The sequence below is a fragment of the Sander lucioperca genome, chromosome 20 (genome assembly GCF_008315115.2).
Source record: "Sander lucioperca isolate FBNREF2018 chromosome 20, SLUC_FBN_1.2, whole genome shotgun sequence".
NCBI lineage: Eukaryota > Metazoa > Chordata > Actinopteri > Perciformes > Percidae > Sander > Sander lucioperca.
Genome location: NC_050192.1, coordinates 10151728 through 10295906, shown reverse-complemented (window position 1 = coordinate 10295906; position 144179 = coordinate 10151728). Strand labels below are relative to the sequence as shown.

The following is a 144179-nucleotide window of genomic DNA, read 5'->3' as shown; positions in this document are numbered from 1 at the left end:
ACCTTACTCTGCCTCCCTCAGTCACTCCATCCTTCGCTTTCCCCCCCTCTCTGTGTGATGATGGTTTTGCCAGGCCCGTGAGGCTCACTGCCCCAGCATTAGTCTCAGTCATGGCCCTTAGATATGTGTGTGTGAGTGCGAGAAAGTGGGAGTAAAAGCACAGGAGCTACCACCCTTCTATCACACCTAGCAGCAGTGCATCATCGCATTAGCCCAGAAAAGGGCTGCCACACAAGGGAGGGCACCGGGGCATGAGGGGAGTCTAGGGTGGAAGCAACAACACGCCAAAACCCAGCTTATCCAGTGCTGTTTAACTCTGAGGAGACAAATCTTGTTTAGCCAAAAGCTTTGCTGTCACACAGTGTGACATGTTTTTCAAGAGAGAGACAGTTGTGGTAAAAGATGTTCAGAAAACACTATGGCAACAGTTCATTTTTCAGGAGCTTTAAAGTCATCACAGCCCATCAATTTACTAATAATGTAATTATAATCTAGATTCCATCTATCTAAATTACCAATACCTACACAAAAATGTAAAACATGCTAAATTGTAAAAATAAAATAAAATGTGAGGCATAGTTTATTGCACTAATTCATTATAATGCAGTTAAATAAATCACTTAAATTATGTAGTTCATCCTATTCTGATCCCTCAATTTGCCTCAAGAAACAGATAAGAAACTTTGTCTAATCGATTCTGCAACATGCTGATCTGTGCTGTCTAGCAAGTTCTGCAACATGCTGATGTGTGCTACAATCTGCCCCCAGGCTCTGGATTTTATACAAGTCCAAAGTGAAGGAAAAGTACAGTGGATACTCCTGATACTGGGTGTATACAAGTGTATGTGTGATATATGGTGCAGTGGCTGAGGAGGATGTTGAGAGATACCAGATAGGCTTGGCTCTAGGAATAAAAAACCCTCAGGGGCTCTCCTGATCCCCCCCCCCCTTCCTCAAAATACACACAGGAACATTCAAATTCTCTCCACAGTGAAGTACACACACTTCTTCCTTTCACTCTCCCTTTATTCCATGCACACACACACATCTCTTCCCCCCTGCAAATGCAGCCGACTCAGCTGATTTGCCTGAAAGTCAATCTGCCTTACTACTACTATCCTTCCTCCAATCCAGCAGTCCCCAATTCCCAGCCCTTCCTCCACATTTTAACAGAGAGAAACCAAATCTGCCTCCATCAATTCAGCAATATCTGCTACTCTTCATTCTGTATTCCTGCTCCTTACCTTCTTGACTCGTCCGCTTTTTGTGCCCACGAAGACCAGCGAGTGGTTCTTGTACACATACGCAATGACAGAGGTCATTTTGTCAACGCCGTCGGAGAAGAGAGGCTTGCCACGCACCATCTCAGACACGCCCAACGGTGCATTCATGTCGAGGCCACAAAAGTCATCATCGATGGTCAAGAGCTGCAGTGGAGAAGAAGAAGAGAGAATAATACATTACAAATCAGATTCAGTTTTTCTCAGTTTTCCTCAGAGAGCCTGACAGCAGTATTGAGCATGGTTATACAGATATAAACCTACACCTGGTCTGATAAACAGCAAAGAGTGAACTCAAGATTAATGAAAATAATAATAATAATTCTGTTAGGGATATACATGTATATGGATAGTGGGGAGGTAAACAAAAGGAGAAACAGTTAGTATGTGAGAGAGAATGTGTGAGAATTTGTATGCATATGTGCGTCTATGGTTCACATGCAAGAAATGTGGAAAGAAGTAAGAGAGAGATGAAGATGGAAGAAGACTGCAGTCAGATTCTAGCTCTGTAATAGTGCTGGAGGCTGCTCTGTCAGGCACAACTCCCCACTGTCCAGCCAATGCAACAGCAACTGCAGAAATGCCAGTGCGGCAGGATATTCAATGTGAAATGATTCAAAGTGAACAGAGTGAAATACAATAAAAGAAGTGCTGCATCGTCACACTGAGGCAAATCACTGCAGTGCATCTAAATATATATATATATATATGTATTCATAACAATCACTGTGGGTAGAATGACTTATAGGTTTTGATAAGAGAATAATGGTGATGGGGATTGGTCATTATTCTATGTGTATGGATGGATTTGAAACACTGGGTTTAGGACTGAAGCAGGCATCACTCTTGATTAATAGCTTAGCAGTGTGGTGGGTTGCTGTGGGGAGAGAGGCTTTGGCAGTTGACACTGCCTTTACCTTCTTTCAAAATGCACAGAAAACAGTAGTAAGGGGAGATTGTGGGTATGAGTTATGAAACACAAGCATTACTGTAATAACTATAAAAAGCAATTTCTTGTGGACTGATTTGAATGTTCAAATGATGCCCTATTTACGCATTATGAACAGTACTGGTCTTATATAAATGATTAGGCATGCATCTGCTGATAATAGATAATTATAAGCCAAACACAAGGTAAGCTGAAAATCAATTAATGTTTAACAACAAAGAACATAGCAGGCAAAGCAAAACAAGAAATGGTAAAGTTTAACGATTTTAAGTTTAAGCTTATGGCAAATTACTTGGGCCTTACATATATGCTTCCTTCAGAAGAAAAAGGTGAATATGCACCGATAAAATCTTGGCTTTCATTTGGATGAAAACCTATCGAACCATTTTCAAATCTACAGTTTACACTTTACGCTTCTACAGCCTAGTGGTTTGAGCTGTCAGAGATGGGGTGCTCTGGGGGGCAGAGGGTCTTTTAGTTTAGGTCTTATTTTCCATTTTTCCTCCTGGAAGTGCACCCCCTAGGCTTTCGATCAATCTTGCAAGCAGCAAGTGTCTCCTCACAACCTTTCACTAAAGGCCATCATCAACATCATCATCATCAGAAGCCTCAGACTGAGCCACAGAAGAAATATGAGGTGTGCTTTCATTAGACAAATGGAATATGGCTGGTTGAGGCCACAATGAGCTTTAGGCTATAACATGGGGTTACATGAAGTGGCATGGATGATCAATAGAGATGACCTAAATTTGGGTCAAGATCATGTCATGTGGTTAGAGGGTTGAGATGAGGACAAAAAGGAGCAAGGCCAAAGGCAGGTGAAGGAAGGAGAGATGATAAATAACAATGCAGACTGAGATACCAAAGAGAATCAACAAAAATGAATATTGGTGCACAAGAAAAAACATATTGAAGTGGACATTTTTTCTCTACCCTCTCCCTGCCCTTTTCCCCCTGACCTTTTCAGAATGAGCTGTTGTCAAGAATGCACTCTCTACAAGCCCTACAAGTCATGTGGTGGCTCACTGCTAGATAAATGGTGCTGATGACAACCAGGGTCGCTCCGTGAAATCACAGTAAAATATCACTCTGGTTTGCAGTTTTACTGAGACAACTCATAATATACACAATTCCTCCGCTTTTCTGATGTACTAACACCAACACCGATCTCCACTATAGTGTCAACTTGCTGTATGTTTTCTCTATGCATTCGTTAATATGCATCGTTTTTGTGACAAAAATACACCCTCTCCGTGTTGCCATCAGTTATAGAGGAGCCTTATCGTCCCAGGGTTCAAACGTTAACAGGGGCCATCACAAGCAAAATGTAGTATTTGGAGCCTCGATGATTGAAAGCAGCCTCAAAAGATAATTAAAGGTGCAGCCATTTTTCCCAAGATTGATTACTTTTCCAAAAGAGTGTGTGTGTGTGTGTGTGTGTGTGTGTGTGTGTGTGTGTGTGTGTGTGTGTGTGTGTTTTCATCTCTTGTCACTGACACATGCTGTATTATTTCAACTGGTTGCCAATCACAGCTGCCATCTCTGTCCCACATTCTGCAATCTCATGAAATATACTTTGTCCGTCAGCCCTTTCAGGAAGCAGACACATTTTCATTACGCCACCACCAAAACATGAAATTTATAGTTGTGATGCCAAATACGTCTCTAGTCAAAATATCAAATAATATCAATGTAGCCCTTGACATTGTCAGCCAATAGGACACTGCTGTCACAGCATCTATCACGTTTTATGCCCCTTTTCTTTCTCTAAACCCATTTTATTAATGCATTTTAGCTTCCATTTTTCACTGCTTTTTCTCTCTCAACCATTTATGTCCAACTTCTGATGGCCAACCATTGGCAGACACGGCCTACATGTAGACCTTGAGGATGACTTTTCATCTTCTTTTTCTCTGTCTTTTACTTTAAAATGATCTCACTCAAGATACTTGTATGCACAGATTTGATTTATTAACTTCTGCATAGACACAAAATATGAATTGTTGTAGGACTTAACAAAATGTTCAGAGATATTTGCAAGTAAGAACAAAAGTGGTGCCAACCGCTTACACAGATAGATTAATTGCTTACACCACAGAGAACTGTTGTTCTTTAATAAGATAATTTGGGTGTTTACTAATGTTAGAATGCTTTGAATTAATTGAATTTAAGCTCAATCCTTACGGTTTATTTTCTTGCTTTTATTTTTCGGTGCTGTAAATACAGGACTTAGACACATTATTAATGGTACAGATACCATTAGTTATAGACATCTGAATATGTGTGCAAACTGCTAGATAAATATCAATGACTAACAACTCAAATTACTTGAAACTACAAACTCAATTCTTTCTCAGGTCCGGTGTATATTTAAGCCAGAGTCCTGCAGGGTAGCAACAGAGGAGAAAGACGGAGGGTTCCTCCCTAAAGTCAGCGGGACAGGAGAGCAGAGCCTCTGTATTTGGAAACAGGCCAGGCACTGAGGCAGAATCAGGTCACTCTCAGCCATATCCATCTCTCTGTTTCTGTTAGCCTGCCAGCACCGGCACAAAGAGAGCTCTCTTCTGGACTGTGCGGAGGGATCAGCAGATACAGAGTGAAGAGAAAGAGAGGGGGCAGTGGGCGCGCGCGAAACAGAGAGAGAGTTGCTCAATGCGATTAGTGGGGACTGAAAGAGATCCGCTCTCCAACGCTCTCTGATGTATGGCCTAATCTGGGCTTGCTGTTGTAAGGGCCCGTTCCATTTCCTGCAAGTTCACGAAGTTAATGACACACATTAAACCACAGAGACATTTCGCATCATGATGCTGCTCAACTGTTGGAGGCTCTAAAGAGTCAATTTTCTTGCACTTTTAGCTACTCTTCTTTAATGCATTATTATACTCTACACATGTGGCAGCTTCAATGACTTTCTTAACCAATCCAATTTGGTATGCTCATTCTGCACTTTGTTTTTTATAATAAAAAAGTGTTGTTTGTAAGTAGCTTGCTTTACTGTGGAGTTATGGATGATTACATGGCAAAACTGTCATTGAGTAAAAAAAAAAAAAATATATATATATATATATATATACATCCTAGAGGTTACTCTTTGTATAACTAACCACTTAAGACATTCAGTATTTCCTCTAGCCTACTGAGCTAAATGACTAACCTGCCACGATGATTGGCGGCACTAGAGAATTATGTCATGACTAAGTGGGTTTGCAGTGTTCATTGTAAGACATAATGTCAACATTCAATTTAACTATACTAAAACATTGGCTGTACAGTATGACTCCAGCAAAAACAGTATTCATTACTTTAGCTACTGTATATATCAATATATGCAGGAGAATGTTCAGCTCACAATGATTGGAAGCCATATAAAGCATGTTAGCCTAATCTTGAAATAATTTGCTCTATACTGAATTTTTATTTCATCTATATAAATTATATAACTCAAGATATTCTTATTTTACTTGTTTATGGCAGTAGAAAAATTTGACTGGATGAAAACAGTTTTATGTTTCTTTATGCAGTATGTGTTTAAGTCTCTCCAAATACAATTTGCTATAAAATGTTTAGCAAAGATTTCATGAAAGTAGGATTTATTGCAGGACAATTGTATTAGACTGCATTGGTTTTAGCTAAGTGGACCTAATAAAGTGCCAACTGAGTGTATTATTTGAGACTATTTGAGATTGGCTGCAAATATGATGGTTGGAAATGTCGACAGACTAACTGTAATTTGGCATAAGAATACTTCAACGAAGTTTATTTTGAATCAGAGTTTCTACTTGAAGCTAGTAGCTTTTGGAAAAAAGTGGAAAATATATTGTTTGATGGTTATGATCTTCTCAATAGACCAGGTTTTCTAGTAGCCACTTCTGTGACATTCTCTGATCTACAGAGGTGGAAAGCTGAAGAATCACATCTGGTACCATTTTTATTTAGCTAAAACCTTTGAGTCTGCACGTTTAAATGAAACTCTACCCTTCATTTGTCCGTGTGCCTGACAGTTAGAGAGTGTATGTGCTTATGTGTGCGTGGTGTGTATCAGCTGGACCTCTGGCTACTGTGCCAAGACTTAGTCTGTCTGACTACTCATCCATACGGCCCTCCATCACACTAGCGATGCATGACAGAACACAGACACGCACGCACGCATGCGCGCACGCACACACACACACACACACACACACACACACACACACACACACACACACACAGTGAGATGTGCAATGCACAAGTCACTCTCCCACTTGTGTCATTTTCCTCTTCACAAAAACAGTCTGTTTTGGAAACTGTCAACCCTTATACTCGATTGAGCCATCTAAGGGCTCTTCTGCTTTTAGATGCCTGTTTCAGGCAGGAACACAGTGAACAAGATTCAGAATGTCAAAGGAAGAGAGAAACCACCCTGCTGGTCAAATGTTCTTACAAACACACATAATTACTTCTGATCCACCTTGGGGACTAAAAAAACAAAAAAACAATTTGGACAAAGAAAGAAAGAAAGAAAGAAAATATATATATATGGGCGCACACAGGGCTGGTTCAATGGCCAACATGTCATCTCAAGGAAGATGGGCCATCAATCTTGGCAGATCTGTGCAGTTACAGAATGAAAAATGGGGTATTATAGTTAGTTAGTGCACATTCACATTAAACTGGAACATGTTAGTGTAAATGGATATACTAGGCTGTACACACACTGCACAGGGTGTGTCTGAAACAATGTTGATCATTGGCAGGTTTCAATTTGAGGAGGAAGGCTTTGATAAGCATGTGATATTTTGATAATTCATGTTTGCAGATGCTTGCACCTGCCAACCGTTAGCTGAGCAGCTACGACAGATAATAAGTATTGGTTAGGGAAAACAATCAAATCAGGAACTAACGAAACAGCATGAAGATTTTAAATGAAACTGAGACATCACTAAAGCAGAGCCAGGAGAGAGAGAGAAGGTAGGAAATTGTCAGAGGCAATATGGGAGTTTAAGAGATGCAGAGATTGGAAAAAAGAAGGGAATTCACAAATCAAACTAGGAGCAGAAAATAGAACTCAATATCATAAAGAGAAAGGTGTGTCAGATAACTTCCTAACCCATGTTTTCCGCTTCACTGTGCACTGGCAGGACATCTTTCATTATTTCTTTTGGAATGATTACTTGGCCTTTACATCTTATTTTCTACCAAACACTATTTATTGAAGTGATAAAAAAAACTAAATAGAAAAAAACAAGTCTGCATGTATAACCAAGACAGTTTGTTAGAGATTCTTCGTTACAACTATCACAATGCAATACAGCTTTTATATTCTCTTTTTGTTGATGCTGTGTAGCGAGACATTAATTTAGCTCAGTGGTCATTTGTCAGGATGTAGTTAGTGGGGGAGTTATATTGGACTGCATCACCTTTAAAGGTGTAAGATATTTGGTGGACAAAATAATAGAGATTTCTTTTAATATAATGTTATACAGTACTACAATTCAATCAATCAAATCCATGACTATGATAAACTAGGTAGGGTTGATTGTATTAGTTGTTGTATTGGTTTGCATTTGATATAGCTTGGTCAATTGAATTGGTGTATTTGGCAAAATTACTTTTTAAATATTGTACAGTGCGGCTCACTGGGGAGTGAGACAATTAGATGTTGGGAAAAAAGTGACAGAGTAAACAAAAGACTTTTTAAAGAGCTCAACAAAAGACAAGAATGAAATATAAATAAATAAATAAAGGCAATTCAGTCAGTGTTTTCAGGCAGAGGGCAGCCAGCAGAGTATAGTGTAGGAAGCGGGAGACATTTGTTTAATCACAGAATAATGATTTTGTGATGGATTCTGACCTTTAGCAAGTGGTATCATGTATGGAGATTTAATTAGCGAGCCAGCCAGCAAGCAGCGTTGCGGATATGTGGATAGAGTGGGGTGAAGTGTGTGTGTGTGGGGGGGGGGGCAAGTCTGGATGTTCTTAATGAATCCACTAGCCTTTCCCTTCCTGAGGATGTGGCCTAGACTGACTCATCAGCAGCCAGCCACTGATTAAGCTCCGCAATCAGGAGGAGGAGGGATGGAGATGGTCACCACGGGAGACAACACCATTCCAAACACAGAACAAAATAAAAGACAGGAAAGAGTCAATAATATGAAATATGAGCTTGGGTGGGAAGACAGAGAATGACATATTGGAAAAGTTCCTTTCTAATGGAGGATGAAACGAGGCAGGGATAAGTGTGTGTTGGGAGGACTGTGAGAGAGATCAAGAGAAAAACTCAAAGAAACAGCAGCGGCCGAGTAGAATAATCTAATTAATTGGAGTGAATTCAGAATGTGAAGTCGATAGCACATGACAAATGTGGAAGAATAGTCCTTGGCATGTTAGTTAATGACATGTAATTAATGATCATTAGCAGAAGGGATGAGGGGATGGCCGTGGCCTGTCAGGGACTTAGGGGCAACCTTGTAATTTTCTTGTCCATGTTTAGAAGGGGGGGGGCAAAACTTCACACTGTGCTTATGGAAAGCACCATAAGAGGAAATAAAGAGGAGAGAAGGACAGACTCAAGGAGGGAAAGCATGACAGAGAATGGGAAGATGGGATGGTGGCAACTATTTTTATAAGAACATGTGGAGGACAGGCAAAAGGAGAAAAGAGCAGCACAGGCAGTAAGCAATGAATCAAGGATGAGAGAGAAGAGAGCAGAGTGAATTTATTGCGATCCTGGTGTTTTGTTGTTCTGTTTTTTTTGCTGACACAGTGAACATGGAGGGAGCAGGCAGTGTGTTTTTTTATAGGTCACATGCCACTTCACAATGATCTATGGATGCAGGCCCTTTGCAGACTTATACTGTTGAGCACGCATTATGTGGCTCAGCCAAGCATGGACATTTGGGGGAGAGAGGAAGCATCCCCCCTCACTCACTCACTTACCATCTATCCTCTCTACTGCTTTCTCTCCCATCATACCACTCTCTGTACATACTTTTTCTTCAATTCCATCACTAACACTCCACAGAAATCCTCCTAAAGATGGTGTAATGCAACAAAGGTCTGATGGGGGTGAGTGTAAAATACTGTGCTACTCAGGCCTGTGTCCTTGAACATATCTAGACCGACAGTACTTTGATGATTTGATTATTTCTCGCCCCAAAACATTAATATCTCAAAACATAAATGTTTCAGTCAATTCAGTTGATTTAGTTTTTTAAACATTTCTGTCTTTTAGAGTCTTTTTAAGTTTTTAAGGCCAACTGTTTTGCCGGCACATTTAAAAATGGTTGAGTTTCCTACTCCAAGTTAACACTAACAACTGCTATTTACAATTCACAAGGTCCTCTTGCAAAGCTGCAAGGTACTTAAATGCCTCCAATTCTACAAAGTGGAAAGAAATACGGAGAGAAAATGATCTGAAAATGAGCTGCTAATATGAGTCTCTTTAAGCAAGTTAAAAAGTATGAACCGTTAAACACTGAACGGACACATATCTGAAAGACACCTGCATACATTACATACAATAACCTTCATCCGTCTTAATCCTATCTTTGATCCAAACATTTCTGATGATATCAGCGACACGGTGCTCCCAGTCATGCATCATTTAAAGCAGCAAAGGAATTAAACAGTGACTAACAACCAACAATTCATTAAAAAAAAATCAACCATGGGATATTAGACACACCACACCAACCATCACTCACACACACACACACACACACACACACACACACACACACACACATATACATACATACATACATACATACACACACACACACACACACACACACACACACACACACACACTAGTTTGCCCACAACTTTTTATCTTAACATGGTCGCATTGTGAAAACACTCATAGGAAATATATATGGCCTATATTTACTATCAACTAATTTACTAATGCTCAACCAATAAGTCCCTGATTTATATGAGTGTATGTATTTAAATATGACTCCTTATTTATGGCTGTAGTATCAACTCCACTCTAAAGCAGTCTGGAATCATCAACTCTACATTTTAATACATTACTTAAGCCTTTCATATAACAATTTATGTATTGCTATTATTGTACTTGCCTCTCTCTGCTTTTTAAAGCTTCCATATCCATCTCTGCAGTAGCCATACTTACAAGTGTGGTGGCACGTGTGTGTGTGTACGTGTATCACAACTCATCTATCTCCTGCAGAGTCCACAGTCACTTGTTCAGCAGGGTCTAATTTATGCAGTGGCGGTGGCGATACTGTGGCGCATGCTGAAATGGCATCATTCTTCAGCGCTAACCCCTGTGTGCTCCCTCACACTTCCTCTCCCTGCTGACAGCTCCACCCCAGGCATGATTTATCAGGCCCTCAAGCAGCAGACAAAGGCGTCGGGCACGTGTGCCGTGCCAGAGACGGATTAATAGATAAACACTGTGATTCCAGAACCAAATACAAGAGAGGGTCAACTTCATAATGTCTTGAGATAGTGCATGGCTAAGGTCAGGACAATATGGACTGAGGCGCAGTGAGAGGATCAAATTTATGTATCTGAAATACAGCCACAACTAAGCGATAACATTCTTGTTAGAAGTATTTTTGGCTGTATAAATTCTCATTTGTGGCTCTTGTAGATAATAAGAAAGACTGGCCTGAGTAAGGAAGATACTAGTCGTCGTTACAATAATTACATTTCTTGGTAAAAAATGTGTATTTTTGCTCACCAGTGCGTTTCACTCATTCAGTCTTCTCTAATGATACAAAGCTTATGGAGGTTGAATGCACTAAGTTTTGTCTATATAACATAAAGTACTGTACATGTAGTTTCATGAATTATCTACAGGTTACTTAGTCAGTTCTAGAAAATATACCAAAAAACTCTGATGCAAAATTTTTCAAGCATCTATTTGCAACAAGACACCTTAAATTGATCGAAACTCTAAAAAACAGACCTCTTCAGAGCGGTCTGTTATTTTAACACATTATCTACACCTCTCTGAACTCAACATTGGCAAGTGAGCAGATGGTTCATGTAGAGGAACATGATAAATAATAAATGCACTCTGATCATGGTAATTTTGAATTTCTTGAGGTTGGCAGCTTTTATTAATGACGTAATGAGATCAAGAAAAAAAATGCATGAAACAGATTTGGCTGCTTGTGGAGGTGGTCTGAACACGTAACACCCAATTTAACCTTGTTTTTTATGTGCACAAAGTGAGAAATCAAATGAACTGAATCACTGTATTTGTAATGCTGTTATGGAGAATGGAATTATGGTAATTTGGCTGAGCATTCAGCTGTATTGTTTAAAGGGTGAGTGGATTAAAAGAGGCAGTGGATGGTTAATATTGCATCATAATGGGATTGAGCATGAACCCGCCCAAGAACACAGTGTTCATGATGGCCTCCCGCAGTGCACCCCAGCTCATTATAGTAACATTGGAAGAGCCTTTACAACTTATTTTAAGGCTCACCTATGGTGTCCCTCAGTAAGAAACTATTGCAGCAGTAAGAAATCCTCACTGTTTATTTTGTGTTAATGCAGTCTCATAAAATACCCTTTTCCTAAATGGGTTTGATAAATTCTACTTGAATTAAGAGCTGCTCAACACCCGCAGTTCTGGCAGATTAGGAGCAAGGTACTACATGTTACAGTATAGAACGTGTGTAGTTGTGCATGCAAATTATGTGTGGAATAAAAAAGAACTATCAATATATTATATATTTCCCCAGTACTGTCATTAAACTTGTGTGTGTGTGTGTGTGTGTGTGTGTGTGTGTGTGTGTGTGTGTGTGTGTGTGTGTGTGTGTGTGTGTGTGTGTTCAGTAGTACTCACCGCACTGCTGCAGGGAATATCTTTGACTTTGAGCCAAGCCAGGTCCAGTGTGCCCTCGCCCTTGTAGCATGACTGCAGCCGCTCCTTGATTTTCTCATTGATCTTCCGCAGAGAGAAGACACACAGTGCAGAGTCCTGCGAGGCCTGGCGTGGACGCCTCTTTTGGCCTTTTGAGAAGACGGCGAACAAAACATCATCATCCGGTGCCACATCTAGTGAGCGTGCCAGGATAGCACCAGCTTTGGACAGGTAGGCCGCCTCAAGTAATCGGTACTCCACGTTGCCACTGATGCATCCAATAGGCACCTCCACATAGGAGTTGAAGGCGGTGTCTGCCTTGCAGAGGCGGACTATCTTGGAGGTGTAGACCTGTTCCCGACCAGTAGAGGATGATCCAGTGGTTGGCCCGCCCCCCATTTCAGGCTGCAAAGTCAGGAAGTAGACAAAGTTCCCACTGGCAAAGCCATAAATGTAGTATATGTCAAAGTCTGGGATGACAGTGAAGGTGTCTGAAGGAATCTTAATCATAGAGGCCACAAACTCATCATGGAAGACATAGGCAAACATGCCATCCTCCTCTGAGTTTCTGGCCAACTTGCGGCTAGAAATGGTAGGGAAGTACTCGGGTTTGCCATCTACTGCTGTGGCTACAAACAGCATGTCTGGAGAGGCATTGCCATATGATACAATGACCCCAAACACAGAGCCACTCTCATTGACACCAGAGAGGTAGTGCTCCTTCTTGTGGAAGGGCTCTCCTAGTTTGAAAAGGTCATCTAGGCGGAGGAGTTTGCAGATGCCCTGGTAGAGGCTGCCACATGCCAGCAGCCGGTTCTCCCGGTAATCCATCAGAAGCATCTTGTTGATATTGTTGGTGAGTGTTAATGGCTCACTGCAGGGCTGGACGATACGTGGTGGGTAGCATTTGCGGTTGTCTTCATCCGGGCCAGTTTCATGGGACACCTGAACCTCCAAGGCCGGGGACAGTTTGTATATGCGATTGACGGCTCCTAAATAAACATTGCCATTGCGATAGTCCACTGCCAAATGGTTGAATGTCCATTCAGGGTTCTCAGCATGAAATGATTCATAATCCTCCGCCTGAAGGGATGCTGTGATCACTTGGGAGCTGGCACTGTGAGGCTGTGGGGCTTGCACCACTGATTGTGACGTCACTGGAAGCACCAGACTGGACAGGAAGCAGCATACAAAAAAGAAGGTCCGTGTCCTGGTAAGGGACGTCATGGCTGTTCTGAGGCTGTAAGTGGTAGAGGAGAGGAAAGGAGGCACAGTCCAGTGCTATCGGCCAATCCAGATCAAGCCTCTATTGAGATGGAGGACATTATGTACCTAAAGAGGGAAGAGACAAAGCCCAGTGAACAACAGCAACATAAACATAACCAACAAATTACTAAAAAGTCAAGGCAATTGTCACATGGTATTGATTAATATCCATTATGCATATGAATAATCTAGTATGATTTATGTTCTAAATGTATCTGGCACAGATTAGAGCAGAGCATCTTTACAAAGAATAATGAGGAAAACAGGTGAAGAGGCCACACACTTAAGATTCTAGCACAATCTATAATTAGAAAAGAAATGGGCTAGACAGAAAAAGGAATGAGGCTGAGGCACAGTAGAGGTTTAAAAGGCATTGTGCAGGGAGAGCTTTGGCCAATAGGATCAGTCCATGGATTGAGGAAAAGGACGGAAGAGGAGGAGCAATATATTGTCTCAGAGGAGGTGATCAGCATGGCTCTGCACCATCTCTCTGCATGGACCCCTGCCCCTCTACGCCCATCCTTGCCTTTCTGCTTCAGCCGCTATGCACCTAATTGATCTCCCCTTGGAGTAGCAATTAGCATGCTTTGGCGATTTCTCTCTTTTCTCCCAATACAGCAGCTCACCTGCTGACACTGCTAGCAGAGAGAAAAGGACCTTCTTTCTCTCTTTAACATACCTACACACACACACACACACACACACATACACACACCGAAACATGCACACCTACACAAAGTAGGAGGTTTATGGGCAGAAGAGGAACAATTAGAGAGGAAATGCAAGTGGTTGCAGAAATAAGCTTCCCTATAGTCCTTAGGTCATTTGCAATGTCTCAGCATTACACATACAGCCACTGCACACAGGCACGCACACACATGCAAAACCATGCCAATTTAATGAACATTTTGCATGTGGTGGGTAGAACTCACCAGCACAGATAATCAAGAAGAAATGACAGTATTTACGTGTAAACATGGTGGTCCCGTGTTTGTCGCCTGCTCAAATGATTAAGTGGCAAACTGGATATTATGAGGAGTGGTGTTCACCTGGGTAGTATCCAGATATTAGTTTCACACAGACACACACAATAACTAAAGTCCTGCAACACTAATCCAAATCAAATCTCTCATTGCAACTTCACACTGTTATCCTGGTGCTGTCAACCTGAATCTAGTCAACGGAAGTACATTTCCAGGATAATTGCCTGACATCTGGTCCCTCAGCTTCCTCTCTCTGTGTGTTGCCGTTTTTAAAATCCCTTCACTTTGGGAAACAACGATACAATTCAAGCTAGCAAGCTACATGCTGAAAATGGCAAGTTTTTAAGAAAATTTGGATCGTGCAATAAGGCAGGCCTGCTTGGTCGTTCGGGGAATGATTGTTAAGATTTACAAAGAACGTGTTTACGGCATTTACTATCTAACTTATCTAACTGGGACGTTTTGGGACCAGTTGGCGAGATTGCTATGGACGAAGTACACTCAGTGAAATACTGGTAAAAGTAAATTTCCTTTAACCATGTATCCAGCTAATTTAAATAGCTCACATTACTGTATTGTGTGAACAGTTAACTTCATTTAATACTGTATGTGGCATTTTCTTTTGTGGGGTGCAAATGTTCCACAAAAACAAGTTCCTTTCCAAGACTATTTTGCAGAGCCACCGTCGCTGCGTCCGGAGTTTAGCACCGCCCAAGACGATTGTGACAGTTCAAAGACATGGCAACAACCCAGAGTGTTTCTTTCTCATATCCTAGAATGTATCTGTGGTGTAACAGACCTTACTCCACAGTGCTGTGGAGTAAGGTTTGCCAATGCGAGACTAATCTGAATCATACTGATAACAAAATGCCATCATTATGTGAAAACATTATAAATAATTAACTATTTTTCTTGCATGTACGGTATATTTGTCCTTAAAAATACACAATAGTCTAAACACAACTTTAAATTAACAAAACAGTAAAAAGAATTTGCAGCTATGATCAAGGTATTAACTTGAGCCAAGTACAACTGTATTGTGCCTAGTGCTAACAGTATGCTCAAGCAATACTGTATGTAAAAATAGTACAAGTAATACCAACATCTTTTCTTTTCAAATTCAATTTATAACAATCTGCTTGCTGTTGTGTGAGAGGTACATGGTGAAAACAGGAAAAACCTTGAAGTTTCACTTATAGTAAAGCTATGCGAGAGTTTTTCTGCAAAACTTCATGCAAATCTCCATCGGAAAAATAGACAGTTTTACTGAACAATGTCACGGTTGGGTTTTAGCTCACAAAAAAAATAAAACAATGTAAAGATATATAAGAAAAATTCCAATATTTTCATGGCATAGTGAAAAAAAGATCTCTTGTCCGAGCTAAAAATTACAACAATTACTTTTTCAATAGTTTTCACTTCATTTATTTTGGCATTCCAATTGTAAATTTCCCCATTATAAATCTTTAATCTTTTACAATGATCAATATGAACGCTTGCACCCATAAATGTTGGTGCTACCTGACATTATCCAGCCACAGATCTCCTCTCAGGTTCATATCCAAGCAATCACAAGTTGTGGTGGTGTCAAACGCAACCTCACTGCAATCTTACCAATCTCCTCTCCATCTCCTGGCAGGCAGAGAGCGAGAGAGAGAGAGAGAGAGAGAGAGAGAGAGAGAGAGAGAGAGAGAGAGCCAGAGAACAGAGCAGACAGCCTCTCTCTACACATGATAAGAGGACCAGAGAGGATGATGAGAGGGATAAAATTGATACAAAGATAGAAAAGGTGACATGTTCAGGTTTGTGCACGAATGAGAGCGAGTCAAAGAGCGATCATTACCATAGCTATGACGCAAGAGGGTGAAGGGAGGAACAGGTATAGGGAAATAGAGGCTGTTGACAAAAACACTTACAAAATCATAAAATAACCCTGCAGTAAATTCAGTGACAGACAAGTAACTAATCCCCCCAAAACATTGTTGCAATAGTAAAGTGTTTAGTTAAAAATCAACACATTTGGGAGTCTGAAAAAAATAAATAACATTACCACATTCACCAAATCGGTATTTGCAGCAGGGCAATTACATTACATATTAAGGTGTTTCTGTTAGTGTCCACCCACTGAAGACAAAGTGAGTGTAAGGGAGAAAGAGGTTTAGAAAAATAAGCTAGTGGAAGCTGCTGCTGCTACCTGAGAAGTATTGACAGAGCAGTGAGCCCATAATGTTATCCTAAAAATAAAAGAGGAGCTGGATATTAATCTCACAAAGGGAACAGCACTGGAGCTCCCACCTCTCATTTACCTAGCAGGAGGGATGACCATAACTAAGTGTTCCTCTCATATTCCCAGACAACTCTATTCAATGGTTATTAATAGAAAATGAGACAGAGAGGAAGGAAGGAAGGAAGGAAGGAAGACAAAAGGAGACTAAAAGGGAAAAGAAGGGTGTGAGACATTGTGAAAGACAGAAGGAGAGGTTGTCATACCACCTTCACATCCACCTATCCTCATGAGTATAAACACTAATGCACTGAAACACAGCTGACATCCAAAATAAAACAAACAAAAAAATGGAAAAGGCTCCCAGTAGTCTCCCTTTAGAAATAAATGGGAGTTTTGTTTTTAAAACTTTAAAAAGGAAAAAAGAATTAAACTCTCATCAGTGGCAATGGCAGTGTGTCTGCCACATGAATCTGTTGGTGAAATGCAATTATCTTTCCTGAGGGGGGGGGGCTCGTTTAGTTGGTGTTTGCCTTTGCCTGCTGATCATCAAGCACCATTAATTAAAGCTTGCTTTGGTTCAAAGGATTTACACATCAGACGCACACACACACACACACACACACACACACAGATTGATTATTCTAACACGTAGTTTATCTTTATCCAGTATTCCATTAGTAGGCTACATCCTTTTCCCTTGCCTGCTTTTATATATTAAAATATGGTGCGATACTGATGGTGATGATGTTTGAGAAAACGTGCAAATTACGGCACGACAGTAAAATAACTTCTAATTACGTTGTCAAAATAGTTTATCCACTTTATAAAAATAATTCATTATGCTTACTTTGACTGGAGTTTAGACAAAAGGTTTATAATCTAGTTGTGAAAATGAGTCTACAGCTACAATCTACAGACCAGCCAGAGAATGTGGCAGATGCAAAAGGTAGTAGGGGCTTCAAGTTATGTGAGCCGAGTGTGTAGCTGACTGCTCTGGGCTAGCTGCTGCAACACACACACACACACACACACACACACACACACACACACACACACACACACACACACACACACACACACACACACACACACACACACGGTTGGAATTGTGGGCAAAAACAACACTGTGCATTCTCGTCTGGGTGATTTATCTCCATCTGTGAGACTTATATAATTGGGAATATAATTGGGATGTTTCTGTGTTCCTGTTTCGTTTTCTGTGTTCTTAAACACTGTTAGCAGTCAGCCAGGAGGAATCACATGAGAACTGTAAAACCACAGCTTAAAAAGGGAGTCATAAACAACATTTACATTTATGAATGTGTGACTTCACCAATTAAGGCCATTATTCTGTTTTCAGGAGGAGAGGAGAGGAGAGGAGAGGAGAGGAGAAGCTTGGCAGATGGATGGATGGCTGTCAGAAATATTGCTCAAAACTTCAGACAAGACACAAACACACAGTTAGGTTCACAGATCAACTGCTACAAAACGCTCTGTTTCAAGCAAAGTATTTTGATGCTGCAAAGCTAATTTCAGTGACAACAGTATTAGGCAAAGCTATTATGGATATGTCATGAGCCATTTTGCTTTGGCAATGATTGTGTAATGGAGAGCCAAGGCCAGACATGACAATTGGGAGACACAACAAAAAAAGCCTCAAAAAAATAATCCCCTGCTATTTATAGTCTGACGGGGGGAGGCATTCATGTTGAAGAAATTACTTGGAATTAAAGAAACTGTCAAAGTCTTTGGTAAACAGCTTAACTTCTCACAGTGTACATTTTTAAAATAACTATCACATTCATAAAAACACTATGAATCAAATGGGATTAGGAGATTATGAGTATGAATTAGGGCAATTACACATAATCCTTTAAATTCATAAAGAAAAAACAGACTGCACACTTATCTAAGGTAATCTGTCACAGGGTGAAAGGAGGTGAATGAATGACAGTTGCTAGCACACAGAGACAATTAAGACAACTGCATAACAAGTAAACAGACTTGTATGCAGTACAGAAGCACAATGATGATGATTTAAGAGAGAGGAAACAGAATGTAGAGAAGAGTGAAGTGAGAAGGAAGAAAGGTCAGTGAGGTTACAGAGAAGTAATGGAGATGTTAAGAGCACGTCTTGCTCCAGCTACAGGAGGTCACTCAGTCAGTGCTGTGTCCATTTGCTGGGGAGATGGAGGAACGGATGGCTAGATGCATTGATGTAAGATTAAAAAAAGTCTCCTCTCATGCTTGTACAGAATGTTGTAACTGGCATTTTCAGAGATCACACCCTCACCTTCAATGGAAGAAGTATCACTTGCATCCAGTAATATTTACTATTTATTTTAAGATTTTGTTAATCACTTTGAAATAACTCCATTGCCAGGCCCCTAAATAGTTGGTAGGTGTCTAGGCTGGTTTTATTTGGTTAATGACTGCATTGTTTTAGGAGTAATTAGAGCAGCTGGACAAAAATGTTTTTTTCTGGAAATGCTTTTCTATGCTTATTTGTTTATTATGTATGTACCGTTTTCATGGGACAGATGGCCCTTTTGTCACCTCTGCACACTGGGAATGGTTATGTCAGCCAATGCTGTGTTTTATGGGCATGAATCTTTCTGGTTGACATGATATCAGATGGCTGTTGTAGTACTGTAGCACTGTACTTTTAAGGCTCTCATTAACACTCATTCAGGCTCTGCACCTGCTCATTTGACACTACTAAACCGCTACCAAGTCTGCTTGGCAGCTTGGTTACATGTCTCTAACTACTGAGTACTCCAGTTATTATAATGCATTTATTGAGACCTTTTTTAATGATTGTAGTCGCTGTGGGTCTGGGATATGATGAGTCCTGGGTGGAGGTAGTGGTAGCATAGTAGAAGATCAGCAAGTATTAGTATATGTAGGAGACTCAGCATGGGAAAAGAAAAGTTAGAAAGAGAGCAAAAACAAGTGAGGGAGCCAGAGAGAGTAAGACAGAAAATACAAAGAGAAAGACAGTGACACAAAGGCAGATGAATAAAAAAAAAACAAGCAGACAAATATGTGTGCCCCAGAAGCAGTGGAGTGGTGAAGTCTCTCCCCAAACCTCCAACCACCCTACTCCCCTGCTGAGCTCTGGCACTGATCAGAGGAATAAGAGTCACTCTGCATTGCAGCCACACACTGGGACTAGAGGAAAACACAGTGTCCCTGCACTCACAGAGCATAATCACAATCACAAATGCAGGCACGCACACACACACACACACCAACTTAACACTTCTGCATAAAATACACAGAAAAACAGCAGAGCAGGAGTTCCCCACCAACACGCACAAACTGGCATTATACCTTGTCACCAACAACAGTACATTTTGCCCTCCACCCCCACCTTACCTCACTACAACACTGGCAAAAAAGAAAAATTAAACTAGAGCAAAGTAAACTAAGGCTTTTTTTAGCTTGCTGATGGCTGAAACATACACAATTTCTCACAAAAAGCCAATTATATATTACTTGAGAATATAGAAAAAAATGTACGCGCAAATTAGCATTAGGAAGTGTTTGCCCTCACAGGACTCAGGCTAAGCTAACGTACAAACATGCAAAAACCTTTAAATAACATGGACAAACATGCATGTACAGTTAGCATGGCCATGTATATCCATGCATGCATTAAATAGGTTAGCACCCTTTATGGCTAAAATTATGATTTTACTTAATCTTGCAATCATGATTATTTGTCTCAGTTCAAAGAAAAAAATTATACTATTGCACTTTTATTCCTGAACATATTTTCTCTTTTTCTGATGGGTATTTGTAAAAGTAGCAGGTGCTAAACAATTGTTTTCATTGCTACACCATAATTAAAACTATTCATTTCGAGGGAGCAAATACGGCCCTTTTCAGGGCACTGACAAGCATTAAAAAACACATCAATGTGGCTGAATTCAATTATTTTATATTAATTATTATGATATGAATTATTATTATTATTATTATTATTATTATTAGTAGTAGTAGTAGTAGTAGTAGTAGTAGTAGTAGTAGTAGTATTAGTATTATTAGTATTATAAGATTAAGATGTGCAATAAAAGAATAATGTTGCAGCCCTATCATTCACACACGCCTGTGAACAGACAAATGAATAAAACCTAAGTAATGATGGAGTGATCAGGTCTAACATGCCTATCAGGCTAAGATAACCCCTGCTGATACACAAAACAGATGGCACACTCATCTCTCTCAGGAAGCAGCAGAAAAGAAAAAAGGAGGACAGAGAGGATGGAGAGATAAGGCGGGGTGTCCTTGGTTACATCAAGACGTGGATTAGCAGCATGGATTACTGTCACCAGATACCCTGTCTAGATCGGGGTTAGGAGGTCTAATCCACCACAGCTGTTAATATTACAAAGAAAGCCTTTGGATTGTACTGTCAACTGGATACATATCATATGAACTGACTGAGCAACTCTGACATTATGTACTACAGATGTAGCAATCATCCCAGTGTTTACAAGCATCAACGCTCTGCAAATAATACATTGTTGAATTATTAAAGCAACCATTTTAAAATCTCCACCTACAATTTTCAAGGGAATCTTTCCCTGTTCAGTCCATTAAAGAAAAATAGAGTTTATACCAGATGCGGAAGTCTTTTATCAAGTGGTGTGACGTATAAATGCTGCACTTCCACATGACGGATACAGCTGTGCAGCACGTCATAAGTAACTGAGGTCACTTTAGACTGACGCTATTGAACCAAGGATTTCTCATTTAGCAGCTTCAACTACTCTGTCCTCGCATCTCTCTCCCACATCCTGGTGTGGCTTCCTTGTGTCTTAGCTCCCCTGAATGATGCAAGTGACGGAAGCGAGGAGACAGCCCATATGACAGAAAAGCAGCCCATATGTAACGGAAATAACATGGTTATCCACAAAGACCCAAGGCAACAGTAAGAAACGACAAAAAAGGGGCAAAAAAAGCAGAAAAGTAAAAGTATCCTGTGGCCTGAGAAGATACTGTACGAAAGAAGCATAGCCAAGCATAGTGAATCACTGATCCAGTATACAGTAAGTGTATCAAGCATAAACAAAAAGTTTGTGTCACACGTTTTTTCTTGCTATCTTGCCATCTATCTTTCTTTCTCTCCTTTTTGCTCTCCTAGAGCGGGTGTTCTTTGAACATTTCATAGAAGGGGTTTAGGCAAAGATCCAACTGGACAACCCCTCTGGATTTTAGAGAAATAGCTGACATCTGCCCATCCCTTTTCTTCGCTCAATCCCTTTCATTTTTTGCCACTCTCTCTTTTTCACATCTGAGATTTACTAATCCTCCTTACTAGGATAGGGTTCAAACACTCATCTTTCTAGAGTCAGGCCCCTCCAGAATGTTTTCTGTACAGAAATAATAATCTCTGCATTGCGTCTTTTGTAACAATATCACTAGTAGCGTTCCTACAATGCAAAGAGAGTGGTAAATGACTGAGTCCTTGAGGGAGTAGAGCACTCAAACAGTCCTTGGTTCCAAAGTAAGGTCACTCAAACACAAACTCAGCACACACACACACACACACACACACACACACACACACACACACACTTGGCACAGGCTGAGCCTTTGTGCAGTGGGTGCTGATGCAGGCTGAGATTGGTGGAGTGTGTTATCATCAGTACAGATCAAGAGGCTCTAATGTCATTAGGACTGTTGAAGAACCCACTGGCCTGCAGTCAATCGCCTCGCTCTGATTGGGTTAGACTGCGGCTGACTTCCTGAATAGGAGGGGCCTCTGTGTTTGACATAGGCCACATAGCAGTGGCCAGAGAGGGCGATTTACAGAGTTAACTTAATGAAGTTCTGAATTCAATTAGGATGACTGAGTCCCGACAAAGACACACAATCAACTCATCAAGTGAGCATTAGGGACTGTAATCACACAAAAGATAAGTATTAGGATTAAAAGAGCTTTATCTGCATTTATTAGCTGTATATAATGCAGAATAAAACAATAAGTAAAAACCAGGATGACCACTGCACACCTATGTTTGACATGTTTTAACAAGTAATGCTTTAAACAATCCCTTTCTAAGATGGAGTGTTTCAAAAATCTTGAAAATTCTTAAGGATGAGAAGAGTGGAGCAGAGCTTTAATATTTCCCTTTAATCTATATTTAACAAGAACAGATGACATATTTTGTATTAACAAAAGAGATCTCCTCGATCATACTTTTGAACTGCCCCCTAGTTATAGTCATGTTGTGCCATAAAAGATGTAATTTGCTTTAATTACTATAAATGTAGCCAAGAATCCTTCTTAAATGGTGTTGCTAGGCACTGTCTGACAGCTGCTTTCATAGAACAAATTTAAAGCCTCTAGCTCTCTCTCGTTTTCCATTTCTCTGTCTTTCTCTCTCCCAATTCCCTTATTCCCCACGCTTACGGGCAGACAGGAATGCAGGGATGGGTAGACAAATCAGCTCTCGCTTCCATCGGCTGCCGACTGGCACCATTAAAGTCCCAACACGTCCTCCCTCTCTTTCTCCATCCATCCATTCTTACTTCACCTGTACCTCTCCTCTATCCCTTAGCTCTTCTGTTATTTCATGAGTGTGATATGTCTGCCCCCCCCCTCCGTCATGTCCGCCTCTCATTATCCCTCTTTGCCTCCCTTCCCCTTTCTTTCTGTCTCATCTCTGGTTTCCAGTATCCCTTTTTCCTCTCGACACAGTAATTAATTATGAGTTGTAGTTTGCTTGAAGCTGAAATGACTGAATGTTTCGCTGCAGTAGGAGAAACAAGACACGTCAGAGTAGTGTGCTCAGTGTGTTTTCCTGTGTGCTTTGGTCAAAAAGACAGAAACGGCTTTGCTGTCTGTTAACTTCAAGGCAGGCTGGGTTCCTGCTCAACAATCATGGAAGTGCTTGTGTCTATCTGAATTAGAGCCTTACTGTTAGCTGATAAGGACCACTAATTCACAGTGCAGAAATACCAAAGATATATTTGAAGTAAATAAGAAATAGTGTTGCCATAGTTTGTCCATCAGAGAGCATAGAGGAAGTGAATGTGAATATCAGTTGTCTATCCACACAGACAATATAACTAACAAATCCTTCCCAGCAGCAGGCATTCCCACACATACACAGGCATGGTGTGACCTCTTATCATGCAGTCAGGCTTGCTGAGTTGTGGTGAGACTTGATTTCCAGCAAAGGTGACATCCTTAAAGCTCTTCTTTCACATTTGCTCATCACTCTTCCCTGTCGCTCTTCCTTTTTCCCTGCCTGTCTTGCTCAGCAATATCCAAGCATGTCAGTGCCACTGAAGCAGGTAATAAATCAGGAATTATAACACTTTAGGCCTCCAACTATAACACACAGCTTATGTAAGAATGTGGAGTGGAGGTTATGTGAATTGGGTGGGGTGGGGTGGGGGGTGAGCTAGTGAAGCCTGACTGGGCATGGAGGGAGCCAGCAAAAAGAGGAGGTAAAATGAGGTTGCGTGATCAATGTAGAAACTAAAGCTCTGTCTTCCCTTGGTTTTAGAGTTTCCCTTATTTGGGGTGGCCCTCCAAAATAGATATCCAACCACAGAGCTACAAGAGCTAGTTATGTATGTTATTGATCAAACTTGTGCACTTCCTGCTACAACATGCCATAATGTCTGCTGTGAAAAAAGGCCTATAGCAGGACATGGAGACACACCGGCAGACACGAAACCCCCCCCACACACACAAACGCATGTACGGACACAAAAGCTCAGAGCCTAAGGGAAGGGTGCAGTAGAGTTGGATAGCTGTGATCCAGGTTGAGACAAGCACAGAGACTTCTGGTTCCTTGAGGGAAAGCACATAAATTGTTACCATAACATCTAAATACCATCCAATCTAAACCACTGGCATCATGAAATAGAATATAAAAAACAAATGTGTATGAATTGAAAGAACACAAGCCCACAGAACTGTCAAATGCCCCACATCATTAGTGCTACAGTCTTGCACAACAGATATTTATTTTGTTTAACCACTGAAAATGTATTTTCACAGTATTTCAGGACAGCTATTGTCACCATGCCATCTCTTCAAAGTAATCCCTTTATTAAGACTTGATATAACGAGTTCCACCCTTTCAATTTGTCATATGTGTATTGATTATATTAACTTGTAATGAGTCACACTCAGTTTTGCCAAGGAGCCCTCCAGTATTAACATCCAGTAATACGTAATCATTCACTCTACTATAAGACATAAAGACATTAATAACACAGTCTGAATGGTGTTTATTTCCAACTGGGCAGCTAATGTGGCACTAGCAAAAAACATATCCATAAGCCAAACTAACTGCTTCTGAACTCACTCATTGGCTAAATCATGTCTTCTGGCTGAAGCACTGTAAACAGGATGAGGCCTGCCCCAGTTCAGATCTTTCGTCATGACAAATGAAGCTACTGACCGCAGTTTTATGCTTTCTTTATATCTTTTTGTCTGTTTCTCCCTCTAAATACTTTTTTCAGTGACCTGTCTGTATCCACCGCATTCCCCGTCTTCCTCCCTTACTGTTGCTGAACAGAGCTAAAGCAGACTTGACCTCTGAGATTAACTTCTAAAACATGAACGCTTAATACTTTAGAAGGCTTTGTGGTGATTATAATAAAACGTTAAACTGCTGCTTTAATTCACTCACTCACTCTGTTTCTACACTTTTATTTCTACACTCTTTTCTTTTTAAAATGTGTCTTTCAGGTATCTGAAAGTAGATGTGCACAGTATGTGAGGTTTGCAAGTGTGTAACCAAATGTGTGTGGTGATGTGTGTGCATGTGTGGTGAGCTCAATACAAAGGACAAGGAATAAACTATTGGACAAAAACACTTATATTAAGCCATCCTATCTTATCCCATTCCATCACACACACTGTTACACACACAGACCATGGAGGAGCACCATGCACATCTGTGAGCTCATCACTGCAGTGATTGATTTGGTTTGCTCGAAGCGCGTGGATTATAGCTTTCCCTTATAATCTGTAGTGGTGATGAAGAAGAGTCTCAGATCCTGGTTTTAATATGCACAGCTGGAAAGAGGTCAGTCGACTGGCCTGTAGTGCCCTTTTAAATTGTTATTTTCATTTGTTGCTGTAATTCACGTTGAACTGCCTGCTAAATTGAATTAACTCTTTACTAATCCACTGAACAAAAAAACAAAAAAATCGCTAATATCATATAACAATTAATTAAAAAAGTACATCCATGGGAGCCTGGGTAGATCACCTGGTAGAGCAGGCGTCCATATACAGAGGTTTACTCCTTCTCTCTCCCCTTTCATGTCTTCAGCTGTCCTATGTAAAAAAAAATTAAAAATGATAAATAAAAATAAAATGATAAATTAAAAAATGGACACCCATAAAATACATTGCCATCCAATTCAAAATCAGCACTAACTACAGCCTCATACATTACCACTGTGTTAAATCAACATATCATTTGTCACAATGTCAATGGAAAACTGAATACTGCATTGGACGTTGATGCACCGTCTTGTACAACACAAGCATGTCTTATCTCTCATGTACCTGTACCATGTGTCTTATTCTTAACTTTGTGGCTGCCTCAATTAGAAAGAAAAATATGACCTTATTTCCGACTCTGCTTTTGAAAAAGGTACAGTATGTGTCATACTTTGTCATTCTGTTCACATGCCCATCCAGTGTAAATTACCTAGGTATAGGCCAAGTGGGATATATGGAGAATGTGGGACATGCTAGTGAAGACAGAATATCTACACCTGCAGAAACTTGCAGCTCTGCGGTAATGGTCTCACAAAACTGAAAAATGTGCAGTTTGACAGGATGTGTCAAACGTGCCCTTCCAGCCACTGAGATATCCCACTTTTATACACATTCAGCAAATGGTGCTATATTATAACTACTGCCTGAAAAATAGCAAAGACAGAGAGACAGAAGAAGAAGCAGCTGGCACGATTCAGCATAAGTGGAGAAGTGAATGTGTCATTTCCCTAAAAGGTCAAAGTAAAAAACGAAGATGAGTCGATACTTTCACAGCGCAGAGAAAGCGAAATAGTACTAATTCCATTACCATAACAAATATCGGTGATTATATAATGTGATATTTAGGCATCTCCTCAAACTAAATATCTTCACACTCCATTCCAATTATCTCTAAACACGTAACTAATGTGCACACATGCATAACATTTCTCCCTTTTTAAGTCATTCTTCTACTGTCTAATAAGAAAAGTATGTATCTATCTGAACTACTAAAACTAATGTTGGCATGATGCCATGCTAGGTAGTAAGTGCCAATAATTGAGAATAATTACAGTGAAGTGTCTCCTTTGATCTTGCAATGAAAATGTTGACTGTTAATATGTAATTGATGAGTCGAATAATTCACCACGGGAGTCATTCATGCAGCAGGTGCATGCCAAACTCATGTCCATTAAGGTGAATTTAAACTAAATACACAAACATATTCATAGAGATTCTGCAGCCTACACATTGGAGATGAAGGTGGTGTTGCTAAGAGTAATGCACGTTAATAAACACATAGGCGATATGTCAGGTGCACCTACATAGTTTTCCTGCACCCCTTGCTGTGCTTGACTGCAAAGGGAAGGGTCAGAGCTCAAATGCTAAATCAAAGTGTGTTAACTGGCAGGTCAATGGAGGTGATGGCCTTCGAGTAATTTAAAGGAACACGCCAACTTATTGGGACTTTAGCTTATTCACCGTAACCCCCAGAGTCCATACATACCCTTCTCATCTCCGTGCGCGTTGTAGCTCTTTCCGACGGCTCCACCGGTAGCTTAGCCTAGCACGGATCCTGAAGGTAATTGGTTCCAATTACCAATTGGTACTGCTCCGAATAAGTGACAAAATAACGCCAACATGTTCCTATTTACATGTTGTGATTTGTATAGTGTACACAGCGTGTACAAATAACAAGGTCACATGAGACACAGCCATCTTCTAACTGTATACAAACTGGGAACTACTGTATATTCTCAGAAAAGCGAAGCATTTCTACTCTCTATCCGGTGCTTCTCAGGTGCAAGCATATCACTCCGCCCAAGTAGCAGAAGTAGCAGTGCTTCGCCTTTCTGGGAATATAGTTCCCAGTGTATATATGGATAGAAGATGTCTGTGTCTCCTGTGACCTTGTTATTTGTATACACTGTGACTATACAAATCACAACATGTAAATAGGAACATGTTGGCGTTATTTTGTCACTTATTCGGAGCAGTAGGCTAGTTGGAACCAATTACCTTCAGGATCCGTGCTAGGCTAAGCTACCGGTGGAGCCGTCGGAAAGAGCTACCACGCGCACGGAGATGAGAAGGGTATGTCTGCACTTATCTAACTCTAGGGGTTACGGTGAATAAGCTTAAGTCCCAATGAGTTGGCGTGTTCCTTTAAACAATATGTGCTGTTGGAGTCAATTATATTTTTTATATAAAAAAGTATTAAATGTGTGGATATGCACTGTGTGTGTGTGTGTGTGTGTGTGTGTGTGTTCTTGTTTAACTATGTTCGTGGGTTCCAAAAACCGGGAATACAGTATACTTGTGGGGCCAAAATGCTGGACCCCACAACTTTAAAGGGCTGTTTGAGGGTTAAGATTTGGTTTTAGGATTAGGGTTAGAATTAGGTTATGGTTAGGGTGAGGGTAAGGGTTAAGGTTAGGCATTTAGTTGTGATGGTTAAGGTTAGGGTAAGGGGCTAGGGAATGCATCATGTCAATGACGGGTCCCCACAAAGAGAGTGAAACGCACTATGTGTGTGTGTGTGTGTATATGTGTGTGTGTGTGTGTGTGTGTGTGTGTGTGTGTGTGTGTGTGTGTGTGTGTATATGTGTGTGTGTGTGTGTGTGTGTGTATATGTGTGTGTGTGTGTGTGTGTGTGTGTGTGTGTAAGGAGAATGTCTATTCAGCCATAAATCTACACCACAAGCCAAATGTCAGCGTCATACTTGGTCTGTGATGTCCTGGGGCACAAAGAGGCATCTGAGAGGAGGAGGGAAGAAAGGTCTAGTGGGACAAGGGCCATGATTAAATGATTCACAGAATCCACCCTGTCATCGTTCCGGAAGAAGCTACAGACTCATTCACACTTTCAATCACTTACACACATGCACACACAGATTACAAACCAAAGGCAGTGTACAGCATCACAGACAAAAAATCCTAACTGCGACAGGATCATACTGCCCACAACAGAAACATGGCGTAACTTGTGTTCAACTTGTACAGACTTCACATTAGAAAATTGAGTAGTGTTGCAAAACAGTTTGGTCTACGGCTGCTGCCATTGGCTGTTGGATATGGTGGGTGAGCTAAACCAGGTTTGAGAGAGAGCCACTACATAGGAAGGCAAAACAGGTGTCAATGTGTGGGAATTGTGCTGGCATGAAGAGTTTTGCTACAAAGCAGGTTACCAACCCTGTTTTTTTATGTATCGAACAGCCAATGTAAATTAGGGTTATGTCGACACATAGCCACCCCTAGGTCAATTATTGAACAATAAACTTCATCCATCAACCATCACACAGGATGCAAGGTTGTCGTGACAGTAGTTGACTTATAAAAATCCATGTTGATATCAAAGAGATGTGGACAAAACACTGGTTATTTCTGTATACAGGCAGAAAACTATACAGCAAAAGGAGATGACATCATTTTGTAAAGTTTGAGGCACTTAATAAGGGTGCATACGTATTCTAAGTGTGTCTGAGAATCTTCTATAGAAACGGTGATGAATTTGTAGAAGCTCATGATTGAAGCTCATGATTGAATTGTTATTAAAAGTTCAGTATAATTAATATTAGATTTCATTTGCTAAAAGAAATTCATGCAACTGACAGTTTGACATCAATACAATAATGTACACAATTAACAAGAAAAACATTCTTGAACATCAGCTGGGAATATGTGTGAGCCATTTCACAAACTGAGAGGTGAATAAACTAACTTCAGGCAGGTTTACAATCTATTACATGCCTTTCTACAGCTCCTCCCTCCCTCCCCACTGTTTGTCTCCCCTCAAACTTTCCCTCTCAATTCTCTCTAAGCCTATGGCATAAACACATCAGACAAGCTTTCTACCCAGCTGTCGTTCACAGTGGCAAGTGAGAAGATGCAAATTGGTGTTTTACCCCTGCTCTCTCTCTCTCACTCTCCCTCCCTTTCCCCCTTTCTGCTTTCGTCTCTCCACAGTTGGTCATGGCCGTTTTTATACTTTGATTTTCTGCAAGCTTTACCTCATCACATTGCTTTTCCCAGATACATGGAGAAAACCTCTTACACACACCGACTTACACATGGACAAACTCTCACACACACACACACACACACACCCACACACACACACACACACACACACACACACAGTGCGTTTCACTATCTTTGTGGGGACCCGTCATTGACATAATGCATTCCCTAGCCCATTACCCTAACCTTAACCATCACAACTAAATGCCTAACCTTAACCCTTACCCTCACCCTAACCATAACCTAATTCTAACCCTAATCCTAAAACCAAGTCTTAACCCTCAAACAGCCCTTTAAAGTTGTGGGGTCCAGCATTTTGGCCCCACAAAGCTGTCCGGACCCCACAAGTATACTGTATTCCCGGTTTTTGGACCCCATGAATATAGTTAAACAAGAACACACACACACACACACACACACACACACACACACACACGCACGCACAACTATCTGCTGGTAGCCAGATTTGCCAGTGGGCCCAGAACAACCCAATCAAAGCTCAGCTGGAAGGAGTGCCATGACAATGCAGAACGGATGGACACAAAGAAAGGGGAGGGTGGAAGGAGGGATGAAAACCTTTTTCAGAACTTATTATTTCTCCACAGTTACAGATGGCCTTTTTCTGAGCCAACAGAGAAAAAAGTCAGAGGGAGGATGCTTGATGCAATACTAAATTGGCTCACCTTTCCTCTAGTCTATCATTTGGGGATTGGAGTAGTGCTGATGTCTCCAGCAACTTCCAGTGCTCTGTGTGGGAGGTGGCAGAAGGAGATGTGTGCTCAGTGCAAAAAGGCATGGTCATAACAGCCAAGACATTGTCCTTATTGATACTACTTGACATCTTGTCACAGCAAAATTATCTCCACTCTCTTTCTATGTTAGTATACTGTATATCATTGTATATTGGTCTTCCGATCAGACTTGAATCAACCTTTATAAATAATTGTTTCATCAGAAGAATAACTGACAGATTAATCGATAATAAAAAATTGTTAGTTGCAGCTCCATCCTGCTCAGAAATCTGAAACTGATGGAAAATAAATGTTGCTGTTGCTCAGGGTAGTATGAGCACCAAATAAGCACCACACACTCCATCAGTCACTGTTTTCAAATAGAGAAGACTTTCATTGTGGTAAAGGACCTTAAAATCCAGGCAATCTAACAGTCATTGTAATCAATGCGGAGTATTGGCACCTTTCTCTCACTGCTGATAGAAAAAGGTAAAGTAAAGGTTAAATGTCCATCACAGTATCAACCTATCATGTCTCTTTAGTGCCTCCTGCTATTTTTCAAGGCAAGCACAGCAGTGAGGACAATTTCTGTGGAGGGGCTCTCAGTTGACAAATCACGTTGCCATAGGAACGCTGTTAGTTGCGTGGGTGGCAGGTAAGGATGCTGTGTGTCGCTATAGTGAAAAGATTTAATAGCTAAACAAGAATACAAGCGTTCTGTTGATGATTCTTAGTTTTTTTTTACTTTTACAACAGGGGAGGGAGTGAGAAATGATGACATAAATGAAACATGGGTCAGAGTTGAGGGATGATATCATGTGTGAGTAAACACTTCCTGCAGATTAACCAGATTGATGAATCATGAATTTGGGGAGAGACAGAGAGATTTGCTAGGGTACATGGCGAAACTTTTGACGTTCCAGTGCAGTCACCTTTTTCCTGGCAAGTTTAATCACAGCAATCAAAAATCAATATCCATCAGTAATTAAACTCTGAGGCTTAACCAAAATAACAAATAGTACATGTTTTATTCCAGGCAAGCAACAAACTTCTTCCCGGTACTTGGCGAGAGTTGGGCCCTGGCTAAGAGTCAATCACTGCATTCACACACAAGCCATTCCAAATCCCATCAACAGAAGAAAAAAAAACCCTCAAGAAAGGCAAAATCCCAAACTCAAAAGGGAGTAGCACACAGGGAAGAATAACATGAAATCCCAGTGTAAGCCTTGTTAAATCTCTCCGTAACATCCCCAACATTATGCTGCTAGACTATGATATATCCAGAGGGGAGGGGGGTGACAGGAGAAGGTGGGGTGATGCGGCGAGGGTATTACAGTACTGCCTTCTGGCTATAGCGCAGCAGCCCGCTGTTTCACAATTACTGTGGTAACACTGCATACTGATGCCCCCTGACACCACTGACACTCGGAGCAGACAGGAAGTGTGAGAGAGAGGGGACAAGAAAGAGTGGAACAGAGTGTGTGGGGGTGACAAGAGTGGTGAGACATATCATTAACTTAATGATGAATTGTCTGGTCATCCCAATAGGGGATCCCTCCTGCTAGGAAACAACATTATCCTATACAAATCTAGTAGTCAAACATAGTTATCACATTCTCAGTATATTTGTTCTGTCAACACTACTCAGTATGGCCATTCCTACAGGGGTCTAAAAACACTTAGCACTACACTTACACAACACAAACTTTTTTTAAATAACAGCAATAATACAGTCATTTTGCATGGTAATCTTAGTATTGTTCCATAGTATTTTGTTCACAGCAAAACCTGTAGAAAGCCTAATAAAAGCTTTGTGCATGCATCTACTGAAACCTTTTAACACTGGTGTTGTTTTCTTATTTCTAAGATGTGGTGCTTTGAGAATTCACCCCCCATAAGAAGTCACTGACCTTTTTCAGCACTTAGCGCCATAAGCACATATCCTCTTTATAAGTTGAAACAAGTTCAACTTTTCTGAAACACAATGCACATCAATGTCACTCCAGAGTTCCCACAACCAATACGGTTGAAGCAACGCTAGGACCAGGGTGCAGTGTCAAGAGCGTACATACTACTGGCAACAAACTGACATTAACCTACTACATGTGGATGGCACAAAGTTGCAAAGCTTGCAAAAAGTTGACCTGTGGACACAGTCATAATAATATTGTCATACAAAACTTTAGAATTGCATGCTTAAGTAACACAATATCAAAACATGGTTTGTTCCTACAGTAGCATTTAAAATAAACTTTTGCTATTGAAGGAATGGAGTGGTGAGAAAAATAGATAGATAGATAGATGGGATAGATTACACAGCTCTGAGGTATTGTCTGATATGGATGAATCAAACGTGTGTGCACACATGCATGCATGCATACTTAAGCATGCGTGCCCATGCTTCTTTGCAACAGACAGGATGAAAACGGAATTAGGGGCCTAATCCTCGGCGTGGATTTAAGGCGTCGGAGCGGGAGCAAATGAGAGAAAGAGGGGGAAAAAAATGCCCCAAGACCATCTGCAATTTTCTCATCATTTCATGCGTCTGAAACAAAACGAATTTACGGCTTGTCATGCTCGGCTTGGCATACACAAACATAAGAGCCAATATACCACAGCGTGTCACCTGCTGCTGCATCAAAGAGAGCTGGTTATATATATATATATATATATATATATATATATATATATATATATATATATCACAGCTTCATTTGAATCATAGAGACCTGGGAGAAACGCTTTATATGGTCTTCTCAAAAGGAGCAGTCTGGAATACCTACTGATATGTTGGGGCCTTTCTACATCTCCCTGATTCCTATCTAAAACAGCAACATCCCATGTCTCCTTCTTACTTTACATCGTGCCTCATAGGTCATTTCAATGTCACAACATGGGGATTTTTCCCCCAACCCCACACACAAACACAACACAGATAAAGTTATGTGCTTGGCAGCTTAGAGTGAGGCAGAGAGATATGGGACGAGAGCGCTGGAGGCAGAAACAGTCAGTGAGAAAGAAGAATTGAGAAAAAAGATGAAAGGAAGCATGAGAGAAGGCTGGAGGGAGAAAATAAAAGTGGTTCGACTGTGATATAGTAACATGTACATGTATTGGGCCCCTTTATAAAAGGCACGTGACAGCTTAATAGGACTGGCTGCCAAGATGAAAAAAGAAGTAAGAAGTTCTGAACAGCAGGATATGTGCACGCACACACACACACACACACACACACACACAGTATACATATCTTCTCTGTAGGCCTCACACATATGCTGAGTAAACTATTCAGAGAAGAACAAAGGTTCTCATTAAATTGAATGCTGTGACGCATATTGATTTCTCCGCATAGAATTCACAACACCTATTGTTTGGAGATCCTCACTTCAGATCTCTGCTGTCATTGCTGTAGCGAACATCAATATGCAGCTGTGCGGTGCATTACCAAAGGGTTAATTACATACTTGTAAGCAATTACTCTCTTAATGTAGCGTAGAATCCTACCCCAAATTGGAATTTAGAGCAATACCATCAAGCTGTCAGTCAGTGATACCATCTTTCTAAGACTTTGAACATAATATTGTACACCAAGTTTGAAGCCTACTCTAAGGTCAAGTCCATACAGGCAAGATAACAGGGACAGAGGTTTTATGTGGCAAGTAAAGGTCTAAGATAACTGTAACTGAATGGCTACACATCAAAATGTAACTCCAGTTATACAATAAAGTGTTAAAGCTCTCATCCTAAACAAAAAACACTGACTTTCCAAATAAACAACTATACTAATTGTAGAGGAGTAGCACGTCCCCAAAAATATATATATATATTCAATTTTATGTTAGCCCTGCAGCCATTGCTAAAGAATCCTGTGTCTAACTGTCCTAAAATATGGGAGTCAGATTATGGTGTGAAGAACAGTTGGTGACACGGAAATACAATTTGCAATCTTCTCTGTGGTGTTTGGTGGCACGGGAAAGGACTAATTGGACACTAGCCTGCGTCTGGTAGTCCTGTCACAGCCCGGAGGGGTTTAAGTGAGAGAGAGAGGGAGAGCAGAACAGAGAGCTCCATTCAGGTCCAATCCATAGACACATCATTCAGTCTGACATGACGATACATCTCTGTGACTAGAGTATTCATATAGGGCCTCCCCAGGCCAGTCACAGATGTATCATTCACACCCACACACACAGACAAACACACTTCTGCTGAGTCTTGCCCACACTACTACCAGACATTTATATCACTACAGATAATCTTTCTAAGATTCCCAATTCATATTCATTCACAGTTGCCCCTCTTGACATGAACACATTGCAAATGTTTCTATGGAGCTTATTCTTGTAAGTGCACCGCCCCCAAAATGTAATGAATGTCTTTACTGCCAAGGCTGAAGTGAGAGTTTATCCATTAGCAAGCCATAATATTGACAGGGCCGTGCTCTCCGGGTCCAAACTCCAGACTTGTAGCCGTAACATTGGCCGACAGACAGGGGGTAGTATGTCAATGTGAGGTGCTTACAGGCCGATAAAGGCTGCTGTTCCAATTGCTATAGGCAGGCCTTGATGGACAGCACACAGGAAGAGAGGGAGAGAGATTCTAAGTGGGGGAGGAAGACTGAATAGTGCCAAGTGCTCTTACAGCCTCTAAGAGTTTAGAACTGAGCTGGAATTTGGTGAAAGGACAAGGAGGCAAGACATATATGAGATAGGATTATCAAAATGCTCAGGAACTAAATGTCTTTCCCTTAAGACCTTGACAGCAGCAGAGCACACACACACACACACACGTATGTATACAAATCCTCTAAGAGGACCACCACACAAATTGGAACATTAAAAAATGTGTTGAGATGCACATTACTACTGAAAAGAGAGAGAACATTTTGCCCTGTGAGTGACCTTCACCCAGTGGTATCTACTGTTTGTTTGTCAAGTTTTATTTCAGCTGTATGTCAAATAACCACCAGAGTGACTTGGGGGCCAAAGCAGATTCTCTTCATGAAAAAAGCATGAAATCCAATAATATTCCAATGTTTTTCACCACCACCCTGAAGCACATCTAAACATATGTAAATGCTACAAAACTCAATCAAATCATCTATGGAAAAAAATATTATATAATTTCCTAAGTAATATGTAATAAATGAATAAACATGCATATTTCATTGCCAATAAACAAATCACACATTATGTTACTGTGCAGTTGAAACAAAATCTAAATTGATGTCAATAAACGGCTAGTATACGGGATCAATCATCATCTATCCAGTGTACCAGCCTGTGAAGCCACACTGCCCCTCATGGTTTTTGCAGGATATAGCCTCGTCCCTTCAGCCACACTCTGACGATTGTCCAATAAACACAAGGGGATCGTTAGAAAACAAAAAATAACCCACACAACTCAAAACCTATCATGACAGTGCTTGCAAGACACCTGTGCAACAGCAATAACACAATCGTGTACATTAAGTATAGAGTTAAATCAAACAGCATTTGGAGGGGCGACACTGAATTGATGCATTGAGTCTGGAGTGCAGGTGGATAGACGGAGGAAGAAACCGGCAGAGGGGCTCAAAGTACTCAGTGCGACTGCTGTACTAGGGATCAGCATTTTGCATAGCCTGGAGCAGCTGTTTTCTGTGCATGAGGTGCAAGAGAGAGGGTGGGAGGAAGGGTAGTAAGGAGGGGGGTAGCGATGGAGCAAAAAAGAAACAAAGTACGTCCATGACTTCAAAAGCGGCATTTGGATTCAGGGACCTACATCACTTTTGAAACTACAGCGTGTGCTGAAGAGTCTGCACTGTTACTTCCCTTGCTTAAATATCTTAATCAGCTCAAGCACCAACAAACTTTCCCATTCGAGTATGGCACTGATTCCAGGAATGGCACACAGATAAGCTGCAAAGGGGATGATCAACCTTGTGAACTAGACTAAAATTTAGACAAAAACAGAAGTAAGACACTGTATACAGAGCAAATGCATTGTATTTACCTATCTTAAACATTCATCATTGAGAAAAAATGACTCATCATTGTCCATCATCACTCTCTATGTGGCACGACTCCAACATGGGTAAAAGTGCAGAGCAAACAAGAGGAAGGTGATTTGTGAATGTCTATCCAAATACCTCAAAATCATCTCAGAAAATCAAAGTCACCAAGTTTGTTTAACTGTAATTTGGCTTGAACTTGAATTGAACTTTCATGCCATATTTATGAAAATAGTAAAATCGACAGACGCAAATATAAAAGGTCACACATTTGGCTCTCTTGTCTTCTTTACTACTATAGCCTATCAAAACAAAAATCCCACAGATGTTTTTCAACAGTAAAAAAAATTGTAAAAGATAAATAAAAAATAACTTTAATCTTAAATTACACACAGCATGGGGATACTATACAGCCTACCATAGGTGATACAATTCCATGATTTAAGATAAAGTCACATGTAGCCTAGTTCTCCTTACTGCATACCACAGAGAGTCCCTCTAGCTATATTACAGTACAATATTTCTGTTGACTTGAGCGTCCCTAAAGTCAAGCCCTTCCCGAAGCGCTCTGTCTGAGGCACATCGTCAAGTTCAAAAGCTTTGAGAGAAGACTAGCGTATCCTAGTGATTCTGAACCTGTTAGGGTTTTAAATTGCAAGGGTTTTTAAACACAAAGTGCGTTTTCCACAAATTACAAAGTACAATCGACACAGCTACTCTAAAATTATAAATGTGCGGCTACATTGTGAGTTCTAAAAAATAATAGCCATACACTGGATAGCCTACTAGGAGACGTTTAAGGCAGAAATACGAGAAAATCATTCATATGGATTGTCCAGTTGTGATGGTAGCCTACTATAGAGAACCCGTTTAGAAAGACTCTTCATAGTATACCATGCTTGAATAGTTTATGGCTACAAAAAAATCATCCCAACGTGCATCCCTAAAAATGACATGCTCCAAAACGGCATGGATTAAAGAACTTTTCTAAAATCACAATGTTTCACATCAACCTTTTAAATTTGGTCCGTTTCCATTATTTAGAGCCGATCACAATTGCAACCACGTCTACACGCCACTAAATCTAGTCCTATACGCACTGGGTTTATCCCCGAAGGCACTGCGTAAATCCGACGCGGAATCCCCGACAAATATATCAGTTTTAACCTTCAGAGTTAACGTGGCAAGAGGAACAAGCACAATTTGGAATGCAGGTCTCTCTGGCTTACAGTGGATGAAGGGCATGAATGATATGAAGCGTCAAACGGAGGGAATCCAGTCAATAAATGGTCCCAAGTTGAGAGAAATTGCACGTCGTTAAAATGTTCTGCAATCCTTCCCGGGGCTAGTTGTACCATCCAAATAGACAGGTTTGGTATGAAACCCGCTCGATCGCCGGTGTGCGCAGAGCGGGCATGGCGCAGCTAGAACAGGTGCAACACGCCTCCCGTCACCTGGCTGGTGCAGTGGCAACCTCACACCCAAAACACGACTATAATGGCACCAAAGCACCCTGCAAACAGTCCTGGCTGTGGAAACTAACGCTGTGTCAAGCCTCTTACCTGTAATCTATGCAGATATCACTTCACAGCCGCAGACGCATCGACACTGCGGATAAGAGGCACGTCCAGAGCAATTTCCAACTCCTCTTACTCCCCCCAAAAATGACAAATGCTTAGAATAATGTTATATCCTGATCAAACGGCTTGTCCACTTTAAATCCCGGTAGATGTGTGGTAAGAAGGCAATTCCTGCACTGGAAAAAGAAATAGCAGCAGACTTCCAGCAGCATCCCCGATCAGCAGGACCTTACTACGCCGCTCTGAGCGCTATGAGACCCGGGAGCTGCACCTCCCATTCCCCGGCGAGGACGCACTTTGCATGCCGTTGGAAAAGCCGCTGCGCCGTATGGGATACCGCAGGAGGCTGTGCTTGTGTGCGTGTGTGTCTGAGCGTGTATGTGTGTGTACGTGTAGAGAGCGTGTGTATAGATGTGACTCAGTGCGGTGCTCCTGCAAAACTGAGGTGCTAAGGGGGCAGCAGCGGAGTGCGAATGGGAGAGAGGGAGTGCGGGAGGGACGGAGAGAGAGAGAGAGAGAGAGAGAGAGAGAGAGAGAGAGAGAGAGAGAGAGAGAGAGAGAGAGAGAGATGTGAGCTGCCTCGGAGTTTGAAGCTTAGCAGCGGATCTTGAGGATCTGGAGGGACTGAGTACGAGATGGCGCTTCGCCCGTTGCAAAAGGCGACTGTTTTTACCAAGGATTTTGCCTCGCCCGCAGTAACATTTCTGGTCTGGACGGGGCTGCTTTTGAGTTAGCCTACATTTGATTCGTGGCACCTACCCTAAAGAGGCTTATTCTGAGCACTATACAAAACAACAAACCATTTATTACCACGTTTATGGTCAAATTTCGTTTAAAGACAGTGACAGAGTGCCTGCTGAAATGAGACAATTCTAGTGTCCAATGTAGTTTGTCGGCATCTCTAAACATTCGCGACTACTTTTAAGAAGTTGATTTTCAAGTGTAACAGCTGATGGATATTTTCTCCCAAGAAAACAAGAATATGCCAGATAGCCTATGATCTTAAATCAAGCTCATGGTTTGTTAAAATAGAGGTTTATGTAATGCATTCATTCCGTTGAGAATGGGATTTGGCAATGCCAAAGGGGAATTTACACAAATACGCTACAATACCAGGGTGAAATGATCAGATCATCGGATTTGAATATCTAATCGCAGGATCATTTAAAGATGGAGATTAGGCAACACAGCAACATAATTACGACACTTGCATAGTCGTAGGGGATTAGAATATGCATGTTTGTTCTTTGATGATCTTTTAACATGCTTTAGGAGTGTATTCCACCCCCCACCCCAACCACACACACACACACACACACACACACACACACACACTTTTGAAGCAATTCAGATTCTAAAGGACTAATTATGTAATCATGTCTTTAACGAAATAAGCGGTGTGGGGGTACAGGAATAATACATTTGTCATAAAATAGGCTAGCCTATCTTCAAATTCTTCAAAAACAAAAAATAATATACAACGATTAAATATTGAGTTAATGTTGAGGCTTCTTTTATTTTCATTTTATGAGATAACTTTCAAATTAAGCCCTGTTGGCATGTAATATAAGTATTTCAAACAGTCAATGGCAGGATGGAGGGTTTGGGAGTCTGGCAATTGGCTCAATAAAAAAACAACTGACTGGAGATGGGGAAAAAAGAGCGTTTATCCTATATCCCTCAGAGAGCAGTGTGCGCTCAGAGGGGTCTTTTGTGGGGCCGGGGGCCGGGGGGGGGCTACCCGATGCAGCATCCTCTCCATCCGTATCCCGTCCCCTTTCCCTCCTTCTCTCCCTCCCTCCCTGATCTTCCTTCCAGAGGGGTTCCTCGCTTTAAAACACTGCATCAGAGCCCCACCTACAGGCCAAAGAAACTGTACAGCCACTAACACTGACAAATAGGCTACAAACCGAGACAAAGTGCTTCACTGGCCCTGCAGTGCTTCACACGTTTTTCTTGGATTTTAACTAAATGTTTTAAACGTACAAGGACAACTGTGGAAACACTATTATGATACAAATGTTACACAAACATCACATAATCGTCAAGCCAGCTAAGTGCTACAATGAGCTGCTGCCTCATTCATGCTAATATTAGGCGTATAAGAAAGTGGATAGAAACATGATGGAGACATAGCCTACTGTAACGTCAAAATGAAACAGAGTAGGCAGTCTAGCGATATTACATTATATAGACTAGGCTATGTGTAAGGTGTTCTCTTGGGAGGGGCTAGGTAGGAGGACCAAAAGGCTGAAAGTGGAAGTTTCTTTTTCTTGCTTTTGTTGAATGGCGGGTGGTTGGTGCATTACCGCCACCTACTATACTAGAGTTTGGACCAGAGTTCCTTATTTCCCAAATAAAACAAAACAAACTGAACAAAATCAAGCGGAAGTTCAATGTATACAGCGTTTAAAGGCGAAAAAGAACAACAAAACTGCTAACACTGGCATTAACGCAGCTAATTTAGATTGCAAGTAAAAATGGCGTTGAAGTAGCCTAACTGAAAGAACCCGAAAACAACCACTAATAACATTTAAAAAACCTTACCTCGATTTTGTCCCACAACTGTCGATCAAAAAGTAAACTCCTGCGTTTAAATGCATCTTTAGCACTAATTTAAACTAAAGTAAGGTAATAATGTAAACACAATTGACGTTTAAGCAATTTAATGATTGTCAACAAAGAAGTAGTGTTACAGCACTAATTAACGCCAGCTTGGAGTCACGTGTATTCTTCATGCTTTAGTGACAGAAAGCCCACTTTTGAAACTTCTACTGCAAAATAGGCTAAATACACATAGTAAAATCAAATGATCACACAATATATATACTTAGCTAGGGAAGACTATTATATACTACTATATACTGATTAAAAAGAAATAGGTTTAAGACTGCTTTGCCTTGAGGTTTCTTTTTTAAAAAGCTTTTTTCCACACTGTATTCAGTTTCACATATTCTGTATCTGCTTGTTCTGACGCTTCATTGAAGTTGTAATGGCTATTATTGGCTTCAGTGTTAATCAAATAGAGATATTAAGCCTGGAGTATCTTTGTATACAGATTTTCCTTCATATTAAACATATTTGGTATATTGGGAAATGTTGGGACCTCAAATAGAACTTAAAATCAAGTTCTGTGAGTTTAAAATGATGAAATAATGGACTAAGATGGCTATTTGTAAACAAATAAACACAAAGGTTTATAAAGTCCAATGTCACCTCTTGAGAAAGACTGACCCCTTGTAAATCAATTCACACAATAAATCAACAATAGCTATGTGTTGTGGAATGGTCGCTGTTTAAAAACCGCAATCTGACAGGCCATTGATTTCTTTATGTGTCAGATCTGTGTTCATTTATTATACTTTGTTCCTGACAGACTCTGAGGGTTTCTCGCGTGGAGTCAATTGAAGGATGAAAATGCATTGATATCAACAAACCTATTGGCTTCATTTAATTATTAAACACAAGCACAGAGCTAAATCAACAGTCTGTGGATCTTAATATCAGATAACTTTCAAAGCACAGCAAATCAATATTGCTGCAATCTACAGTGACAATAGTCATTCCATGAAGGGTCAGGATCGCATGACCTTTTGAAATTAATGTTAAGGTCACTGGTCCATGTGTAGATTAAACATGCTTGGACCAAATGATAATGGGGCTGTTGTATAATTATGTTTTGTCATTGGAGTTCCATCCTATCTGTGTGCTGCATGAGCATAAATTATGTCAAGGACAAACAGGTTTGTCTAGAATGCTTAATAACACTATATATATATATATATATATATATATATTTTTTTTTTTTTTTTAACTTTATAGTATACTTGGTTAAATTATATTGATCAGATAGTAGAACATGTGCATGCATGTCAGGCAAGGTATTCAAGAAAAATACTGTAATGTCCATTGTTCCCTCTTACAGTAAAAACAACTTACAGTGCAATACTATTGGTGTCAGTGACCCTTCAGGTAAGGTATACTTTATGGTTAATCAATACCATGCACATGACATGGGGGTGTTTATCATAATTATTTGTTAGTGTCAGCAAAACAATCTAAACACAAGGTCCATTAGTAGCTGTTCTGGAGTTTTCAGTCATCCTCAGCAGATGGAGTAGACCAGTTGTCGTAGAATTCAATTTCTCTGGGCATTTTAAAGACTTCTATTCAATGTTGGTTTAGTAGTTGAGATTAAAGTTCATTCTTTATCTTGGAAACAGCAGTTGGCAAAACAAACAGACCACAACATCCATTAGCAGCTGTTTTGGAGCTTTCATTAGTATCACAAGATCTTCTTCAGCGTATGAGGTTTGTCCAGTTGTGGAATTGTACATGTTAAAATTTCCATTGCACTTACATTACAGTATTACATTAATCCAATAGGTTTAATCCCACAACAGGTTTTTGGCTGACATTGATGCAAAATAACGTGTTGTATTTTACTGAATTAGAAGTATAGTGACAAATGGCAACCGGACGTGCCAGGTTATTCTTATACAGGTGTTAAAGTATACATTTAAATGTTGGTATATTAAGAGTTCAGTTAATCTGGTTCTGTTATGTGAAAGCCTGTGTCTGCGAGGGCAGAGGAGGAGAAGAGGAGGCTAGTTCGGTGCTTGGCTCTTTATTAAAATGCGCTGACCAATCTGACTTCCTCATTTGTCTTGCAAATGAGATGATGACTTATGGAGGCAACATGAATAGCTTTGATGAAGCCTCCTTTTTAATGCAGTCAAGTGGGTTGGAGGGAGGTGCGCGTGTGTATCTGTGTGTCTGTGTGGATCCTGTTGCCAGCTGGCACAGTGTTATATCAGCAGCTCTCCTCATTTTGCCGAAAACTGTGTGTGTGTGTGTGTGTGGTTACACATGAGCCTGCATTGCGTCCCTGTGTCCTTTTGAATTAACTCAGTGAACCCCTTTAAACACAGCTGTACATGGTTTATCTTAAGCCTGTGGGGATACAGAGATCACCCCACAGTGGTTCACTGTTCCCGGGGGTCTTCCCCTTTCCCCTGCTGCAAGCCCCAAAACACACACACACTGTATCACCAACATAATAGACATTCATCACACATCTGTCACTGTATATCCCTCAATGCGGAAGGCTGCTAAATCATGTATACAAAGTGTGTATATATCCGCTTTATGGTCAATTTGCAAGTAATTTCTATCCTAGGGATGATAATATTTATGAGCTGCCAATGGTGATGCCGGATTTAGTGTGTCCATCTTCATAAAAGCGTATGGCCATTCCCTTCACTCTCTCAAAGGCGTAATTCCTCCTGGTTTAAATCACACTGAAACACTGGATATGTCAGGCTCATCCATGATATCTCATTTTCGTCGAAAATCTATTAGCGTGTCGCTGAGCTAATGAAGTTTTATGTGCTGTATGGACGCAATGAATGACACTCTGATATCCCATTGATTTGGTTTGTAAATAGGTTTTCAATTTTCTGTCTGTTTTGTGAGCTACTGGATAGTAAATTATATTGAAGCTGACATTTTTGTATATCTTGTGTGTGAATGTGCATGTGAATGGGCGGGTGTGTTGAATATGTCACTCAGTCATATAATTAGTTAGTTTGCATATTGATTTTTTGTGTGAATGTGTGTTTCAGTTTTTATTCCATCATGCAGTGTATGTTTATTCATCCATGTATCATCTCCATCAGCCTCCCCATCAGGCTAGCAGCTGCCTGTCTGTCGGTTCACATAGCTGTGTGCATGTGTGTGTGTGTGTGTGTGTGTGTGTGTGTGTGTGTGTGTGTGTGTGTGTGTGTGTGTGTGTACCAACACACTTCAGAGCCAGGTGAGTCAATGTTTTGCCAGCCATTTCTCCAGAGATCCAAGCTCATGTCCATGGAAACCCAGACCAAGTCACCCCCACCATACCTCTTTCTGCCCCCTCAGCATTAAACTCTTGGTATGGGCACTGCAGATGGTCAGAGGGTTGGAAACTGGGGACACATATTATACATGCAAACAAACTCTAGGCAACCAGAAATAAAGTGATAAAATGGAATCAGCCTCAAAGAGTGCACACTGTGAATTCTCACAAACATCCCTCTCCACTATAGGCCAGTATCCCTTTACATCCAGTGCCAACATCAAGTGCCAATACAGGAAGCGGAAAGTAGGGTGTGTCGAGGTTGGGGTGGTGGATGGCTCTGAAGCACTTCTGACTTTAATGCAGAAGACTGGAGTTTTTCATACAATTCTCACATCACTGTAAATTTAAATAAACAGTATTTTCCCTTGCTCAAAATACACAATTAGAACATTTGCTCTGCTTTGCTTTGCGCTGGTATTGCCAACTGGTCATCTTTTGCACATGAAAAATGAACACAACAGGCAGAGGTGAAAAATAAGTGGAACTGTGTTAAATGTGTGAAATCATTAATATGATATGTTGCCTACGCTGCAAATTCAACATGCTCAAAATGTGCAAACAGCTGTTGATGAGTGGCTTCCTAGAGCCAGTGGAAGCAGACAAACTGCAAAAACTACATGCAATGGTCAGCCACAGTGGCGCCCGGCAGCCTACTCTTGGCTTGGTGTGTCATGGCCCCAAGTCCTTCTTGCTGCCAACAAAATGATAAGAGTGTCTTCATCTCTTTCACAAGGCAAGGTAGACTGATAAGGACCAAGCCAGACGTAGTATGAGAGTGCACTTGTATTTCACTCATCAGTCCGCTCTCTTTTAGTCACACACACACACACACACACACACACACACACATACACAAAAAACTGAGAATCCATTGCTGTGGTCTGTGGATATAATCAATTGACAGTATCTTTCACCAACTTGACCAGGAGCTTTCAGCACAATATCGACTGGCACCGTTCCACATTACACACTATCACTATTCCTCTTTCCACTTCCCCTTTGAAATGCATCCATTGGCCAAATGTATGTGTGTGTTCATATCCACTGTCGGTGATAGCTTTATTTTGCAAGTCCATGTCTTCAGATATTCTTGTCTTGTGATAGTTATCCGTCCTGATATTCTTGGCCTAACTGCATGAGTATTTCTAAGGATGTTTACGTGCATGTAATGAATTTATTTTGGGTCTTGTGACCGGCAGTAAACCCATTTTCAAAAAGCAGATAGCCTTCTGCACATACAGTCACAAACGTGTCACTTAAAATCAGTGTGACGTGTTTAAATATATCATGTTAAATATTTGCGGACAGAAAAGTTTCAAAAGGGCATGACAACACAAGCATATCACAGACCCATTCATGCAAGTTTGCAGTTTGAAATACACGGATGGAGAAATTAAAGGATTAATCTTCCCTTCCCACAATCCCTCCATCCTTTGGCCTATATTCCACCTTCCCCACTGATCATGTTGCTGAAAAATGGCATGTATGTCAAGCATACCTTCACTGAATATAGTGTAAAATACATGCATTTACTATGTCCATGACATTTAGTCTTGATTCAGCCCATATACGATGATACATAAATAGGAAGTGAAAACATTAACTTACCCACAAATGTTATTTTTGCTGTTAATTGATTGAACACGGAGGGAACACATTTACATTTTAAATTGATCATTGTCTTCCAAGTCTGATGGAAGAGCTCTAAATTGTGTAATTATTCATGCATGAATACATGTCACAAACAGACAGTGTCATCGCACTCTGCCAGACAGCGCTGTATGTGTTACCATAAGCAATGAGTGGCAGACTATATCATATTCATTTTGCATGGTGGTTTTGACAGAGGAATTGATGCACTTTGTTGACAAACAATAACTGAGAACGCTCAGGCGTGTAGACAACACACTATAATGTTGCTATATTTGACAATATTTTGCACCAAAGCTAGGAATGCACAAAACATACCTTTGATTTACAAAGTCTGTTTGTCAAACAACATGCAGGCGAGCATCTTTATTAAAAAATTTCAATAGATGCCCAAGATGCAGCATTTGTTGTTTGCACGTGCAGTCACAGAGGAAATCCCTTTTAATGCGTGCATCCTGGATCTGCCCTGCCTTTGATAATCCTTCATTGAATCTTTTGTACTTGGGTTGTAGTAATACTTTATAATCCCACTCTGCATTGCTTGTGATGTTTCCACGATAAAACAAATAATTAAATGCAAAAAATAGTACCAAGCACAGCAACCAAAACAGTATATTGTATATGTAGATGCTTCCATGTCTATATTAGGGTCAGAGGGAAAATCTATTCTGATCACTCCACAATGACATTGCAGTAAGAACAACATTTTCAGCCTTTGGTGAATAGAGTAGAAGCAAATGAGTATATTGTGGCATAAAAGCTGGGCTTGTTTAAGCAATTTTACCCCAGGCAGAGATAATGTGCCGCAGTAAAAGGTGAAACTGATATTTCAGTCTACAGTTGTGTCACAAATAAGGGGTTAGAAAATAGCTTCATCACAGCTTTCATTGCAGAAGGAATTATGTAAACTATGAAATACCTGCCAGAACCATCCAAACTACACAGCAGTCTAGTCATGGGCATCTGATGATACTGGCACCGCATTCACTGAACATACAGGCACATATTTGATACACCTACACAGGCAGGAGACATGCATACAAACACATGGACACGCGTACAAAACAAATCCTTAGTACCCTATTGAAATGTCATCAATGTGCAAAGGAAAGCAGTCACACATAAATAATTGTAACTGCAATGCAGGGCTGTAGTCAAGGGTAATGCATGTTAACATCAATTGTTAGTGAGGCACAATTTGTAGTAAACAAAAGGGTAGCCACACCGGCAAGATTCCAAACACAAGACGGAAATCTGCTACAGCTCCCAAAATGATTGACAGATCTTTTAATTTAACGACTTACACTACACAAGAGCTGTATTTAAATTATTAATGTTTTCTGATGCTGTTGAAGGGTTGTTTACATTAGGAATTATTGTAAACACGGCACTAGATTTGGCCAATAGTTTCAATTTATGATTAGTTTAAAAAAAAGTCAAACTGTTCACTTATGTATGTGGCAACCATTTTTTTCTAGAAATAACATTAATTTACTCCTGATTTGCAACAGTAAATATATTTTGGAGGGAACGTAATGCCTGAATTTAAAAAAACGTCCATCAACATATTGAGGAAATGATGATTAACATATTTGGCAAGAAAAAAAATGTTGATACTGAACTTATCAGTAAAATGTTAACTAATAATGGCAAAATATGAGTTCTTGCAATACAATATCTGGTATCTATGTACGAGACATAACGTGTTTATTACTGTTTAATCAATCTACAATCTCTCCTTTACCAAAGTGCTTTTGTTGCCTTAATCAAACCATAGACAAGGATCAGGATATAAACCCCAACACTGGTGTCAAAGTCCGACAGCACTTAGTTTGGCCACCATCCACCTCACTGTGACTTCTATGTTGCACATACTGTAAATGTAGCACCTCATTCACTCAGAAAAACATTGCCTGTGAACATAATCCAGGCAGTTATTACATTTCTCAACAGAATGTATGGGAAAACAAATTAGTATATAAACTTACAGTTTTTCTTGATTGCTTTGACCTGCTTAAAGAAACTGGGATCCACTCGGTTTTCATCATCACTGTCTCAGCAGAGCAGAAGACACCTCTTGCAAATGTGTTAACCCTTTCTCATTGGATGGACACATTTTCCCCACATTGTTTTGCAGTTAACACAGATGTCATTCAAGCAGTCCAAACTCCATTGTTTTAGCTATGGTAACCAAACAGAAACCATCTGTTCCTAACTATTAGACTACCTACGTAAGTATGAAATCACTGAAGCACCTGTTTGACACTCCACACAAATCTTCAATTAGCAATCAGTCTGCAGGCCTTAAAGGTGCAGCGTCTGTGTTGTTCTTTGCCAACATGGATGGAAGAGGTCTAAGACAGAAGAGACTGAGTATCAATAGTGGCTATTTCTTGTACTCTACAGTAATAGATGTTCATACTTTACTGTAATAGATTTTATTTTCTTAATTTCTTATACTCTAATAGATTTTATTTTGGTTTACATGTATTTTGTGTAATATTTACAGTATTTTAGTTTTCAGCCACAGTTTCATAATAAGGATCAATGGAATCAATAAAATTTGCATCAAAGCATTTCTGATTCTGGATCCAATTCTTTGCAAGAAGGCAAATTTGTCAACAAATGTCACTGGCATGAAAGCTACGTACAGTAGTAGGCTACAATGACAAGCAATGGTGCACTGATTCGCACAGTACTGTATTTTGTATTTTGTTGTCCACTGTGTAATGGTTGATTGGAAGAGCTCATACACTTGTTTGCAAGTTGTGTTGTTTGAAGGCAAACATTTTTTTTTGTTGCATATTTTAAATGTTTTGGCATGGTTAGAGCCTTTTGCAAACAAAATGTCATTTTGAACATGAGTTTCGTTTGTTTGTGTGTTAACTGTTTTGAAAAATGTGGAGTTTGAGTTGACTGCTGTGTCAAAGCAATCAAGAAAAACTGTAATTTCTAAGAGACAGGGCTGATGTGATTATACTTAACTATATTTGGGCTGATTCCACATTTGTTCATTTCGTTGTTCCATTATATTCAAGAATAACAATAACACTGATTTATGACAAACACCATTGTGCTTGATTCAAGATTGTTTTTTGACATAGATACATAGAGACTGATAGGTCAATCTATCCATCTATCATGGCCTTCGCAGGTCTACAATAGAGTAGCTGAGATAAGGTAGGGTTAACACTACAGCCCTGTGTGGAAATACTGTATTCAACTCTTCTGCTATTTCAGTAGTTCAACAATCTCCCATCAACAACAGTCTCCCATCTTTAAAAGAACATGCACACATTTGCTTGTACATAAACAACACAGGCATGCACACAGACACACAAATACAGAAGTGGATGAAGGAGAAGACTTCAGCAAGCTGACAAGCCGGAGATTAATCCATCTTTCCCAGCCAGTCACCCCCACTCCCTCCCTCCTCTCATTTCTCTTTCCAGCCTCATTGTTTTCAATAAAGTGTCAAGACTGGCCATTTTATAATCACATTTGTGACTTGGGATCTGGGATTCAGATGCAATCAATGTCTATTAGAATCACAGGGTTATTGATTGAAAGAGGAGAGATGGTGTGAGTGATCTCTCTCATTTCCATCCTCACTCTCTTCCTCACACATATTGTACACATATTTACATAGTGCCAAAGCTGGGATCTGTACATTCCTGTCTACAGGTTGCTGGCATTTCACTGGCAGTAACTGTAGTGTCTTACTGTTAGATGGAAAGAAAATACATATAAAAAATGAAATAATGAATCAGCCTAAACAGAGCCCTTAAATTTCTAATTGGTAAGAAAGGTTCACCCCCCCTCGCCATTTGTAAAGATACTGCAACTTTTTTGCATCATATCAGTGTACATGATTTACATATAATAGCATTTTGTTGGTTTATGTGTATTATTGGAAAGGATTTCTTATGTCATGCTTGTTTATCAATTGTCCCTAAATTCCAGAAATGGTTGTGAGGGATTATTATCACATGAACTACTGTTCTGATTTCCTCGAGGTTTATGAAAATAGTGATGTTATATGTGTTTGACAGGCAGAGTGAGCGGTTCAAAAAGTGTGTAGCTGTGTATTTGAGTAACAAGATAAAACACTGAATGTGAAAAAAGCCTCTAAAGCATTGATAAAGAGTACGGAGCTGGTGTTTCTTGTGCTCTTCCATGTATTCCTTACAGTAGGCTACATTGTATTAATGCTATACAGCTCTTTCTGTGTGTGTGTGTGTGTGTGTGTGTGTGTGTGTGTGTGTGTGTGTGTGTGTGTGTGTGTGTGTGTGTGTGTGTGTGCGTGTGTGTGTGTGTGTGTGTGTGTGTGTGTGTGTGTGTGTGTGTGTGTGTGTGTGTGTGTGTGCTTATGTGTTTGTTGGCATACAGCAGTGCTTGTTAGCCAGGGTCTGTGCAGAATATCCACAAGGTGACATTTAGGGGACAGTTTCACACACTGAGGATAACTGCTGTTAATTACCTGCTTCTGGAAACGTCACCCAGCCTTACAATAGCTATACAGTATATCAGGATACATATGTTTGTGTGTGTGTGTGTGTGTGTGTGTGTGCGTGTGCGTGTGCGTGTGCGTGTGCGTGTGCGTGCATGCGTGCGTACACATTGGATTAGATTCAGTTCTTGTCAGATTTCTTTGAAAATGACTGTCTTGCATCGCAGGTGAAATGTATTCTACAATACATAAAAAAACATCTGCAGTGCACTCAATGTCACCCAAAGACTTTTTAGAATTTTTTTTGTCTGGCATTCACTTCTTGAAAGGGTTCTTTTAGGGTCATGACTTTATTGGTAAGGTTAGAATTAAGGTAGGATGTGTTAGAAAGTGTTTGACATGACGTTTGGGATGGATAAGGTTAAGATTAGAGGCTATAGGAAAGTTATTGTATTATGTCACTGAGAGTCCTTACAAGTATAAAAGTGCAACAATGTGTGTGTGTGTGTGTGTGTGTGTGTGTGTGTGTGTGTGTGTGTGTGTGTGTGTGTGTGTGTGTTAAAAAGCCTCAAGTCCCAGGACAACTCATTAAGTGTGTAGCCCTTCCATAGAAGAATAAGGAGAGGACACTGCTGCAGTCTGCACTCAGCATGCCAGTCACACAGGAAGCCGTGTGTGTGTGTGTGTGTGTGTGTGTGTTGGAGAGACATACACAATCAAATCACAGTTAAAAAAAACATGGACTGTTTCTTTGCCTCTCACTCACATTCTCTCACACACCCAAATGTACAGACACAAACACACAAAACTTACAAAGGCTGACATGGATTTATGTTCCCCACTGCTCAAAGAGACAAGCCTCGGGAAAAGGGGCAAATCCAACCAAAGAATAGGAACACCCATTGTTCAGAATCACGCACGCACGCACGCACGCACACACGCACACGGACAAGAACACACACTGTCACTCTTAACTGAAAACAGCTTATTGACTGTGCAGTGTTTAAAGCAGACTTGTGTGTGTGAAAGGCTGTTGATTTAGTCATTGCATGTAACTGTCTCCTTAATGGAATAATTGAGTCAAGGACTTCTATTGAAAAAAGAAACACACTCACACTGATAAATGCTGATGGACGGAGAAATCTGTGGACTATGTTCCCTGTGATCATTGATAAGAATCCCTTTGATTTAAGTTATTTGAATGGAAATCAAGCATGGAATTATGTTTGGTTACTGTCTGAAATATGTGTGTTTCCATGAAATGGAATTTGGTGAAGTCATTTCTGAGACAGCTGGGGAAAGCGAGGTTTTAATGAGCGCTTGTTTGATTAGGGAATTGGAAACTGGAAGGTCTTTTTTTCATGCTGATTTACTCTGCTCAGTAATAAAGTAAACACAGTTTATGTGCATGTGTGGTTTTCCATTTCTTCTATCCATTCTTCATTCTTTCTTTTTGTACTTTCACTCTCCTTCCTGTCTTATGTTGTTTTCTATTATCTAAACTTCATTCTGAATTCAATATTTCTAAACAAAGAGAAGAAAATGAGATCTTAACACAACTAGAGACAGTGAAAGAGAGAGGGTAAATGAAGGAGAAATGACAAAGCTTTTGTGCGGCTCTCTTTCTCCACCAATCTCCCTCTCAGTCGATGAACGAGCGAGTGGGGGAAAAAACACAAACAAAAGGAAAATAGACTATGCTCCTCCATCTTTCCTCAGCCTCCTGACAACTGCACAGCAATCAATAATCAATCCCTAATCTCTCTCAGCTCTCTCTCACCTTCTCTCTCTCTTCCTCTTTTTGCTCCATCCTCTCTTTCCACACAAATGAAGGTTTTATGCACACCCACACACACACACACAGACACACACACACACACACACACACACAAATTACGAGTAAAAACAAAACACTACACAAAATACTAAAAACATAATAGTCCACACATCTGCAAAAACTTTCATTTTATCTTCCAAGCACACACAAACAGAATTTGTCACATGCAGACTGAATACTTCTACAGAAGCAATGAATGTGATTCACTATTGTCTCTCAATCACACACAAGGGTGCAGATTCGGTTTCAAAAGTGAGGGACTATTTCTTGGCTGCAGTCACTTCCTGGAGTCTTTTTGGTACCTGAAGGTTACCAGGCAACCAGTGGTCGGAAGGGAAAGTCTGGTGTGCAGGTCGGGGTGTTTCGACAAGTATTTTTGACCTGCAATCAATGTTCGCTTTTTAACAAGGGTTGTAGTTGCCTCAACCATATCTGGGATTTTGAAAAATGAGGTGGACAACCCAATCCCTTGTGGAAATTACACCTCCACACACAGATAAGAGATGCACATACAATCCTTCTATGGCCTATAATGTCGACAGCCTTGGCTACAGTTTCAGTGAGGCAGAAACAGCCTGCTCAGTGCCTTGCCCCCCTGAGAAACTGTAGCTACACGCACACACACACACACACACACACACACACACACACACACACACGCACGCACACGCACGCACACGGACGCACACGCACGCACACGCACACACACATACACACACACACACACACACACACACACAGCGTATAGAAGGAGCTTCAGGGTCTGCCGCTCAAATGTGGAAGAAATAAATCTACCTCTTCTTTACCTTCATGTACTGTACCTTCACAGGTGGCTACTGCTTTGGGAAATGTTAATCTTGCCCACATGGACATGATAAAAGAGAGAAGATATATCTGAGAGATTAGTGGCTGAAGGTAAAAAGGAAATGAAAGAACAAAATGGGAGACAAGAGAGGAGGGATTGAGGTTGCTAGAGATCGAGCCACATGTAATCCACCTGCTTTTGTAACCACATGGGCCCTTGCTGGCCTATCTACCATCTAACTCCCCTTTGTCTCATTCGATTTTTTTTTCCAATATCGGAAAAGTAATAAACATATTGAGTTGAATTAAAAAAAAAGGAGGAAAAGGTGAAGATGCATCTTATATCAATCCCCGTGTTATACATCCACAGCTGAGTTCCAGTGTTAAGTGTTGAGAGAACATTGAATAAGACCAGTGACTCTGTCAGTGAAGCCACCTGCTGTTTTGGCATGGTTGTGTGTGTCTCTCTGTGTGTGTCTGCATGTATGTGTGTACTATCCCCTGCTGTGGTTATTAAGGATGAAGAGGTGTCCTATTCAACACCTGTCCAGCTGCTGGCTACAGCGAATTCACACTCAATTGCTTGTAAAAAAAGAGAGCCCGGCTACATTCTTTCTAGCAATACTTCTTCCGTAAATTGTCAAATAGTGGCAGAGGCCTTTATTTACCTCAACTGCAGAGGGTACAAGGCCTGTATTTGAAGCAGGCTTGTATTGGAGGCAGGCTTTTGTTTCTAATTCACTCGTTTGTTACGTATACTTGATCATTTTTTTGTATGAAGCTTCCTTTTTTTCTGATCTGCTCCAATTTGCTTTGTAAAATTGTTTTTGTACTGTATAATGTTGTTAAAACAAACTCAATACTTCCTGTATCTGTTTCAAACCCCTGCAACATTTCAGTGGACAAAATCTGTTAATTTCATAACAAGGCTTTTAATATGAAATATTTGCAGGAGTGTGTTTGGGGTCAGCCTTGGCCATTATTAAAAATGCTGTATTTATTTAGCCCAAAATTTGTCAAGTTTCATGAATGGACTAGAAAAGTTTGACGTCCATTTGTTTCTCTTGCTGACCTGCAGACTTGCAGTCTTTCTCTTTAATGTTCTCTTTATAAACGGGTTGTAGTGTGGTAAAATAAGTTTAATTTAATCGTCAGTGACATGAAAGATCCCTCATCCCTTATATAACCTGTTCCCTAAACAATGACTCTATTACTGCTGTTCTAAAGTCTGACATTGCTGCATCTGGTTTTGTATCTGTTGCTATGGTAAAGGACATGAATGTAAAACAGAACAACAGAGCTAGATTCATAATGTGCTTATCCACGTTCAGTGCCAAGGTCCTTTTGGAGTTTTTTATTTCCAGCTCACATCTTCAAAAGGTGTCTTATTAAACAGCACCGTATTTGCATTTCTTTAGATTACAAAAATCGAAAAGGGCTACATGTGTGCTATGTTCTCTGTGGGAAACAGAAAACAGTGCTGTGGCCAGAAGTGATCACAATCTCTGTGGGATCAGGCGGTAATGGTTGGAAATCCTGCGGGAGAGGGCTGTTGTGGGATTGAAAAAGTGGGGGGGACATTCCCCCCACACAGACCTCTGAAGCAATGACTAAAACATCAAAAAGACAACTTGGGATTGAAAATACTTTTGCACCTGCTCCCCCGTCTCACTCTTAAAGACTGAGCCACTGAGCAATACACTGACAGCAGCTTTTCAATTCCGCCTCCACAAGTGGTATGACGTATAAGGGGGGGAGGCAGGAGTCGCCACAAACTCTATTTGGTCCTTTTTGGCCTTGGTCAAGGGTCCCACATCTCCACTTCTTTTAAATTCCAAATGTAGGCACTTAAAACTTAAATCTTTTATTCATTGGTCTGATTGTGAAACACGTAGGTGGTGTGAAGTGCTTACGGTCACTTCCCAAACGGCATTTAGTGATTACAAAGCTGAGAGACAGAGTTGCTTCTTTCAGTCTGGCAAAATGCTTATTCAATGAGTCTAACTCTTCTTTAAATTTTTCCTCTCTTACTCACACACTGGCACACATACTCACATCTAGCAACACAACAGATATTTAACAATTATGACTCTCTACGCAAAAAGAAACATACACAAGTCCTATGCCCTGTTTATTCAAGGGGATGAGATTTGATGTTGAATATTTTCCCCCTACACATTTACATGCAGAAAATATATTACTTATGTTACCATAATTCAAAACCCTGCATTGTGATGTCAACCTCTCATCGTCTTTTACAGTCAAACAAATACACGCTTTCTCATTATCATCTCTCTGTCACAAACGTTCTCATACACCTACCTAGAGAGACAGAAAATGTGCACATTGGGACTAGGGATGGCTTTGCAATGATGTAACAATTGTTGGTATAGGAAGGTTCAAAACTCAATAGACCTTTTCATCATCTTAATTCAATTCATAAACGCACACATATATTCACAGAACATAGTCTCATCGTTCTCAGTATAACATTACAGACTATAAACATGATGTGTAGTATTCATTTAGTATGCTGTCATGGTGACCTCCCCCAGGCTTTCTGTATTAGCTATAGCAGAAAAGTACGTGCTGTCATTGCACAAATGGCAAATGTCGTCACAACCTACATTTTAGTTGAACTTTTCACTATTTCTGTGCAAGGAAATGTTGAAAAATTGGAAGAGTCAAAAGTGCGTTCTTGTAAAGAGAAGCCTATATAAGGAGACGATCTATAAAGTGTTTGTCTGCACAGGAAAGAGATGCTCACATGTATAGATAGCTCACTAATAAAACATCTGTGGCTCAAAGGGGTCAAGAAGAGAAACAGATGGAGCAGTTTGCTAACAGGAGAGAAAATAATGTGTCAGTATATATTTTTTTAGGGGGGTGGGGGGGTGTGGAAGCTGAGGGGCTAATTTAAGAGGAATAACAAAAATTCACTCTCTGAACATATTACATTGAGAGAATGACATTGACTGGTTAATGGTTTTTCATTAAAAAAAAACCCACCACAACATTTGTTTCCTCAGAGCAGAATATGTTTATTAGCTCATAGCACAAATTAATTTGCTGATGCTGAACACAAGTAATAAAAGGAGCTGTGCTGATACTGATGCTACAGATAGTACTGACGCACTTCTGAAAGAGGGAGAAGCTATTATCCTCTGTGTCCTCTACAGTTAACTCACAAGGGCTACAAGTGCTATGCTATACACGGTATATCCTATAGTAATGGAACCTTTTGCCTCTGGCTCTTTGTGAGCAGTATGGGTAAGAAACAATCTGAGTCGTAAAATGATTGTCAGGTCTCTCTCTCAGTGTGTGTGTGTGTGTGTGTGTGTGTGTGTGTGTGTGTGTGTGTGTGGGTGTGTGTGTGTGTGTGTTTGACACACAAGCCAAGAAACAACCTTTAGTGTTTATGAACCAGCTTCTATTACCTTCACTGCCACTTAAACACAATGAGCTCACCACATTGATAAGATATTACCTACTGTTCCCTTGGGCTGCCACACACACACACACACACACACACACACACACACACACACACGCACACACACACACACACACACACACACACACACACACACACACACACACACACACACACACACACACAGGGTTAAACTCCTCCACACACTGATAAGCCAATGTCATTCACACAAACCGTTAACACAGCACCATGTCTACTCCATCAAAATCGATAATGGCCCCGAGGCGAGTGTCGCGGCCATGTTTAAGAGCAACAGCACAACACCAGCAGCAATAATAACCATGTTAATGAGCTCCAGGGAAAGGTCAAGGCTAAACAAAAGAATTCCTCCTTATAAATATTTAAGTGTGATTAACATTAGCAGTCCTAATTAAGCCATCAGTCTTTGCTCTGTGAAAAGGCCTTTGATTAGTCAACACTCAGGATGCCTCACTCCACTGAAGAGCAACTCAGCAGGGCCTGATGGGGAAGCTGTTGAGGTGAGGGTGCGTGTGGGCTAGGAGGAAGAGAGGGTGGTGTTTTTGCTTCTTCTTTTTTTTTTTATTAATAACAAATTATGAAATCGATCTGAATTGTCTTCTTGACAATAGACTCATCTTTGTTAAAGACATTTTCTGGCAGAATATGTGCATGTTTCCACCCAAAGATCACCAGGAAAATGTAATGTAGGTAGGCTAGTTGCTATTTCATCATTGTTTTGAAAGGATCTGTTTAAATCATTGTTTTGGATTGACTATACAGCAACTGGCACACATTGGACGCGTTGTCCATGATCCCTGAAACCTGAAACTACATAACAGTGATATATATATATATATATATATATATATATATATATATATATATAACAAAATGTTGAATGGCATCTATCATTATGATGAAAATAAGTAGGAAGATAAGGCAACGGTTGAAATAAACAGCTGTACTATTAAGGTTGGTTCTTCATACGTTAAATGAGAATACAAAAATAAACATACCACATTGCTTTTCTAAATGCTAAAATTGAAAAAAAAAATCATTGTATATAAATAAATACACAATGCAGTCATCAGATGTAGCAATTCATTTTTTTATTTGATGTTCGGATCAAAAGTATTCATGTGGAAGTCACATCTACATTTGTAATCTCCAAACAGCAACACATTATGTGAAGACGGGTTACATTTAATTTTTTGGCAGATGGGGGAACCCAAATACCTGTTCACGTATGCTGAAGCCGGGGAAAATGTCACACCTCAAAATGTCTGCCAAATTGCTTTGCACAGTGAACTCAGTAGCTATTTACCATCATATTAACAGATGTTAGTCTTTGGACATCACAGGGCTCAGTGGTTGGCACTGTCATCTCACAGCATGAAGGTTCACAGATCAAATCTTGGCCTAAGACTCCTCTGAGTGGAGGATCTTTATATAGAGCTTTTGATTTCCTCTCACAGTTCAAAGTCATGCAGGTTCTTGCAGAAATGTATCCTCTAGATATAGAGTCAACTTATATGGGAGGCGAAAAAGCAATTCTGAAAATGGATTATACATAGATGTGCGTGTGTGTGTGTGTGTGTGTGTGTGTGTGTGTGTGTGTGTGTGTGTGTGCACTGCTGATGATGACTCCATGATGTCCCAATATGACCCAATCACAGACAAATAGAGATAATCATGTTTGAGAGTGTGTCTGTGTTTTGAGTGCCTCGAGGCACCTTACACAACCGTTGGGGGACAATGAGGTCTCAAACACAAAGCATGTTCAAGTGTGTATGTCTGTGTGTGCGAGTTTTAATGTGCATCTCCTGTTTGCCCTACAGCGCTTTGCTTACATATGCATCAGCTATAGTCATTTTATAAATAATAAATACAAATGTGTGTCTCTGTATTCACCCTCTGTCTGTATTTGTGTGAACAGGTCCACAGGTCTGTGTGTGTGTGTGTGTGTGTGTGTGTGTGTGTGTGTGTGTGTGTGTGTGTGTGTGTGTGTGTGTGTGTGTGTGTGTGTGTGTATGTTTAGCCTCAACTGCATGTGTTTATGTGCTAAAGCATCTCAGATGACAATAAAAAGGCTACTATGAAGTACATTTTCATGTGTGTAGGTCTCAGAAGGATACAATGTGAGCACACTATATAAATGGGCCCCGGTCACCCAAGTGTATTGGGCTTGTGGACAAAATTAACAACATAAATGCTCCAGGCACCAGCTCCAAGTGTAAGTGTAAAATAATTTAAATCCTCTTCTGAAGTATGAGAAAACATTTTTACAGCTGTGGGGATTAGTGTAAACTGGCTTCTCGCAGGTCACACATAGATAGGCTTATGCAGGGCCATGTAACAGGTTTAGTACTGGCTTGTTGCATAGTCATATGCCTCTCTAACATGTAGGGAGTAGCTTCTGGACACCTTGGTCAGGCCATTTAGTGTGCATCAGCTGATAAAGAATACAGAGAAACCTATATTACAAGTGAAAGTGCTTTAATTGCTTTTAGTTGGGATTTTCTTTACAAAAAGCACCAGGATTATACCATAACAAAACTGCATAAGGTGGTCAATTTACACCATGAGTTTGTCAACCGGTAAAGATTTTGCTATGTGCTATTGCAATACCCAATACTGTATTTAAAGGACTGTCAATGTGATGATGTACCGGGATTTTCCAACCGTCAGTCAACTTCTTTTTGTAAAGCATGACCACGATTGTTCCTGAACCTTAACCAAATGTTTATTATTGTCGCCATGATGGCGAAGGTCCCCAAAGCTACCAGCACCATGGTACTGTAGCTTCATGGTAGGGACCAGTTTACCATGCCATTGTTCTTTCATGGTATAGCAGTGCATTGTGGTGTAATACCATTTAACTGTTGTGGCCACAATACAGTTCCTCATTACAATAATATTAAATCAGGTCCTACTGCACTGTAGCATCATGGAAAAACTAGCAAGATATTGTAATACAATACAATGAGCTGAATGAGTACTATTATGCAGCTGCACGATTTCCATGGGAAAATAATACAACATTTCAACATGATTTATGTGCAGCTCTAACAGAAAAATCCAAACAACTGGCTCTAGTTACTTCTTGTCGTTTAAAAAGCAACACAATATAAAAACTTGGAAAATCAACTTGAAAATGTACTGTACCAGAGAAAAAAAGGGAAACTTCCTCTCTTGCTGTAAAAATATAAAATGTCAAACAGAAACAAAGAAAGTTTTCTTGTCAGCGAAGGGTTTGTTATTTTCCCTCTATAGAACACAGACACACTTTAAACAGGCAATCTGTTACTTTCCTCGCATTTAAACTACAGAAAAGTCTGTAGAGCTTTTAATGTGGTACTGGCAGTACTGGAGTTTCTATTTTTCTGGTCATTGAGATTTAACTCCATTACCATTGCACTTTTTCCATTTAGCCTCATGTAAGCTAATAATGTACACAAGGAACAAAAGCTTCCAGTGAACTTTTACAGATAGTTCAATTGCTTCAAGGTTTGTGTGTGTGTGTGTGTGTGTTCATGGTCTACAAGGTCATCCTCCTCCCCTGGCGTTCCTACTGTCTCCTCAGCACAGCAGCTCGGGGCCTCATTACCGCTCACTTTATCTCTGGAGGGACACTCAGAGTGAAAGCCAAGCTCTCACTCACTGCCACACACACCCACACACACACACACACACACACACACACACACACACACACACACACACACACACAAACTTTCATCCAAAAACTAGCAGCACTAGTTCATGGCTATCCACTAAACTGGCTTTGTGCTGTTGGCTTTCCATACTTAGGCTACCATAGTCATACATAAACAAAGAGGAGCAGTGATCATTTATGTCTTTTAGATAGTTCGACATTTACTTCTGTTTCCAGTCTTTATGCTTAGCTAACTAAGTCAAACAGATGCTGTCTGTAGCTTCAGTACCGATGTAAAAGTGGTAATGATCTAATCTCAAATGTTATATAACTGTTGGTAAGAAAGCAAATAAGCAAACTTCTTAAAATATCAAACTATTGCTTTAAGAAGTCCTTGTTTTTATTCCAAGGTAGATAACTTGCATGGAGGTAAACTGGCTTTGGCTCAAAAACCACTAAAGTTGGACTCAGTCCAATGAGACTTCCTGTGCCACCAAGCAGCTCTGCCTCCAAAAAGTGTTTGCATGACCAAAATTTCAGTCTGCCAAAAAAAAAAAAAGACTGAAAGGTAGCAGCACTATCTAACACTGAGCCAATAACTCAGTCCCCCAGCAGCAGAAACTCTAGCTGGAATGAAACAGCTTTTTATGGCGCCAAGCAGACAGACACCAGCACAGACTCCGAGAGAAGAAGTGTAGAGGTGCAAACTAAAACAAAAAAGTATGAATAAATAAGAGCGGGAGAGAGAGAGAGGGGAGAGTGAGGGAGCGAGGGCTCTATAAATTGTAGCCTGGTGCAGGGCTGCAGGGAGGGAGCGCAGCCTGATGAATAGAGCCATCAGCCTAAGCAGAGGCTACAGAGCAGCCTGCCATCTGCCTGCCCATTACTAGAATGGAGTGTATGATGGTTGACTCTCATCTGCAGGCCCTACTGGCATCGCAAGAACATTTCTTTGTGTGTGTGCATGTGTGTATGTGTGTCTTCACTCTTACTGAACTCAAAACGAGACGAGGTGTCCTTGTCTCGATACAACCATAACCACCAGTGTATTCTGTTGTGTTTTTAATTTGTGTGGGTGAATGCATTTGTCAAGAGCTTGTATCAATTTGGAGCATATTGTGTGAAACCGTGTGTTTGTGTGTGGACGTGCATAAGGCAAGGGTGGCCCTCAGAGAAGAGTTACAGCAGCGTGGCAGACGCTTCACACCTCATTGGCAAGCAAGGAGAGCCAATCACCGCCAACAGATCCATCCCTTAGGCTGCCGGCCTATTCCTCAGTATCCTTGATGAGTTAGAGAGTGGGAAAAAGAAAGAAGCGGGAAAGAAAATAAGAGAAAAAAGCAGAAGGAGAGAGAGACAGAACAAAAGAGCACAAAAGGAGAGTGAATGCAAACACAAGAATGGGGACTGACTGTGTGGAGAGACACTAAAAAGGTACAAAGAGCCGCACAGACGGATAAGAGCCAGAGAGGGAGTGTGGGGAAAACTTTCAAGGGAAAAGCTATTTTTTTTCTTCAGAGAAGGTCATTAACAAATGTGATTAGTCATTGTGGTGGGGGATTTTGTCTGTTGAATTGCAGAGTTGAGTGCATCTGGTTCTGCTTCTTCAGAGAACAGAGGCAATATAGGACTTAAATATCATAAAAGCATTGAAACAAAATTGTAGCTTTATCCTAATTGCTTTATACAGTGCAAGTTTCTCAGTTCATATAGAGACAGGTGGTATAGAGCACTTAATAAATAGTGAAAACCATACTGGCAGATGCTGATACATCACTGCCGATTTTCTCTTGGGCCAGGGTGCAACACTATGAATGTACTCCACATTTCCCTCCTACACTATGCATGCCTAAGACTCAGTATGTTTGTTGTGTCTGTGAGAGACTCTCTCGTCTCCCAAGTGTGTCAAATCGGTAGCTAATAACGAGACAGACCTGTCCTCCATGTATGACAGCAGTGCTGAACATCCATTGTCTTCCTGCACATGTCCTTATCTAACTTGAAGAATGATCACAACAATTTGCATTGTCTTGAGCACAGATAATAATGAAAAAGAGGAAATAATGTAGCCTTTGTAGTTGGTAAATGTATGTCATGAAAGTGCTAGGCAGGACTGACAAACTGAGAAAAAAATCAGAATACTTTGACTACATAAGATTTCCCTGAGGTAGCAACAACCTCCAAGAGACATACCAATTAAAAGTACAAAAATGGAAAAGTCGCAACATTCAGTGCCCTTGGAAAGGCGTTAATAAGTATTGGAGAACACTTTAGTTTAAAGTTACTGCATATGTTACTGATGAATGTATTTGGATAAAGATATTTTGGATTGAAAAGCCAAATTTGATTCACCTTCAGATGAAATACTTGTTATTTGAAATGTAGCTCAGCGGAAATTCTGTCAGGGAGACTTCTAATACGTTGTCTCTATTCTCTTTAACTGATCAGCTGGGCAGTAGGTGTTTCGGTTCTGTATACCAATTAGAATCGGGTACGTATGTTCTATCCAATCATAGCATGACTACCTTGTTTTAAATATCTTCTCTCTCCCGTTTCTGTCAGTTGTATTTTCAGACGAGAGTGCGACCCGCCTCCTCCCCTTCTACCTCCAGGCATTGTCGACGGTGTATCGGTCTTCTCCCGGGTGACGGCCCATTTTAAATCTCGGATTTTCTCACCACCACCACCAGTGTCTAGATTCCATTGGGGGATGTGTTTGGTTTTCCTAAACATTAGTTGTATAGATCCCCTTTACAATGGAGTCTAATCTCCAAATAATTGTTTGTACTTGCTTGGTTAATTGTTAGTAATAAATGTTTGCATATCTGCAACGAAGTCTCTCCTGATTGAAATGTTGTTCTCCTCAATCTCCACCGTCTCCATCACCCTGACCCCGCAGTCAGCGGCCTTCGGGACCCCTCAAGAACTCCGACACAATTTGAACACTACCAGTTGCCAAGGACATCTCTGCAACACTCGTGGAAGTTGCACTAAAATGGGGAAAAAATGTTTTTTTGTTGTTGTTTCAGCTTACTATTATTATTATGAACACATATTTTTTTATTTATACAAAAAAAGCCTTATGTCAAAATCTCATTACTTCTACCACCTGATAAATGGAAGATTATACCAGTGGCTTCAGGAGGTGTGTACATAAATTCCAACCAATAAAGCACTACATTGAGTTCCATTATGCCCTTCCCTAATACATCTTTTGTCAGGAAATGCATCGAATTAAAGAAGCAAAATCCTCTCTTTTTTGTGAATTTAAAAGAGTCAAGAGCACTAGCAACTCTTCGTATACAAGCTATTGTTAAGATGGATTATTTTCATAGAAGCTCTGCAACCGTAATAAAGGTTGTTGAGGTTGTAGGGGAGGCCATTAAAAGGAAAAGGTGATCCCCATGTTTGAACCTCATGATGCTCTAATCACCTTTTAATTTTATCAGCGTGGATATAATCTCATTACAGACAGAATACACAGTTAAATCACTTATTTTGGCTCAGAGGTACTGGGTCAGATAGAGTAGTCCTGCAGCTTGTGTCACAGGATGCAAAAAGAAGGGGCTTGGTCTGCTCTGTGGAGAAACACCTGCCATGAACACCAATAGCTATTATCCCCAACCTTTAGAAAACCCCTCCAACGCACGCACACAGACGCCATATAATAGAAGTCAACCCCTCACCCCTACCAGACCCCAAAAGTCAAAAAGCAAAAGGACAGCTGACTGACAGAGGGGGATTAGTCACAATGAATCACACGCATGCACGCACACACACAGCCTGCCTCTCTCTTTCTCGCTCTGTCTATCACATACACTTCTTCTGATGCAGAATCAAGATAACATCTTCTCTGCGATCACCTGGCTCCACATCAAATCCAGACCCAAGTGTCCCTCCCACACACTGTTACTGCATAAAAAGTGTGTGGATGGCTGCATTACTACCCCACCCACAAGTACACACTGTCAAACCACACACACACACACACACACACACACACACACAGTATTAGTCTATCCAGTTAAACCCAACCCAGAGAGTCTGGCTGAGTGCAGACAGCGTAGAGAAGCTGTCTCCTCTAAACCAACATTAGCCTGGGAGACTGAGCAGAGAAGAACCACACTCAAGGAAGACGAGAGAGAAAGACTAAAAGAACTACACAAGTAAAAGGAAAGGGGGACAATGAGGGGATAAGGAAGACGTAGAGATCCCTGCTCTTTCACTAAATAGCTAGAGCGCACCGAGGATTCATACAACAGAAAGACAGATAGAGAAAAAGATAGATTATGAACTAGAACATCTGGGGCGAATATTTCTTCCACGCTTCAGTCCTCCTCTCTTGGGATCATTCACTCCGTTTTGCAAAATGTCGTTGTGACACAACACGAGGGCCGCGTATCCATCAAAGATGTACGTTTGCTGTAATTAGCACACACACACACAAACACACACACACACACACACACACACACACACACACACACACACACACACACACACACACACACACACACACACGAGAGGAGAGACGGAGCCCACTTAATAATTATGGAGAAAAGTTCAACAACTGTTCCTGTATTGTTTCATCTTTTATTTCCTCTGATCAGACATTGTCACAAGTGTTGTTCTGGATGAATACTCAACACGCAGATAACATAATTAACATAACACAAACTCACACGAACAAATGCAAAGAAAAAACAGATGCGTACATGTGCATTTGTGTACAGGATAGTGCATTAGGAGCAGGAAAACAATGAATGAACAAAATAGGACTGACTTTAATTAGTAAAAATATATTTTTATTTTCCTAAAATGTTGAAGTGAGAGGGGATGGGTCCAAGTGGCTTGTGACAGAGGGGGCTTGCTTTCTTGTGGTTGTTCCGGTTCGTTTTTACTGTCCTTACCGCAGGCCAAGCTCAGGCCTGCCAGGTCCTGTCAGTCTGCTGTTTCTCCAAAATGGCAGACAGTGTCACTGCATCCCTACATACATAGAGCTAGACGAAAGGTAAGAGAGGTGGGGAAGGAGACAAGAATCAGGGGATCTTTCAGGGTGCTGTGTTCGGTGCCTCTAGTGTGGTCCGGTTTTCCACAAGGTTTTGAGGGTGTGTGTCTTGGTGCTGACTCATTCCTCACTTCCAATCTGGTGTGGTCAGTTTGTCAGTCGGTCGATAATCAGTATTCCCAGACAATGAGCTCTTCATTGCTCTCTCTTTCTTTCTCTCTCTTCCTTAACCCCCGGTTCTCAACTTGTTCTGCAGACAAAAACAGAGAGAAGGTGCATTAGAGAGATGGAGAAGAAAGAAGAAGAAAAATATTATGTCCCAAAGGAGAGACAAGACAGAGAGAGAACGGCCTAAGAGTATAATAAAAGGGTGGAGGATGGAGTAAGTATAAGAGGATGAAGTGAGTTGGAGAAGTAGTGAAAAGAGAGAAAGATCCGAGGGCAGTGGATTCCATGTTAGCGATAAGTGCAACCACAAATCCCCAGCACTCCCTGTCAATAACCATTTGAACTGGCCTGTTGCAGCTGATGAAACTGGATAAAAACTGGGTGAAGAGTTTAAGAAAGGAAATGAAACAAGGGACACGAGGAAGAGAATGACATAGAAAGTAAGAAACAAAAATGTCTTCTTCCTCACTAACCAACTTAATAATGGTGTTGTGGATGACTTAGGTCCATATCAGTAAAAAAAAAACTTTATTTTGTGCACCATTGATCTGCCCATGAAATGATTATTGACACAAATGGTCTGCCAAACACTGGTCAGACTTTAAAGAGATCACTGAAAGGATAATTCCAGTTCATTAGAACTTGGGCTTTATTTTGATCATTTCTATTGGTTATGATAAAGTTGTATCTACAGTACCAAAGTGGTCTTCTGCACTGGATCTGGGAACATGAGATACAATGGCAATGTAAAATCACTATATATATTATACATATAGGCCTATATATGAGGTATGATTTCTTTTCTGAGCTTAGTGATCTCATAGAAATCCCACCTCTGAACTACGCTTATGTGTACCTGCACAGATACAAATGTGAGACTTTGGGTAATAATTTATTGGTCACATTTGTTTTCACTACCAGGCATGTGTGGCTAACCTGGGGGTTTCTTTAAAACCTCTATTGGTGTCTAACAGCTTGTGTTTCTTACTGCAATATCGACATATTCTCAGATCTCAGTAATTAACTTTTATGTAATCACCGATTGGAGAGATGGCTCCAGAAGATTTACTGATGTCTAAAAAAATATTGAAAGGACAAATTAAATCATTAAAATATTAAATTGAATTGAAATGTCAATACTAAAGTTGGTGTTGGTAGCAGTTTTACGAGTCAGCTCTTTTTTTTCATTTTGATCCGTGCAAACATAACTGGCACCGCAAACAGGGATCTGGCTTGGCCCTTTGAGAGTAAAAGGGAGATGGAAGGGTCCGTCTAAAAAATGAAGTGGAGAAGGAAAACATAGTGGGCAAGATGCAGTCATGTGGCGAGAATATGGAATGAGGAGGTGAGCGGTAGATGGAGAGATCAGCTTCCGTGATAAAGTCTTATTCATAGAAAGAGAGAGAGAAAGAGACTTTATCTGTCCTTTCAACTGCCTCTTCCTCCCTGTTTGCAATCTGGACCTGTTAAGTGCTGAATGCATTAGAAATTCGACTAGGGATGAAGGGATAGTGGATGGAGTGAAGGAGAGATGGTGGCAGGGCAAAGAGGGCACAAAAGAGAACGAAAGTGAGTCTAAATGTTATCAATGACTGTGGCGATAAGAACCCTAATTATCAGTGACAAAGGCCGGGCTGCTGACAACGCCTTCCTCTCCGCTGACTCCAGTTGAGGGGTCATTATTGTAAAACTGAGATTTGGGGGATTTTGTATCCACAGCGAGATGACATCTTGGACATCCCCATCCATACCCCATCTAGTGGAATTTAAGATTTGAAAGGGAAGGAACGAGATTTTGACGTTTGAAAACTGGATAACCTATGCTTTTAAGTGTCTTTGACAGAAAGGGCGATGAGATGAGAGACGGCACGTTCTGACCTCCAGAGGTCAAAGTCATGTCTTCTGACATTCGTTCTCAGTGCAGCTTCCTGCTCGGCTCTGATAAAGCTGTGTAAACATCCTAATCACAAAACTGCATCAGCTCATATCAATCCTACCTCATTCCCCCTATTTTGTCGGCTGTGTAATTCTGCATATTATTCCTTTAAAGCCTTATCACAGAACTGTTTTTTTTTTTTTTCACCTAATGACTTTTAGAGTAAGTAAGTCCCTAAGACGAACAGGAGTGTGCTGTGATTGCCGCAGGGTGATAAACACAAGCGGATTAACATATCGTCTCAGGCTCGCTTCCAAACAATTTACAAGATCATAACAGCATCCGGACTAAGTATGTACCCTTGCTGAATCTAGACGAGGCTACAGGTAGCTGTCTTAAACACACACACACACACACACACACACACACACACACACATCCAAGCGATGAATAAAACATTGTGCAATTTAAATGATGTATGGCTTAAAAATCTGCCTGCTTCTGACTTTTAGATCTAATACTAATACCCACGAGAGTGAGCGAGAGACCCAAAACTCAGCTTTCCTCATTTCCGGCAAAACAATGCAATTGTGAAAAAAAATCTAATAGAAAAGCTCTATGAATGTAAATTGAGCCTTTTTGGGGCCAAGTGATGTTACATATTGCAAAGTGCGAGAGGGGGAATCAAGTTAATATCAACCTGAGTGACATTACTATTACCATACAGTGTGTGACCGTGGGAGACGGAGGGCGGAAAAACATTTGCACTTGGCAATGAAAGGAGAGAGCCCGGGGAGGACAATGGTATCCAACTAGCAGCAGCTACTCCCTTAGTCTTATTACATTAAAACACACACAGAGACAGTCAGGGGAACGCCTGTGTCAGCAGGTATTATGGAAATAGGCCGTAAGGTTTAAACTGGCTATTTAGTGCGGGCTTTATTCAGGCGCCAGTAGCCCAGTGGAAATTATATTCCCCTGTCTAAAAGCAAGAAGCGAGCACATGTAAATGGATGATAGTGTATGTATGTGTGTGTGTGTGTGTGTGTGTGTGTGTGTATATTACATTCATTTAGACATTTAAAAAGGGAAAGGCTGCTCAACTTTAGCTACCGTACATACATCTATGAGCCCAATGACGTATGCTGTAGCTATCACACACACGGGGCTACTTTGTAATACACGCATCAATTAAGCTGGAAGCTAAACCACCAACATACCACTTACATATCTGTCCATGAGGGTGCATGCACATACTTGTCATTCTTTTCAGAGGGGAAAAACAACGTTATTTTGGAGGATTTATAAGTATAAAGTTTTATTTTCCTCACGTGCAAAGACTACAGTTGAACACAATGAAATGCTCATCCCTTTCACTTAACAAGCATGCAAACCACATAAACATAACATGCATATGCAAAAGTTGCTAGTGTAGTGTTTTAAATTATGTTTACATAAGATATGACAATTGATAAAAGACAAATAGCTTAGTTCCGTAAATAGGCACCTGTTTGGCATTGTTGACACACTGGAGGTAAAGGGCTGCTATGTTGGAACAGTGAAGGGTTTTTCCAATGTTCTCCCTGTAGCATGCGAGGATCTGGCCCTGCAGGTCTGCACACACAGGATACGCCTCATACCGCCTGTGGGGGTGAGAAAGGGGAGAGAAATAGTGTGAAAACTGGAAACAAAATATATGGTGTTAGAATTGAGGGCAGGGTGGGTCAAGAGAACAAGTGTGTGGGGTAAAAAAAAGGACAGTGATAAATGTGCGAGTGAGAATCAAAGATGGACAGAAAATGAAGAAAACATGGAAAATGTGTCAGGATGGGCAATACAGAGGGATTGACAAAATGAGTATGAGCTATAGAAATTAAGAACAAGAGAAGAGTAATACAGACATAGTATTGGTTTGGAAAAAGAGCATGTCAATGGTCATTTGTCTCAAGAGAGCCAATGCATTGTTAGAGCCCACTGAGGTACACTGCAGTCTACTGTGTGTACACCCCTTGTCTTGTCTACCGCTACTGTCATTACAGTCCAAAACACCTGAAGCAAGAATCAACATTACTGTATCTGCTGGAAAGAAGGTCAATCCAGCCTCCACTGCTGGGGTGAACATGTTGATGTGGGTATTACAGCATATTGTCATAAAGGTCAGAGGGCTTTCTAAAAACGGACAATAAGGAGGTGTCCAATAAAGCTTCCAACAATGGCTTCATCCCCTGAAAAGGGAGATTCGTCAGTGCTATGTGACTGCATGGAAGAGAAGCTAACTCGGCAAATCAATGTGAAATGCAGAGTAAACAAGAAAAAGGCACTGGTTTAATCTAGACAACCAATAAGGCTTAGTTGTTACAATGAGATGATAATAATGATAATGAGGTTTAAATTACCAGCAAGCTAAGTGTACCTTCCTTTAAATTGGTCCCTGTTCTTATGTCTTACCGTTAAAAACTATTTAAAACAGCCCCACAGAAAAGAGAATTGATCACTCTGCTGGGTAGTAGTGAATCCATTCATTGATTCAGAATGGCTCCCTGAAAGTCAACCATTTTACAAACTGGAGAGCTGTCACCTTAGAGTGGTCTAAATTGCAAATTCAATCTTTTAGCATCCACGAGGAGGTTGTTATTGTAGACTGTGAATGCTTATATGTCTGGTTATAGACTACACCGCACTAGCTTAGCACGCCCAAGTCTGTCCTTGAGGTCTTCTACAGCTTTAATGCTGCTATCTTAACTGGTATGATACAGATGCTAGCACTTCTAATGATACAGTAGATGCTACGCTAAACTTCAGTTCATTTAAATAGGACTCTTATGTTAGATGTATGCAAGGGTTGGATCCTTTAGCCAATCTAAGTAGTGGGATGTACCGCCGGCGCTGATGCCTTGCACAATGTTAACTGCTTTTGTCTGTCTCTTCACACACCCCATAAAAAACCATAATGACGACACATGTGCATGGTAGGGCTATTATGCTAATAGCGGTGTCATCGTTTTGTTCACACCAGTGCTCAGGACACTCCATCTGCCCCACTAAACGGCTTGCATGGGTGTGAAAGAGATTTTGCCTGTCAGCAACTCCAGAGATCTAATAGGAATATTGGGGTAGTGAAGCCAAGCCCCTGCAGTCAGAATCAGATGTTTGATTTTTCCCCCTGGAGTAAGAAAATATCCCCCCCATTGCGTACAAAGCTGGGGATTGGTCACATGGGTCATTACCCAGGGTGCAATGCAGCAGGAAGCTGGTGCAGTCTGTGTACATATGATCATCACCACATGGTCATATTTGTTAGGGAGGCCGGAAAAATCTATAGTCCTTGTAAGTGCAGGTCAGTGACAATTTGTGACAAGATGAGAGGTGCTCTTTGCACCTTGGACAACTTCAACAGAGGTGTGATTAATCAATACACTTCATCATTCCCCATCCACCACAGTGCTCAGAGGCCAAACAGGACAAGACATATTATATCTAAAGCTAGAAAGGAATACTTCAAAGAGTAAATATAGTCAGTTTTGACGCTTGTTTGCTGTCTTGCCAAGAGTTAGATGAGAAGATTGATAACACTCTCATGTCTGTACTGTAAATATGCTACTGTACATCCAGGGGACAGTTAGCTTAGCTCAGCTTAGCCAGAGACCGGAAGCAGGACCATTTCTTGGCCGACACAGTGGCCATATATAGCCATATATAATCTAACCGGTTGGTGGTGGTAACTTCTATATTTATGGAGTGGTATCAATCTTCTCATCTAAGTCTCGGCAAGGAAGTGAATAAGCATATTTCCCAAAATCTGGAACACTCCTTTACATTTTGGTTGATTCCGTGGGAGGTCTTATCACTTTGAGTGCAGACTGGAACATTATGCTGTCAGGCGTGGGGAAAGTTCTGCATTTTGTGGATCCATTGGGGAGAAATTCAGTCATTTGCTAGGAGGCATGACAAGGCTATTGCTCTGCGTCAGGGTATTGAACGATGACAGCAGTGCTAGCAGAAATCGCTGCCATCCTATTCCTATGGATCCTGGCGCTCATTTATTACACCGCCTATGGGCATCTACAGGGACAAGAGGAGCCACATACACCCACTAATTACTTTCTTAAGCGTTCGCGTTAATGCCAGGTGCATCCTGCTGATACACACCACAGTGTTTATCACCAGTAATGGCCTTTGAGAGAGAGAGAAAGGAAGACAGAGGAAGGGAGGAAGAGAAAGAGGATGAGGATGGTGGTGGATAGAAATGAAGCGCGTTTCTTGATGAGGAACTAGACAGTGGTACTTCTATTTTGCTTGCTCTCTGGTTCTGTGGGGAAGAGGCAGAGACAGTGGTTGAGTTTATCATGGAGACAATAACACTGTCACACATACTCTGTGGTGGCACGCTGCATCCTCTATCATCTATCATTAAATATAACATTAAGTTCCTGCAGCCAACCACAACCACAGAGCTGGTAGGAAAAGACCCTCCCTCCCTCCCGACCTCCTCCTCAGTTTTACATTAGGTGTAAATGTAATTACCATAGTATGACTGCTGTAGTGCTATGCAGCAGGGGGAGCAGCAGATGCAAAAACGGTAGACATGCCATATCATGAATACACTATAAACCATAACCACTAGATTATGAACCTTTTTTTTAACCTTTCATTTATGAAATGTGCCCACTTTTAGCTCAATAATATAAAGTCATGATATGCAGTATATCAGAGCAAATAATATACTCATGTAACACACATATGGTCATTTCAAAATGTACTATCTGAAAAGAAAAGCCTTTTTCTTGTTTTTTAAGTTGGTTATTGGCCTCAGTTAATAACCAAATTCTTCAAGCCTAGTTATGGAAATACACTCTAGTCATAGCCACTGTACTCAGTTTTAGGCAAGCTTAGGATTTAGATCCTTATATTTAATTGCAATCTGCACCACCAATACCTCCATACACAGCTATATCAAATAGCACAAAAAAGACAAACATCAGGTTTATGTTGAATTCAGAGCAAGATAGATCTAAGATCTAAGTATAAGAAGTAAAACACTGCAAAGTGAAAACACATTAGATCCTTCATAGGGTCATCATAGGGTGTAATTATAAATAGTCAAAAACAACAATGAATCATCCAGTTCCCATGTAACCTGAGCATACGAAGGCATTAATAAACACAGAGACTGTATCATATTCCCAAAGCAAAACCGTTTTTAGTTATTTAGTTATGTTTAAATTATTTACAGGAAATGAAAAAGAAGGCCAGAGGCATTTTGATATTTCTTTTTCAGCCCTAGCTTGGTCAGAATGTAGAATTTAGATTTGGTTAACAAGTTGTGATGTATTTGCGTCTGTTATTGGTAGAAGAGGAGACAGTGCTCTTTGTATTGGCCAATGGTTCACAAACTCTTTTGATTTTGACCCCTTTTTATGAAGCGATGTCTACTTACTAAAGAGTGCATGTCCATGAATAGTGATTTCCCTTCTCAGACTGTTTAATTTGAATCTTTTTAGAGGCTTGAGGATGTACAACTATACAGAATTGAACAGAGAAAAGTCTGAATAACGGAATTCTATTGCGGCAGAATTTTGTTTCATTTTTTTCATATTTTTCGAGCTCTCTCCTCACTTCCTTTGTAAAGTTCTCCTTTCGGAGAGAACAGACAACGAGGTTGAGAGAATAATCTTGTAACCAAATATAGCGATATAAGCCCTCTTGGTAACACTGCTGCTCTCATATAGATTATTCTACAGGTTATAAAAGCAGCCATTGCCAATAAATGCCCCCCACCCCTTATCTTTTTCTCTTCCTTATTTCCCCATCTCTAGCTTCCCTTTATTCCTCTCTCCTTTATTCCCTCCCTCAACCCCCAGAGCGTCACAGGATATTTAATAAAACTGCATGTGCTGGGAAACAAATAGAGACATCTAGCCAGATACAGTTGGTTATTATTTGCACTGTGTGTGTGTGTGTGTGTGTGTGTGTGTGTGTGTGTGTGTGTGTGTGTGTGTGTGTGTGTGTGTGTGTGTGTGTACTGCATCCCTGTACCCCAGAGACAGTAAATCTAAACAGTCATATAGGGGTCGCCTCGTGCCATCAGGAGCAGTAAAGGTCTCTATAACAACACCTTATCCACCCACCCCCACCACACAGTCTCTATTGCTTTGATCCACTGATAGGAATGGAATGGCAGAGTAAGGTTGGTTTAGATATTTACATTACAGTTTTCTCTGCTCTGCGTCAGAAGTAACAAAGCGAAGGGAGAGAGAGAGAGAAAGAGAGAAAGAGAGAAAGAGAGAGAGAGAAAGAGAGAGAGAGAGAGAGAGAGAGAGAGAGAGAGAGAGAGAGAGAGAGAGAGAGAGAGAGAGAAAGAGAGAATAGGAAACGGCCAGAGAGGAGGGGGGCATTTATGACAGAGAGAGAGGGAGGCACTCCATTGAGAAACAGAGAGACAGAAGGCAGAAAGGAAAGACAAGAAGACGGGAAAAGAGAGATGGAGAAGAAGCAGAGAAAGGCCCTCCACAAAACACTCCTGGAGCTCTCTGCTCACTTCCTTTGTAAAGTTCTCCTTTCGGAGAGAACAGACAACGAGGTTGAGAGGAGGAGCAGAAATGATATCAGAGGGTGAATGTGTCCCATTTAACATGTACATAATAAGGCAGAACAGATTACCTGCTCACTCTCTCTCACTGTCTGTCTCCCTCCTCAAGGTGTCCCTATATCATTTAATACAATCCTTTCTTTTATGCCCCCCCGCTGCACAAGTCAGCACATTTCCATGGAGGGGACGTATTCTGAGGTTTATGGCTACGGCTACATTCTTCAAAGGACATATTGACTGCAAGCTGGGGGACGTATTGAGATCGATGTTGGGATTTTCATTCAATATGCATGTGTTATGCCAATAGACTGAGCGAGGAACAGTGTCAGTACATTTTTCAAACCAACATATATTGACCATGACCACCATCTGCTGTAACAATGTAGAGCAATGACATTCATAGATCTCTGTTAAGGGTACAACATGCTTCAATAGTTGAACAAAGTATGAGACACATCTGGAAACATGTACGTTCATCTGTCATAATTTGAGATACATTATAATTTCGAAGAAAGACAAAGACACACAGATACACACAGAAGTGCCCAAAGGGACATGCAGGCGTACAGACAAACAAATACTGTCCATTCAATGTCCATTGTAAAAATGTTCACTCCAACTGCAGTAGCACGGCTTTCTTCCTATAACAAGCTAACATAGCAAGCAGTGGATTATATGTAATGGCTACATCCAGCTAAATAAATGACACAAGATAAATAAAAGTAAGTGGTTTCCATCATTGATGAATAGGATGCGTGTTTGTCTAAGGCTGGAGGTTATTTGAAAACTTTCGATACAAGTGCTGAAACAATACTATAAGGTTTGGCACCAATACCCAAACCATACTATTTTATTGATACCTTAACTTTACAGTTTTCTTCGAAACCTATTTTATTTAAGAAAAGAAAAGTTGCTCCTGATGATGATACATATTTTCCTACATAAAACACAGTCTCTCAAACTTGATCAAAGAATAGATCACACACATTTTGTTTGGTACTAAAAAAAATACTAAGGTCTAATACCCTTCTCTACCGTCTCTACCCTATAGAGCTTTTATCAGAGACGAAGGAATCAAAATGTATTTATCTTTAACAATAAGCAAGCAACCCTATTCAAGAAGAAGCCATTTAATTCATTCCATCATGATTAAAAAGAACCAAAAACAGGTAGAAGTCCGATTTGTTCAGATTTCACACATGTTGCCAGTATTTATCTCCCCCAATCTCTAACTAATGTTCTTTCACCCACACACACACATACTGTAGCTTCATCAACAGTATGGATTACCCTTGCCTGCCACCAGATTGAGTTCCCAATCACCACATTCTCTATTTATCATCATTTGGGTCCACTTAGGGGTTAATAAGGTTAAGGGGTGGATGCCGGTTCCCCCTTTAAAAGCCCTCATGTTCTCTCTAGTTAAGGCAGGCGTCAGTACCGAGGGGGGTAAATAAATACAAATGATCCAGTTAAGGAGAAAAATGACACACATTTCGCTCACGCTGCTTTTTAAAAGCAGACCTGAGTGACCCCCTGCAGTGAAATCCATCAGCATGGATAAGAGATTGAATGAGAGAGAGGGAGGGAGAGGGAGAGGGAGAGGGAGAGAGAGAGAGAGAGAGAGAGAGAGGGGAAAGGACAGAAAGAGAGAGAATCAAGAAAAGCATCAGGGATAAAACACTGCCAAATAATGGAGAGAGAGAGAGAGAGAGAGAGAGAGAGAGAGAGAGAGAGTATGAGTGAGCGAGGGAGGCAAAAGCAGACAATAACAAAGAGGGAGAGTGAGAGAGATTTAAATTAAAACACTGTAAGTGAGCAGTGAGGGAGACAAAGAAGGATGAGTGGATGAGAGGAAAAAGAAAGGGAGTGTATGTCCTTCCTGACCCCTCTTTTTACACTCGTACATGGGGATTGGTCTCTGGCCTCAAGCAGAAGAAGATGGACATGTATTGAAATACGCAGCTGAAAGATGTTTACCAATACCAAAAGACAACTTGAAATTAAAACAATCATCCATGCTACATGTACATGTTGTTCCATCATCCATGTCACTGTACTGTTTACAAAAAACAAAGAATACAGAAAAGCAATAAAAGCTTTGAGTGGGTTTCCCGAGCATTTCCAATGCAGCAAAGTGACTAAATCAGCCACTAAAAGGTGTGTATGTGCATCGGGTGTCTGTGTATGTGCCCACGCAGGTGCCTGGAATTGTGTGTGCTTTTTCTAGCCAACACACCGAAGCTCTTAAGGCCGAAAGAAGAGCTTTTAAAGCAGTTATTGACTTCTGTCTCCTCAGCTGACCACCATCTTGGCCCTGCACCCCAGTTGCCTAGATACAGAATTGCGGTTCACCCTCACCTGACAGAGGGTCAAAGCGCTGCTCAGTCTGTCCTGACTCGCTGACGACTACTTCAAAGAAAAACACCTCTGAAGTGCTTTGCAATAACTTTCCTGCAAAATTAATTCCTGTCATTTTTAGTAATTAAAAGTTCTGCTCGGCGCAATTAAACATAATAAATCATTACTTCATTAATTTTGGGACATCAGAATTATTCCTTTAAACAAACAGGAGCAATGCCAAGAAAATGGGAAGCCCCGACACCTTATTTACATTTTGTAGCAGCATGGTGGATTAAGCAGAGAACCTGCTGGATTTCCTCCAGCGTATTTATCCTCCTCAGTAATGTGAAAGATAAAACAAATGCACAACGCAATAGTCCTGCAATGCTTTGGTACAGGGCTATGTGTTGGATTGCATTAGGTTGCACGGGGTTTCCTGATTTTGTGTCCACAACCTTCATGACAAGAAGCAATGGTTTGTAGAAAATAAAGGAAATGTGGTCTTAAACTTAAACTCTTGGAAATAAACTTGACCAGTGTTTGTTTACTATAATTAATTAATAATTAAAATTAAGTATCAGAATTAAATTGACAATAGCACCTTTTTTTTTTTTTTTTTTTAAATGCTGCACTGAAAATTTAACAAGCAGCAACTCCATTACTAAAGAGAGTGCTGGTAATATTGGGCAATGCATTTATGTAGATAAGATAAGATGTTTAAGTTGTTGATTGAAAACTGTTTATGGTTATAAGGGAACGAGGCATCTACTTTCCCCCTACATGGTATGGAGAAGAAGACAGACAGGTGTGGTTTCTTGACTGATGCAGTACACAACACCGGTGTTATGAAGAAAAACAACGAGCCATTTACATTCAACAAGTTTTGCTCCACGCCTCCTCATTTCACCTTTGTGTGAGTGTGCGGAGAGACGAAGCGAGGATGGCGGCTGCTGTTATTGTCAACTGGATTAAATTAAAAAAAGATTTATTCAAAAGGGCTAAAAAATAAACAACCGACAAAAGGAGGGAGTGAGTGTGTAGCCTGAGGTAGGAGAGGAGTGACGGTAAAGTGACAGACCAAAATGAGATTTGATTCTCTATGGCCGACTGTATTGGGGGGGGGGCGAAAAATGCTTGGTTTACACACACACACACACACACACACACACACACACACACACACTCAGTCACAAACACAAAAGTGAGAAAATACACTGCCTTTTATGATCTTATCACAAATGTCACCATCAAGGCAGAAAGCTAAGAATCCAAGTTTTTGAGAACTAAGAAGAGAGATGGAGACATAAGAGGTGATAGTCTCAATCCTTTTTCAGTATTACACAGCCTTGTCAGACCCACCCATTCACCAATATAAGATGTCCCTGTCCCATCTCGCATCTGTAGGGACCCTGCACAAACAAAGTGACTAGCTTCAACAAAGAAGCCCAAAGCCCCACCAAAGGTTAGCACTGACAGGAGGTTTAGGACCACTACGCCACTGTTCTTTCATTCCACATTCCATCTTTGCACATAATCTCACATCTATCATTTTCCGCCATGCCTGTCTGCTTGCATTTCAAACTAAATCCCCATTGGGTCACTGCAGCCCGTCGAGACACTGCACACGCACACACACCAAAGCAGATATCCACGTGTATATTGTCGCTGTCGGACAGAAACCTTGTACCTCCATATTTCATCATTTTTATTTTTTTTTATACCCTTTACGTCTGTCTGTGGGTTTTACAAATATTTAACCAGTGATGAGATGATTTTTTCGGAGGTAAATAGCTCAATAAAATGTTTTCAAATTAGCCAACGGTTTAGGAAATACAAGTTTTTCGCCCAACAGCAACGATATGTGAGCTCACTCTTATTCATTCATCCTCACATACATAAGCACACACACATTTGCACTCTTACATACATGTGGTGCAGTAAAGGTCACACATTCCGTGCTGGACAGTGTGATAATACATCAGACTTGGATAAACAGCTAGTGGTGAAGGTGGCAGGATATAAATCAGGTGCAGGGAGAGATAGCCTCCTTTCCACAGGCAACTGGGAACTCTTATCTGCAGTCAGTGTCATGGGGAAAGTGAATAAAAGCTTTGGTTTTGTGTGTGTGTTTCTAATATACTGTATGATTACATTATTTGTTACATGTTGTGTATATTTACATATATGTGGAAGAGCTGTACACAAAATGTTTTATCTAGGTCTCTGAGACCAGGCTGACAACCTGCAGTTTATGATTCATGGCAACAATTTCAGACACTAGAGGGGCCGGTTTACAGTTTGTGCAGTATTTGTTCATACTCACTTCAGACAATATTGTTTATGTGTCCATTTTGTGGGGGAAAACAATAAAACTATAAAAAATGTTTGGATTGGGATGGCACTACGTTTTTGAAGCATCATGTAGAAATTAGATGGATTGTATTCTATGTATTATGTAATCATAATAATAAAAAATATAACTATAGCTGTGAGAAAGTGTGAAAGAATGCAGATACAATATGTGTATGTCTCTTCATAGATATATACAGTATAGTATAGTATAGTGTGTATGTGTGTGTATATATATATATATATATATATATATATATATATATATACTATACTGTATATATCTGTATCTGTATGTGTGTGTGTGTGTGTGTGTGTTGTGGATATAATGACGTCACAGTGATGCAGTAGCGTGCCGGTTGGGAGAGCTACACCATTCTCAGAAAACTCTGGCAGGAATACTGCAGGAGAACGGCAGGGAACAGCTGTACTGCTGACATAACAAACAACTACACCCACAATCTCATATCACACACACACACACACACACACACACACACACACACACACACACACACACACACACACACACACACACACACACACACACACACACACACACACACACACACACACACACACACACACACTATCCTTGAGTACCTACCTCTCACACTTTATTTATTTCAACATAGCCAAGGAAAATGACCACACTGTACCCGTGCGATAAATGGAACACATGCACCCTGGATACTTACTGAAGTCTATTTGTAAACTATATGGTTAACTTGTGTATATCGCATATGATAATAAAATCCACCCAAAAAAGGTACTGCTACTGATACAAGAGAGAGACATTCAAGAGAGTGACACGGGAGTGAAATTTTCATCTTAGTCATTCAGCTGAATTGTTTTTTTAATACCAAGAATGTCTAGTCCCGATCTAATCACTCGTTCTCCCGATCAAGTTTCAAATTAAGTAGTAGTAAGAGTAATCATTTCCCATGTTGACTATTACAGAGCATCAACCCTAAAGATCCTGCATAAGAACAGCTGCTGCATATAGCTATGATACATACTTTCCTTCCGAATACCATCCACTTTTGAGACCTGATTTTTCTGATCTAAACTGAACACAGTTGTGTCCTACAGAATTCCCACAAATTCCCAACTGATGACATCATATGATAAACACATACCACCCACAAGCACTAATTAAAACTCCCAAAAGCATATATACAGATGTTATAACCCTTGACAGGCAGTCTACTCTGGCCCCATACATCTTCTTCTCCGCTATAATAAACCGTAGCCTAATATCAGCCCTAAGACTAATCAATCCCTGGAGTACTATCACTCTCTTTACAGTGGCACTGACATAAGCTCAAGCGGGAAAATGAAGACATTCTAATAAAAAAGATGTCATCGCCTACACTTAATAACATCCTCACATTAACATATCAAATGGTAATTCTATCAAGTATGGATACGGCTCTGGCTTTTCTTTTCCTTTTCTTTTTATCTCTCGGGGACATTTTCAACTCTGAGAAAATCAAAAGCTTGTGTGAGACAAAACATATTTTCTGCTATTATTTAACAGAGGCCACAGATATAATCTTTTCTCTGTAGGGTCTTTGTCATAAGAGAGAGAGAGAGAGAGAGAGATAGGGAGAGAGAGCTTTGAGGAAACGCACACACATTATGTTCACAAAAGATATTCAACATGAGTGCATACAAAACTACACCATCACACATGAACTCACACACATAAACAAAGATGGGCCAAACACGCCCTGTTAAATCCAATTAACCCTCTGCTCTGATCCCCGCAATGCATTCCTGCCCCTGTCTTGTAACACCAGACCTTCCCGCCATTTCATTAGCACACACACACACACACACACACACACACACACACACACACACACACACACACACACGCGCAGATACTCCCCCCTCCTATACCTTTCCACAATTGTAATCCAGTCACAACCCTGCTAATGCACCTCCTATAATCCAATCAGCCAATCACTGCTCTTCATGCAAAGGCCTGTGTCACATGACTAACCGCACGTTAGCTTGCAGTTAGCACTGTCATTTGGCACTAATGTTATTCCAGTGTTTTTTTTCCTTTCTTTAATGCGATTTGGTGAAGTCTCAGCTCCAGCTTCCACGAGTCTAGCGCTAAAACCCCGGTGGACTAGGCTAATCAGTTTCCAGCTTTTCTGAGGGAGACAATGATCCCAGTGTTAGCGTTGGCTAATGACAAGCTAACACAATTAGCCTAGCCTCCCTGGAGGCTAGGCTAATTGTGTTAGCCAGGGGGCCAGTGTTAGCCAGGGGCCATTCTTGCCCCACCTCCTGCAGGCTCTTCATCCACTTCTCCTACATTACTATGGAGCCTAATGGCCCCCTATTAAGAAGACAGATGGAACACGGACGTGGAGGGATTCTGCATCTTCTTGAGTAACATATATGTGTTGGATAAGTGCTACATCCATGACAGCTTGGATGTTAAATATTGCCTCCTCTGTTAATAACTTCAATGAAGTAAACCTTCTTTTCACTGCAAGGTGTGCCTGTCACATGTAGAGCATACAGTAGCTTAGCATTATTAGAGTGAGGAGCATACATTAACTCATGGTGCTGTAATGCACTTTGGATCAAAATAAATGCCAAATATCTTATTAATAGTTCTAGGAGTTTCAATATAAGAGGGAAAAGGAGTCAAAACTATTTGAAAGCCATAGTCTTTTCTGCAGCACACAGGGGTTATCTTATACTTTGTGTCTTGATGTGGGAAATGCTACCCATGTTATAAAACTGCTACAAATTATTTGATAATCCTGTTTGATCCAAGTCTAGTTGAAGATAAAGTTTTACAGAATAAATTATATTCATTAACACTGAAAAATTAAAAGAGCACAAGAAAGTCAACTATTATCAACATGCGATCAGGTTTATCAGTAAACCAGATCATCAACATCAGCTAATGGGTTGGGTTAATGTGATGCTGAGTGAAAGTCATAGCTTAGAATGTGGTTAGCATAATTTTATAGTGTATTTACTGGTCTACATGGACTTCTAATCGTCAATGAATGCATCATTTTAGATAACACACATGAAGCCTACCCAAGATAATTAAATAAGTACCTACTATGCATGACAAAAAAGGCTTTTTTTGGGGGGAAAAATAAAAGAAGAAGAAAGCAACAACGAAAGTACTATTTTTGGAAGTAAATGTAAAGAATGGGTTAAACCTTAAACTGTCGGTGAGTGAAAGCCTTTGATCTACTTTGGATTGACAGTGTCTAAACTTACTTGAACTTGGCATTCACTTGGTCGGCAGCTTTATGGTAGTTCTCTGTTGTGACCTTGTAGAACTGAGCACTCTGCAGAGAGACAAAGAGAAAAATCAGTGAGTGAGATAAATGCATTGACATGTTATTGTAATCTTGTATACAAAAAAGTCCATCCAATTTATTCACATCTTTCCTGATTTCAGGTTGAAGCTATTTAGGCAAAAGGAAAAATTTCAGCAAAGTGATGCCTCGTAACTTCAGATCTGATATAGTCCTACTTACAGTGCAGCCGAGCCTGCATAGCCCTGCCTCATCTACCATCATCCAAACTCCACTTTATGCAGAGAAATATTAAGCGCATAGGTCTATTACCAGTTGGGCTTATTGTCCACAACATGGAAGCTAACTTTGTGATCCGTAATGTATATAGATTGGAAGTGGGGAGTATGTGCTTGGATGTACAGTATGAAGTCTGCAATGGTAAAAAATATTGGCATATAAAATATTGCACATTTTATTTTGTGTGTGTGTAAATGTGCACCACACGTTTGCCTCTCTGTGTGAAAGTGTGAATTATGGGTATTTGTGTGTGCGTTTGTGCTTATCCTCTCACAAATGGGCGCAGTAATAACAGGCAGCAATCGTGTAAGGTCAGAGGGTCGCTAGTGAACAATGTACAGCCCACCAGTCATAATCCCGCAGTGACCCATAGCAAATCAATCAATAGCAGGACCCCTCAACCTGAATTACCTCCTCAAACACGGCCATATAACATAGCTCCTACACCATTTATACTACTAGAGGAAGAACTGTTTTGTCAGCCCTAAGTCGCTGTTATGCACATTTATGATCAAATGGTGAGAGGTTGTAAAGTGCGATGGATGGCTTGATTGAGTCGTCTAAGGTTTGATCCAGGGGCAAAACAGGCAATGTCTACCAATGCCTTCCTCTTAAGTACTCCACTTTAATAAAAGTTATACTTACACTTATACCTTGATTTAAAAAAGTATAGTTTAAATATGCATAAACATATTGTCTTTCACATCAGACAGTGTAGAGGTTTTGTGCCATTACCTGTTGGGGTAATGTTGAGCTACCCAATCTACAGTCAATACTGTATGATGTAGTGCTGGGTTAAATATCTCTCAGACTGTATTAAGCCTAAATAGTAAGCAGACTTTTACAAGGTTCACAAAAATAATCATACATTCAGAAGAAAAAGGCTTTTGACTTAGTGCAGAGCAAGCTAGTCTTGCAAGTTGGTTCCGGAGAAGTATTAAACAAGCCTTTTCTGAGTCAACAATGGTATTTTAAAAATTTGTTCTATCCTATCTGTGCATTGTTAAAAGAGGACTAATTATCCTTGAGCCGCATATGCATTAGCCAAGGCCTGACAATAAATTTGTCGTGCAAAAAGCACTCAGAATCAGTGACCAGCTAACCCATCAACATTACATTCACTGGAAACCAGGCAATTAAATCATCTTGCATAAATTACAGATACTAGAAATGTGACAAATGTAAGCCTCTTTGTCCTATCTGCCCTGACGTAACCTTCTTGAAGGGAAGACATTCATCATAGTTCAGAAAAGATCAATAGGAATGAACTGTGCTGCTGAAAAGATCAATAGTCATGTGTTGTAGAGCTAACAGAAGATGGGACATGGCAACGCTGACAAGGTCTGATACAGATTTGAGTCCTCTTCCTTTGGATGGACACTGAGGGTTTGCAATGAAGTAATTTACTTTGTTCACATTCTGTGGAGTTACAGACATATTTTAAAACAAATTATATTTTTTGACATCAATTTTTAGACTGCTCTCTATAACAACACAAAAATATATTTTTAAATAGTAGATAGCATCTATTTTATATACTTCATAGATGTGTTGAATTGAAACAAAGAACTGCTTTATTCAGATCCTTTGCTATGACACATCAAAATTAATTAGATACATTTTGTTTCCTTTGATCACACTTGAGATGTCTGAAGTCCACGTGTGTCAAATTTAATTGATTGGAAATCATTTATGCCTATGCAGAGACCCATGTCCCAAGAGTAAAAAATGAAGTAATGAACTTCAAGAAACCCTCCTTACATGTTCAGGATGCATGTTCAGGGATGAATTTTCAGAAGACAAAAAAAGATCCTGCATGAAATGTATAAAACAACATAATGTAGAAAAAATAAAGGGGTCTGAATACTTTACCGACTCACTGCAGTTGTCCCTCAGGCAGACATTAGTTTGTACGTAAAACACAATAAAGAAGTATGCCCAAAGTTTAAGAGTTAACTTGTAAGCTTCTGTTGTATCTGTGCCCTCTTGGCCTTGAATCAAGTGGTTTTTAGTGTAGACAAAGAAGCTGTCAAGAGCTAAGGAACAAGATTTAAAAGAGAAGCTTATTCACAGATAAAAAGACTAAAAAGAGATTTTTGGGGCTGCTAAAGAGGCAAGAATAAGACTTCTCCTGGGTGCAGAGATTGAGCCATTGGAAGAGAAAGAGAGAGTCGTAAAGAGACGGATTGTCTAGAATACTAAGTATAAGGTAATAATACCTGCCTAAATGGCAGAGCTGCCACTAATCAGCACACTAATCCACCTAGGAGGACAAAAGGCCATGTGTGACAATGATTGCAGGACCACTTACAATACGCGTACACACACACACACACAAACAATGTGCGTTCACGCTGACACCTACATGCACAAATAACTAACACGCACAGCATGGGTACATGAGTAGACATGCTGCAACAAGCATCTACACATATCCTGTTGAGTAAATATAGACAATGACATGCACTCACAAAAACCCTCAATCACTACCTGAGAGATCAGAGAAGATGGTAATTTGTCTGATTACTGAGTGGTGTCAAATTGTGATTTCCTGCTGTTGCCCTAACTGATTTAGAGAATAGCCCTGACCTTTTGTTAGCCCAGAGAGGAGAGACTACGCTCAGTTTGCTTGAAAATATTTCTCCCTGGATCAATATAAAATATTTTTATGAGCTGCAAAACACAACCTTGTTTTAAGTCTCACAGAGATGTTTTTTAATTGCTGTCGAGCAATTCTTTGTCAAAGCCTGAACAGAATTGTGTAGCTACAGTACAAGAATCTTGTTCTGAAATCTCTGAGTGTTTCTGTTTATTTTCATCCTCTTTTCTCCATTTGCTTTCCAGTAGCTCATCTGGAGCCAAACTAAATGCTGGTGGGGGGTGTCACAGACAAATTAAGTCATTACTGCTAATGCACTGCAGCGATATGGAGAAGATAGAAGCTGCACCCCAACACAGGCTCCAGCTCAATTTAGAAAAAAAAGCCTCAAATTTTTAATGAATAAAACAAATAACTCCCTGTCCTGATGGCTTCTTTCTCTTATCTGCTGCTGAGCAGGAGGGCCGAAATGGGGAGAAACCCCGCCATGGCCAACATTACGGTTCTGCAGAGCTAGAGAGAAAATGAGACTTCTGCTGTGTGACTCTGCAACTAAGGAAAGAAAATAGGCTGGTAAACTTTTATTGTGTCTATTCTTCATGCACATTTTTAGTCTCAGGTAACTGTATCTGCCCACCATCACCTCTAAGCATGTGTTCAGGCAGAACACAAGGCGAATATTAAAGGTAGCAATTGGATACAAAGTCAAATGAAAGGCGTGATCAGATGCAAATTTGCCCAGGGCGGCACGACCTGAGACTCAAGACACACTCCCACAGACAAGGTCGGCCCATTGCTAGTTTAGCTTACAGCTAACGTCTGTGCAGTCGGTACATTGGATAGAGAATACACAAAAATGTCCGGCAGTCAATTTCGAAAACCAAACACATTGGGGTTTTAAGGGAGTTATGTGCCAGACTACAGGTATTTCTTAGCCAGGCTCAATCACTTCCTAGAGTCTCTGCTGGTTGCCTGGCAACCTCACAGATTTTGTTATCTTAGGACAAAGCTAGCCTAGCAGTTCCCCCGTTTCCAGTCTTTGCACTAAGCTAAGCGGCTGCTGGCTGTAGGTTCACATTTACCGTACAGACATAAGAGTGGTATCAATCTCTCATCTACAGTAACTAACAATCATACTATTCTTTAAGTTTATACAAGCAATTTCTTTCTTTAAATCACTTTTCTTGAGAACCACTAGATGTTCTATATAAATGAAAAAAACTGTGGCAATGCAAAGTTAGCTACTTTTATGGCTAAGTGAAATGTTTTATAGCCTCATTTTTAATTTAATGCTGTCCAATACATTACCATCCATAACTATGACCTAGTATCTTATTATTAGTTGAATCAACATCTGTTGCAAAGTTATAACAAAAACTTAGCCCTATAAGCAGATATTATTATTATATGGTCCTTGTCAAACCAGTGTCCTATGGACTATTATTTTGGCCTGTGGAGCTTTACTGCTGTAGGATTTCTTTTTTTACATAAACAAATGTACCGCCCTCTTGAGGTGAAATCACCATTCCTTGAAAAGACTTTCCGTTAAATCCCTGTGAATCCCATCATGCGGCTATAACAGCAAACAGTCTCCGACACAATAATTCAACAATGCAGCACACTGTCATGTCTTCACTCCGGATTACTGTGTCTCCAGTTATACAACTAGCAGAGCCAGAGAGACTACACTGATCGCTTCATGGTGAAAGAGAAATTCTAAAATGTCTTTACTACTACAATATAGCAACAATACAAGCAAGACACAACTGTTCTAATTTATTAATTGTTTACATTTTTAAGACACAACAAGCAACGTACTTAAAATATGAGCTCCAGTCCTCAGAGAGAGAGAGAGAGAGAGGGCAAAAGACTGAGAGGGAGAGGGATAGCGAAATGACAGACCAAGGAAGAGATTAAGATACCAAGTGAGAGACAGAGAGAATGTAGCTATTACTGTTTTTTTTAATGCTCTTTCCTCTGTATTTCTTCTTTTCACAGAGCTGTGGAACTTTGCTATGAGATGGCAATTGCTGCAGTGATTGTCCCCGGGAGAGCAGAAAAATCCAATTTCATCGATATACAAGGCGAAAAAGATAGAAAAAAGTGAAGAAAAATCCCTTCTGAAAAAAAAATTAAATTGAGGCATTGAGGGAAAAAACACCACTCAAAAAAAGAGAAGAAAAAAAAGAGATCTGAGAAAGGACAGATATAGAGAGACAGATGTGGCGAGGAGGGAGGGCTGAAAAGAGACATGGTTGAGAAAAAAAAAGAAAAAAAAACATGGGCAAGTTGATTGTTAAATATGAGATTGTTTTACAGCGGGGCAGGTATTGAGTGAAAATGTAATAAATATATAGATATTGTTTTCAGGGGCTATTTGGTAGCTGTGGCCCCAATGAGCAGCAGCAGCAGAGGCAGCAGGCTGAGCTGCCTCTGAACCTGGTGATGGCCTGTCACTGGAAGCCCCACTGATGAATGGCCATGTTGGATTGGAACAGACATGTAATATATATCAGACTTATTCTCTCTCTCTCTCTCTCTCTCTCTCTCTCTCTCTCTCTCTCTCTCTCTGTCTGCTAGTGTGCAAGATGCTCAGGGAATCCTGAGGTAAAACGAGGATCGAAGGGAGGGTGAAATGTGCAATGGGAGATAATATTAAGCGCGAGTATACTCCCAAGTGACATGACTACAGCCTTGTTCACCGCCCACCAATACACTATCACTTGAAACCGGTCTAAAATATGTGATTGATTCTGGGGCCACATATTTTTCCATAAATTCCTTTATGTAACTTTACTTACTTACTAGTATGTTTCTTCATGAGAGTTTAATATGCAGGCATGATTTATTCCAGGGGTGGCAGTAGCTCAGTCCGTAGGGACTTGGCTTAGAAACAGAAGGGTCGGCGGTTGAAGTCCTCGTACGGACCAAGTACGGAGCGTGGACTGGTAGCTTGAGAGGTGCCAGTTCACCTCCTGGGCACTGCCAAGGTGCCCTTGAGCAAGGCACTGAACCCCCAATTGCTCAGGGCACCTTTAATGGGCAGATTTAAACTGACAAAAGCAGAAAATTGTCACATTTGAGCAGGTGGAACCAGAGAAAGTTAGGTATTTTTTTCTTGTCCATACCTTACAGTCACAATTTGACCTGGATATGGATACTGTTTGTTTGTAGTCCAGCTGTTTATGTCTATTTTCATATATACTTGCCTGTATGTAAGCTATGATTGCTTATCTTTTTTTAGCTGTCTGTATTTGTATCTTCCAGTAGATTTGCTCTCTTGTACTGTAAGCGTATTGAGCTCCTTCATCTGGAGTGGACGCTATTAACCAAGCGGGAGTTTCAGTGAGTACACAGGAACAGAACATGCCAAAAATGGTGACTTTGTTTAGTATACTGCCGGGCTTCCGTTGGGTAAAGAGAACAGGGAGTGAGGACAGGCTGAGAGTGCCAAATGGGGCACTGTGACCAGAAAATGAAAAAGGAGTGCTATTAACACAGTCCAAACAAACTGCACCCCCTATGGAGTCCCAAGCCGCTTGCTGCACAGTAAGACAACATGCAATATGCCCACCATTGATCCTAAGTTACACACAGGATCACACACCATCACACAATATGCACACATCAAAACACACACATGGTCGCCACTTCTGTTGTGTTTCGTCTCCACAGGCCATGAATCCTAATAGAATTTGCAAATTGAAATGGTGGGGTTTGTGTGCAAATTTTAAGGACAAAGGGCTTTGGGAATATAATTAATTTATCATTTAATTGCTGTGCATGAATCAATAAATAAAGCAGTGTGCACACTGTTCAATTTCACAGACCCCTTCTACATCATTCCCTGTTTCTTTTTTTTACCAATCAGTGATGGGTTGTACTATTCTTTCAACCTTTTCTTTTACTTTGGTCTTTTTCTTTCCCTACTCACTCACAAATGTCACACTTTATTATATCATACCTTCTCAGGTAGAATCTCTTTAATTCTAATTTGTCTCCAGCTATCCATCTTTTTCTCTCATCTTTTCTTGTGTTTATTCTCTGGTTCCTCTTTTTCCATTAGCTTCTTAATACATTATCTCTTTCGTGTCTCTCTCTAAATCTTCTGTCTCTCTCTCTCTGAGGTGTGAAGGTAATTTGTTGACACTTTGATCTAAGGAATATTGACCATTGGCCAATATGGCTGATGGATGGTCAGTGCCTGAAGTCGATAATGCCTGTGTTAGTTGGGACTCGTCGCTTCTACCATAAGCACTCACAAATACTATAAACTACAAATACTACAAACACTGTCCAAAGATGTAATAATGCAACACAAGCTGAGGAACCGAAAGAGAGAAGATTAGCTATACTGCTGGACCTCTGAGGTTCATGTGAAACAAGAGAGCATGCCTACATCTTATATTATTTCAACATCTTGAGTTCTTTTGCCAAGCCATCAACCGGTTAATGGAAGTCAGTAAAAAAAGGTACAGTTGTTGTCTTTGCAAATGATCAATCAATTAATTCACACCTTCACTTGAGGTCAAGCTCCTCTTCGCTACCCAAGCAGAATTGTACAGACCAATGCCCTTCCACAAGTCCACTACCACTCAATACCCACTGGCTTGCCTGAAGAATTCATCCTCAGTGAAGGATGGAACATTTAAGAGCTTTATTGACCCAAAGGGAGAACTGTCTTGTGCAACAACAAAAAAAAATTAAACAAACAAATTATTATAATTGTGCTGCTTGTTAAAAAGATAAGAACAACTAGTACAAAAAAGTATATTTAAATCAATGTGTGTAATTGTGTGTGCACATGCACAACACAAGACACCATCTTTTCACCAAGAAATCACATGTGAACCATTTGGATAAAGACAAAATCATTTTTACATTGAGGTATGAGTATGTGATATGTTGCCATCCTTCCTTGTATTCATGTGAGCTTCTGAGAACAAGAATATGTGAGTGCCTGCCTCTTCCTCAGTGAATATCTGGCTTCACAATGGTGTGAAACTTCAATTTTGTTTACACTATAGAGAGCATTTGACTTTTTGCTCCCTCCAAAGGGGAGAAAACTCCTTCCCAGCATGAAGGCATCATTTTAAGCACATTAAACTGGGAATTGTATCCTTCTTAAGAAACACTTATGATTTGAAAGCAGCTTGAGGGCATCCTTTTTTAAACACACTTTAACAGGGCATTTGACCCTGGTTGCCTGCCTTGCAGGCATCTCTATCTGGGACCAGCATGGAGCTGCCATTTGAAGTGGGCTAAGCACGACAGCTGACCCTTGTCCCCCTCCATAGGACACTGGTTTGACAAGGACCATCAGGGTAGTGTCATTTTCAGGGACAGAAGGACACACACAGGAAAGAATTATATGTAACCTTTTATCCTTCAGGTGGAGGGATGGAGGGTGGAAATTAAAAGAAAAAAAGAGCACCAGAGAGCAGAAAAAGCAGCAGAGAGACAATTATGGAGAGGCAAAGAACACGAAAGAGACAGTGATGCACACCACACTGGGGAAAGCATGCAGAGTTTAAGTTGAGGGACGATAACAGAAACAGTGGGGCAGAGGGATGAAGAAAAAGAATAAATGTGAGATGTACTTTGGCTGATCCCAGTGGTGACCAAGCCCACTGTGTATGCTGGCTGAATTGTGTGCATTAATCTGTGTACACTGTGTACACTGGTGTGCGTGTTTCTCTGTGCACTGCTGCGTGTCGATGAGTGCATTACACATTAATAGAGGTATGTTATGAAACCCTAGGCAAAAACTAGAGATGCAGTGATGTATGTTCTTAAAAATAGCAATGATGTAATCTTGCTTGGTGTCTGCATAATGCAGCATTTAGTTTTTACCTTGTTGTAAAATGGAAAGTTATCTTTTGCTTCACCTTAGGAAACTGTATCCTCCACCTTGGGCTATTCTAGTTAGTCGTGCTTTGGTTTGGTTTGTTCTATTATGTATCTTTTATATCATTCTTGTAGTTATGTGGAGAGCAAAACTCTATTACGGTAAAATATTATCGTAAGATAATTCAGAGTACATATAAAGGCATTTTCAGTATGGTGCAAACTGTTTCTTACCCTCTCCTCGAGCCGGGCCACCTGCTCTCTGTAGAAAGCATCCTGCTTGTTTAGGTCTGCTTCTCTGGCCCCCAGCTGCTTGGCCTAAACACACAAATAAACACACATACACGTATACGCACACACAAGAAGAAAAAACATTACTTATGTGCTCAGTGGAGCACTGCCAATTTTATATAGATGAGGTTTGCATGTATGGGAATATGTGCACATGTTGCTTAATGTGTAGAAAATACACCTGTGTGTCCACATGTGTGTGAGACTGATGATGCCTTGGCATGTATTGTATGTGCTTCTTTGTCCTCGTGTTCAATCTTCAGCCAAACCACTTTCAGGCCAAGAGGATAACATCAGTTCTCAGTGCGAATGAGCGCCATGGTCTGGCGTATATATCTACCCAGCACTACCAATCTCCACTGTCCTCCCCTCTACTGTGACCTTCACTAAACGTACGGCTGACTCTCTGGGTGATATACAAAACAGATAATACCTGGATGTATCAGCTCCAAGAGAGGAAAAAGCAGGCCTTCACATTGGGATAGAGTGCCAGGGACTTAAATCTATATAGAAATTTTAATTTGACTAATTATGATTAGTTTAATGTTCTTAGCAGACACATGTCTAATTGTGAAATTTCTTCTCATCATTTACTTGTCAATGCCTAAAAAAAAAAAAAAAAGAGTGTAAAAAGTATATAAAAAAGAAGAGGGGGCGAGGCTTTAAACAAGACACAGAGCTGTGTTATTTAAAGTAACAGCGAACTTTGGGACCCAACCAAAAAGCATATTGTATAACTGCTCCCTACTGCTAATAAGATCAGAAAATAAGTTGACATCGGCATCTCACCTATAATTCCACAAAGCATTTGGAGTAATAAAGCTGTATAAAAAGGGATCCTCAAAATATGGAGCAGCTGAAATACTGTACCTGCAGAAAAATGTACAATGTCAAAGAAGCTGAAAGGAAAAAAGAAATCCTTCGACTCTATCATGCAGAAACACTGAGAGAACTGTGGAGTCTAGACTTACCCTCTGTCCAATCTCCTGAATAAGGGAAGCATTGAAACAAAACAAGAAAGGGTAGAAGAGAAAGTGTGTAAAGAGGCACTGATTCATCCATAAACTTCTTCAAAGTGACATTTGGAAAGGTTTAGTATTCAGAGGCTAGGGGTGACTGGCTGCCACACTGATCTGCTTGAATACTCACACTTCATTCTCTCAATAACCTCTCATATTGGCACACACACACACACACACACACACACACACACACACACACACACACACACACACACACACACACACACACACACAATACATGCATGATATATGACCATAAACTATGTTTTTATGTACATACATGTTACATGCTTTCAAACTCTAAGACACACTGAACAAACGGACCATACTGCAGAGGACTGTCCTATGGAATACAGCCACGCAGAGAAGCTTTGAAGCCTTTGCTTTAAGCACTATGGGATGTTGAAGGAGACAGAGTATGAAGAAAATACAACGTACCGAGGAAAAAAAAATTGCATTACCCCATCCAATCTTTACTACACTGATAACCATCTGTGTTTGGCGACTCAGTGCACTGCAGGCGGAGCTGCATGCTCTATGCATTGTGATGTGGAGTGGTGAGGAGTGTCACCGAGGGGCTGTGCTCACATGAGATGAGTGGGGGAAGTTTCAAAGTCAAGGGGATGCTCCAAGCTTTCCCATTACACGCAAGACAGAAACCTACCAACACAGACAAACACCTGGGCGGTGCGCGCGCACACACACACACACACACACACACACACACACACACACACACACACACACACACACACACACACACACACACAGTGCCATTATGTCATCTCCAGATTCAGATATAGTAATAAAAACAAAATAACACTCCACAGCATCACTTTATCACATTTCTGACATGCCACCATGAGCTAGTTGCTCCTGTCTCTGCTGTCCTCGGCACAAGCTAACACCAACCAGCCTTATTGTTGCGGTGAGACTATTGTCTCCACTGTGTCCCCTTACATGTCTGAAATGCTGTTGCGTGCCCACTGTGATACAAAAGCTAAAGCTGTCTGCATTTCATGATGGAATCAAGGTAAACTTAAACCTAAATGATAGCATGAGTGAACATACCCTGAAGTACACCCTTAAAGGAACACGCCGACTTATTGGGAATTTAGCTTATTCACCGTAACCCCCAGAGTTAGAAGTCAATACATACCCTTCTCTTTAACCCCCGTGCGTGTTGTAAGGCTGTCTGACGGTTCCAGCGGCATCAGGCCAGCACATAACATGCAGGTGAATGGTTCAGGTAATCCTACTGCTCCGAATAAGTGACAAAATAACGCCTAACATGTTCCTATTTACATGTTGTGATTTGTATAGTCACAGCGTGTACAAAAAACAACGTAACATGAGACACAGCCATCTTCTAACCGTAAACAAACCGGGAACTATATTCTCAGGTGGAAGAATATAGTACTTGGGCGGAATGATTTGCTTTGCAGCAAGCCTGTCTGAGAATATAGTTCCCGGTTTGTTTACGGTTAGAATATGGCTGTGTCTCATGTTATGTTGTTTTTTGTACACGGTGTGACTCTACAAATCACAACATGTAAATAGGAACATGTTGCCGTTATTTTGTCACTTTATTCGGAGCAGTAGGATTACTGGAACCATTCACCTGCATGTTCTGTGGTAGGCTAAGCTACCGGTGGAGCTGTCAGACAGCGTTACAGCACGCACGGAGATGAGAAGGGTATGTATGGACTTATCTAACTCTGGGGGTTACGGTGAATAAGCTAAATTCCCAATAAATCGGCGTGTTCCTTTAAAAGTATGCTGTAAGTACACTAGAAGTAGCACTATCATGACCTTGAAATGTGTTACCGATGCGTTATCGAGGTGCCAAAAAAACTGTCTTCCACTAACAGCTCAATTTAAGAGGAAGAGGAGAGGGATGATGGGATGGAGGCAAACACATAGGAGAGGATTGGTAGGGGGTTGTGTACTGTCACAAGTGTGTCCAAACTCAATGTTACGCTGATAGGTGGCGACTAAAGAAAGAGAGAGACAAAAGATGCACACAGACGACAGGACACAGTGGCTCAGACACTGATCTGAAACGCACACATCAGCACATACACATACCAGCCGGAGCAGCTGTACCCACAGAAAGCGGGTGGAGAGATAAATGTGTGCTGAAGGCGAGACTAAAGGGGTCATTAAAAGAGGAGAGGTTGTGGCAGAAATGTGTGCCCAGGGATTTTCTTTTTTTTTGTTCACTTTTGTGTGTGTCTATGTGTAAGTCTATGCATACATGCAGTCGTGCATGTGTTCAATTTCCATGCGAGCAGGTTGGCCCTCCTCTTTGACGACACACACAGGCCCAGACACACACACACACACTGTGTCAGGATTACTTCCAACTGATTAACCCCATTCAGCAGACTTTAAAGATAATCTAATCATACTAAAGGCCAAACAATGGGACAGACTTCACCACTGCCCATGCACCTTTTATTCCCCTAATGAAGAGGCGGTCATGGGTGGAGGAGCCGGCGTAACTCTCAATAAACTTGAGAGTGGAAAGAACGCAGAGATAAGAGACAAAGAAAGGAAGAGGGCAACAAAACGTGATTTATCATTGGAGGTGTCAAGAATGAAGAACTGGCTGTTAGATGGGACATCTAGATGGGACACCAGTGCATCTCCTTAACTTTACAGAAAAGTTAAAGAGAGAAAAGGATCACAAAGTGCAGAAAGGAAGGTACATGTTAAGTGGAAGAAACAAGAAAAAAGGGGGCACCTGAAGCTCTTGCAACTTTCCAGATTTGAAATCTCGACTTTTCCAAGTCAATGATCACTCCAGACATGATGAAACACAGTTTTCCTAATTTTCGGAGTAATTTCAAAACTCTGCATGTCCTGAGGATGATAATTTATTTATTTACTAATTCTAATGACTAAGTTTAATTTTCCTGTGCAGCAACTCATTACTCTGGCACAGCCAGTATAGTCCATACACTGCTGTTTGTAGCCTAGAAAACCACACTACTTTACATTGCCCCTCCTGTATCCATCTCCCTCTGGTCTCTTATCAAATACAGTAGCACAATGGCTGGGGGTGACAGGCGGTTTAGAGTGAGACTGTGGTGGTCAGATTAAATGGATCGTTTAGGCGAGGAGAACGCCTCTGTGAATATCAATTAGCCAGCCGTAGAATAATTAAGGACAGCCATGTTTTTTAATTAGCTGACTGCCGCAGTTTGAGCTGGGAGCGAGGGCGGATGAGTAGAGGAGGAGGACAAGAGGGGAGGAGAACAGGAGAGGAGGATGGAAGTGGGATGAAAACAGGTGGATTTTGCTGCGTCAGGCCCCCCTCCCCCACCACCTCCTGTTTTCTCACTGATTTGCTCACATACACTATTGTCTTTCACATATGCTTTTTTGTTTTAAGTGTTCTCTCCGTTCATTTTTTCTTTTAAAGCATTCCAAGGGACTGAAATAAAAATAACTCCGTGCCTGCAGCGATCAGAAGGCTTAGGGCAACTGCATGTGTGAGTATGTACTTTTACTGTGTGTGGCTACGTATAAGAGTCCCTGTTATTATAAAGACCTTTATATATTAACGATCAAGTGACAAAGCCCTCTAGCAGCCATAAGAATTATGACGGGAGCAAAGGAGGAAGTCAGGTAACATTGTTATAGAGCGACAAAGTCCACGTATAGGACGAGGTCATGGTGGACGGACAGGTCACACGGGTTTCACATTTCTAGCCGACAGTCACTGTCAGATTCTTTTAACTAGAGGTGCAACGATGAATCGATTAATCGATTAGTTGTCAACTATGAAATTAATCGCCAACTATTTTGATAATCGATTAATCGTTTGAGTCATTTTTTTATTAAAAAAAATAAGATTTCTCTGATTCCAGCTTGTTAAATGTGAATATCTTCTAGTTTCTTCTCTCCTTTGTGACAGTAAACTGAATATATTTGAGTTTTGGACAAAACAAGACATTTGAGGATGTCTTCTTAGGCTTTGGGAAACACTGATCCACATTTTTCACCATGTTTTGACATTTTTATAGATCAAACAACTAATCGATTAATCGAGAAAATAATCGACAGATTAATCGACTATGAAAATAATCGTTAGTTGCAGCCCTACTTTTAACCATGGCCATAATTGTTGTTGCCTGTAACCATGACGACAAAGGTCCCCTAAGGCCCTAATCTTAACGAAGTGGTCATTTTAACCCAAACCATGATCTTTTCCTAACCAAGTCGATATAGTGCCTTAACCTAACCAAACCATAAATTTCATTTTTTTTTTTTTTTCAATTTTATGTAAGGCATGGACAAATAATGTTGATGCCAGATTAAAAAAATCATATTATGCAATATGCAATTTTTGAGGACTGGCATTTTGTCATTTAATTTGGAGGCCTTGTTGTGTTACAATTAGAAATTGATCCAACTTTTACAGTATAAAATAAAACCAGCACACATCAGCTGTCATGTTCAGTGTAAAGACTTAAGTGGTTTTCTGCCTTTTTGACTTGTGTCCTCCTAACATGTCTACAGTATACCCACTCGTCATACATTTACCATGTCTATTAGTTGTAAGCAGTATAATGAAAGTAATTCTCCCTTAAATTGTTCCTTTTGAATAGCTTTTGGAGGCCTGAAAGGGTAACACTATCCAGTATTTTACAAGAAAAGGTATATGACTGTATTAGAGACAAGCTTGAAAAAATGGACATCATGTGTGAAATAAATAAATGTTTTTGATTATCTCCTACACCATTAATTATCCTGTTACAACATATACATTACAACACCTTTGGGGAGTCCTGGCCCCCAGGTGAAGAACCATCGACTTAAACAAGTGATACATCTTATGATAAAATTCAATTTAGTTCAAAGTTTACAAAACCAATTGGCGACAGCATACATTTAGGCTTGGCACCACAATGTTTAATAAAAAAAAAGGCAATTTCTTCTTACAAGAAAAAAAAACACAATCCAATAATCGCTATTAGCAATTCTGTACATATTACATTTTTCATTTCACACTTCAATGATGGAGACCTCTGCATTGTAACAATGAGGTGATTCACTGTTACACTGTACGTCCGCCACATGATTATAAATCACGCTAGATGAAAATAATCTTGCAAGATGCCATGATCGATAGAGCACAAATCAAATCACTTCACATTAACTAACAGCACCTCATCCATAACCTTGGTCTCTTTTGTCTTCCCCCTGCCACCATCAGCTGAGCCCTGATTCACCCCTGTCACGACTAGCATCATAATCAATGCTCCCTCACACCATCCGAGTGAGTGCTGCAGCACGGTCGGTCAGAGCTGCTCACCAGGGCCCATCTATCACAGAGCTGTGCGACAGGGCCCTGTGACAAACTAATACTGAAGCAGCGGGCCTCGGGTCCTGTGTGCTTCGACAAGCAGGGAGGGGGTCAAGGGGCAGCACAATGTGACCGTGCTCTGGTGTTAATTGGCACGGCGGAGGTGTAGGTGGCATGTGGGAGGTTAGAGATGGATAGAGGGAAGGGAGGGGAAGTTCATGGACTAGAGAAGATGAAAGAGAGGGAGAGACGGGTCAAATTGTGGATGGAATATGGATGACAAGATAGTTGGAAGGAGAACCAGGTTTTTTGACAGCTGTTGCGAGAACTGTCATATCAAGGAGATAGGAGAATATTTTAAAAGACGGGTTTGACAAAAAACACAGTTTCTTACTTTTTGCAGCCAAAAACGAATCCATACAAAGCGCGCGCACGCACACACACACACACACACACACACACACACACACACACACACACACACACACACACACACACACACACACACACACACACACACACACATATATCTTGGCACATCCTGTAACTGCCTCTAAAACCATTGCAACTCTATCTTTAAAAGCTATCACTGGCAGATCAAATCTAAGTGATGGAGTGTAAAATGATATCACCTAACACAGACCTTACTGGCGGTTTTACACATTACCCTTAGAGTCACTAATAAAACATAAGTCCTGGTAGCAGTAGCTGTAAAACTTCATTGGAAACCAGTCACTTTGGCTGGTTAATTAGCATGTGGTTTTACCGAGCTGCAATAACACTTAGGTTCAAGGCTAGCTATTAGTCTCCATAGGAGGTGGTAGGGTTATGGGCGATATAATCGTGTCAGATAAAGTGTGGTCAGTTAATGGGCTTAACCTTGACTGATAACACTAAAGGACAAACACACTGTCAAACACTTCTTTAATACTGATGGCTGAGAAACATGTAACTTTTTATTACTAACAATCCTGCTACAGGGTTCAGTGTACATTTTTCTCAGGCCGCTGAATCAAGTTTACCTTGTATCTAGTGAATGTTATCAAAAGTGCTGTATTCAAAATAAATCGAAATTAATTGCACAATTATCAGAAAGTAATACTTGATATGCGAAAGACATGCTATCATATATTGAGCTTAAGTGGGCCATCACTTAAAAATGAGCCTTTACTTAACCAACTGCCTACCGTCATAGCTGTTCCGTTTGGTTTAATTCAACTGAACCGATTGAACCGATTCAATTTGATTCATTTCAACAGTAAGTGTGATGACATTTGAATGCAGTTGCATATCAAATTAGCTGAGATTGAGAGTGCATAAAGACAGTGCCCTGTGTCCTGTTTTGTAAAGGCCGGACGTGCTTTAAACAAACTAGTTCGTACAACTTGTGGTCTAAACATGGCAAGTGATGATTAAAGTGTTATTAGCTATTCACAAAAACTGACTGCAGTAGTATAATAATAGAATAATAAAAAAGACAGCTTGAGAGAAGAATCCTGACTACTTTTTCAACTCCACACAACTGTTCAATCTCAGCATAAAGACAAGCTTGTCGGAATACCATTTTCAAAAAGTCACAAAATCTGTCGGAAAGGTAGAGTAAGCTTGAAGTAAGAAAGCAACATAGACCAACAACAAGCCATCATATGATACCTGATTTATCTTCTTATCATGACAACCATTTTAAAATGTAATAATGTTTAAGTGTCAAAGGCTTTCTTTCCTTCTAATTCTAGTACCAATTCTTATATGTGATGAATGAAGTTCAGTTGCTGTGTTGACTCTCTGATGGTACGACCAACAAAGAAAAGAAATAAACCCCATAAGGTCAGTTGAGTTGGCTATTGTTATAACAGTCCACTATACAGAGCAACAGGAAACATGGGGACAAAGATTGTTTTTGAATCAGTTACATACGTCTAAGACCGCTGGACTACAAGGACGCCCCGAAACAAACTTGACAGCATGGCCACCCTTTCACAACATAATAATGCAGCATCCTGGGCCCCGCTTCACAGGGATTTATGTCAGTGGAGCTGGGAATAGTCAAAATAAAGTCAAAAGGAGCAGTGATTAATCATTGGGAACAAGCTGACTGTGCTAAGAAGCTCTGACTGAAGCAATTACCTTCTGACCATTATGCTGTAAATATGTGTCTATTTTTTTATGCACATATTGTTTAGACACTTGCTTTTGCTGTGGAACCAGTGTTTATGCCAGCACAGCAGCAGTGTCCAGATGCTGCTTACCAGGTGTCTGTTGGCATGCAGTATGTAGCAAAGTGGCTGATCATCAAAACAATAAATAAGTTACCCGTCAGTTCAGGTTACTCATGTTTATGAGTATAAATGTTTGCATCTGATTCTAGCATGGTTAAAAAAAACATGTAAAATCCTGTTTTCACAAACCCTGTACAAGAACATATAATGGTACATTATTACTCCTATATATGTTTGCAAACTTTAGTAACTTGACTTGATCTTGGACAAACAAATGACCTGGTAGAAAAAGACATCAAAACCACAGGCTGCAGACAGAATAACTCTCACGGGGGATCTCTTAGTACAGTGAGTAATGACGCAATGACCTGGTGGGTCAAAGGGCTGACCTACCCAGGACAGGGACCGAGGGGCCAAGACAGGGACCAAAGGCCAAGAGGTGTAGGTGGTGAGTGTGGGTGTCTCAATGTTTGTGCGTGTATCCTAACTACTGGCTGATTAAGGACACATTAAAATGAAGTGTCCTTGTGGAGTCTGTAGCTCATTGACTGTGAACAGGGGTCAACAGAAGGCTTGATGTGAACCAGCTGGCCTTAATGATACTGAGACAGGGGTGTCAACCCACTCACACATTAATATCTCCTTTGCACTTCTCCCATATGTGGAGCTGTTTAGAGAATATACTAATTTATTTTCAGGAAGGATATAAACAGCGAGGTTCATAGTAATAATAAGATAATTATAAGCTTATAAAAGATAAGTAGTAACATGCTTCCTTTAAGATGTTCTCAAGAATGAAAAGCAGGGAATATCATAGGAAAAGCTTGAAAAGAAAAATCGTCCAGTGAAAACGAATGGGACAAGTGAGCCTACAAAAGGTTGAAATCCTGGTAGAAACATGAAAAATGACTTTCCTTTCTACTACCAGACACTTCAAGCCCCTCGGCCTGTGTTGGAAACACCACCTCCACCGCTCCACTGCCAGCACCTTCGCTGAGGGACGGCAACAACATCTGCTGGCTCAGAGATTGATTAATTGGCTGATCGGGCGCCCGCGGTGTAAACTGATTGATTGATCATCTTGTGGTTGGAACTGCCTTTATCTAGAGCCCTGGGGAGCGAACCTCTGGAGGTCCCCAGTCATCTGTCATGTCCAACACACAGGAGAAGAAGGAGGAGAGATGAAGAGCTGTGGGTTCATTACCGAGACATGGGGGGCATGTATGAAGGAAGTCTCAGCCAAGATGGGAACAGGGGGCATGCCGAGAGAACAATGGGGACAAAGGGGCTGAGCATGAAAGGAAGGGAGTAGATACTCTGGTGCTTGTAGAGAGGAAGCTAGATACAGACATACATGAAGGCAGAAAGAAAAAAGGAGTGTGGCCAAGCTAACAACAACATCAGAGGGACAATCTTGTCCATAATGAGAAGAAGCACTTTATTAATCCCTTATTGGGATTAACACACAGACACACACACACACACACACACACACAGACACACAGACACACACAGACACACACACACACACGTCAGAGTGAAAGGGTTGCCAAGGAGTTGGGGGTTCAATGACTTGCTTAAGGGCACCAAACAAGAGAGCTAGACTGTCATGATTAATTGTCTCATTTAGTTAAAGGAAGGTATTAGTACTACTAACTATGGTTATTTGGAGCTTCTTTTTCAGGATCCAGGTTTTGTATGGACATAAAACCTCCACTCACTTATAATTCCTGACCACAACTCTGTTTAACATCTGAGCAGTGAGAGTAATGGGATATTGGGAGAAGGTGGTGGCGAGAATGCTAGTACGCATTCATTCAGACACATAAACCTATGGCAGGAAATTCCTTTACTTGACAGCAGAGGACACAGTGGAAAAACCTGAGAGTAGAGAGGGGCATATTGTCTTTGGACAACAGATGTCCCTAGGGAGCAAAGTGAATGAGAGAGAGTTGGTTGAAGAGAGAAAAGACATGGAACAACCTAGAGCAGAAAGAAGGTGAGAGGAATGTGGAAGGAAAGACATAAGGGGAAGACATGCAGGTGGGAGAAAGACAGCCCGAGGATATGTTGCTGACATTGGACTTTGTGGATAACTCAAGCTGCATGTGCCTGACCCGTCAGTCATGTACCTGCAGCATGTGAAGCCTTACTTGGATTTATCTGCATGATAAAATCCATCCAAGTGTATATGTAAGTGACTGAATCCTTGTTTGATTATGGCTGTGGGCATACTGTACATATCTCAGTGCACATGCTGTGTATCAATGCATATTCATTCCACCCAGCAGCAGGTGGTCTTCCCAGGCCTGATGAAGCCGGGAGGGGGCCACAGTCCACCTTCAGCTTCTGTCCATCAAGCCCATGTCAGCAGATTCAGGGTCACCTCTAATCTGCTAACCTCTTTATCTGAATATATGCCTTTTCCTCTTACCTTAACGACTTTAAAAGGGATGCACAGAAAAGAGCCATTTTGATGTTATTTTCTTCTCTTAAATCACAGGTTAGCCTGTTAATTTATTATTGACTTGTAAGTATGATCCTTTACACCTACACGTCAAATCACATTAATGAGTAAATAAATATTCTTATTTCACCAAAATAATTCCTGCATGCAGATACAGTGCTATGTTGTTGCTATTCCTCCCAGGTTATTTGAAATGTGTTTAAAGTTTACACTTTTTTTTGTAGTTTTTAAGTGCTGCTTTGGATTGGTTCGTTTCCTAATTGGAGCGTGTTACCTATTTTGAAAACTGCTTTGTGGATCAATTTGGGTTTCTCTCTTGTTTGCTCTCTATTTATCCCCCTATATTGTATCCTCTTTCCATTCTCTCACATATTCTATATCTCACCCAGATTTTCTGCTTCTTGACTCCCCTCTCTTCGTTCCCTTCATATGTTGAAGTTCATTCCATCGTTCAATCAAAATCTCTACCTCGAGCACCATTAGCTGAGCTGACTGTTCAATACTATAGAACCTCATTAATACCACTCTCCTGTCAGAGCCAAGAGTGAAAACAGAGAAAGACCAAGAAAAGGGAAAGGGATGAGCTCAAAGGAAAATATATTACACATCCAACACATCTACTGCACTGAGCCACATGCATACAACGCGTCCAAGTTAACTCAGGATGCTTGCTTTTCTAACCTTTGCCCTTAAATATCTTGCCAATTAAGTCTCAGCTAGGATGAGTGAAAGAGAGAGGTTAGGAAACAGAAAGAAAATATTGCAAACTATTCTATTATTACAATAATACTACAGGCTGCAAAGAGGTTGCGACTATTACAGTCCCAGCTACTGTACCACTGACATTACAGTTTTAGAAAAAGGCAAGAAATGTCAGGTTCAACATGTTACATTTTATTAAATACAGTTGCATGTCTCAACATCACTGAAAATGATTTGCACCTTTTAGTAACTGTCCGTTTCTTATAGTGATCTTGTTTTTCCTGATATTCTCTCTACCAATGCACAGAATTCATGTTAGTACAAGGCCCTATAAAAAGGAGTCAAATTGGAGAATATGCAACCACACAAAATAACACCATGGCAAACAACAGGCCAAAATCTACAGCACCAACAAATAGGCATTCAAATTCACTGCTTATCTACTGCTTCTCACTCTGAAAACTCTAAAATGTATTAAACCCTAATAAAATCAGTTAAAACTTGCCACGGTTCACTCTTAAATTCACAAAAATGATAATTGCTGTTATTGCAATCACTTTGACCAGAAAAATGAAATCAACTTTTTACTAAATGACAGTTATGCAGTTGCTGTATACGTGTCTTTAGCTGTAATGAATGGCTAAAATTAGAATTCACAAGAAGAAATATCTTGCTACACTCACTAATAGCGACTTGAAATATATAGAGGAAAAAGAAAAACCTAAAAAACTTTAAAACTTAAAAATCGTGGCCGGGTTAGTTCAGTTGGTAAAGTGGGCGCACATATGTAGAGGTTTATACCTCGACGCAGAAGGTCCAGGATTCGAGTCCGACCTGTGACAGTTTCCTGCATGTCTTCCCCCCCATCTCTCCCCTTTCATATCTCAGCTGTCCTATCCATTAAAAGCGGAAATGGCCAAAAAAAACTAAACAGGTAAAAGTCTCTTTTGCTTGGCTGGAAATAGCACAAACCTCAAATTTTCTGTTATGCATTGTGCTGAAAGTGCTATAAGGTAATTAGTTTCTGTTTACATAAGTCAAATGCATTCACTGCTTAGACAAAGGTGAACAAGAGCACACAGCACAATAAGATTAGATATTTCTGGTCAGCTTTCCAAAATGTTTAAAACAAATGAGGATAAATACATAAATACATACACTGCCCACTGAGGCTGAGGCAGTAAATTGACGGTAAAGGCTCTCTTGTCAGAAAAAAGTGTTCCTGACACCAGTATCCATCCATCAATCGAAACGCTTCCGTATCGCAGCCCCGCCGCTGGCCGCTTGCAGTGCCAATTAGCTGACAGGGTAAGGGCCTAGCGCAGAGTGCCAGCCATGGGCCATGCCAATTAGAGCCTGACCTCCTGTCTAACCCTAATACTGGCATGGTGTGTGGGCACCACACCCTGGGCAGGGGTGAGGTAGGGCTGCCAATATGTAAAGAACGGTTGAGTGGACACCCTTCAAGATGTGAAAGAGGGAGCATTCCAAAGACAGGAAGGAGAAAGAGAACAAATGGACACATGTATGTATAGTCAATCAAAGGGGCAGTGGTGCAGACAGAATATCTGCTCACTTAATTTCACACCAAGACAAAACATGCCTCTACCTCATGCATTGAACTTTAAAAAAAATCTGAAGGTTGTTGAAAGCTTTGCATTTCCAAAAGGCAACTATAAATAAAAAAATACACAGCTGATTGTCATGTTGTTTGTAATTTTTCAGTGACCTAAATAATTCATCGTTGTGGAGGGAATATAGTTTGTAAGGTCCCATGTATACTTAATATATCCACAGTGATATAAGAGTTTATCCAAAAGACTTGCACTTTATGTGGTAAAACTGGTCTGATGGGAATGGTGAACAGAGTTGCACAACAAATCAAAGCACTGCCAAGATCCCAAAATCACCCCCAAATTCTAACCTATAATAGGTTGCATTATTGCTCTTTTTCTCTTAACACTTTGAAGAGAAGACTTTTGATATCACCAGGCAAAAATAGTGAAGTATTGTGTCACCAATCAAAGTGTGTGGCCAACAAATAAATCATAAACCTCAGCCAGACTGGGGGGAAAACTATTCTTCACAAACTGGAGAAACAATCTGAGGAGGAACAAGCTGGTGGTCCTATTTGTTAAAGGTACCCCTTACTTTTGGGTTGATCTGTGATTTATGCCACATCACCCTTACCTCTTCCGTAACACATCTACAGACCAAAAATACCTGGAAAAAAATAACTTTTACCTTTACAAATCAACAGTCTGACAAATCTCTTAAATTCAGTTACATCAAGCCTGGCAGGGGCTGTGCTTACAACAGCTCAGAGAACTGGAGTCAAAGATGCAATTTGTTCTTGGTGAGCTGAGCATATCCACAATATATGTAAATCACAGTGAGCCACTACCTCTCTTTATCTCATTCAAAGTAAAAAAAACACGAGGACCTTTTCTATCCCCAATCTTCTTTATACTCTGTGATGTGGAGAAAAAAATAATAAGTTTAGAGAAACAGAAATGTTTTTTTTTTTTTTCTCTCTCTATTTTTTTGAGATACCACCAACGGACACCAATTCAAAACCCAGCAAGTCTCCTTTAATACCTGGGAAATTAAATTGTCAGCCCATTATCAGCAGGGTCCAGTCGGCTGTATCTAAAATGCAACAGCAAAGAAGCACACAAGATTTCAGCCCCAAAAAATGAGCAGGACATTTGCCTGAGACTGCAGTTTTCTAGAGGGGTGGAGAGGAGCGGAGTGCCTGGGTGAGCAGAGGGGGACTTTCTGCATTTAAAATGTTAAGCTTTACCCATAGTCATTTTCAAGCCAGCCAAGCATCAAATGGAACACAGTTTAAGGAAAGAGTAGGCACTGATTTTCTCCAGGAGCTTTGACAGGATGGACATGGTGTGTGTGTGTGTGTGTGTGTGTGTGTGTGTGTGTGTGTGTGTGTGTGTGTGTGTGTGTGTGTGTGTGTGTGTGTAGGGAGCACACAAACATTCTTGTTATGCTGTATTATCCCTTGCTGTGAAAGCCGAGGTGGTGGAAAAATCATGGAACATCACATTAGCTATTGGTATATACACTACAGTGTATGTGTTAGTGTGTGTCTGTGTGCATGAGAGAGAGAGAGGGATAAAAACGAAAACAGAGGCAGCAACAAAAGCATGATTAACAACAAGGCTGACAGGTAAACCAGGGCTCTGGAGATGAGCACCCTGTTTTTATTGTGTTTTTTTGTTGTGTAATTAATTAGGGTTATTAGATGGGTTAAATGCAGAGGATACATTCAACATATGTGTAAATTTACTTGGCAAATAAAAGAAATACATTATATTATTGGGCCTCATCTCCATATTAGCAAACATTTATTTCCCTTTCACATTGAACTTACTTCCATATTAATATTTAGAAATGCAGTTTAAGGGTTCTATCGATCTATAAGAGGCCTGTTTCTTCAATTGTGATACAGAAAGTTTTTGGTTTTTATCATTTTATACTCAATATACTCATATTCAAACATATATTCTCGGTCCACATTTGACTTATAGTCAGTGGACCATAAAAGAGCAAAGCAATCATTTTACTGATTGAGCCAAGAACCACCTGTTTAAGAGCAACTGTACCCAGGCTAATAATCCTGCTTGCACCACCAACTAGTGGTGACAACAGGCTTTTTCCAAACCCTGTACTGCTGTGATGTAACATGGCGCTGCAGCATTAAGGGTGTTATACACTAGACGCAGCCCAGCTGGCGCGTGCAAATGTGACGTTGTGACTATTTATACCCGCGCTGGTGCTCGCGACACTAGTTGCAGTCTTCTCCTGAACAGAGGTGGCGCTTTGTCGCGCGCCGCTGAAAAAACAAAGAGCCATGCGCGACCTCTGCTCGTGCGCCATAAATCGGGCGCGCTGGCAGGATATTACGTCATTTTGACGTTACGATGGCGCGCGCCACCTTGGATGAGTCTAGTGTAAAAGACCCTTTACTCTGAAGCATCACAGCTGTCTGTAGTCACAAGTACAACAGGCCATACCTGACCACATCCAGCTGTGAACCTGGATGTGGTCAGAGATTCCAGACACTTTAGCCCATAGAGGCCAGTGCAGCTACATTTTTCCTTCCATAATCTAGAGTGGAGATACTACAATAAATGAGGTAGTGTATAACCAGGATGAATGTTGGTTGTCGGTTCAATCATGACATGCAACCATTGAAGTTTCTGTTTATACTCAAACACGCTCCTCTTCAATGTCTAGTGTCTCTCAATGTGAGTGTTAGCTTAAGGTCTTAAATTGAAAAAAAAAAAAAGATCGAAGTGTTTTAGACCAGTTGCCAAGAGTAGACAAAACCATTGCCACCAGCTAGACCCCACCTAGGCCACTGTTTGGAACTTGGAAAGATTGATGACTCTAGGTTTGATTGAAAAGTCTGCCTGGGGGTTAGAGCCTGTGTCTCGGTGAAACGCTGTGGCCAGTGATTGATTGGCCACTGGGCCAGTTTGGCTCCGCAGGGAGCAGAGTCGTTGAAATCAAAAGAGGGGACGGTGGAAGTCTCTGATTTCATTAAAACACAGATGAGTGGACTGACAGATGGCTGTAGACTGTAAATAAGTGCATGACTTGTGTACTAGTATATCTCTCTGTCAAAACTCATTTGACCGTACATAAAGACAAGATTGCATTTATATTGAGCTCATTCACTCACTGGTCTTTTCTGCTTTGACTTCACCAGGTATCTGCAAAGAATCACACATCCCTAATTGATGTTGCTGGGAAATTAATCACTAATTCACCTGTTCTCTAATTAAGGGTTTGTGTGTAATGAGTCTACTAAGTAACTCCTTGATGAGGCCATCTTGACCGCATTAAGCCAACAATCAGAGTTTTTCCACACAGGGCTGGCTGCTCATTAAATCACACTCATCCAGAAATGATTCTACAAATTCTCAAATACAACTTCCCAAAAACTATAGATAATCAAAGGCTCATTTAAATGTCAATCATTATCGGCTTGTTTGCTATGCTCCAAATAGCTGGTCAAAGAACGCAAGGTGAAAACACCATGCAACATGAGTCTATGCCAAAAACTCAAATATACTGCTGTGCTTCTAACTAACATAAACCCCTCGTGGGCACCGGTGTTCCCCTTTCTTTTACTGCGGTTTCCCCTGAGTGGCAGAACATGTGTGAGCGCTGACACCGAACATGTTCCCCTCAGACAACAGAACCCCAGGAACCCAACAACAATGTACATGACAACACACACCTCTGCCTACACTGCTGTGAAGTTTCAATTACTGATAGTCAAGTCAGCCTGACAGGGAGGGGAGTGACTATTGGTGGAAAAACCTGAAGGACAAGCATTCCCACTAGGGTGGTAGAAACCATCTAGGACCCTGGCTACACTTGGCACCACTGTGATTTGTATTTAAACTACATTGCATTAAATGACAAGTTAAGATGCCAAACATCGTTGCTACATGAATAGATATGAAAAATAGTTTGCTTCAACATACTTCTACTCTACTAGCTATTATCCTCGCTTGATTTTCAGGTTAGCAAGTTGACAGTACAACTTGCTACAACAGTCACACTACTATATGAAAAGACACAGTACAAGGATCATTCAACTCAAGTAAAAACATGTATAGAACAGTGGTCACTCAACGTGTGTATGACAAGGAAGAGAATAGTTGCATTCTTCTTATTTTAGCTATTTTTACCAAAAATAATCAATTTATGGCAAATTACTGCCAATAGCTCCCTAAAATATGCTGAAATTAAAGGCATTTCGTTTTCTTTCAGTACTTTATATGGTAAAAATCAGAAGCGTTACACAATAATAATCAGAATCTATAAGCAGAATCTAAATCAATAAAATCTAAACGCTACCCAACCCGAGTCTAACCCCATGTCTCGGGGCAATTCTCCAGAATGGGTGTCACTGTAATTGGTGCAGCTATGGTTATGGTCATTATAGGTGAGCATGGGGAGGCATAACTGCTCACAGCATCTCGCTCTCATTGTGCGTGAAGTAGAAGGGGGACTGTATGGGGTCCTGCTGCTCACTGTGACCTGTATCTTAATGAGGGGGCAAATCAATACTACGCTGGACAAAGAACACAACAACTACAGCTGCCATAGACAAGTGTTTTTTCAGTGGCAATGAACATGAGCGCAGGGCTCGGGTCCATTCAAGTTCAATTTAAACAATTTGAAGTGCAATAAAATCGCAGATGCAATGACAACATCTAAATTCTGACACACAAAGTACTTTTCTGTACTACAAAAAAAACATTTACAGCCTTTTTCCCCTTCTTACAGGACAGCAATCTTTCTGTTATTTTCTACAGATCATCTTATAGTGCTGCTTCCTGCTGCTCTGGTCTAAAATCATCTGGCCAAAGGACTACAGTTGAAAATTATCCGGCTGCCTAACACTGGCACATTTACAGAAATGTTGATTAATGTGTGTTGTCCTTTATAAATAAAGAATAAGAATAAGACAGCACCCTGTTTCAATACGCCTTTTTCTTAATGCTCACATTTCAAAAACACTATTTCAGGGCATCTAAGTGGCCCAGACATACAGACTGCAAACTCACTGGTTAAAGCCCATTTGGGGACATTTGTTCCATTATATCCCTCTATAGAGAAGAACGAGCTGCTGGACAATGACAGATTATTTTTTGCAGCAGTACAAGTTCTCTAACACGTATACTAAAAAATTTGCACACACCCCACGAGCCGAAGAACAAGTGCCGCTCCACAGCAACAGAATATCGTTAGCAGTTAACCTAGTAGCACACACGGTCTATGGCTGGTAGCACACTAGCACACACACCCTGAGCAGAGAAGAGTGCCGCTCGGTGCCACGGTGACAGACGGTACAAAGCACACACCCACAGCAGTGAGCAGTAACTGCCTGCGGGCCGGGTAGCCGATTCGGGCCAAAAGACTGAAAGGTATGTTAGTGATGGCTATTTTGCTTGTGTTTATATAATTGTGGCATTTAACAAAGTTGTTTATTCATGTATTTATTAGAGTGAAAAAGCTAAGAGAGCTTGTGAAAAGTAGCAAACTCGTGCCGCTTACACAGGGGGTGAACGAAACGACACTGATGTTAACCTCTAACACCAGTGCGTCATCAAACCATGATTTCAGGCCGCCCAAAAAATCCTGGACACAGAAATGGTAAAAAAAAAAAAACTGTTAAAACTCAACAATTCAGTACTACACAGTTTACAGTCTTTTCACATTTCCTACAAGTATTTTTAACATGTAACATGTATGAAATCACTGATTTTGCTTTACTTCCAGTTCCCACAATACTGAAAAAACAATATAATTTCTTTCGACACCAAAACAGCTAGTGGGCCGAGATAAATCAAGGAGTTTTTAAAACACTCTTACTTATTTAAGTAATTAAAAAAACAAAAAGTAATTTTATTATTATTATACTAAAACATAACACTTTTTTGTGTAGTGAGATTCAGCCAATGGGCTAAAGAAAAGTAATCTTAATCTTATATAGCAGGGGTCTTCAACGTTTATTAAGCCAAGGACCCCTTAACTGAAAGAGAGATGGATCAGGGACCCCCTACTACATATTGTATAAAATGAAGTTGCGTATTAATCTGGGCCTACAATAATGTGTGGGCAGCCTTAAGCCCTAATACATACCTTTTTTGCACAGACTACTAAACTATTCAAATAGCCTAATAATTATTGGCATGATTTTATAAATCATGTTTTAATGTTAAGCATATATGTGGCACAATAAATCTACAGGATGAACTGTATCTGTGGATGGCTACCTTAGCAGTAGGGATTTATATTTGCTAATAATATGTTGGATTCATGTTAAGACTTTTTACATTTTACTTTTTTTTTTATTAACAATAATTTGGAGGCCCCCCTGCATTGACTCTGAGGACCCCCTAGGGGTCCCGGACCCCCTGTTGAAGATCTCTGTTATATAGTGATTATTGCTCAAGGACATACCAGTGTAGCCTCTAAGACAATACATAAGGTGTTAACAGGTTTACTAGGAAAATTGCCTCTTAAAGCTCTATCAGCCACCAGATTATGTGCTTACAGTAAACCACAACCTCTCCCTGGAGCTCTTTCTCGATCTTAACGAGAGCGGTACTTAAAAGCACCTTGTGAAATAAAAAAATACTATATATGCTCATATGCGCATATTTCAAGTTAATCTTAGCAAGATATATTTCTGCTCTTTTTTTCCTCTTTTTGAATAAAAAGAAATAAAGCCTCACACTGAGACACTGAGGGACAGAAAGACAGACAGGCACAAAAGACTTTAAGAACATGTTTTATGTTTCATCAAAGATGAGTTCACTGTGGGTAGCGGACAAACGGAGTGAAAAGACAATGGGTGGGAGACGTCTTGGGCGAGAGACTGCCTTTTAAAACAGAAAAGTCCAACTCCAGTTGAAAAGAACAATGGCTGTGTAGAAGCGTCTGACTTGACAATTACATGAGTGGTGCGAACGGCACTGCGCCTCCACTGATAACCCGTCGGATTCTATTAAAACTCCAGCACTCCAAAAGAATGCTTAAACTGAGGAAATTATCACACAGGCATGCAGAAGCACACTCTCTCTCTCTCTTCCCCTCTCTCTCTCTCACACACACACACACATTTTTTTCTGTCTCTCTCTCAAACTGTTGCAATGTTTCTGCTTTAAGGATGTAGAGACAAAGTGGAGGGAGAACAGAAACTATCAACAGGATTTACGCTGAAAATATACTGTAGGTTACAGACAAAGATTGAAACAAAGAGTGGATATCACTGTGTGTGTGTGTGTGTGTGTGTGTGTGTGTGTGTGTGTGTGTGTGTGTGTGTGTGTGTGTGTGTGTGTGTGTGTGTGTGTGTGTGTGTGTGTGCTCAGTCTCATATGCATAGCCACTGCAGTGCTGCTATTTGTACGTAGTCCCAAAGGCTGCTAAAGGCCCTTGGTTAGCCTTGGGGCCACAAGCAAACGCTTCATAGTGCATAGGAGGAAAAGTTGTCTTACGTACAAGAAGTTAGTACTTTAGGAGCATGCAGGCAGTGACAACCACAAGGACTCTCCACTGTGACAGTTCAGTAAGACCCACCATTCACATTGCTGCTCATATATTACAGATAGAAAGCAGGTGTTACATTCTTGCCCTCTCTCCCCTCCTCCTACCTCTTCCCCTCATTTGTCCTGTCTCCCTCCCTATGCAAAACAGAAATTAAATTACAGGAAACAGAAGCTGAAGGGAAAAACACATCACATCATGCATCTCCCTCCCTCGCTTACCTCTCTCTCTCTCGCCACCTTTTTTTTCTCTTTTTGTTTTGATCGCCGTTCCAAATGAGGGATCCCTCATACACTTGTCCTGCGGCGTGGAATCACGTCAACGCTTCTCTCCTTCTCCCTCTCTCTCTCAAGAAAACGATTCATTTTTCTATTACGGCGATGAGCATGTGAAATGAGCTATATAATCAATAGCATAGGTTTGTAAACAGCAGCCGCACTCGAGGGAAAATGTGTTTTCTTTTAGAAAATAATACGCTGCCCGTGTATGTGGTACGGAAAGCTCATCTGACAATGTTTACAAGGGCAATTTACAGGAAATAAAGACACAGGCTGCCCAAAATGAAGGTAGCTTTTATAATACAGCAGGATGAACAAGCAGAGATATGGAGGACAACAATATCAAAGATGTGGATACAGCAAAGAGGTGTTTACTTACCATTTGTTTTTTTAAATGAGCTTAATCTGTGCATTGAATTTGCATTATGTAGATAAAGCTTTGACGTCTATGAAAAAACTGTTAAATGTACTGTGTGTGGAGGGTGTCAGTGTTGACACAGTCAAGATGGTTCTATGAATTACTGCTCACAGCGATAGTCACACACTCACAGCCCTGACATTTTGTCACAGAACCAAGCAAGACCTGTCGATTACAGCAAATAGGTTCACCTCTGTGTCTCTGTGTGATAGAACAGGAACGTGTGAACTTAAAATGGGACCTGTCTTCATGTAAAAATGGCTCCCATCAGTGAGCCTGTGCTCGCAAGGTCAAACAGTTAAAATGTTCAATGTTTGTTTGTTACTGTGGTGCACGTTTATCCAACTCAATGTTAAAATGTATGAAACTGTTTGACAAGATAAAATAAGATGGTAAAGTTCACAGCAGCTGCCATACATCAATGCGTATGTTTGTGGAAAGACTTACATAGAGTTGAGCACGGAGTCTCTCATCCTCAGTGGCGATCCTCTCTCTTATTACAGCCTGCTGGATGCTCTCCTGGGCCATAGCCCGCTCCACAGACAGGATCCTGGACACTTCATCCTGTACCTTGGACTGCGCATTATCCTGAGCCTGGGCTTCTGCTCGGGCCTTCTCTGCCTCAACCCTGTGGGAATCACCATTTTACACATTTAAAACACTGTTTAACCCATTTCAAAATGTTATACATTCGTGATGTACAGCAACAGTGTTCCTATTGTACCTATTGCAGCTTCACTGTCCTCAAAGAATAATAATAATGCACCTCATTGTACAGGACTACAGTATAAACTATACTACTCACTATTCTTTCCCCTACAGCCATCTCTATAATGCATGACTTGCTTCTCAAATGTAAAAAACTATGCTAACCCCAGTATGTTGCAATGTGTACTGTCCTGAGACCAAGGTACCTTTGTTTTGCCTTAGTACAACATGTCTATACATATGCTGAACCATAAGCTCACCTTTTCAGATTTCTTAATTTCAAACTAAAAACATGCTACAGTACTTTGAAACTAAACACACTGAAAAAAACATGTATCTATTGCTAAATATTTTAAAACCTAAATCACATCAAATGGTCATACTGTTAAGTACAGATAGTAATAGGCTTCAGGGAAATATGATAGTAAGCGTTATGAGGCGTTCAGAGCAGCAGAAATGTTTTGGATGACTTCCCGAGTATATTTGGTGTTTATAGCAGCACCCACATTCATATGCCTCCATGTTGCAATGTTGCAGTGTCTCCCAAAAAAATGAAAAGGTCACAAATGCAATTACTGTGCCAATGAAGCGTAGATATAGGCCAAAGTACTTGTATATAGATTTTCAACCCTGGTGTCATACACATGCCATGCATGACATGCCATGTCCGTGCTATTCCACAGTTTACAAAGAGGGGGCAACACTGAGAAGCAAAAAAAAAACAAACCCTGCTGTACCACAGTCGGTTGACACCTGTCGGACAGCACAAATCAAGTTATATAATTTCCAAATAATTTACATTAAGAGGGATTTGACTATCAATAATAGAGGACAGAGACAGCTACCGTTTTCCCCAAACAAGAATCATCAATCCAATAAAGCAATGATATAGACAGAGGCAGTACGCTCTCTGCAGACACAGGACCAGCATTTGAACCCTGTCACTAGGTTCTCATAGTTGCCTAGCAACATACTCCCTACTCGGCGACAGTGTGCTTGATTGGAGAAGAGAAGGAACGTCCCTGAAACCCTGAAAGTCTTCCTCTGCTAGGAATCAAACAGTGGTGGCAAGGTAAAATAAACACAGAAGAGACGGAGCGAGTACCTGGGTGAATTATGACAGACTGAATGAAGACAGCAAGGGTCTTAATAAACTTCTGCCGAAGAAAAGATGAGCACCGAAAGACAGCCTTGATGAGAAGGAGGCTGCCTGAGAGTGATAGGGACTTGTTTTGTGATACAATTCACAGATAGGGAAAGGGTTCAATATGGAATTCTTTCACATTTAAATGAACCATCTATAATCCATGAGGTCTAATTGATCAAGTTTTGTATGATGCCTATAGTTCACACACAGTTAAACCACAATAGTTGTTTTTAAATAGTGAAGTATTGGAATTACATTTATTTTCAAAGTTGTGCTTTAAAAGGTGGTAATCTTTTTATTTTATTCATAAATTAAGTTAAATGTATGACTAATGTACAGCCTCAGCAGGTTTGTGCATTGCTCATTATGATGGCAAGTGCACAATCCTGGTTGTCAAGTGTGTGGTAATAGGCATTTGGCTTTTCCTCCTCTTGGCTCTGTTTTTCTTGATTTTACAAGCACCCAATGATCTGTCAATGTAGAGGGGTTTTCATCTTTTATTCTATTTGAAAAAATCTCATTCATCTCTTTACTCACCTGTGAATATACCCAAAATCTAGACAGTGAGGAAACATGATGGACGGACTAGTCTGACTGATCACCATTCCATGCCTATGGCTTTGAGCAGATGATGGGTAGGTCTAATAAAAATATGTTCAACTTAACACTCAAATATGTCTTAAAGCTGCCATTTGCCCTGCAACACCACTTAATGTCAGAGAGCAGGGGAGAGTAAGATGAGATGGGGGAGACAGAGAAAAAGAGAGAGAGGAAGGAGCGAGAGTGAGTGGTGGCGACATGACATGTTTGGCCCTGAGGAAGTGAAGCAAAGAGGGAGTGAGGCAGAGAGTGGGAGAAGGAGATGGAGGGAGACGGAGAGAGACCAGCCATGTCCAGTCTCACAGTCCACTGGGCTGCACACGTCAGCACACTCCATCCATCATCGGTCTCCAACTCACGCACACACAGACACACACAGGGAGCCTTCTAATGGTCTTTTACATTCACCATTTCCCCACAATCAACGCCTGCCTGCACTGCTAATGCACCTAAGCTACCTTTACTCAAGAAGCGTTATCTGTTGCTATTGCTACTACTATACCAGAGTGACAGCATAAAAGATTTTTCGAAATTGACTTTGGTGGTACACATGTGGGCCAGCATTAGCAGTCAGTTGATTTTTTGTAGCATATCATTGGGACCCTTGTGTTAAATGTACAGTATATTTACATTACATGTCATTTAGCTGACGCTTTTATCCAAAGCGACTTATAATTGCTATATATCAGAGGTTGCATGCCTCTGGAGCAACTAGGGGTTAAGTGTCTTGCTCAGGGACACATTGGTTGATGTATTACAGTGGGAATTGAACCCAGAACCAAAAACACCAAAACACCATGACTTAAAGGATTCAAATAAAATGATTCGCTTTACTATATTACCTAAAAGTAAACCGAAACACGTCAAGTGTTACGGTGACCTAAAAGGTACAACCTGGACAAGTGAAAGAAAGGGGGCCAAGAAAATAGACAGCCTTGCAAAAAAAGTCCCTTGACTGACTTCCTTACAAGTGCTAACCCCAGCAAAGACTGCTATCACTAGCTGGATGCTATCTGTCTGCTTCACCTCTATTGCTTTCCAGTCATTATTGCCCTGTCCCTGGTATATTGGATGCATTTTTCATTCGACTGTAGAAGATTGGCACTGGGTAATAAAGGGGGGCTTTTTTGGTGGAAATGGAGTCAGACAGAGGAGGAAAAAGACAGCACCTATGAAGGGGAATGAAAATAAAAAAAATAATGTTTTCGGAGGACAAGTGGATGATGTTTGATCCGGTACTGGATAGAGAACGAGGATAATCTTGGCCCAGTAACCTGTGTTTTGATGGCTAAGTGGATCGAGCCTTGAAAACAGAAAGATGGAAAGACAGAACCAGTGAGGTGTCAAGTGGGTCAGGCTGTGTGGGTCTTTCCAGTAAAGTAACTATTTTCAGGAGATGACCCTGAACAGAAATACTTTAGAATATTTCAGTTATTTTAGGACACTATTTTTTAAAACTGACAGAGATTAGATCTGTAGCAGTTTATATGAAAAATTCATGGGTTGAGTAGCTGAGATACTGCAACTTAAAGTGAAGTGAATACAGTCAGGGCAAGCTTTACGAGTGTGTATGTGTGTGTGTGTGTGTGTGTGTGTGGCATATATACACTGTCCAATAACAAAGGTAAATGCGGTCAAAATGATGGCCGGTGAAAACTGCAACAGCCAGTTTAAAGACATGAAGCCGTCATCACCTACCACTCCGCAGAAAATAAGTTCAAATATCATTACTCTTGAATAAATATCACAACAAAATAAATTACAAATTCACGTCTTGTCTACCTTTCCCCTCTTTACCTTTGCTCTCTCCCCTCAGCTCTTCACCCATTAATGTGTCCTGTTGTCTACCTGTCATCAACACAAGAGGTGTCTTAATACAGTCTGCCTGGCAGGATGGATTCTGACAGACCTGCAGAACAGTGCAGATGCGACCCAAGTGCCTTGAAACAAAGGCATTTAAAGGCCCAATGTAATATTGATGTTAGGAATAATGTCGCTGAATGCTGCTTATGAATATTTCATGGAGCTTAGCACTCTCCCTGACACACATGTGCTGTGCTCACACATAAACACATGACTGTGGGTGCTATGAAATGCTAGGAAGAGTTATAATTAGGGCTGGGTACCATTCACATTTTTTAACCGGTACCTAAAATCCGGTGGCTGTACCCAACGGTACCTTTTTTTGGTAATTTACTCTCTGTGTAATAACAAAAACATTTATTTCAGTGAAAAAACATAAGTCCAAACATCTCAATTTCAACCTTTTATTTATTTTGAAATTTTATACACTAGACAAAATAAATCCCCTCCCTGTCCCCTCCTAAACCCATCCCTACAACCTATTAAATCAAATAATCAAAAAATGATTTGTTTTTTTTTGTAACTTTGATTCTTGGATTTGTGTCTTATTCTATTTTAGCCTGTTTTTGTTTACCATCTTGTTCATGACTGTTTTTAATTGTTTTAATTGCTATTTAATGTTTTATGTAAAGCACTTTAAATTGCCTTGTTCCTAAAATGTGCTATAGGAATAAAGTTGCCTTGCCTTGCCCTACAACCTCCAGCCTGTCAGTCTGTCACCAGGGCATAGAAAATGCTGTTGTGCCTGTCTCAGAGGAAGTGTAAACGTGACCGCTTTCGGGTCGACATTATATTGTATTGCAGCGAACGCTGTCCTAGTGGAGTTTTGAAAAGTGTAACCACAATTGTGACTGCTTTATAGGCATTGCCGTTTCTCACTGTGACTTGAACAAGCTGCAGAGGCGACGTAGTCTCGCTCTATCTGCACCGAAGCTCTACACTTACACGCTCTCAGGTACCAAAATTTGACACCGCTAGATTTAACGTGAATCGTTACTCGGTAGTACCGAAGTAATCCGGTCGGTACCATTAAAAGTACAGAGTTCGGTACCCAACCCTAGTTAAGTGTATGGGAAACAACGGACAGTGCAGCGAGACGATTAATTTAGAAGAGCCCTCACTCCGCAAAAGTAAAAAAAAAAAAATTGTGCTATGAAGAGATAACTATAGCAGGGTTCTTAGTGCCACAAACAAGTACGCACTGACATAATATTAGAAATAACTTTACGTTTGTATTGAACTCCCTTTGACTGATTCCATCTGTTCTGTATAAGACCAACTCGAGTAATAGACTAACCACAGACAGCAGATTTGCCAGGAAATTGTACAGAGTCAATAACCATTACTGTTCTACTGAATAGGTCTGCAGCAGTCTACAGTACTGAAAAAGCTGATAACCTTTTTTCAAAACAGTGTATTTACAATTCAATAACTGCTATTCTTACACTTAAAATGGCCTTATACACTGGGGATGGGAGCACTCTTATAACAATATGACTAGGTTTACGAAAGGCAAGAACTATCCATTGGAAGAAATTGCTTTGTTGGGAATTAAAACTATTCATGCAGGTAGTGAAACTCTAAGATGGTCACATCACGCACATATACAGATATATCAAGAAAGAAAAGCAGCACAAGGCGTGAAATGAAGCCTGGGGTCTTGAGTGTTGCATGTATGTGCAGGTACAGCTGTAATTTAAATATATATATATATATATATATATATATTAAAAACAGAAATTTAGTATATATTGTATTCTATATGGTTACTATGGTATTGATAGGTGGTTGTATGTTTTGCACGGTTGTTAAGGTGGTACTAGATGGGCAGTAGGTGGTTGCTAGGGATTATCAGATGGTTAGTGGGGCATTATTAGGGGATCACTTGCTGATCACTATGATGTTTTCTATGGTTACTAGAGTATTTCTTAGGGGTGCGGGAAAAAAACGATACAGTATAGTATCGCAATATTTTCCGTGGCAATACTGATTGATACTCAGACGCCAAGTATCAATCTTTTATTATATAAATTGCACATGAGAATTTAACTTTTGGTACTAGAATAATAAAATTGTTTTTTCAGTCCACTAAATGGTGCAGTTGAGTTTTTTGTTGAGGTCAGCAGGGGTGACCGTCAGCATGAAATATACAAAGTTTTACTTTGGGGACATAATTTGAAGTTGGAAAAAAGGTAATAATTGCAATATATCACAGAATATTGCAATACGTTTAAAATCACAATAATATCGTGCCATGAGATAAGTTTCGTGATAGTATCGTATCGTGGGGCCTCTGGTGATACCCACCCCTAGTATTTCTAGGTGATTGCTTGGAATGGTTGGATTCACAGTAGCTGCTAGGTCCTTTGTAATTGTACTGTATGTTTTCTGGTTTTATGCCTGTACACTTGTTTTTGAAAAGTGCTATGTGAATAAAGAATATTAGTATGATTAACATTATGTATACTCATAACAATAGTGTTATTATGATTATCACATTTCATTATTACTATGAATCTGGGTCAGAGTGTGTAAAGTTGCTAAAGTTATGCTTTTGCAGTAGTTACAGTAAGAATACCATGAAGAAATAGTAAATGCAAGTGCAGTCAGAGAATGCTAGCAATGTTGCTGATTCAGACACAATTTAAAGGAAGAATCACAACTCCCCAGACACAATCCTGGCTTAATCAGGTTGGATTCTTGCTTGATATCAGACAGAATTGTCAACTTGAGTTGACTCGGTTGGGTGGGCAGATTCAAAGATCTGAACCCAGGCATGTTGGATTCAGAAACTTTTTATTTTTTTAATAACCTCCCAACTTTTTTACTCTGTTCAAATGAGTTGGAGGTTTGTGTATGTATGTCACTGTATGTATTTATGTGTAAACAAAAATAAAATATAAAAGTAAACACAATGTGAAAAGGCTGGACTATCTGTCTGCATCTGAGCTGGGGGAAATAAGGAATTTAACAGGCTGGCTAGTTAATGGGAAGACAGAGGCTCTGGGAAAAGGTCAGTGTTCTCACTCAAAAGTCTGACACACAATTATATTGCCAACACAAGCTGCTTGACTTTATGCTGAAATAATGGGCAGACATTTCACAACAACAACAACTAACCTTTAAGCGTTAGAGTTGGACACTCAAAAACATGCATTCCATGCACAGGAGGAGATATTGAGAGAGAGAGACTGGGAGGTAGAAAGAAGACATAAAAAAGAAGGAAGAAAATGGAATGAGAATTGACTGAGTGATTGAGAAACAGACAAAGGTTGAGATGGCTGGAGATATACAGGAAATATGGAGAAATAGAAAGGAAGGGAGGATAAGGGAGGAATAAAAAGACAAGACAGGGAAGGAAAGGTGAAGGAAATCCTGAGAGAATAACCCAGAGAGGAAGAACTGGATCGAGTAGTGACACAGGATGAGTTAGGTTGAGGGAGAAGAGACAGGATGGTGTAAGAGTTCTCACCCCCTCATTCCTCCTTCTCTCTCATCCTTTTCTCTGAGTCGTTCTGCTCTGATGCCTCACAGAGGCAGAGGCAGAGGCAAATCTGCTCCCTGCAGCCGCTCCTTGCTACAAATGAGTTTAAGCTGTACCCAAATGAACTCCTCACAGAGCTTTTACTTCACTCCTACCAGAGCAAAACATGCAAAGCCAGATCTCTGGAGTTAATTTATGGTCCTGAAGCCAAACAAAAGAAATACTGCCAAAATCTAAACACCACTGTTGCTCACAATTCACTTGTTCTGTGTACCCTACACAACAATATTACATAGGATAGAATGGATGAATTATACTGAGTGTGGAAATAATTAGATTTTACACAAAGGCAAATTTAATGTGTTCGTGTGCCTTACGGAGGTCTAATGTCTTTTAACAAGACATTTTTAACCCTACTTTGGCAGTTACCTCCCATTCTATTGTGAAATAGCATGCAATAAATGAATTATTTATGCTTTTGGGGTTGAACATGACCTTGAGATTTTGGCCTCATGTATTTCAAGTGTTTGTAGGTGTGTGTCTTTTCCCAAGTTCATCTTCCATTTCCTTCTGTTCAAGCTGTGCAGCAGGTTCACTGCAGGGTTCTAGAACTAGTAAGGCACTGTGCAGTCTTGTTAGCTGAGCTTTGATACGCTTACACACACAAAAATATTTTACCTTTTACTTCAATCTTACGACAGCCATCCAGTTTCCTTGCCAAGTCTCCCAACACAGCAAAGACCACAATCACTGTGCCTTGCTTTCCTTCAACAACTGAAAACTCACAGTAATTACTGCCTGTACTGTGGGAAGGTGAAATACCACTGCAATTTAATTATTGTTGACAGCCCAGATGACAAGGCACTGTGTTTCTCTCATCTATTTCAATTACAAGTGAGCAACAGTCACTTTTATCTGCAATAACTACAAATTAATCGCAAAGTTCAACTGTGGTGGCATAAAGAAAGACGTGGAAGACATTTTCAGTCCTAAAGGATGGTGGTGTGTTAGCGTGAGCAGAAAGTTTTATGTTTAGTCTCTGTGTCGTGCTTATGTACAGCTTAAAAATACAAATGTATAGGGCTGACCCTGACTCAGCTCATATTGACAGGGATTTAGAAATTTTAATAGGGTGATAAAGTGCCTAAGCCTATATCTTCCAGCGTCCATGTAGCTTACTTCACTGATATAATAAATCACTAATACTCAATTAATTCACTAATATAATAAAGTACGAACCAAGCAGTTGTAACGGCGTGTCTACACAGGAGGCGTTTCAGGCACGTCGTCAGTCTCACGAGTATCCGACAAAACAGATGTGCTTCTATTTTAAAAAATGTAGCTGTCTACACAAGCTGCGTATCGGCTCGCGTTTTAAGTGCTTCAAGAGAATAGGGGGATGGTGAAAATCTGGGCAGTTGTCTGTTCTGCCAAGCCAGAAAAAGTAACACTTGCCTTTCCAACGCCGATTTTATAATCGGATTACATTCTGAAGCATTATGTGCCTATGTTTTAACCAGAGTAGAATGTGTCGAGCTAAGCCCCACCCTGAAGGCACGAATTGTGATCAGATGCAGGCTAGTCTCCACACAATCTGAACAAACTGTTTACGTCAGTTCTCGCCACTTAAATAAAGCTTTAAGTAAATGTTTCAGTGTTTTCTATTCATCATCAATACATTTTGATTTATTTTATAATATGTATTGATTCTGGACAAAACCCACCAGTGAGCTGCACCTTTTAAGCGGTCCTTAAATCCTAGAATGCATTTTGATAGCTGTCTTATGTATTACTGCCTGCCAAACTATTAGCTAGGAAAAAAGACACACATGCACAAATACACACTCACACAAACAGATCAAAAATAATGTGATGAAATGAGCAAAAAAGAAAAACAGCACAAGGCCACATTAAAAACTGATATTAATATGCATCTACACATAAAAACATTCATATACACAAGTGCTGGCTAACTGATGAGTGCTTATTCACCATTTTATGTTGAGTTTAGTCTTCTGAAGTGAAAATGCAGCCCATGCCAAGCACAAACAAAAATTGAGGGCTTGAGAGCCAACACAATTTCAAATAATTGCAGGGAGGGCATAATTTTGAGGCACTTACTGCTCTGAATAGACATCAATAAGTAAGCTGCTGGAAGCAGCTACATCAAAAAAATAAAAATAAAAAATAACCAGAAAAAAAATCAATAGACAAATTATTTCTCAAAACCACCCGTTTATTTCTCTCTTGAATCAGCCTCAAAAACGCTAGGCTAACACTACCTCCTGGACACAGAAAGGTTGTATTTTTACCCCATACAGTACAAGAGTTTGTTTAGTGGCTAATCACAGTTGTTCATTCACCAGGGTCTGCTGGAGATCATCCTAGCCTATTAAAGAGGCAGCCCAATGCGATTATCAGACATTATGGCATGTTCACCTGCTTCTTTAAGGTCAAAAACAAGAGAGGAGAGGAAAAGAGGAAAGGAGAAATGTGCTCCTTACATGAACAGTGTGTTTCTTCATCAGGCAGGGCTAATGGATCACCCACTCAACACCCAGGAAATTACCTCAGGATAGCGCCATCCTTTCTCAGGCATGATTAATTGATCCAGAGCAAACCAGAGAAGAAGAGAAGAAGCAGAGATAGAGGGAGAAAGAAGTGCTGATGTGCTTCGGAAGAGAGGTAGATTGGAAACACAGTGGGGATCGAAAAGACTGGTGTTGACCTTTTTGACTATTAATGAAAGCGGAAAATGGTCACATCGGAAAATGTCTTTGGTTTCTAATGAAATCCCGGAACAGGAATTGACACTATGTGCAGTACCCTGATTCAATCTATCATGATCCGAAGAAGGAAGGTAGGGGAGAAAGGAAAAGGGAGAAGGGAGAAGAGAAGGGGAGAGAAACACACACCCCACAAGGAACACCAGAGAGTCTGACTTTCAGTAAGCCAAGAAATCTTAATTTCAACTCCAAAAAAACTAATTAGAGCAATCAATTTACTTCTGAAATAAAAACAAAAAAATGCCTCGCAACACCAAAAGTTTTAAAACAAAAAACATTTATGTGTGTGTGTGCATGTGTCTAACCAGGCTTGCAGCTCTTGCTCTGCCTTGGCCCTATCTTGCTCCAAGCCTTTATACAGCTCATCAGTGATCTTCCTCCTCAGGGCCTCTTCATCAACTGGGGACAAAAAGAGAAGGGAGACAGAAAGTTAGAGAGCTTTTTAAGTAAACAGCTGTTGTTTGCTAACAGGCATATTGTGCTTGTTGGGACACTGAATAGAGTCATAATGTCTAAAAAGTAAAAAACAATAACATCAACAGGTGTTGGAAATCTGCATTAATCACAAAATGTGTTGTTCAAAATGAACAATTTAATTATAATGATTCATTAAGAAGTCTATGTTTTGCTTGAGCCGATTGGTCTGGGTTGTTACTGGAGCTGCAACGATTAGTGGATTAATCACTTATTTAAAATAAAAATGATCTGAGACTAATTTTAAAACAGTTAATTGTAGGGCTGCCACCTCTTAGTCGATTAGTCGACTAATCGGTCGTTTTGGTCTTAGTCGACTAAGATTTCTTTAGTTGATGACGCATTTTTTATGCTTATTCATGCTTAATTACTCATTTCCAAGAAACTTATGAGCACATTTCTGGTAAACACAAGATTTAAAGTGGTGCTTTTGCAGGATTAATTGTGTGGAGAAACTCAGTTTTACAGATGGTTAATTAACTACATTTATATTGTGCTTTTCTAGTCTTAATCACCTCTCAAAGAGCACAGCTCTGTCGATTACATCAACTAATCGATTAATTGACAAAATCATATAAGTGTTAGTCGACTAAGAATTTCTTTAGTCGAGGACAGCCCTAGTTAATTGTTTGAGTCTTTCTTAAAGTAAAAATGTCCATTTTAGGTCAGGTCTAGTCATTTAGGGAATTTGCTGCTATTCTTTGTATTAAGTAATTTTGGACTGTTTTTTCATTGATTTCTGATGTTTTATAGACCAAACAATGAATCTTTCCTTCTTTCTTTCTTTATTTTTGCATATAAAATAAAATAAAATAAAATAAAAAAGAAGAAACATACAATAGCATAAATAAAATGCACAGGTGGGATAAAAAAACAACCTAAGGGCTTGTAAAAGCAAGAAGAAAAGAAAAAAAACATATTACAGTAACATATTTACATTGCGTTTAGCCTATACACTGTATCATAACTAAATTTACATAGAGCTGTACTCCATCAACAGAAGTTAATAGGTGTGTGTGTCAGAGTAAGGCCCTTAGATATTAAAGTGTAACATCACAAATCCACAGAAACATGCATATATTGCCTAAACAGACAGAAAAAGTAGCACACGCAACCTCAAATCACAGCACCGCGCCACTATATCTCCATATATTCATGTCAGGGACATCATAACACGTATGATTCCATGTCCCCAGCGGTCTATCTTGGCAGGTAATTAAGCATGAAAGTAAAGATGCCAGCCCGTGACCAGGCCAAAACGTGCTCTGAAGACAGAAGTGCCATGCGGTGTGCTGCGACACTGCTGTGACGGGGGGAGTGTCTGAGTGTGTCAAGATTACTCTCCCAATGCATTAGTTAAATAGGATAATCCCTATTGTCAGAGTATATTACTACCTGGTAACATGTGGTAACAGCAGGCCAGTGGACACACACAAAACCCTAACTCAAGCTAAATCAGATCAACAATAAGACCTAAAATGCACAATGCCAATTATTTCATATCATCTTGGTGCTGCAGCTACAATACTGTTAAAAACAGACAAAGGCAAAAGAACACCAATTCCTAAAGCAAAATTGCTTTACACTAATGTATACTTACAGTGCCTATTTTGTGATTTTACAGAAGTGTGGTGCTTGGTGTGGAGCCAAGCTTTGGTGTTTTCATCTGCCCCTGTTAAAGTCCCACAATCGGTATTGCTTCACATCTCAATCATGTTCTTTGATTTTAGTATCACAACTGGAAAGCTTTGTCAATAAATAAAAGTATTTAATCATGATTAATCGCATTATTGTCCAAACTCACGATTATTCACAAATTAATCACAATTTTTTTTAATCTGTTCTAAATGTACTTTAAAAAGGGATATTTTTGTGGTATTTGAGACTCAATGTACTTTGGTGGTAAGACTTTTCTCTATTAGATAAAGTGTGTGGCCTTTTATTTGTGATTTGGGATGCGGCCCTGCGTCTTCAGAGCGTACACTACATCCATGGCAGTCGCCGTCTTCCACTTGGCGTGCTAAGGAGTGGCCCGGCCCGAGGCCCAAATGACAGAATGTGAATGCGTTAATTGAACATAAAAAAAAAAAAGATTGGTTAAAAGGAATTTACGTTAACTCGTTATTATTGCATTAATTTTGACAGCCCTAGTAGAAAGACAAACAAATAAATATTAATTTTTCAACTTGGTGCAACTGACAAAAAAAATTCTAGGCAATTTTAATATGAAGTTTCGGTGTCCCCCATGAGGAATTATAAGTAATGACAACAACACATTTGGCGCATCCACATGTCACCGGACAACACAATCTTCTGAACATAGCCATACTGAGAAATACAGAGAGAGTTGTGAGGAGCTGATGGTCTTTAGTCTCTAATTAGCTTTGTAGCAACTCATTTGGCAATGGCTTGAATGTAAGGGACGTTCATTAATATCAAAAAGTTACGCACTTAAGCTTTAACTTTTTTTATTAGGTACACTTAGGATTTGGAATCAGGTCCATCTACTTTAGTTTTATTGTTTTGATTAGAAATGAAAATTGTCTACAAATCCAGATCAAGAATCTAATTAAATGTTTTAAATATTACATGGCCCAAAGCCTGTTCACCATTTGTCTTGGAAATCTTTTTAAAAGGCTTTTAAAATACCTTGTGGACAGAATGACACACTACAGACCTATCCTAAAAAAGAACAAAACAATTAGGTCTACAATTCTTGGCTTCAAATTGATATTTCCTCTGGCAGTGGTGGAAGCAAAAAAAAAAAAAAAAGAGTTTAATTTTAGGGGATTGAATTTTCTTGACTGGTGCTTGTAAAGTGCCGTTGATGCATTCTGCTCAGTGAAGACTAAAATAAAGATCCACTTATAATGTAACTAATTAAATACATCCATTCCAAATAAACTGTCAAACATTTCAGGAACACAAACGTTTGAAACTCTAAACTAGTTGTTGGTCTGAATGTTCTTATTATCTAATCTTTCAAAACTTAAAAGTTAAATGAAATAGCTTTAAGATTTTAATTTCTTCCGTGGTTTAAGGTAAAAATAAATTAGTGATACTGGGGAACTGCTGGGTAGTTAGCAAGAGATGGCTCCAGTTACTGCCACTGGCGTCATGGATACATAAAATCTCAGCTCATTAACAAGCATTTCTCCCTCCACCTTCTCTCATTTTAGTCTTCTTGCATCCTTCAGCAGCTTAGTCGCACCCACACTGTTCACAATTTGCTCTCAGAATACAGTTAACTTAATCCTTTCTCTGATTCCCAAAGTCTACAGCCTTTTCTTCTCTGCAGCAAACAACACATAACACAGACTCACAGCGTGACAACTGTTTGGTTCAGTGAAGAGAATGAATAAGCAGCAGGTAGAGGGAGGCTTAGCATGACAGGGCTTCAGAAAAAACACGATTGCAAACAGAGGCGGTGATTGACAGTTGACAACTTTTTGCTGCATAGTGTATCCTCAAAGACAGAGACTCCTGTCACCTAACTGTCCAGAGTGTGGGAAAACAATATCCATCATGTCTGACAGCCCTCAGAAGCAACATTGGTCCCACTGCAGAGGAGTCTAATTACAAATCTGTTAAGAACTACGACAGTAAGACAACCTGTAGACCCATATGGATATCTGTCAAGTAACAAGTAATAATGCCATTTCATATAAAGGTAAATGTGAAATCATCAGATGATATGCTTTGTCTTCGGTCTACAAAAATAATGTTGTGGCAGTTAAACGTCCAGAAATGTGTACTTTAACTACATGCGAGAGAACTGTTTGCTGGAGACTAGAGATGCAGCAATGTACTGTATATCATATTATACTGTATATCTAGACATCTAGATCATCATAATATTGTGACAAAGTCAACAAAGGAGACAACATATTCAGTCACCTTTGACTTGGCATTTGTAGATAACCTATATGGCTAAGACAGGCAAAGTTAGGAGCTAGTAGTTAAATATAGCGAAGCATTTAACAGTCCAAGTGCCAGATTTTTCCCTTATAAAGTTATTGAAATACAAACCAGAGCCAAATGAGAGTGAATATTGGACTTACATCTGTCATGTGGCCAGTCATTTTGTCAATATTGCAACCTTTTTTTAAGCATCTCTTCCAACTCACAACAAGGCTGTACTGAAACACAAGCTAATGCTGCCTCTTAGCATGATGAAACTTGTGCGTATGAGTAGCTAAAAACTACCAACTATACAACAGTGCAGAATCTCTTTGATGAAACCCCCCACAATCACTTACTATTCCCTCAAAATATATGTAGAGTAGATGAATACACTGTGTACTGGACACCAAACTCAAGTGGCCTTTTAAATCAGAGGTTAATTCCTGCCATATGAACATTTTCCATCAGGAAAGACTGCCATTTCTGTATCAACTGCCCTTTAGTATCTTACACTTACATTGAAGATATATACCCTTTAGCTATGCACTATGAAAAGTAAAATTCTAAATGTCCTCTAAGTTCAGACAAGCCTAAGCAACTCCTCATTTATCACCACATCCTCTCCAGCCCTGCAGAGAGAGGCTTCAGATAGCTAGCAGGCCCGCAGGGTCAGTCAGAGAACAGGTCCTGATATGATAAACACTGTCTGGGGTCCTTGAGGGAGGCTGGTTAGGGTCAGAGACAATTCCAGATCGACAGAGCCAGTGTCAATCCTGAGTAGGACATGTAAATGTTAAAAAGATTAAAAACTCATAATCTTTTTAGACAAGTCCCCCTCCTTTCCTTTTCCACCAATCACTAAACCCTGTGGAAAAACCCATAGAGGAGGAGAGGCGGTGGAGCACAGGCTATTGGCAGTGGAGATAATAGACGAAGGCAAATTGCGTTTCTCATCAGAAGTTTCATTAACCCCAGGACCCGAGTGGAGGGCATAATCTGTAACATTACCACTTTCTCACGTTTCTAGCTCGCGCTTAGTCGAGTCACTGCACACCTTTCACTATGTTCACATAGGAAAGGAAAAAAAAAAGCACCAAGAGCAAGCATCCAGCCCTGACAGGCAAGTGCCATTTCTGATTTTCTCTTTTATTCACACTCCTTCCTGTTAATTCAATCTCGTGTTATGAAAAAGGACCTAACCGATCATTTCACTATTTCACAAGATAACATGAAAAGTCAGTTTCAAAAGGAGGGTTTTTGTATTTCACAAGTCTCTCACACACACACACACACACACACACACACACACACACACACACACACACACACACACACACACACACACACACACACACACACACACACACACACACACACACACACACACACGTCTCATTTCCCCATTCTCTCTGCTGCACCTGGGAGACATCTTTAGGCAGGCTATTAGTCCAGCGCAGTGTGTGGGCTCTGGCATATGAATATTTATAACACATTGGAGAAGGTGTAGGAGGTTCAACCTTGACTGTGTTGTAATCAGCACATCTTTGGCTCTACTCAAAATTCCCATCAGTGTTTCTTTACTAAAAAGAGTAAAAATGGAAATGGAAAGACAACTCCATGTCCTCCAACAGAAAAGGTAGGACATGCATCCATAACTAAGCACTTAAAGAAGAGGAACTACATTAGTAGATGTGTAATCTTACATGAACACTCAACACACTCCACACCTGTCACAAAATGAAGTCAGATACTGTTGTATTTATCTTTTAATCTGAAAACTAATTAGTGCAAACAATGGAAGGAATAACTTTATTCAACATGGAGAAAAAATTAACTCTGCTGTGAAAAACAGACTGACAAAGAAGTTTTTTTGTGGAATATACAGGAATAAATTCTATTAATTGTCCAGATTCTGTTACTAATGTGCTCAAACAAAACGGCAGATGGTTCACACAAAATTCAGTGTCATATCTCAAAAGAGGCCCTACACATACACACACACACAACAACCACCTCCTTCCCCTAATGAGGCCTGGTGGTTTGTTGTGTGAAACTGCGGAGGTGTCGTTTTAATCACTGGAGTCAGTGTGGCGTGGCATAAGTTGGCCTTTTTTAATTACCTTACTGATTGAGCACAGTCAAGGATGGGGAGGCCTGCCCACACCCTGGATACCACCTTCTGAAGAACCAGCACCCACGCCCCATTCTGTACAGTGTAATGAACAGGTAACATTCAGATGTCCTCTGCCCGATATGTCAAGAGATAAGGGATGTGCGCCCACACTAACGAGACAATAGGACTAAAAACTTCACTTTGAGAGAGAGAGAGAGAGAGAGAGAGATAGAGAGAGAGAGAGAGAGAAATGAGAAGATATAGTGAGTTTGTCTGTGTTTGAGCCTTACAAACACAAGCTTTGAACCATATTATCAATAGTGACAGGGGTGTCATATGACAAGAAATATGTAATTAAACTCAGTTTATAAGTACTTTTGCACTTTTCAATAAAGGATTATAGAGATTCTCCTCATAATAGGACTTAACCTTTCAAAAAAGCTTCACCAAAACAATATTTATTTTAAGTTTCTGTTCCTAATCACTACTTTCTTTACTTCAATAAGTTTAAAACAACCCTGACAAATTATCACGTGATAAAGTTGATACGGTAAATGTGTTAGTTAACAGTCTACACATCCAGAAGACACAGAGCAAAATTAGCAAATATTATATTAGTATAGCTGGTCACCTGGTTAATGGTAGTCCGATATTCAATCTCCTTTTAGGTCAGTTTTTGGTCTAGCCTGACAAGCCAGACCCATGTCAAGATGTTGCCCTGGCTGCAAATTATATTTGCTGCCAATAGGGTGCATCTAGATTTCTAGGCTATTTCTGGTCTCCAACTGATGCTGAGAAAATACTCTGGCTCTTAAGTGGCTAAATGCTCCACTATGTTCACCAGCTAGTTACAGATTTTGTCTGTTGGCCATATGGTGCTGAACAGGTGGCATGCAGTGGGTTTTTTGTTGAAAAAAAGCTGCCTGTTGACCCAAAAACAACACTGATGAGAGTGGTGAGAGAGCTGAAGGATGCTATAAAGCACTGTAAAGCTGACAGGAGCTGCAGAGTCAGGTGATAACTCTGTGGTTTCTTCATTTCATGCGCCCCCTTTGTCATATGATCCATTGTTAAAATAAAAAAATAAAACTACAAACTACTGCTGAGTTTAACCTCACTATTTTGAAGTGCTCTTACAAACAGCAGGAAGAAGAAGGCTCATCATGACAGCGTGAACTCCACAGTGACGAAGCAGAATGGAGGGGCACTAATTACAGCGTAAATGTATTAACAATTAAAAAAAAAAAAAATTTATCATTTCATTAAAAGTTAGGGAATGGCAATGAATCATAATATGACCAAGGCTACTGTGAGGTGCATTTTAAAAGTAAAGAGCAATTACAATCTGCAAGAAGACAAAAAGCTTAAGGTGGCTCAAAGTAAACACCCACACAATAAACACTATCAAAATGTGATGTAGCTTAACTAAAAATAAATCCACGGACAGCTCATTTCCTCATAACCTTTGCCTTTTAATTTACCATTCTACTGAAGAAGCATTTTAGGATAAACTGAGCCATTACCAAGAACAATTAATTTCTTCTGTTTTTGAGCATTCACTCCTGTCTCTTGTTAGAAGAAACAAGACACAAGTTTGTCCAGCTGTCTCTTAGGTCAAAAATCACAAGTGCACAAATCCAGTACAAAACAAACTAATGGAAATAAGTGGAACATTTTGAAAAGCTAAGAAAAATTCAGAAAGCATTTAGTAAATTCTCACACAACTACTCCATCATCCATTCTATATACAAAGACGGATCTCGGTAAGCTTCTCTATTTCTTAACCTTAATTAATAAACCTTTGACCACCAGATAGAGATATATATATATATATATATATATATACACACACACATACAATTACTGAACAACATATGTCATAAAGCACTCAATCTAAATGTATTTCTCCATGTTATCATTTGTTCGTGAAATGTATTACAAATACTGATTTTCAGCATACTAAAATAAAACTCACCGACTGGTGCAGCAGGAGGTGGTGGTGGGACCAAAACTGACTCAGGCAATATTACTGGCTCAAGGGATTCTGGCTTCACTGGGGGCTGAGAAGGAGGTGCAACTGGTTCACAAGGAGCAGTATACTCAGGCAGGGGAGGTGCAGCAAATGGTGCAGCAAATGGCTCAGCAGACTGCGGGGACAAAGTGTCCCCTGAAGGATGCAGGGGTGGTGGCAGGATGGTGACAGGCTCGAAAACAGGAGGAGCAGAGAGGGGTTGGGATTCAGTAATAGGGGGAGCAATGGTGGGTTCCATCTTGACAGAAAGAGGAGGTGGTATGGGTTCAGCTACAGATGAAGGAGCAATGGGTTCAATTACTGGAGGAGAAAAAGCAAGGGATTGATTTATGGGAGGAGGAGAAGTTTCAATTGCAAGGGGAGGAGGAGCAAGCGGAGTGATTGCTTCCACCACCGCTGGGGCAGGGCAGGGAGCAAGGATCTGGGGAGCAATGGGAGCAACAGGGGGGAGAGATGGAGGCAAAATAACTGGCTCAACAGCAGCAGGAGCAGGGGGAGGAGGTACCGCCACAGGTTCAAAAGCAGGAGCTGCGACAGCATTAGCAGCAGCTGGGGGGGATGAGGATGGAAGCACCATGTCAATTATAGTGGGTGCTGCTACCTGTTCTGTAGGAGGTTGAGGAGGAACTGGTGGAGGTGCAGCCACAGTCTCTGTGGCAGATGGAGCTGCTGGAGGTGCAACAGGTTCTACAAGAGGAGGGGGAGAGGGCAAGGAGGTGATCGGGTCAAAGAGGGGAGGCACTGGCCGCAGGAGAGAAGGTGCAAGGGTAGGCGCCATGGAAGGGGGTGGAGAGGGTGCATGTTGGTGTTTATGAGGAGCTTCAGGTTCCCTCATGCGGTTGATGACATTCTCAGAAAGCTGCAAAGGAGAGTGGAAGAAAAGTTTCAGTGGAATAATGAGATGCATTTATAAAAGTAGTTTGATATAATCAAGTCGTTATATCTCATACACAAATAGTTAAAATAACTTCCTGTAAAACCATTACCACACCTCGTCGCTTTTACATTTTTCTTTATGTACAGACTGAACAAACGAGAGCTTTAGAGGTGCTGCGAGGCTGATTTTGTTTTTTTTGTTGTTTTTTTTTTTTTACAGAGCCAGGCCTAGCTGTTTCCCCTGCTTTCAATCTTAATGCGAAGGTAGTCATCTCCTGGCTTTAGCTCCATACGTGAGAGGCATCAATCTTCTCATTTAACTGCCAGCAAGAAAGTGAATACAGCCATTTCCAAAAATAGTTAATATGAAAAACTATACATTGTGTTTAACTGGATAAGTCAAAGCTTTGTTTTCAATCTGTTTACACCATCATTACAGCATTGGCATAAATAGGATCACACCTCATTGAAAGATTACAATAGCCGCACTTAGCGTACTGAGTAATAATGGACAGAGCCATGCCAACTAAGTCTTATCAGAGCACAGCACAGCCTGTCCAGTCCGAGTCAGTTTCGTTCAAACATTGAGTGACATTGAGTGACAGCAGAGCACGAGGCTGGTGACGTCAACGTCATCATTCCCAAAAGGACATTGAAAAGTTTACTGTGTCTTAATGTCATTGGCACTGCAGCTGTTATTACTGTTACATTGTATACTCTTTTATATCAACTTTCTGTGTAGCTTTCAAAGTGAATGTAAGTCAGGCTGCCAGGAGTCTGCTTGCATTAACAACTTACCATAGCTTGTAAACAGTTAGTTTAGTATTTCCAATACAGCCTAATACCCCGTTGTATTAACTTATATCATTTAAGGAAGTCATGCCACACCGGTTTACTCAACACCAAGCAGGTAGGCTATGTATTGTATAACGTTACTGTTAATACTGTCACTTACCCGTATGCCCTTCACCACTGTTATATTCTCGTTCTCATCTGACTCAAATGAAACGCGGCGGGTACTGTTGTTCGCTCCCATTATCAGACCGCAGGTTGTCAAAGTTTCAGTTTTCTACATGTAATATGGAAGACTGTGATGCACTTTTGTTTTCCTACAGTTTACAAGCGTTAGAGCCAGGTATAGCTGGCAAGGGCCCACACACCACTACTTCGGCAAGTCTACACTTCCTTAGCATGACGTGCTGGAAAAACGTGTAAGTTGATTGGACAGAAGGGTCAGCTGTCCTTACATCAGCGATTCTTATTGGTTATTGACTGCAAGCGTGTGGCCAGCCTGGTGAAAGCACTACTTGTCTGACATTCTCCAATTTCCCATTGTATTTCCAGTAAAATGACATCAACAGTATGTTCACTGTTTGATGTATGGCTTTTGAATAGCACTGTCCAGTAATAAATAACTATACTATTCTTGTTATTGGATACATTGGAAAGTTGTGACATCAATTGTATTAATTCTATTACCCACAGTAGCCTAAAGTAGGCTAATCTATATTGTGATGAGACATGAAAAAACATATACTTTGAATGTACACATATTTATAGCCTTGCACCGTAACAACATATAATGAATAACAATGCTAAAGTTTTTTTTTTTCATAATCAAATATTTTACAATCAGCAATATTTCTCTAAGTAAGAATAATACTACCTACTGTCTTCTGCAGTGACTTCTGATTGTTGATAAGGCTTACCATCGCTTTTTGGATTGCTGAATATAAACACCTAAACCACAACCCCTTTTTTTATTCACTCTGCTACATGCTCAGGAAACAATTTGGTCTGAACTCAAAAGTATTAAGGTTCGGTACCCAGCCCAATATGAATCTGAATAAACACTGAATAAATCACTTGCTTCAAACTTGTTTCATATCTAATATATCTGCATAATGGTGTTCAGCATGTAACATATTATTCAAGGTACAGTAAATAACAGGAATCAAAATACATTTCAATTGTTGCATAATGGACATAACTACCACCACCAGAAATCCATTTCACCACCAGAAATCCAATCCATTTGTCTTCTTACAGGAAGAAGACAAAACAGAGCAGAAAAGAGCAAAACTACAGAGAGGAAGAGGAGATGGGATGGCTAAAATGTTTGTTTTCCAATAGATGGAACAATGTCATCAGATTGATTTTAAAAATGCAGAATGGTAGAATGAGCTACCAAACCCATCAGGGAAAGCGAAGACAGCTCCTGAAATAGAGCTGCAACAAGAATAGAAGAGAGTGAATAGAATAGAGATGGAAATAGAGACCCATTACATGGCCAAATTCAGTGGCCATGTTCTCACTTAGAAACTTTAATTCAGAACTGGTCCAACATCCTGAGAATGGGCTAGCAGTCGGATGATTCTTTTTGGATCATTCATTCATTATTCTTGACAAATAAAGAAATTAGCGCAGGGGTCTTCAACGTTTTTTAAGCCAAGGACCCCTTAACTGAAACAATTCAATTTCAATTCAATTCAATTTTATTTATAGTATCAAATCATAACAAGAGTTATCTCGAGACACTTTACAGATAGAGTAGGTCTAGACCAAACTCTGTAGTTTACGAAGCCCCAACTATTACAGTGGTTGCCTCAAGAGCAAGCATTAGCAGTAGCTATTGCGACAGTGGCAAGGAAAAACTCCCTTTTTTTGTTAGGAAGAAACCTCGGACAGACCCAGACTCTTGGTAGGCGGTGTCTGACGGCACCAGTTGGGGGAGTGGTGAAACAGAGACGGAGCAGACTATTACATATTGTATAAAATTAAGTTGCATATTAAACTGGGCCTACAATAATGAGTAGGGCGGCCTAAAGCCTTTATACATACCTTTTTTGCATAGAATACTAATCTATTAAAATAATAATTGTTGGCATGATTTTATAAAGCATGTTTTAATGTTAAACATGCATGTGGCACAGTGAATCCTTAGGATTAACTGTATCTGTTGATAGTAAGCCTATCATCAGTGAGTTTTTTTCACAAATAGGTTGATTTATATTTGCTAATGATATGTTGGATTCAAGTGAAGGCATTTTAATTTTTGTCATTTAAAAAAAAAAAATAAATACAATAATTTGGCAGGGCCCCTGCAGTAACTCTGAGGACCCCCTAGGGGTCCCAGACCACCTGTTGAAGACCTCTGACTTAGAGCATTTTGCGTCACTTGACCCTTCAAAATTGTCACAATCCATGCTAGCCACTTCCACTGAAATTCTGATACAGTTTCCATACCCTGCTGTCTTTCCCTACCATCAATTGATGATTTCTCTGCAGCACTTTCCATTCATCGCGCTGACATCATGTTTAAACCACTCTTGAAGAGGGTATGTCTCTGCTCACCATTCTTGTCTTTCCTCACTTTGTTTTAGACATCTCTCAAACACACTTAACTGATATTTCTCTCACTATACGCTTTTGTTATTTGCATACCAGAGTATTTATTCCTGGGAATTAATGTGGACATCAAATGTTAATTTCATTTTCCACAATGAGTGTCTGAGTATTGCTATTCATTTTCTAAATCTGCCTTCTGCTCCCAGTAGAGGAGGGGAAATACAAAAGAAATCCTACATTCAGCACCAGAGGTGTGGACAGTTCCAAAAGCTGACTCATGAAGCAGAACTAATGTAATAAAAGAAGGCTTTACTTGGTAGAGAGGACGCTTACATTCAGCAACATGCAGCCAGTCAGAACAGACAAACAAATCCAAAGGGGCAAGCAGGCAGATTACCAAAGACAGAAGATAGATGAAGCATGATAGGAGTAAGCATGCAGGAAGAAAGCATAAAATGCTTGAAAGCAACGTAGATCTGATTTGACAAACAACAGTGGTGAGCATCCCACCATTTGAAACAATTTGGAAGCAGGTGATCAGAATGAGTGATAAACTTGACCAGGGTGTGCAGTGGGGAAGAAATTACCAGTTTGAGATTGACAACCAAAAATCATAACAGGCTGATGGTGGCTTTGGAACATATAGCCCTTTCGGTGATTCTTGTCAGCCTCAGTTCCAAAAGCAGCAGCTTTGAACTCTGTCCTGTGCAGAAGTTGAGCCCTTCTCCTAGGACAATTTGTTGGTAAAACAAAGTAGAAAAGTTTCCATTCTTTTAATTGCACTTGTTTGCAATTTTTTACATTCTGCCAATAATATTATTGTATGCATTTATGTAAATGCACTGATTTAAATAAATAATTGATTTAAATTTTTATTTACACAAAACCCCATCAACTGTAGGTGCATTTAGAGAGTCAAAAAAACGTTCTTTTTTTACTTTATACCATATACAGTATATAACATATGTATTTCAAAATCTTATACACCCTTGCAGGACATAAAATTGCAGCTGGAAATTTGATATGCCTCGAGGAGAGAGGATATTATAAGGAATGACAGTTCATAAGAATCATCCTCTAAACTTGATATATCACACAATAATCTAATGCTGTTTTTTGTAATGCTTTTTTCTGCTGATTTTTGTGTTTTTGCATTTTCTGCATTGTGTATGTTTGCAATGCCGTGCAAGCATAAATCAATAAAAATCTTTTTAAGATTTCATTGTGGTTGTGTGTACTGTAATATTATTTAAAAAAAATCCATATACACAGAGGACTAGCAAATTCAAATCGTTTACACAATACAAACCTTAATCAAATACATATTTTTAATATAAAACTATTTAGCAGAATGGCTGACATGTGCTGTATGTGCAGAAAGAAACAAATAAAGGTTATATGAGCAAAGTGGAAAAGAAAGCTAAAGATAAAGATAGAAAGGATTTTAGAGTGAAGGAGAGGATATCAATCACTGGGAATATGGTGGTAAGTCTTGAAAAAGCAACTGATGACATTAAGTGGTTATTTCAACACTGACCGTTTGGACAAGGTAATGACCAGGTTTTCAGGCCAGGACCATGTCCCTGAGCTAGGAGTCAATTTCAATTTGGACAGACTATACTATCTATAATGTATGTATTTGGATATATTACCTTTATTCAAACAACACAATAAAATACATGCAGATTTTGAGGTTTCATAGATTTTTGATTTTCTGTGGTTATCTGAGATAATATCCGAAGAGTTTAAGTGTTGTCATAATGTCATTGACAGATTTCCCCAAAGGGACTGCCTCATCTCTACAACAAGTCTATCATGAACATATTACGTAATGAAGAATTACAATGTGCAGTAATGCCCTAAGGGCACTCTGAAAAGCCTTAGGCAGTATTGAATACAGTGCGTGGTTGAAGTGTGGAGTTTGTTGTTTATGACAGAATTATTATAGTAAACATGATTATTATTAAGACTGACTCCTGACTTTGATACTGAGCAATTATGCTGCTTTGTGATCTGGTAAATCTTTTGGTAATATTTCATTCAATGACTATATGCAGGGGAGAGCCAACTAGGTTTTCCTGCATGTTCAGTGGCATTTTTCTCATATGTTACTGCCACCTACTTGTCTGATGATGTGAATATAATTTGCATCATTCTCATTATCTTGTTTTCACACCTTGCATGTCCTCCTTCCATACAACAATGTGAATCTGTTAACTTTTGATACTTTTTGTTGCTTTAAACCTCCCAGTGGCACACCAACAAATTGCTTTTGTTGCTATTACTGGTTAGACAACCTGCTACCTCAAAGCAATGATCACACAAGAAGATAATCCAAAACTGAGGTGGTCAGGTTGATCGCTGTAGTCTGTTAGGAAATTTACTTTTTCATCTTAGCCTTTATGTATTATTACTACTTTGTGGCAATACCTCTTACTTTGCCTTGATCTTGTGATGTTTGAGGTATTTCCACATTAGACAGCCATACATCTGTATTTAATTTAATACATCTCTGTGTCATCTCTGCAGAATTGAGTGCTTTACTCAATGAAGGTAACAGTTGAATCACGCGCATCTGGAAAAGAAATTGGATGAAACCTAAAATATAAAATGAGTTTAAGGGGCTGTATCCTTTTGTAGGTGGTACATTATGTCAAATATATGAGACACATGTTTTGTTTGATCCATTTCAAGAGTATGTGAAAAATCCAGAAGGCACATACAGTAATAGATGCAGTGTTTGGCTGTTTCCCTTATCCGCATTTCTATGGAAACAAGTAAAGAAGTATCTTCTTCTTAATCACCAAGGGATAACATGTTGTTAAGTTTCCAAGGGGTGTCATTGGAGAGGTGAAAATACTGTATTTACACAACCTTCTTTTCTTCTTCTCTTCTTCTATTTTTCTCGTATGATAATTATCCAAGCTATTATTATACATTAACACGGACTCATCACTTAATTAAAACCTGAAAAATTACATCGATATAGATTCCTATGACATGAATTTTTGAATGACCATATTTGAGAGAAAGTACCTGCTTAATTGCATGCTTTTGCTAAAAGAGCTCATTTTACTTAATCCAGATCAGCTGCTGTTTCCTAAAAAGCAACATAAAATAATTATGGCAGCTGCTGTTTCAAGCAACATACAATAATTATGTATTTAAAATTTAAACAGATTGAGTTGTGTTGTTTAAAGTGGCTAATTATTCAATGTGCTGTAAACACCATCTTCTACAGTATATTGTCTTAACTGAACCTTAGATGAAGGACACAGAGTCATTGTGATGCAGCATTTAGATCTATATATTAACAGATCATAAGGGCATGTCCTACAAATACCTTATTGCCCTTGTATTTAATCCACACACAGGTCAGTCAGTCAAAGCAATCACTTACTGTCCAAACACACATCAAGCTGAAAGAAATAACCTTGGTGCTGCATTATTGGAGAAAAGAAGCCCTGTAGATTAGTTGGACTGATGGGACATGGGCTGCAGGATAAGGTGATAAGAACTTCAAAATTAAACTTGGACCTGGGAAGCATAGGCACCTTCAGAAGAAAAACAGTGGCTCCTTCATGACACAGCGATTGTTTCTTTTTTTTTGCAAGAGACACAAAGATCACCCACAATGTTATCTCGTCAGTCCACCAGTGCATCAATCACGACCCAGGCTGCTGGGAATCGACCCCCTTTGGTCCAGAATCAATGCCCTCTTCCATTCTCATTGGTACAGCAGAGATTGTCAGAGATACAGCGCAGGAGCGCCCTGCCAAATCCAGCAGTATATGTTCTAAATGGGGAAGGCTATTAACTCACTGACACACTGTCTCTTTCCTTTCTTTTCTGCTCAGCCTTTCCTTTATCAGTCAAGTGAGGACTGGATTGGAAATGTTAAAATAAAACAGGTTTTCCTATTGTGATATTTGTATTGTATACAAAACATTACTTAAAATATAAATATAAAACGTATAGTATTATCGTATACATTATCATTACACCACACAGCAACTTAAATCAGTATCTGTACCATTGTGCACAACATACTGGATGCGTGCATGCAGAACAATTAGGCTACTGTAAGCATAGGCCTATACAGTTCAAAATTATTTTCAAATTAAAATGTGATTATTTGAATGGCTGATGTGTCTACACATTTTTTTATGATAACAACTGTAATCATGTCATGTTTAAGTTTTGAGTTGCCGAGTACAACCCAGAACTCCCTCAAATTTGGAACATTGGGTGTAAAATACCTGCTTCCATTCAAATAAAGAAACCCCACAGAGAATTTAACTACCAAATTTTTTTTTAAATTTTATTTAAAACTATTTTCTATACCCTTTATCAACGTAGTTACACCATACGTTTCAAATGTGTGACTGTGACCCTGTTTTATACAGTCTATGTGACCAAAGCAGAAAAGAAAATGTGCAGTGTGCACCACTGCTGACAGAACTACCTTCCATGTTCAAACTACAACTCCCAGAATTCCTTCGTGTAACCTCGCGCTTCTGTCTTCCTGTTTGGGTGCCGCAGCAGGAAAAATGGCAGCTGAGACTGGGCGATACAGGACTGCAGTTACCAAAAACAAAGACCCTTCTGGTCTTCTCATCTCTGTCATAAGGTAAGGTTGGTCACACTCTTTATATTAACCATACAGCGCTGTTAAGACGGCAGACAGCCCTTGAACTGTGCTCGCCTTTGCTCTCAGACTCTGATTGACAGCTAGCTTTTTATGCTAATTGCTACGTTAGCAACATCCTTTCTGTGTTGTAAAGCTCACACCTTTGCTTTTTTCATTTACAATATAAGTTATATGTCGGTTAATATTAACAGCGGTTTTATTTATTCCTGAAGTAGAAGAGAAAGGTTGAATCTTTACCACAGTGTGTGGCTCTCACAACTTGAAGCTCATCGATTATTCGTGTCACAAAAAGGCAATGTTTTCCTAAAAAATATAAGGCAGTGTTTTCCTGAAACAACTGGACGAAAAATATTTTGCACGGTGTACAGTTGGGTCAGTTTTTTTATTCCAATTGGCTCAACGAAGTGAAACAAGCTTGGAGATGTCTCTTCGTAAAAGTTGCGAAGATTTTCGAAAAGACTTGTCTGGGATTTGAAAGTTTGACTTGAGTTTATTTTGTAAGAGCACAGAGGCTTATTTCTGTATTCAGATGTAATGATTAGGAATATCCATGGGGGCCTTGTAAGTACTCCAATGGGACTTCAGTATAATACAATACATTGTTTGATTTACATAATTTAAACAGAAGATGCCTTTTTTAAAACTAGGATCAAATGAGCTTTTTCTGCGAAATATGTGAAATGATGCTATATTTGACAACACCACTACTTTTGTTGCTGTTAGATCCAACTTACCTGTTCATTTTTGCCATGCTGTCTAAACTGTATGATGGCATACAAAGTCACTTTTCTTCTTCTACCTTATGCCAATTGCTTTATATATGCTCCTACTAAGCTCAAACAAAGTTTGTAACTGCCATTTCCTGATGGTCTCTGCTCTCCATTCGTTAAACCACATTGTTGACTGGATTCCTATGTATTTTATGCTTTTGTGTTTTACTACGATTTACTGTGATTTATTGTGCTTTTTATGATTATCGATTTGTTATAATGTATTCATTTATTTGGCCTGTGAAGCACGTTGTGACTCTGTCTGTGATAAGTGCTATACAACTAAACTTTATTTACTTACTTACATTCCAACATTCGCTGATACAGCGTTGTGGAGATAGGTCTGACATTGGGACTACTCTAACATTGATGCTTCATTCAGTCTCATGATAAGTATTTATTATGAGTTGAATTCTACCTTTCCTTTCCCTCCTCTCCGATGCAGGACTCTGTCCAGCAGTGATGATGTGCAGGACAGGGAGACAGAGAAGGGTCGTCTGGAAGAGGCCTTTGAGACATGCGACAGGGATTTAGATGAGCTGATTGTTCAGCACTATGCTGAACTAACCACTGCCATCAGGACCTACCAGAGCATCACCGAGCGCATCACCAGCTCCCGCAACAAGATCAAACAGGTAGAAATGAGAGACTAGTATACAAAAAATGGACACTGGAGGGTTTGTGAAAACCATAACTAGAATTCATGCTTACATTGTTTCTGATGGATTTCAGAGCAGTCATTCTTAGCTGTGTAATTAAAAAAACAAACACGTTTTTCATTTTCATTTTTACTCTTCATACACAGAAAGGGTTTCTTATCTCAGTTTTTAGGCTTTTTTATTCTCTAAGACTGAAAGACAGATTTAATTAACACAAATCACATTCACCCATGAAGAAAACTGCCTACTTAAAAACCGTCAGCTGAAGTCAGAATCCTTAGCTTCTGGACATAATTTTCACACTTGTAAAAAACATTGAAAATGTGGAGGTCAACCCCTCATTCCCCTCCATGAGTAAGCCAGTACAGATTTGGCAAAAAAGACATGCAGTATTCCTAGTGCTTTTTCTTAGCAGGGTAAACTGAATTTTAACCAAGGTGTGCTGGCACAGTTCTGTCTTTAAATGATGACTTAAGAATAACTTTTCACCACTGCATAGGCCTGCAGACATTTTGACTTGTTATAGTCAAAGTAATGGTGTTAGTAATAACATTAATGATGGCTCCAATCTATTCAAGTATCCCAGTTAGCCATGGTGGTAGGGCTGGGCAATATATCAATGTTATATATCGATATCAATATGTGAGGCTAGATATCGTCTCAAATTTTGGATATCGTAATATGACACAAGTGTTGTCTTTTCCTGGTTTTAAAGGCTACATTACATTAAAATGATGTAATTTTCTGAACTTACCAGACTGTTCTAGCTGTTCTATTATTTGCCTTCACCCACTTAGTCATTATATCGACATCACTGACAATTATCAAAAATCTCATTGTGTGAATATTTTGTGAAAGTCAACCGTACAATATCGCCGCATTAGCGATATTGAGGTTAAAAAATATTGTGATATTTGATTTTCTCCATATCACCCAGCTCCACATGGCGGTGTGAGAGTAAGCCAGCATGCACAATACCAGGAGCCTGAAACTTAAACATCAAAATGGAATTCAGCCATTATTCAGTTTTATTATTTACACCCGTACTTTTCATACTGTAACATGTCAATTTGTCACAAAAAGTCCTATTTGCCAATGTGTGCTTGTGTCTTTTTCTTTCCTTCTGCTTTTACCTCTGCAATCTCCCAGCATAGCTCTGCCCAACCTCAAATCAGCTAAGCTAATCAGCCAGAAGTGGAAACACCTGTGCAGGTGTGCAGTACAAAAAATAACGCCAAACAAGTATTAATGTCTCCCACACCAGTAAATCAAGTGTTTGAAAAAAGTTTCAAGGGACACGATCACTTTCATTGGCATTTCAGACAATCTCTGCACTGATTACACATTCATTTCTTTTAGGGGTATTTAAGTTTTATGTAAGAGCCAATTAGTGCCCTTGGTATAAATAGGAACCAATCTTTGGTTCCTCGGGTGCAACCCGGAAGCACATACAGTTTTTGACCACACGCACACACCAACACCACAACACTACAACACCACAACACTACACAGACATACACACAAGCAGTGATTTGTCTGGAAACCCAACTAAGATCTCATGGAAATAAATGGAACCAATGGTTTTAACTGCAAATATGACTTGGACTTTCATTGATCAAAAAGGTAAAAAGTGCATCATTTACTCTACCCGTGGAACAGCACCTCAGGGGCTTAAAGCTTGGGCTAAGCCTCTACATTTTATTTTATTATTAATTATTAATGTTATGAAGTTATGTCACCTTTATAATGGTTACCCATTATTTTGTGTCACTTAAAAAATCCAGTTTGTTGCAGGAAAAAAAGGGGGTTGGTTAAAGGATGCATAGCTGTCATGTACCTTGCTTTATAGCTCTGGCTTTTGGTAGTGTGGCAACAGCACCCCCCTATTTTCACATCCCGGGGTTGCAAACTCTGAGCTCATGAGAATGAACATTTTGCATTCTTGACTTGCCAACAACTCATTTTTTTTAGCAGTCATACCCAGAAATTAAACAGTATTTAAACCATTGGTCAGCCATGCATTTACTATTTAAACTCTTCGAGAAGTAACCTGTATGGTAGGGATTTTGTATGACTGGACCACTCCGAAGTAAGGAGTGACTTACTTAGAACAGTGTGTTTTCAGTATTTGTAGTAATGGCTTGATCTACACTTCCAAAATGCTTTTGTTTATTGGTACTGCTGCACCTAAATGTGCCTAGTGGACAAGTATTGTGTCTTCTTTTTTTTTTATTTGAACTCACTCTTTCCTGCAGGTGAAGGAGAACCTACTGTCTTGTAAGATGCTTCTCCACTGCAAAAGGGATGAACTAAGGAAGCTGTGGATAGAGGGCATCGAGCACAAGCATGTCCTCCAGCTGCTGGATGAAATCGAAAGCATCAAGCAGGTCCCTCAACGGCTGGAGGCATATATGGCAAGCAAGCACTACCTTCATGCCACAGATATGCTGGTGAGTAGATTAATGGCCAGAAATGTGGTTGTACAGGAGCATCTTTGTATGTGTGAGCTGTATAGTTTTTTTAGTTAGAGAGGCAGACAGACAGAAAAAGACAAAAAAGAAAGCGCTTGATAGATTTGGTCATCCAAATAGGTTTGGTTTAGTTTAAGAAAGTGAGAAATGGAAAAATGAACAGATTCTTGTCTCGTTTTTGAAGCTGTGGGAAAACCTATTGACACATGTAAATGCATATGAAGCAGTACTAAGTCAGTGACATGCTTCTGTGACCCATGGTGTGCACAGTACGCATACATAAACCCCAGTGTCTATG

General features: G+C 40.2%; 3 protein-coding genes across 10 annotated transcripts in view; 1 reads left to right on the top strand and 2 right to left on the bottom strand.

Moving 5' to 3' along the window:
- Positions 1 to 40816, bottom strand: part of plxna4 (plexin A4) — a 252928-nt gene extending 212112 nt beyond the window's left edge. Inside the window, exons 1-3 of one of the 3 annotated variants that reach the window (XM_035996329.1) lie at positions 40640 to 40816; positions 12035 to 13384; positions 1245 to 1427 (exon numbers count right to left, since the gene is read on the bottom strand). In XM_035996329.1, coding sequence (XP_035852222.1) covers positions 1245 to 1427; positions 12035 to 13279 — 1428 coding nt within the window. In that variant the 5' untranslated portion in view covers positions 13280 to 13384; positions 40640 to 40816. Of the gene's footprint in view, positions 1 to 1244; positions 1428 to 12034; positions 13385 to 30472; positions 30535 to 38074; positions 38598 to 40639 lie in introns of those variants that run through there. The other 2 variants (XM_031313676.2, XM_035996330.1) reach the window with 2 other exon arrangements.
- A 23601-nt stretch (positions 40817 to 64417) lies between these two features.
- chchd3a (coiled-coil-helix-coiled-coil-helix domain containing 3a) lies at positions 64418 to 133198 on the bottom strand. Of its 5 annotated transcripts, XM_035996046.1 has the most exons (11): positions 132938 to 133198; positions 131708 to 131965; positions 131050 to 131134; positions 122890 to 122983; positions 112444 to 112624; positions 91461 to 91475; positions 90433 to 90516; positions 81433 to 81503; positions 68398 to 68533; positions 68118 to 68155; positions 64418 to 65096 (listed from the first exon to the last, which is right to left on the bottom strand). In XM_035996046.1, exons 1-11 carry the CDS (start codon positions 133016 to 133018, stop codon positions 65087 to 65089), a joined length of 1053 nt encoding a protein of 350 aa, XP_035851939.1. In that variant the 5' UTR covers positions 133019 to 133198; the 3' UTR covers positions 64418 to 65086. The 5 variants fall into 5 exon arrangements, with proteins under 5 accessions (XP_035851939.1, XP_035851935.1, XP_035851937.1 ...); XM_035996042.1 differs by having other exon boundaries at positions 131050 to 131965; XM_035996044.1 differs by lacking the exon at positions 68118 to 68155 and having other exon boundaries at positions 131050 to 131965.
- Positions 133199 to 139819: 6621 nt separating this feature from the next.
- Positions 139820 to 144179, top strand: part of exoc4 (exocyst complex component 4) — a 118384-nt gene continuing 114024 nt past the window's right edge. For both annotated transcript variants that reach the window (XM_031313356.2, XM_035995963.1), the window contains exons 1-3: positions 139820 to 139960; positions 141197 to 141386; positions 143666 to 143860. In XM_031313356.2, coding sequence (XP_031169216.1) covers positions 139881 to 139960; positions 141197 to 141386; positions 143666 to 143860 — 465 coding nt within the window. In that variant the 5' untranslated portion in view covers positions 139820 to 139880. The remainder of the gene's footprint in view (positions 139961 to 141196; positions 141387 to 143665; positions 143861 to 144179) is intronic.

Bases quoted from the DNA above. Each gene is read 5' to 3' on its own strand.
- chchd3a (XM_035996042.1), bottom strand. From the start codon at position 133,018: ATGGGAGCGAACAACAGTACCCGCCGCGTTTCATTTGAGTCAGATGAG. The intron at 112,625-122,889 runs GTTAGACACATG...TGATTCCCACAG, and splicing joins GAGCAAGAGCTGCAAGCCTG to GGTTGAGGCAGAGAAGGCCC. The intron at 68,156-68,397 runs GTGCCTATTTAC...CCCTCTGAAAAG, and splicing joins GTGTCAACAATGCCAAACAG to AATGACAAGTATGTGCATGC.